The 124,183-nt window shown below is 42.5% G+C and overlaps 2 protein-coding genes across 4 annotated transcripts; one reads left to right on the top strand and one right to left on the bottom strand.

Moving 5' to 3' along the window:
* Positions 1 to 3,825: 3,825 nt before the first annotated feature.
* Positions 3,826 to 19,859, bottom strand: PPWD1 (peptidylprolyl isomerase domain and WD repeat containing 1). 3 transcript variants are annotated; one of them, XM_032773661.1, is made up of 11 exons: positions 19,664 to 19,859; positions 17,046 to 17,148; positions 16,142 to 16,242; positions 15,178 to 15,298; positions 12,798 to 13,245; positions 11,962 to 12,152; positions 11,134 to 11,323; positions 9,024 to 9,205; positions 7,699 to 7,780; positions 5,414 to 5,596; positions 3,826 to 4,180 (listed from the first exon to the last, which is right to left on the bottom strand). In XM_032773661.1, the coding sequence occupies exons 1-11, from the start codon at positions 19,842 to 19,844 to the stop codon at positions 4,037 to 4,039; spliced, it is 1,926 nt and encodes a 641-aa protein (XP_032629552.1). In that variant the 5' UTR covers positions 19,845 to 19,859; the 3' UTR covers positions 3,826 to 4,036. The 3 variants fall into 3 exon arrangements, with proteins under 3 accessions (XP_032629552.1, XP_032629557.1, XP_032629555.1); XM_032773666.1 differs by lacking the exon at positions 17,046 to 17,148 and having other exon boundaries at positions 19,664 to 19,742; XM_032773664.2 differs by lacking the exons at positions 3,826 to 4,180; positions 5,414 to 5,596; positions 7,699 to 7,780 and adding an exon at positions 7,787 to 8,583 and having other exon boundaries at positions 19,664 to 19,848.
* A 49-nt stretch (positions 19,860 to 19,908) lies between these two features.
* CENPK (centromere protein K) lies at positions 19,909 to 67,532 on the top strand. Its single transcript, XM_032773667.2, has 11 exons — positions 19,909 to 19,980; positions 23,238 to 23,264; positions 30,385 to 30,522; positions 39,646 to 39,702; positions 43,157 to 43,229; positions 50,399 to 50,445; positions 52,196 to 52,278; positions 52,387 to 52,485; positions 52,767 to 52,902; positions 57,800 to 57,853; positions 66,958 to 67,532. The coding sequence occupies exons 1-11, from the start codon at positions 19,978 to 19,980 to the stop codon at positions 67,114 to 67,116; spliced, it is 876 nt and encodes a 291-aa protein (XP_032629558.1). The 5' UTR covers positions 19,909 to 19,977; the 3' UTR covers positions 67,117 to 67,532.
* The last annotated feature ends 56,651 nt before the right edge of the window (positions 67,533 to 124,183 follow it).

Below are 124,183 nucleotides of genomic sequence, written 5' to 3'. Positions count from 1 at the left end.
GAAAAACCAGTCAATACTTTGAAGGGTTTATAGAGAAGAGTACGTTTGGGGGAAAAAATTCACTTACTCGTCTTTTACTTTCAGAACAAAAAGTTCTGCTGCAAATGTAGTATACTTGCATAAAAGTATTATTTTTTTAAATGGAAACTAATGTGACTGATTCAAGTAACTGTGAAAATAGGACTTGCATTTGTCTGTGAACTCTTCAGGTGTTATCAGGTAAACTTAGATTTATTTGTCTTATAAGTTAATACTATATATAAACTGCTTCAATTGTAAATTTTAAATGTCTTGAACTTTAATTCAGTTTTTAGTGTACTAACTTATGCAAGTATGATTGGGATGTGTTTCTCACATTGTTAAAATTAAAAAAATTACAAGTACTGCAGAGAATTCTGGGTAAAACTAAAGCCTGAATTGTTTAAAAAGTTAACTATAGCATTTAGCTATCAGGTCTAGATTTTTGCTTAATTGTGAAACTGAGTAAACATAACCTGTGCAGTGACTGCAGAAAAGTGTTTTAACTATTTTGAAACAAGATTAATTTAAACAATAGCTAAGCTATTTGAGCAGTAATGCCTGACTTCTTGGTATAGTCTAACTTCCATTGTATGTAACTGAAGTTTTTCTAATTCTGCTTGTGGACTGAATGATGACTGAGGTTCTGTCTGCAAGAAGATATTCACCAAACAGTTCTTGTTCTAGGCTACTGGAGCAGGGTTGGGTATGGTAGTACTTCACAAAGGAACAGCTCTTATCTGATGGAAGAATGATTTAGCTGATAGGAGTTTCTGAACTGCCTTGAAATTTTTTTTCCAATAAAGAGAATACATTAACCCTCTGGTTTAGGGTACTATCCTTTTTTTGAGCACTTTCATTTAAACCACTCTTGTTGCAGGTTAATCTAAGAATAGGAATGTGAGTATTTTGATAGTCAATCTAATGCTAGACTTTGTAAGTTGTTCACAATGAAAAGGTTATGGTCTGAAGATGACCATTTCATGATTCTGAAAATGATGGCACTGGTATCCAAAATTCAACGATTGGACTAAATTAGAACCTACCTTCAAAAAACTGTGCTACAAAAAAATAACTATTTAGAAAGTAGGCCTCAGGGATTTCACTTTTAATACTAGCGGAAAAACAGCTATCCGTATGTTTTAGCTAAGGTTATTGTGACTATCAGGCACAAATCTCAATACTTAGACCTTGACTGAGGTGAACGCACTTTGCAAGTTTAAAGTGCAGCTCTACTCAGAAGTGGTATTTTATCCAGATGTGTGCGTACACATTTGTGTTGTTTGGCTTCAGTCACAAATCATATCACTGATTTAACACAGCTGCCGTACTGGATTTGTATTCCTACCTGTGTGCCAGGAATTTCTATTTCTCATTGATACTATTGTAACTCCCTGAGTGAGAGAAGAGCATGTTGTGGGATGGGCAGTGCTTTAGCATACTGCTGCTGTGCCTGTTCTCTGATCTGAGCTTGAATCCAGGTGGGTGATTCTTGGGGGGGAAAAAAAACTTCCAGGTTCCTCTGACAACATCAAGACTGCAGTTTAATACAGAAAAAAAATGCTGACAAAAATAGGTTGTATACAGTGTTATATCCACATCAGTTCTAGGATATTAGAGAGAGAGTGAAGTAATAACGTTCACTGGACCAACTTCTGTTCAAAAGCTTGTCTCTCTCACCAACAGAAGTTGGGCCAATAAAAAAAAACAAAAACCCCCCCACCGTGTCTCATTGAAAAGAAGGGCAGAGTTAAAAAACAAACTACTCTCTATAAATACTTAGCATTGATTATTCTTCTAATACAATTAAACCTATTTTTGAATTAATGCTGGACTATTGAAGTGACAGGTAACAGCACACTGGATGTAAACTATCTGCTATACTAGTCCTGTTGCATTGAATTTAGTCTAAGGTAGGGCCTTCCTTTTGACAGTGTTTTAGACAGGGGAGGAGGAAGAGAAGGTAGCCAAAAATGTGTTGGTTGCCAGCATGACATTAAGGGAAAATTGTAAGCCAAAATGGGGGTTTACATTAATCTAACTCTGGGAATATTAATGTCACTATAAGCCTTGTAGTCCTGTAGAAGTTGGAAGAAATAAGACCTATTTAATGTTGTAGAGAATAGAGGGAAGATACTGTGGTATGACTACTTTACACCATGCTGGCAGATTCCGAGGAGGATGAAACTATATGTATAGAGCAGCATTGGGCTCTTACTCAATTGTATCCACCTGCTGGTAGCATAGCAAGGAAAAGCGTGTGTGGGATGACCTTACACCATGGAAGTCCTTAGCTTCTTGGGGTTAGTTGCCGCTGGCAGAAGTTGGAGGTGTTCAGGCTGCTCTAACCCAAGAAATGAGGCAGATGCCCAAGAATTGTGGAACTGTAAAAGGTGATTTTTAAACATTGTCCACACCCCCAATCCTGTTGACCTGTAATCCATGTAGATCAGCCCCAGCCCTCTACATTTTTGTACAGAGATGTACAGGGTACTGAAACTCCTAGAACCTTTCCATTCACCTCTACTTATCAAAATTAACTGTTCAACTATTGAATGCACCTGCTTTGCCCGCTATTACCCTAATTCAATATGCTACCTACAGCTATAATCTCTTGTACACTATCTAAATTTATAGACATCAGATCTTTGAAAAAAAAGCATATCAATGGTGTAAGTTTTTTTTTTAAAGGCTAAATCTAATAACCAGTAATTCCATATTCTGCCTGACTCTCCCCAAAAGTCTCTTAGCAATCCTTATTGCATTATTCTGAAGTACTGTAATGATAGAAGCAACCTAATACAAGTGCTGAGTTCAGCTACCCAAAATAAATGGGGAAAGTACAAACCTTCATAAGGAGTGGAAGTTCAAATTACATGCGGCACTCACTTGCAAAGATCCCCTGAAATCCTCTGAGGAAAAGTGTGCTAATCTAGGGTGAAGAGATATTTCAGTTGAACAGGGGAAAAAGCGCTTTGGCATACTGCAATGGTTTTTTTTGTGAACGGGCTACCCTAAATGTTAACCCAATTAAATCTTGTGCTATGGCCTAGGATTAAACGAACCCAACAAATAGTTTTTGACAGAGTTAAAATTACTTTATAAGGAGAGCATTTAGTGATACGATCACGTTTGACAAGTTCACTAGAAGTCTGTAAAGGTGATATCAGTTATCTGCTCTTCAGTTAAATAAATGACATTACTACAACACCTGAAATGGCGAAGAGATCTCAGTAAACCAGGTATTTTAGTGGAAAGAAATACTTGGTGTAGAATTTTAGACAGAACTAGAAGTTTTAGTCTACTGCTAGCAATTAGTGCCCTACTACAGCCCCAAATCAGGCAGCTCATATCAACCTAAACAGGATCTTATGCATTAGTATTTCAGTAACTGACCCTTAGTTTGCCACCCTAAGGATATGCAGTCTCTAAAGGACAGAGGCAAATCCCATGTACTGTCATAGCTTTTTTTTCTAATTTTGGGATGGATGTGCATGCATGTGACAGAAGTGGCTGTGCTGAAAGGCTGTATTAATTAGCAGAGTAGAAACTGCTCTGCAGACTATGAAATGCTCATATTTGCTCTTCCAAAAAATATCAGTTTTGATGGGAAAAACCTATTTTTGGCATGAAATATAAACTCAATAAGGAAAATGCAAACAGAGAAACTCAGTAAAGAAGACATTAGCAAGAGTCATAGGAAGTTAGATTAACATGCTCATGATTATGCAAAATCAGTACCCTTCAGACATTTTGAATGTACAAATACATATAATTTAACATAGAAAAGAGGCAAGAGACAAAAACTTAACATGGTCACCTTTTATTTTAAAATATAAAGTTATTAAAAATATAGTTTGGGGCATTTCAGCTACACGATTGGTGGAGGGGTTGGTGTTTGTTCAGTCCTGGGGGTTTCCAGAGCAAAGAACTATTAAAAAATGAAGTCCCACTGCTCAGTGTGTTTGCTTTTGGGTCCCACACCATTATTCTGAAGGTAGGTTTTTCAAATTTTATTTTACTTCACAGTGATATTAATGATGCTGACATCTTCATATGGTTTGTCAGTTTTGGGATTTACTTTCACATTTGAGATTCTCTGAACAACTTCCATTCCTTTAGTTACTCGTCCAAAGACACTGTGCTTGTTATCCAGCCAAGGCTGTTCAGGGGGTGGAACAAAGAGGAAACAGAATTTTTGATAAAATATTAAGCATTCTGTAGGTTAAATAGTAGGGCAAAGAGATTTAGTGCTAGAATAAGTGAACGCAAAAGCAATTGTAGATTAAGGTTATTAAGTTTTAAGCTTTACACTTTAAAGTGTATTCACTGTTAATTATTCTAACAAGTATACAGTGAAAGCATGTGTCTATTACACTATTCAACAACTCTGAAGCTAGTTCTCAATTTGTTTATACCTAAGCATTAATAAAATCTTGCAAGGCAAAAATGCTAGCTATGCAGTCATTTTAATTCATAGACCTTCAATGGTGAAAAAAAACTTTTCTAAATGGAATATGTTTGCATAAATTCTATTCCAGCCTATCTATATATGAAAACTAATGCTTTCACATGCTTGAAACTCAGTTGTGACAATATAATCCACTTTCACCACCACTAGAAAATGGGTAAAGTTCATATTTGTGAGGAATTAGATCATATGTTAATAACATTTCCCTGTATACCACTACAGCTACCTCAACATCAGCTATTAAATTGTTTATAAATGCCCCTAAAACAGCTCTAAAATGGCAAGTCTCTAAAATAGTAAAATGATGGTGCATATGCAAATTGCTTCTAAGGACATCCACAGACTACAGCATTTTGAAGGGTTTTGTTCTGTTTTGTTTTGTTAAAGACTCACATACCAAAGTTTCCTACTTCTAGTATATAGTGAACTAAGTCACACAACAATGAAAGTATTAATGGAGAGACTTTGGGGCCAAATCTTGACTCTCTGTGCAAAGTCAGAATACAGCAGGCTATAGATAGTAGTAGTATCTATACCTGCTAAATCTTCACAACCCATGCAGAAGTTTTGCCAGTCTTAGTGAGAGGGATATTTTTTAATAAATAAAAATTAAATTTTGATGTTAAGAGCGGAAGATGTAACTCCTGTTAATATAACATTCCATTGTCTACAGTAAGATTTAAAATTTAACATGTGCCTTTTACTCATATTCTCAAGTCTAAAGCCTTTCATAATCACAAGTTTAATCACTGCTTCTAAAGGACATTTTTCAGTTATACTTAAGCAATGTGCTTTTGTCACTTCATTAACTACATAATAGCATCCTTCTTTTTCACTAGAGAACTGGCAAAACTGCTTCTTTACATAATACCATCATGGTTGATCTTCAAATCAGATGTTAACTGGGTTTTAAATATTACTTACAGTTGGTACCACTGTTATGAAGAACTGGGAACCATTGGTATTTGACCCTGCATTAGCCATACTAAGTGTGTAGGGTCTGTCATGTCGTAAAGTTGAATGAAACTCATCTTCAAATTCTCCCCCCCAGATGCTTTCACCTCCCATTCCTGTACCAGTTGGATCACCAGTCTGAATCATAAAACCCTGCATAGGAATTAAACACACCATCGCATTTTGCTGTAGAACATACAAGATTTGTTTTTAAAACTGACAGATTTTTATATAAGATATGCAAGTGTTAGAATAGAACCCAGAGTGCCCCAAATAGTTGGGTGTTTTTTTTTGTTTTTAAATGATGTCTAGCTCATCATCAGAATAAGATTCTCTAACATATCCTGTTGGTGACATAACATGAGAGCCTGTAGGGGTTATGTACCTGTAATTCTGCACCTTCTGCAAAAAAAAGTGTTAAGTTTTATTTTTCTATCCCATACATAAGAAGTTTAAAGCTTTACAAGCTGTCCATTCCTGCAGAAAGCACAGACCTGCCTAACCCCTACATGCCTGCTTTGAGTTCTAAGTCATGTCATATCAGCCTGTTGACACCAGAGCTGGTAGAAAGGGATGAGCATCTAGCATGCCTCTTGGCTTTTCACTTGTGCAGTCTGGCCCCCTTGCATTTTTTTTCCTTTGTTTTTCTTTTATCCTTTGGAAGGAGGGTGTTTTTTGTTTTTGTTTTGTTCCCAACTAGAGATCGATCCCTCTCCCTAGTTCATGTTGTCTTCTGGCACTTTTTCTGCACGGAGGAATCTAGTACCTGTTTCTCATTGTCTAATTCAGCTGGAAAGTAAACACAAGGGAACATCCCAGAGGGAGCCTAGATCCTTTTCTGGGGAGGAAGTGTTAGCAAGGAGTCTGGCATTCTTGCTAGGGGACTATTACTTGACAGCTTTTCTCCAGAGACAAGGGCTGGGGAATTTTAGAATGTTTCCTCAAAGAACTCTCAATGGTTGAAGACAGACTTCCCTGCTGTATTTCAAATGGCAAGGAGCTCTAAACTGCCCTTGCCAAGGGTCTCAGCTGGTGGGGGGATGACACAGATGTCCAGACTCTCAGCTTGTGCTAACAAGCTGTCCAGACTCCGAACTTATTCTCCAGGTACAGCAAGGATTCGAGTGCTGGAAGCAATTGTGGCAGAGCTTCCATTTTGTGTCTCCTGAGAGTGCTTCCTCCTAGTCAAAGGTCCTCTTAGCCTTCAGTTTTTCTTTGGGGCCAACTCCACCATGCCAGAAATGAAGGGGAGAAAGTCTGGGGTGCTCACATTCTGGGAATAATCCCTAAAAATGTTTCATCCTTTACAAGATAAATGGATGAGCAACCTTGGCGCCTTCATGGACAAATCAGAGCTTCTGTATTTGCAGGAAAAGTGATTCAGCCCAAGTGATTTTGACTAGGGAAAGGATAAGGATCAAGGAAAAAAAGAAGTTTCTCTTGCAAAATCATCTTCGTACATCGTAGTTCACAGATCTCAGAATGTGTCATCACAAATATCAGTAGTCTCACTGCAACTTACTTCTACTGGTGTCACAGAGTAATGCATTCTGCGATATCTTCAGTGAACCAAGCACAACCAAGACTTTGCAGAGGGTTTGTTTGCTCGTTTGTTTTGGTTTTGTCCTGGGTAGCCAGGACATTCAGTATAGTAAGGTAGAACCTCAGAGTTACAAACACCTTGAAAATGGAGGTGGTTTGTAACTCTGAACAAAATGCTATGGTGGTTCTTTCAAAAGTTTAATAACTGAACATTGACTTAATACAGGTTTGAAACTTTACTTGCAGAAGAAAAATGCTGCTTTCCCTTTACTTTTTTAGCTGTTTATGTTTAAACACAGTACTGTACTGGTTTTGCTTCTTTTTTTTTTTTTGGTCAGCTGCTGCCTGATTGTGTGCTTAACTGGTCAATTCGTAACTCAGGTTCTACTGTAATCTGCGCTTAGCTCAACATCTCAGTTTTCAGGCTGGCTCTGCAGTTTACCAGCAAGACTACTACTTTTAAACTGAACCATAACCTTACTAAATCATAACATTCTTCAAAATCTAACAGTTCCCTGTAAAGGCTGAAGGTCTCTATGAAACAATTCCAAAAAAGACAATTTAACTGATTTAAATATAATAATTCACCATGCTTAAATATAACAAAAAAAGCAATATAAATGACGAATTCAGACAGAACTGGCACAAATGTTTTATGCTCTGTATTTTGTGTCATACAAACCCACAGGAAAAGCATTAGTCTTGTAAATTACCTTGATAATACGGTGAAATGTGTGCCCATTGTAGTAACCATTCCTGCTGTGTACACAGAAATTCTCCACTGTTTTGGGGCACCTGCAGTTGCATAACAAATTTAAGGCAAGACTAAATAACACTTATCTGTACTGCAGTAGTGCCCTAGGGGCTCCGCCCGAGATCGGGGACCCATTGTACTGGGCACTACACAAAAAACACATAAGACAGACCATGTCTCCAAAGAATGTATAAGCTTAACCGGTAACTGACAAAGAGCAGGAAGCATAGATGGGTGCAATGACTTGCCCGGGGTCACACAGCTGGTCAATATCAGGGCCATAAAAAAAGCCAGTTCTCCCAAGTCCAAGTCTAATGCCCTAACCACTAGACAGTATTTCCTCCCCATAGTTCCACTTACATACTATAGATAAAATTACAAAGTGTTAACAAGTATGAAGTGGAACCAACATTCACAACAGCAGTAGTATGAGGAGGCGCAGATGCTGGGGTACAGAAGTACAGATGAACAAAGAAGATTTTATTCATCAACAGTTGTACAAGAACCCTTCTCAGTTATGTGCCAGCAGTTGAACATAAATGGGATAATGTTCATGCATAGTTGCACATAAAACTTTCTCCATTATAGGATACAGTTTTGATGGAGAAGGTAGCTCTTGTGAGAGGTTTCAGGTTTGCAATGGCACCAAAAGTAATTGCTTTATGCATAAATTTCGAGTTGCAGGATGCATCATCCCTCTGGTTTAGAAAGCTGTTGCCAGATCTGCTGCTGCCAACCACATTTTCTATTCTCCTTTCCTCTAGACTGCATGAAATAGCACAGCTCTGTTATCTCTGCAGTAACACCTAACTTGCACAAAACAGTGCTGATATCACACGAGCATCTGGGGGAGAATCAGAAAAAGGTCAAAACAAGGTAAAAAGAGCAAATCCATAAATCAAAAATAAAACAACACAGAAGAAAGGAAAAGTAGTAGGTGAGATCTGACAAACTTAGACATGATACAAGCAGACATGGGAGGGGATTTACAATTTCTAAGGAGTACTCCAACAACAACAAAAAATATTGAGAACCACTGCCCCTGCTGCTGCTTTAAGCTATTTTTTGCCCCTAGTGTGGTTGCTAACATCCCAGCAGTTTGATTTATATAATTAATTAGGCAAATATGCAACCAATAATATTATGTAATAGGAATCCTTGGATGAGGAGCAGGGGAAATCAAATTATAAGCAGTCCTCCTGCCCCAGTAACTGACAACAAAACAGCCTCAAAGAAAGGAACAATAAAAGCAAAACTACTTTTAAAAAGGTACAAAATACATACTCAACAGGGAAAAGCTTGACATGAATATCTCCCATGCTTGTGTGAATAATGGCACTATCAGAAACCCTTTTGGGGCCTTCAGCTTGAGTGGCTGCCATGACCTCTTCCTTAGATGGTTTCTCATTAAATACATCTCTGTCAGAATCTGCACTCTTTGTATCTTCTGGTTCACGTTTAGTAAACTGAAGAACAAAAAGACAAAAGGTTGCTACCTTTATATTTTCTTATTTAGATACCATACAAAGCTTCCCAGCTAAAAGTCAGTGAGAAAGATCATATTATAAAAGTCTATCTTCCTGCATTTCAGTATGTGTGAAATAAAGACTGACAGTCCTTCCACCTGCAGATTAAAGGTAACAATTTCCAGTCCAGATATAAGCCAGTTAGTTTATAAGTCGACCCCCCTCGCAAGATGGATAAGTAAAAATGGAAATTTTTTATGACCCATGCATAAGCCGACCCTATAATTCAGGGGTTGGCAAACTTTGGCTCCCGGGCCAGCAGGATAAGCTGTCGGCAGGCTGAGATGGTTTGTTTACCTCGAGCATTCGAAGGCAGTGAGGTAAACCTAAGTAAACAAAATGTGTCCCAGCCCACTAGCTGCTCACTCTAAAGGGCCAGGACAGTAACTGATGGGGAAATTTGAGAGGGGGGAGGGACGCACAGGGTGGGGGGGGGAGAGAAGCTGAGAGTCAGGGGAGTAACCCCTGTGACTACTCCCCACATGACCCCACCCCTAGTCCAGGTCCTCCACATTCTCCCCATTCCATCCCTTCCCATTTTAGCGGGGGCAGGCCAGGGAAGGATGTGTCTGGCCTGGCTGAAGCTGCTTCAGCAGGCTGGGCGGCACGGCGGCAGAGTGCTCCGGTGGGCCGAATGGCACGGCTGCAGCCTGCCAGCCCCAAGCTGCAGCTGCTTCAGAGGCTGGGGGGAGAGCAGCATTCCCAGAAGTGGAGAGACTCTGGCCCCGACTCTTCCCTTCTTGCTCTGCTGCCTCTCCCCCTCTCTATACCTGTTCATAAGCCGACCTTCTCTGATGCTTCCCTTTTTTACTAAAAAAATGTGGCTCATGAATGAGTATATCGATAGTTTTTTGTGATCTCTCCCCCTTATACCTTTCGCCTGCCTTTAACATTGTTTTATTTAAAAGGGAAGAATATAAAAACGTGTACAGGTAAAGTACACTCATACTCAGGCAATGCTCCTTGTGCTAGGATCAGACAGAATTCGAAGTCTCCCTTGATCTCATTACACGGATATAGTAAGTACTCTTATTCTGTCTTCATACTAATCTAATACTATAGAAAGGCAATGATTAATTCAAAGAGCCATTTTCATCCACAGCAATATGATCCCTAGACTAGTGCTCAAAAGGCAGAAGACAAAACTAATTAGAGAAAACACATAATAAAAGGTCAAACAGTAGAGAAATGCCAACATACAGCACCAAGTGTGTACATTATAAAGTTTCAGATGGCAATTACAGTCACTGAAATACACTATATATTTGCTGTATGTTTGATAAATAAAAAAGTCCCAGATCCTGTCAACTTTTCTTCCTGGTCTGTACTTTTGCAAGTTGTGTGTTCAGTTCTATAATTAACTTCTGACAGTTTAGGGTACACACACTTGGTAACAATCAAGGTTAAGCACAAGTACTAGTTAAGCAAATGACAGTCAGGTTTCTGCACCAAATGTCTGTTACTTGTCTATACAGTGCTTAGCACAAATGAGCCCTGATCCTTCATTAGGCTTCCCAGGCACTACAGAGTAATTACATAGCTATATACAAATATAGCTTCAAAAGAAATCCTAACTACCAAACACAGGAACTAAAACTTTACTAAGATATAAAGGAGTCCAAGATTCACAATTTCTTGACTAACTCAGTAAAAACTGAAGGATCATAAAGCTAATCTCAGATAAATCCAAGCTAAAAATTCTGAAATACTGTTGTAATTTAAGGAGCCTTGTCTGGGAAAGTTGTCACTAGCAAAATTCTTCAAGTCAAAAAGCACTAAAAAAGTCTGTGAGAAGTTGTTTAAAAAACACACACACACAAAACTGAATAATTTCTATCTTGGATTAGTCTAACAGAAACCATACCTACCATGTAAAACCTGTTCTTTTTGAAAGATGTGCAGACTATTGTTGGATCTGCCTGGATATTCTGGAGTACAGGGTTTTCAGATGCTTTCATCTCTATAGTGGTTGCAGCACGATGTTTCTTTGCTACACCTTGGAACAAAGCCAGTTGCATCACCCTGATATTTTCCTGTTTGCCTAAGATACGAACACACCTATAGTACATGGTGTTCAAAAACAAAAACAAAACAAAAAAAAGTATGACTACTGTTAAACTTCCATGTCATACAGTCAGTCTCCTCCAGCCATAACTAGACTCTTAGCAGAATTCAAGAAACACTGCTCTTCATCTTATCAAATATATGTGTCGCTATATATAGAGGGAGGGAGGGGGCAGGAGGGAACGCTATTACAAGTTTATTTACAATGCTTTCCCTTTTCAAAACTCTTACAAAAAAACTGACTACTCAGCCTTTCCTACCCTAAAAATCCCCAAACCATCGATCCTCATTTATTCTACCATGCAGAATTATAAACAAAAAACGGTCATTAACTTTCCATTAGTGTATCTGATTGTATTTACTATGAGCCAGAAATTGACTGCCTGTGCAAAATAATTATTCCAAGGATTTTTATGCATATCTTCTCTCATTTTACCAAGTTTTAAGCCATAAAATTCAATATTTGGCATACAAACAGTTCATTTTCAACCTAATTCTGAAGAAACATAAAGATCTATTGACATGCAAAATTTTAAATGGAACAAGAATATTAAAAAATTGGCTGAAATTATAGACTCTTTGAGACTAACCATTATATGTAGGTGCATAAACACAGTTGGAATAAGACTTACCGGTTAGTTTCTACATTTATGACCTTAATACCCAGCATTGTTCCATAGAGCACAAAGTGTCCAGTTTCATCAAAAATTATGTTAATTAACCTGACTGCATCCACCTTCTCCAACTCACGCTCAACAGCCATACGTCGGCCAAACTCCATGTCTGGCAGCTGTTGTCTCATCTGTTGCAGCTCAGTAAACATCTACAGAAACAAGACAATCAATCACCAATGGTATGAATATACAATAAATGCTATGATCTAGCAAAGGATTGAAACACATACTTAACTTTCACTTCAGTAGAATTACTCAGCTATTCACAAGCTTAAATAAATGTTTGAGTGAATCATTCAAGTATTTTCTTTAGCTAACGCAGGAACTGAAATATACACAATTAGAATTATTTTTCTTTTGACTATCTAAACTCAAGCTGTAGTTAGCATCCAAGACCCTGGCAATGAAAAAAAAGTATGTTTGCTCTAACAAAGCAATCTTTAAAAAGATTTTTCCCCTTACATTTTTTTCCTGATTTTGATTAAAGCAGACATTTTTTTCAAATGCTTTCTAGCAAAATGGGCAGTCTAGCTGCACAAAAATTACATTTCCTAAATGAAAAACAGCAATTAAATTTCAAAGTATATTTAGCACAGATTAACATGTAGAAGTTAGATACCATAGAAGTATAAGATTAAAAGATGCTAATATAGAAAAAAACTCCTTTGTAATATAAGGTAAATAATAAAACCCATCTTTAAAAAAACTGGTGATAAAGTAGATAAAAGGTACTGGGGAGTAAATTAATATACAAAAAAAGAAAAATCAGAATATAGAAGGAAAATTGAACTCACACTCAGGGATTCATCAAAGACTCTCATAAGCTTCCCAGTCAAGAACCTGAAAATTCTAACTTTTCTATCGGAACCAATAGTGGCCATTTTCTTGCCATCAGGTGAGAAACATATACTGGATGGGTAAGCTTTACATTTAGCAAATTCATATAAATCGGTGTCTGTTTTATACTCCCAGTTCACATTTTTGGGGAATTTATATTCATGAGGAGTCCCAGTCCAGTATTCAATCATTCCAGACTTGTCAGAAGACACTACTACTTTGTAGGTGGGGTTCAGCCGTATCTGAGTAAGAGGGGATGTATGGAGTTTATCAAAAACATGAAGTGGCTGGTTATTTCCTCGACCATCATATATAAATATTTTTCCTGTGCTCTTCTCAGAAGATGCAACAGAAGATATGGCATCTCCAGGGCAGTATATCCATTCACACTGGCCAGGGCAGTAGCTGGAACAGAAAGTAGAGGAAAAAGCAAAAACAAAATAAGCACGCCTTGATTTACCTAGATAGATATGCTAAATAGACAAGGTGGGTGATGTAATATTTTTTATAGGACTAATAAAAAATATTACCTCACCCACCTTGTATGTTTAATATTCTAGGATCAAAATGGCTATAACAATACTGCAAACACTTGGCTACACATTCGTCCACAGGCTAGATTTCTGTTCAGTATTATTTTCTATATTACAGATAAAGAGAGATCAATAATTTGATAGTCCAGAACATATGTAGCAAGCTATCTCCTCAACTTTTTGAAGTCAAGTGAACTATCAATTTGAAATCAAATGGCAGAGGCAATTTTTGGGTAGAATTATTATTTACTAGCTTTGGATAATATGTCGTCTATGAAAATTCAGTGGTGTATTACTGAAGGAATGTGCCAGTTACCTAATCTCTGCTCTTCCACAATGCTTCACAAAGTAGTTGTGACAGGAAGTTAGGGTACAGACGGTAGGTGGGGAAAATAGGGATGTGATCCATTACAATATCTGGTGTGGAAATCTATTAGTACTAAACCTTCATGACAATAGCATTTCTTCTCTGTCCTGAAATTGATAATTTAAAGTCAGATTTTGGCACAACTGAAAACAAAGGCAGCTGTGCCATCAAATTCAACAGGAGCAGGATCGGGTCCCGCAATAAGTCACCAGGACTGTATTACAAATTGATTAATAAAAAGATCAATAGATTATAAATTGCAACAAACCACGAGGACCATATTATATCAATCAAGAATTCTGAAGGAATTTAAAATGAAATGGTTTAGCTGCTAACAAAGATATTTACTCTAATTAAAATGAACCAGAGGATTGAAGAATAGCCAATGTTATGCTTATCTTTTAAAAGGATGCTAACAGATACTCTGGGAATCATCTGATACTGAAATAAGTCTCATTGGTCTATCAGCTAGTTGAAACAATACTAAAGCTAGAATTATGAAAAACAAAAACTAACATTATATAATACAAAGAACCAGGACAGCCTCCGGAAACAACTATGCTATCTAGAATTCTTTGACAACTCAACTAGCAAATCCCTAACAATTGGTAGATTATTTTGCAAGTCCAAAATAATTTTGGTAAAGATCCTCAAAAAAGAAGCTATTAAGGAAATTAAGTAGTTGTGGCATGAAAGCCAAAGTTCTGTCATGGATTAAAAACTGGTTAAGAGGCAGAAAACAAGAGAACAGCTGTCAGTCACAATGGCAGTACAGAGACCAGACTGTGATCAGCTCTCCAGTTAAAAACAGTAGCTCCTACCCTAACTGCATTGATTTAAAAACTGGTTGTACGTGGACTGTTAAATATTAAAAGTAAGTAGAAAAGGTAAGGTAAACTGAGAATAGGATTAAAAAAATAAAACAAAACAATCAGCCCTAATAGAAAAACACTGTTTATTTCACTATGTGAATATCGCAGTAATAGGTGTGGTACAAAATGCCTATGTTGATATGATACTTTCAGAATGAGAAATACTAAAGACCTGACAAGAACTTTCTGTGGGCTATAGAACACTTGTTTTTTCATTGTTTTTGCTCTCTTATGAGATATGATTACCATCATGTATCTTGTCATATGTTATATGACACATATCCTCAAATGTCAGGTGCATGTCATACTGAAAAATATGAAAACTTTGTTGCACACTTTTTACAGCAGGAGATTAAAGCCACATATAGTACAATTCTACATATATCAGGAAATCTCTAAACTGCTGGGCACACACTCCCTTAACTTAGTTAAATAAAGGCTGATTGGAATTTTTTCTTTTTTAAACTTAAAATGATCAATAATAATTTGGTTTAATTCACTCTTATTCAAAGTCCTCAAACACTTACGATCACCAAAAATGTTTTTACAGAATGAAATGACTTACCCAAGTTTCAGCATGTTGATCATATCAAAGTTCACTACATCAAACACCTTCATTGCTTTGTCATCCCCAACAGAACAGAATAATGCCCCTTCGGAACTAACTGCAATACTCTCAATGACCCCTGTTACAATAAACCCAATATAATATTAAAACATGGAAGAGACAGATACAACGTTCAAAACAAAGCATGAAGAGTATCTGCCACTTTGAAGGATTATTCAATTAAAGCTGTAGTACAGAATGATAAAATACACAATACTATATACAACAACTGCAGGCTCTAAATATTGTTCTCAGATCTGAACAACATTTTAGAGCCTGCAATTGTTGTATATAGTATCTGTACTTTAAAGCTGTAGTACAGAATAATAATAGAGTTCTACATTGCACTGTTCATGTCTGCATTGTCTTGGGGCAGTTAGCCACTCTATAGAGAATTAGTGACCCAACATAAAATTGCTTATTTTTTTAATTGCTCCACTAATCCCACTTAAGAAAATAATGTATTTTTTTTGGCTCAGAAAAGATCAAATTTTATATCTGTAAACATACTTGTTGAAGTCAATGGTAGCAATTAAACTTTTGGAAGGACTCTAAATAATATATTTTTAAAGCTGATTGTTACATCTAATTAAAGATAGCTATTTACAAGTTTTACTGTTACCATGAACAATCAGTATCATCAAGTTCAAAAAATGAAGCACAGAAAAATTATAAAATAAATTGTTAAGAATCCTATAAACCATACATCTAACAAACATTAAAGTTTATTTCTACACTAACTCCTAATCCCTCAGAATCCTACTGCATAATGGAGAAGGATCAGATACTCCAACTTTGGAGAACACCTGATGAAACAAATATTTAACTACTGCTTGATATTGCAAATATAGAACATAGATAGTAGAGTTGAAGAAAAATTGTATTCTAATAAAAACACATCAAATACAATATAATCTCTTACCTAAATGGCTACGAAAATGTTTAACAAATTCAATCCCTTCTTCTACTTTCTTCCAGAATTTGACATGTCCATCATGGCTGGCAGTTATGATAAAATCTGTCCTGCAATGGTAAGAGTATTAATTGAAACATAACGTTAAAAACTAGAGGGTGGAAGGGAAGAATCAATAATGGTGTACAAGATCAATTTTTACTAGTACAGCATAGCTATTGAAATGGATACGCATTTTTTTCCCCTTTTTCCTCATTCAGAAAAGTACAACATGAATATGTAATATATTTGCAAATAGTGGGTAACAGCTAATATCAAGACCTTACATAGTAGTACAATATTCTTTATATCTTAATGTAAACAATCTTGAGTCTGTCAAAGTGTGCAGTAGCAGTTCCATCTCAGTATTAATAATTAAAAAGCAAGATATTACCTTCCCACACTGTGACTTGATTTGTAAAAAGACTACACCAACTGAAACAACACACTTGAGTCTTATTTTTTTCATGCTAATATTGTTAGAAGTAACATGCAATTATAAGAGGTTAGAGATTTTTTCTGTCTCTGCAGTTGTTTACTTTCTGATGCATTTGATGTATAGCTTCTCCTGCTTGTGTAGTTATTTCACATTGAAACAGGGATGAGAAAACGTAATTTAAGAACAGGAAAATGGGATTTTAAATCCACAAAACTAAGCAAGGGGTTACACAGTACTACTTTTAAATTGACTAGATTTCAAATGTGTGTCTCTTTAACCAAACCAAATCTATTTGAATTAGCTCTGAAAAATTTAAAATCTCACCTCCAAAATCATCAAGTTCCATTAGGAAAGTGTCTGTTAAAAAAAAACTTCCTATCATAATCACATAAAAGTTTTGGGACTGCAAGACACTGTGAAAAACAAAAGACTCACTTAGTACACACTACATGTGTAATGACATCTCTGTGCATGTAACTGCGTTCATACATTGAAGCACTCGGAAGATTTTCAAGGTAGACATGTTCAAATTCAAGGACTGAACAAAATAAGAGAAAAGCAGAAATTATTTCCTTTTAATAAATATTATATTTCATCTTCTGCTCTTTATTATTATTTACACTTGGATTAGTTTACCTGCATTAGTTTTAGTAAAAAAGGTGAGATATCAGAGCATCATACTAACATTATGAATGAGATTTCTACCACTATTTTTTGAACCTGGATCTCCCAACTGCTGGCATGCTAGAAACAGCTAATCTCTCATTTCATTACTATTTAAATAAGCACACCGTTTTAAACAAACAATTACACCTGTTTTCTGAAATGATAAAACAATATTAGTGCCAAAGGCCAAAGTCTGTCCCTATATGCATTTTCTCCCTCCCTCTCCCCCACTCCTAATTAAGTTAACTTGAGCGTCCAAGGTCAGAATTTGGCCTTATGCAAATATTTCTTTAAAGTGCATTATTTCTCATATAAAGGAAACCTTTCACAAAGAAGACTTGACAACAGACTATTACTATAATTTTCAGAAATTTGGGGACATGTATTTAGAATCAATACATCTCAGGTTGAAGTGTCATAATTTATTCCAAGAAGAGAGATAACTAGTCATGACCCGAGGTTTAAGGATTTATGTCCCTTCTAAACACAGTTTTTCCTTTTTATTCTTACTAGTCATTGTGTTATTCTCTGGAACACATACAGCTTTGCAAGATTCAAAATAGATTGCACATTATATGGATAATAAGAACATTCAGTCACAAACTGGTAAGGATTAAAAGAAAAAACAATGTTTAGAAGGGGCATAAATCCTTAAGCCTCAGGTCATTCGGTTTGCTACAGTCATGGACATCATTATCCTCTGTTTGATATGTTAACTGAAAACAAAGTCCACTTATATAGGTATCTGAAGTTACTGCTTCTTATTTTAATTGAACATATTCTTGTTTTTTTCCTCTCAAGAAAGTATCATCTAGGGACAGCACACCAAAAATAACTAATATTAGAAAAGGTGGTCTATAACTACAGTCATGAAAGAACTCAAAAACAAACAAATCGTCAATCTTCTGTTACAAGGTGACAATATCTGAACAATAAGAAATGTGTTTACTGACAGAACAGATGTAATCACTGTTACTTTTGAGCACTCAAAAACATGTCAGGTACCTCACAAAGGTTGTAATAACATTGTACCTGCCCTGTAGAGTTTGCAGTGTAAGTTTGACATGACAAAAATGTGTGATTCATAAACAGACTAAAGGGAAAGGAGAGAAAAATGTGACAATATCACATCACACAATTATTGAACAGGGAAAGTACATATCTTGGAAGTTCCTTTGGCTTTTTTTTTTTTTTATCTTTCTCCTTCCTTTTTTGGTGGTTTTCATTAAGCAACTAAATCAGCTTCATCATTTGTATGTCACTATTTAAGATCTAACAATTGCATCTCTACCCATTTCATTAACAGACTGCAAAAAGAATCAGATTCTTTATGGTCCAACTCCTTAAATGACAACTGTAGCTATTTATCTAGCGGGAGGCTACTGCACTCATTGCTATTTAATTTAGTAGGCCTGTGTGCGGATGAAGAGTCAATCCCATGTTTGTATTATGGCAGAATCCAGGATGCAGATGTCAATCAGGCAACTCTGTTAAAACTGTAGCAAGAAAATAACAAGCAGCTGATTGCTAGTAGTTGTCTATTTTTGAGATTTTAAGCTTTGTAAAGAATCTGTTCATGCAGGTGTTCTCCAAGAAGTATGTCTGTTGCTTTACCCTAGCTTTACAAATAAAATGTGATCTTCCTTGTAGTGAAGTTAAGCTTTTTCTTTTGGATGGAGGAGTAATTAATCTTCATAAGTGAAAGCATTTCAAACTGTAGGCCTCAGTGCACATGCTTAACTTCCATACTGTGAATAGCAGGGTGGCTCGTGGTAGTAAAGTTAAGATTGTGCCTGTTTGCACAGTCAAAGCCATAGTAAGTGACATCTCGAAGTATCTGTTCCTATAAGCCTCTTTCTTAAGGCCAAGAGACACATGAGAGATTTACACCAAGGAAAAGTTTCAAGTTCTTGTGCTGAGCAACCTTCAAAACAAGTCAGAGAATGCAGCATCTTAAATATTTTCCTTTGTTGCATGAATAGAGAAACCACTCTTTGACAAAACGCATATCCACGTACTGCTCTTAGCCAATTCTACACCGAAGACAACAAACTTTACAGCACTGGCATGAAAATTCACCAGCTAGGGCACAACGTTTTCCCGATCACCTTTTATAACAACAAAACAAAGGTACTTTTGTTATTTTTTAAGAGAAGGAGAAGGAGCTACTCATTATGGACACGAGGCTGGATCACAGCCAGGTTGGGGGCAGTTTTGACTCTGTTCTCTCAGAAATGCCAGCGGTGCAAGTGTTTCGGAGGCGTTTACCATCGCTCCGGCACCCTTCCCGACCGGAGCCCGTATCCCAGCGCCCGCCCGTCCGGACTCCCATCCCGGACCACCCCGCTCCCCTGTGTCCCAGACCAGGGCGCGGCTCTCCGCGTTACCTCTCCTCTTTTTGGCCTGCGCAGCCTCCCCCGGGAGGGGCCCGACCCAGCGCTCCTCTTCCTCCGGTTCCTCGTCTCCATCCCCAGCTACAGCGCCCGCCGCAACCTCCTCAAGCTTCCGCCTCTTACTCTCCGAGTCGGCGGAGGCCATGTTAGTGTGCGTCACACTCCTGCGACACATCCCGCCTGGGCGCCCGAAAGTGAGAGCGGCAGCGCTTCTCGCCGTCAGCCGGACACAACCAATGAGAGCGGAGCGCGCGCAGATTCAGGCGCGTCGGGACCCGCTCAGGTCGTCGTGAGGACTCGAGCTCGCCATGGTAACGGGCTGTTTCTCCCCATCTGTAGGGTCCCCTCCCGAGTGTCTGCGCCTCAGTTGCCCCAGGCCGCGCAGGCTGCGGGGAGTCCCCGTTAACTCCCCTAAAGGCCGCAGACGGGGGTTATGCCTAAGGGGCCGCTCTCTGGGAGACCCAGTAACCACCCACCAGTCCTGCTGTGGGGGCGGGACCTGCTGCTCCCAGGCTGTCTGTTTCCATCGCCATGGGTGACCCCTCCCGACTGCCCTGAATCGCCTGGGCTAATGCCTTGCCAGGGCTGCTGCCCCCGGTGCCCCTGTCTCCCCTTTCGTCACCTCTCACCCCGGCACCTCATGCGGTGTGTAAACGCTCCACCGAAGTGCAGCAGTACGGGGGAAGGGGCAAAGGACTCAGGCTTGCTCTTATGTCCATGCAAAGCAAAGGAGGCCTTGGTTTTTACAGGTTCAGTCCAGCCTTCCCACAGTAAGTTGCATAAGTGTTAAGGTGTTCTATCTTGGACGGACAAAGGGTTTTTTTCATTTTCTCTTCATATGAGAGTTTTTTCCAGGCTTTTAATCATTCCCCATGCTCTTCTCTGACCTTCCCCTAGTTACACAAATGAAGAGTCCTGTGGCACCTTATAGACTAATATGAAAGCTTATGCTCCAATACATCTGTTAGTCTATAAGGTGCCACAGGACTCTTTGTTGCTTTTTACAGATCCAGACTAACAAGCTCTTGAGGTCCCTTCCAATCCTAATAATCTATGATTCTATGATTCTAAGCTTACCCCTCTGATAGTTACACAATGTTCTTTCTGAGATGCGGTGATCAATACTGCGTGCAGTATTCCATGGCGGTCACAGCATTGATTTATCTATTATAACATTTTAGGTAGTCTTCTCCATGCAGCTCCTTATGCATTATAACATTTTGTTCTCTCTTTTTTTTTTCTTTGAACTGAACTGAACATAGATTTTCATTGAACTTTTTCTAGTAACCACCTGGTTAGATTGATGTAGTTTATTGATATACCAGTAAGGTGAAAGAGTAGTTAAATTTTTTCCATCCAATGTGCATAACTTTTTATTGTTACCAACTTGTCTCTGTTCCTGCCACCCCCAGCCCTTCAGTGACAACCCGCCCTTGGGAACAGGGTTGGGAACTTACCGGCCGCCTGTGGAATCCAGCTGGGCAGGAGCAGGGGAGCTCCAGTGGAGCATCCTGGTGACCAAACGCTACAGCCACCTCCACTGACGAGAGCCACCTCTGGCACCATGCACACAGTGGGCTATCCAGAGTCCCTGAAGAGACTGCGTGGTGCAGGGTGCCGATCCTAGCTGCCAGCGCAAACACCAAGGCAGCAGATCTCACTGGCCTTGGTAACAGCTATTCAGGAGCAACAACCAGGCGCTGCAGGGAGGGGCTGATGCTTTGCCACTCTCCCTCAATCTCTGCCCATGCGTTGGAGGCTGTCGGCTGCATTTGAGAAATGCTGCTTTAGTTTGTTGACTTCACTAGAGGCAGATTTCTAAATTTTGCAGGATTTCTGCTTGGCTCAAGTAGTCTATTGAACATTTCCACCTAACCTTGCCTTCCTGGTTTCCTTTTCATTTAGCGATGATAACTTCTGAGATTCTATCCAAGCCACTTCTAGGGATTTTACTTGCTTTACTTTTAGCTTTAGAGCCATTTTGACTATCATTTTACTGAAATCTCCTTTTCCAGAGTTTAGTGTCACCGTTTTTTTGTTATTCTACCTGAGTTTTCGATGTTGAAGAATGTAGGAGTGTTGGATTTTTTGCCAAATTTCCGTACTGCCAAATGTATTTAGAGAAGAGGACTAAGAATTTCCCATTTCTCTGTAAGCTTAGAGCAGATCTTAGCCACAGCAAACTATTTAACTATTTGCATTTCTCATTTAGTCTGTCTTAAGGTTGGTGTGGCTTTTTTTTTGTTTTATTATCATCATCATCTGTAGTTTTGGTCACAAGCTTTTCTGTGTTCAAACCTGCTACTTAAAAGCCATATTAATACACAGGAGATTTGCATATATGTATGCTAATAATTCTGAAGCTGTTTTACTTTACAGCACTGTAATAATCTGTATCTGGAATTTAACAAGACTGTTGGGAGGTAACACCGGTTATTTTCTGTTTGTAGGAGAGGGTAGAAGCAGCTCCTTGTCTCTATTTCTAATTGTTTGAAATCTGGAGTGTTCTTCAACTACACCTCTACCCCGATATAACACGGTCCTCAGGAGCCAAAAAATCTCACTGTCTTATAGGTGAGACCACGTTATATCGGATTTGGTCCGGTACGGCGTACTGGCCTGGTCCGACTTCCCCGGCAGTGATTTAAAGGGCCCAGTGCTCCAGCCGCTGCGGGGAGCCTCCGGCCTTTTGAGTCACCACTGGAGCTCCGGTGCCAGAGCCCCAGAGGGGATTTAAAAGGCCCAGTGCTCCAGCTGCTGTGGGGAGCACTGATCCCTTTAAATCACTGCCGGAGCTCTGGCAGCAGGGCACTGGCAGAGATTTAAAGGGCCTGGGGTTCCCCGCAGCAGCCAGAACCCCGTGCCCTTTAAATCACCGCCCAAGCCCAGCTGCCAGAGCCCCGGCAGGAATTTAAAGGTTCTGGTGCTCCAGATGCTGTGGGGAGCCCCGAGCCCTTTAAATCCCCACTGGAGCTCTGACAGTGGGGCTCGGGCGGGGATTTAAAGGGCCCGGGGCTCCCCGCTGCTTTACCACGTTATATCTGAATTCGCGTTATCGGATCGGGTTCTATTGGGGTAGAGGTGTAGTTTGGGAACGGTCTTGTATATTTAAAAAAAATATTCCTGGTATTTCCTTTTAATTATTGTTACTGCTTTCTGACTGACATACTTCTCATACGTAGTCTTCCCTTATGTTGGCATTCAGAGTAAGAATATAGAATTCTGAATCTGATTCAGGATATATACTTCTATGAAGACAGTGAAACCCACCCCCTCAGTCCTGCAAGTTATTCAGTGTAGGTGGCCCATATGTCGCTAAGGAGCCTAGTTGAAGCTAATGTGATTCTGCAAGGATACAGGGGTCTGCCTACATGAAATACACAGAGGATCTAGGCCTAAATAATTATTAAAGTAGTGTGGATATAGACTTGAACTGAGCCAAAAGTGATGTCATATGAAGCAGCACAGAAAGATTGTTAGCTTTGTTACAAGCCATATATTGTAAAAGAAATAGATATTACAAAACTTTAGTGGTCAGTATCACTTATTTTTTGTGGTTTTGTTATAGGATAAACAAGATGAACTTTTAAAGGAGGTATGTACACTTCTGATTCATTTATTTGGTTATTTTTTAAATTTAAGTAAATTGTTTGTGGCTGTTCTACATAAAGCTAAGTTTAAAGAAAATGTTCCTTGAAGATATTAGAGGCAATTTGTCAGGTAGTTCAGGTTGAAAACTTGGGATAGATTTATTATAGGAAATAATAATAATAATAATAGAAGTGTTCTTATAAATCGCAAGCTTAAAATTTATTACTTTAAACTCATGTATTTTTATGTTGCCATTGAATGTGTTTGTCGTTCCAAGGGGACTATAGATCTCACTATCTATGTTCTCTAGTTTTTACTTCTGAAATGATCTTTGTAGGGAAAACTAAATCCATATATATTTTTTAAACCTGGTGTCCACTGAAGTATTTTAAAAAAGAACAGCAATTGTTTTTGCTCTGTTTCTTATTGAGTAATCTCACTCCTGGATTTTAGACATTTTATAGCAGCATAATTATTTTGTTTTACCTACCTTTTTTATAAAGGGCAAAGTACACGTTTTCATTCATTCAAAAATGTAACAATTAGTCATATTTTCTGTCCTCAGCATTCTTGTGAAGAAAGGAAGTATTAGTAATGCTTCCCATTTTACAAATGGGAAATTGAAGCACGGAGATTAAGGCTTTGATCCTTCAAACACTTACGTAGATGAGTAACTTTATCTTTGGGTGTAGACCTGAGCTCATTGAGAATTTCCATGTGCACAAAGTTAGTTATGCATAGGAGTTAACAGGACTAGGCATATGTGAAGTGCCCAAGGTCACACAGGATGTCAAACCGAGATCCAAGACTCAGGATATGTCTGCACTACAAAATTAGGTTGATTTTATATGTCAGCATTGAGCCTTCAATTTAAGCAAGTTGATTTTGCATGTCCTCACTATGCTCTTTGTGTCAGCAGAGCACATTCTCACTAGCAGGGCTTGCATTGACTCATGGAGCACTGCACTGTGGGTAGCTATCCCACAGTGCCTGGAGCCGAATGGAATGTTGGGTTGGGCTTGGAATGCCTCATGGGACCAAAACATTTGCGTGAGTGGCTATGGAAACATGGCATTAGCCTCCCATGATGCACTTACCTGACTCTTTCCCTTCCTCCCTGAAATCAATGGCAAACAAGCCAAGCCTTTTTTGCGCCTTTTTTCCTAAGCCTGGGTTACCTGCACAGATGCCAAAGCACAGCAAACATGGACTCTGCTTAACTGTACACTGTTGTTCTGAGCATTGCAAACACCTCACGCCTTATCCTGCAGTATTTGGTCAGCTGAGGCAGGAGCTGCCACGTGGAACAATGTGATGCCACCCAAGCCCTGCTGGAAGCCATGGAACGGAGCAATTCGCAAATGCTGGTCATGCATTTAGGGATTAATAATAAGAATTTTAGTTATAAATTGGGCACACATCAGTTGGAAGTAACAGAGGAGGAGAAGGACCTTGGAGTATTGGTTGATCACAGGATGACTATGAGCCGCCAATGTGATATGGCTGTTAAAAAAGCTAATGCAGTTTTAGGATGCATCAGGCGAGGTATTTCCAGCAAAGAATAAGGAGGTTAGACCAGATATAAGGCACGGTGAGACCCAATCTGGAATACTGTGTTGCAGTTCTGGCCCCATTCAAACTGGAACAGGTTCAGAGATGGCTCCTAGGATTGATCGAGGAATGGAAACTCGTCCTTACTTGGGTCCTTGTTTAGCCCATGGGATCTGCATTACATGAGAGGAATATTATTTACCAGAAGGTAAAGACATTTAGACTTGGAAATTAAAACGAAGTGATAACCATTAAGGAGATCTACGCCTCGAGGCGGCAGACTACGTATAAAGTTTATGGAAAGGATGTATGATAATAGATTGGCAATTATCTTTCAGTATGTCACCAGTGGTCATGTGATGGGAAGTAGATGGAAAATGGGATCTGAAGGGGAGACTTCTTCCCTGAAAGTGCCGGCTGGTGAGTCTTGCCTCCACCATGCTCAAGGTTTAGCTGATCCGTCAGATTTGGTGGTCGGGAAGGAATTTTCGGCTCCGGGCAGATTGCAGGAGCCACTGGAGCGTTTTTCTCCTTCCGCTGCCATTGTGGGGCACGGCACGTGCCGGAGGATTCCTGCAGCCTTGAGTCTCAAACCACAATTTGAAGACTTCAATAACTCAGACATAGGTTAGGGGTTTGTTATAGAAGTGGATGGGTAGGATTCTGTGGCCTGCTTTGTGCAGGGGGTCAGACTAGATGATCATAATGGTCCCTTCTGACCTTAAAGTCTATGAGTCAGTCACTCATCACCTTAACATGGTGGAGCGCTGCTTCTGGGCCTGGTAAACAAACACTGACTGGTGGGACTGCATAGTTATGAATGTGTAAGGCCACTTTCATGGAACTGTGCGAAGAGCTTTCCCCAGCCCTCAAGGGCAGCAATACTAAAATGAGAACTGCTCTGACAGTTGAGAAGCGAGTGGCAATAACTGTGGAAGCTTCCAACACCAGACTGCTGCCGGTCAGTGAGGAATCAATTTGGGGTGAGTAAATCTACTGTGGGGTCTGTTGTGATCCAAGTTTCCAGGGCAATCAATACACTTCTGCTAAGAAGAGTAGTGACTCTGAGCAACATGGAAGACATAATGGATGGTTTTGCCACGATGGGATTCCATGACTGCATTGGGGCAATAGACAGAACGCATATCCCTATCTTGGCACCAGACCATCTTGCCAAAGAGGTACTTCTCAATGGTGTTGAAAGCGCTGGTGGATCACGGGTCGTTTCACCAACATCAATGTGGGATGGTCGGGAAAGGTGTGGAAAGGGAAACTCCAGTGTGTTCAGAAAGCTGCAAGCAGCAACTTTCTTTCCAGACTGAAAAATAATTATTGGTGATGTTGAAATGTAAGTTGTGATCCTGGGAGACCCAGCCTACTCCTTGCTCCCATGGCTCATTAAGCCGTACACAGGCAGCCTGGACAGCAGTAAGAAGCGGTTCAACCAGAGGCTGAGCAAATGCAGAATGGTAGTGGAATGTGCCTTTGGACGTTTAAAAGCCCGGTGGTGTAGTTTGCTTATTAGGTTAGATCTCAGTGAAAGCAACATCCCATTGTTGTTGCTGTGTGCTCCATAATATCTGTGAAACAAAGAGAGAAGAGTTTCCAGCGGTGTAGAGAATTGAGGTAGATCGCCTGGCAGCCAATTTTGAGCAGCCAGACACCAGGGCAATAAGAAGAGCATATTGAGGGGCACTGCATCTCCGTGAGACTTTGAAAACTAGTTTCATTTATTCAATGACTCTCAGTAATGTGACACTTATTTGTGTTGTTCCTTACCAAGATGTCCCTTTCATTTCATGTACTCCCCAGTAAACTTTACCCCTGCGAACCACAGTGTGCTGAACAATTAAAGAGCCTTTTTTCCTCAATCCATTAATTTTTATTATGCTCACAAATACTGAGCAAAGAAAAGTAAGATAACCTGGGGCGAAAGGGCTGATAACACGTGGGTGGGGGAGAAGGGAGACAAGGACAGCTTGCTTACAATTGCATTGCAATAACAAACAAAGGTGTGGGAATGGGGGCCTTCTGGTCCTTGTACCCTCCCCTGGAGTTAAGTGAAAGGGATACTGGACTCTCCCCACACCCCCACCCTTCATCCTAGGATGCCTGGGAGAGGAAGATATGGAACTTGATGACGATGGCAGCAAGTTCAGCATAGGCTTCAATGGTTCTCTAGTGTCCAGCTGCCTTGAACCTCACCCAGACGCCTCAACATGTCTGCTCCCTCATAATCTGCACCATTTTGTCCTGCGTGTCACGCTTGTGTTCCCTGCATGCTCTCCTGTCCTTGCAGTCATTGTGCAGGCTGTCGGACAGTGCAATCCTCCATGCGCTGAGCTCCGTCTTGTCACTATCAGAGGCATGCATTAACTCATTGAACAAGTCCTCCAGAGTCTTCTTTTTCCGCCTTCTAATCTGGGAAAGTCTCTGTTCTGGTTTGGAGGACGTGTCTATGGACAAGGTTTCAGCTGCAAAGAATACAAAGCACAAAGGTAGCATTGACAGTGAATATATTGTTTATGGTGCAAGGTTAAACCTTTTTATAAAAGAAACACCCCTCAATGCACATCCCTGCAAGACGCAACGTAATCAGAACTGCTGGCTACTGCAAGAGTCAATTTGCTGCTACAGCCATGATGAGTGAGGCCATGAGGCATGGACCAAGTACTGCAGTTTTTGTTAAGACATTCTTGGAATCAGTGGTTCCAACCTCAGAACAGCCCCCTTTCCCATGGCAACCTGGATGGTGCTTGAGGACAGGCACCAGTGTAAAGTCCCGTAAATAATTTGATTGTTACAAAAGCAGCATCGGGTTGGGATGGAAGGGAGACAAACAGGAAGCATCGTGATCCCTCCCCCCCCCCTTTTTAAAATGCTGGCTGCAATACGCAGTGATTCCTTCCAACCACAACCAGGGCACGCTCCGGAAAGCATGGTTGTGTGACCCAGAATTCACCAAATGGGTGGATTATTTATTGAATCGCTTGCTGTTTAAGGGCTAGCATTTAAAACTTCCCCTCGTTTCCCCTAGGTGATCACATGTGATATCACTCTCCTGAGGGAAACAGGCAGAAAGGGAGCAGATGCTGCAAGCGTCTGAGTCCTTATGCTGCACTGTTGTGTGCCGCAGTGATGCCAGAAGAGTTAATACTGGCGTGGCACACGGAAGCGTCCTACCATGGTGAATGAGATAAGGCAGCCCTTCCCAGAAATCTTCTACAAAGGATTGCAGAATAATTCCATGAAAGCTTCCTAGAGATCTCTGTGGAGGATTCCAGGGCAATCCCCGTGCACATAAACAGTCTTTTTGGGAGGGCACCCTCTGCATAGCTGGAGTGGCCTCTGATAACCACTATCCCAATTTTTTTTATTCACATCCAGCATTAAAAATAATATCATGTAACCCCTACAGTTTGATTGAAAATGTGTACTCACCAGAGGTGCCTTCCACAGCATCATGCTCCACCAACAATTGGTCCTGTGAGGGGATGAGCTCCACAGTTTAAAAAAAGTTCTTGGCTGTTAGGGAGACTGGATCCTCCACTTGCCTGCCATGCATTTTCCTCCTCTTCAGCAATGTCCTCCTTGTTGTTGCCCGGGGCTCCTGGGAGGTATCCGTGAAGCGTTTTGGAATAGTGATGGAGTCGCTACTAAGAATTGCATGCAGCTCCTCACAGAAGTGGCATGTCTGAGACTCAGAACCAGAGCGACTGTTTACCTCCCTTGTCTTCTGGTATGCTTGCCGAAGCTCCTTTATTTTCATGCAGCACTGCTGTGTGTTCGTGGTGTAACCCTTCTTCCCTATGCCCCGCACAATTTTGGCATAGATGTCAGCATTTCTTCTGCTGGATCGGAACTCTGCCTTCACAGACTCTTTTCCCCACACAGCAATAATATCCACCACCTCCTGGGTGCTCCACGCTGGAGCGCGTTTGCAGACTTGAACATTCATGATCAGCTGTGCTGACAAGCTCTCTACACTGATTAAACAGGAAACGAAAATTCAAAAGTTCCTGGGGCTTTAACAGGGGGATGGCTGTTTCCTGTGTACCTGGCTGAGATGCAGTGGAGTTGAAAGTACTCTCCAGAGCAGTCGCAGTGGAGCACTGTGGTACACCTCCTGGAGGCCAATTCATTCGAATTACACGGCGCAGTGTCTACAATATCCCCATGTCGCTGTTTGGGTGTCGACTTAAGCACTATGCCTCTCACAGAGGTAGCGTACAGAAGTTGATTTTACAAGCGCTTTAGCTTGGTGGAAGGGACTCAGTGGTGCAGACACATACATTATTAACTCCACCTAACGTGGCTTATGTCCATCTAACTTTGTAGTGTAGACTAGGCCTCAGTCTAGTTCCATCCTTCCCCTCAATTCTGTTAGGCTGAAACAGTTCTGGCTTCATGTATTGCTGAACCAGACTAGGATAGTTCTTATCCTCTTGATTATTAGGGCATATATAACTATTACATTACTATCTAGTATGGTGATTGTGTACTTTTGTAGTAATGATTGACCCTGAAGATTATGTGGTGGCTATACTAAATGTTACCAAAAGGTGAAATATGTAGATGTTTATGGGAATCCAGAGTTCAAGTCACTCCGTGTTTTGTAATACTATGGCACTTGAAGGTTTGTGGTTATTTCAGTTACGAGGAAGAAAAAAAATACCTTTTTGTAGGTGTTCACCTGTTGTTACCATCTCATTGTTTCATTAATAAAGTCTCCCAACAGAGGACAAAGGAAAACATGAGAACAGATGACATCAAGCACTTTGAAAAATGGGAATTTTGTGTTAGAATACAATATATAGCTATATTATGTAGCTCAGGCCTGGCCTGATGTGAGTAATTAACTCATGGAGGGAGGCCTTATTACTTGGAGGATAGAATTATGGAGATAAGCAGATCATTAAACTGAAAACAGAATGTTTGTGCTAAATAAGATAAGTTAAAAGGTCATGCTAAAAAGAGAATATCTGAGCCAGCTAAGAGGGAGAACACACATTGTTAGGAAATGATTCTCTGGACAAGATAAGTTTGGAATGTAGAGATGAGGTCAAGTGTGGACAATGCATGGTTAAAGCATGGTGCACACATGTGATGCACTGTATAGTAAATGCAATGTAATGTCTAAATGGGTATAAAGGAAGAGATTTTCTGCGTAACTTGGGAAGTGTGGTATGCTCTTGAGTCTAATCAGCTCAGTGTAGCTTTGCAATATGCTGGATAAAGATACCTGTAGTTGAACTGAGTTTTTTGGATCCCAGAGAACTGGATGAAGTCTTCTCCCAGAGCTGACAAAGTGTTCTGAATAAGCCAAGTGGAAAAGGTCTCTGAGGGAACCTCAACATATTGGTGCTTTGTTTGTTTTAAAATTCTAGTTCACTATTAGAGTTAACTGCTGTTAATTAAAGTTTGTACACTGCCCAGGATTTCTATTAAGTGCTAATAACTGAAGGATTAAGAAAAGTCGTACTGCTTTCCCTGTTTTGCTGTGGATATGATTCTCTATCGTTTCTAATTATTTCAGTTCCATACAATGACAATTATTTTCTGCTTGTTCATAGGCTGAGAAATTGGCAAAACATGTGTCATCATATCAACATGATCTGGCTCCAACAATCACCAGTAATATAGTGTGTTCTATAGATGCCAAAGAAGAACTCTTGGATGAATGTGAGGAGATATGGAGGCAGATGGAAGAGGTATGCATATCATTAGTAATAGACTAAGTTTATTGTAGGTCATCTTCAAAAACATGTATTCTCACAGAGAAGGCTGGGAGAAAATAATGCAAAATACAGGCCAAAAGTGAAAGTGTAAATGGCACTGAGGGATCCATTATAATGTGATTTTTTTTGTTTGCAGTATTGATGTTATGTCTATTTTAGATTATCAAAATGGAATGGAATGTAAGTTTAAAAACAAATAAAAATATTAACTATTATTATTTGTATTGAATTAGCGCTTAGTGGGCCCAGCTGAGACTGGGACTCCATTGTGCTAGACTCTGTGCTAGACATTGTACAAATACTAAGTAGATGAGAGAAAAACAGAGTGTGGCAGAGGTTTATAGAGCAGTGATGTTAATTGCCAAAGGTCAATGGTCAGTGGGAATACTAGGGCCTTGTCTACACTACCTGATTAAATCGAATTACTTTAAATCGATTTTATAAAACCGATTTTATAAAATCGATTTAGTGCGTCCACACTAGGATTCTAAAATCGATTTTGTGCGTCCATGGCCCACGTCTAGCGTCGATTTCAGGAGCGGTGCACTGTGGGTAGCTGTTCCACAGCTATCCCATAGTTCCTACTTCGCTGGTTGAGAGACCAGGCCTGCTGGGACCAAAACATTGTCCCGGGTGGTGCTGGGTACAGCCTCACCCCTCCTTTGTAAAAGAGCAGCCAACCATTTCGCGCCTTTTCCTGGGTGAAGAGAGCAAACGCCATAGCACAGCAAGCAGGGACCCTGCTGAGACCATGACCCTGCTGAGACCAGTAACGCAATCGTGCAAGTTGTAAAACCACGCGCACTCTCGTGCTGTCTTGCTGAGCCTGATGACTGCAAATTCAGGAGGAGAGGGGAGGAGGAGAGGAGGAGGAGGAGGCGGGCAGCTATGGCACCGCACCGACAAGACGATGATGATGATGACGATATGGAGACTGATTTCTCCCTACCGTGGGCCCAGCATTTTGGAGCTACTGCTGGTATGGGGCAGCGTTCTACACATGAACACCATTTGGGCACGGGAAACAAGCACAGCGGTGGGACCGCATGTTTTGCAGGTGTGGGACGCATTCCAGTGCTGCAAAACTTTTGCATGTAAGAGCACTTTCTTTGAACTTTGTGACTTGCTTCCCCTGCCCTGAAACGCCATAATACTAACATGAGAGCACGCCCTCACCAGTGCAGAAGCGAGTGGCCATAGCCTCTGGAAACTTGCAACTCCAGACAGCTCCGATCAGTCGGGATCCATTGGAGTGGGAAATCACCGGTGGGGCTGCTGTGATGCAAGTAGCCAAAGCAATCGTTAACGCTGCTGCTACGAAAGTTGTGACTCTGGAAACGTGCAGGTGATAGTGGATGGCTTTGCTGCAATGGGTCCCTACTGTGGGGGGCCATAGATGGAACCCATATCCCTATCTGGCCCAGAGCACCAGGGCACCCAGTACGTGAACCGCAAGGGGTACTTTTCCATGGTGCTGCAAGCACTGGTGGATCACAAGGGACGTTTCACCAGCATCCACGTGGGATGGCCAGGAAGGGTTCATGACGCTCACCTTCTCGAACACACTCTCTTTAAACGGCTGCAGCAAGGAATTACTTCCAGACCAGAAAAATAACAGTTGGCGATGTTGAGATGCCTGTCCATTTCCTGGGTGACCCAGCCTACCCTTATGCCATGGCTCATGAAGCCATACACAGGCAGCCTGGACAGTGGTCAGGAGCTGTTCAACTACAGGCTGAGGAATGCAGGATGGTTGTAGACGTGTGCATTTGGGCGTTTAAGGGGCGGCTTTCGATCATTATTACTCGCTCAGACCTCAGCCAAAAGAATGTCCCCATTGCTATTGCTGCTTGCTGTGTGCTCCACAATCTCTGTGAGTAGGGGGAGACCTTCTGGCGGGGTGGGAGGCTGAGGCAAATCACCTGGCCGCTCACTACGAGCAGCCCAGACACCAGGGCGTTAGAAGAGACACCAGGGGCGTGCGCATCAGAGAAGCCTTGAAAAGTAGTTCAGCGCGGCCAGGTAGGTGTGACTGCAGTGTTGTTTCCTTGATGAACACTCCCGCCTTCTTGATCCCTGTAAGCACCCACCCTCCCCTTACTTACAGCTTGCTGAAGGACTTTTAAAAGCAACTCCCCCCCCCCCCCTTTGATTACATCTAGCTGAAGGAATAAAGTCAGTATATTTGAAAAAATCGTTTATTTCAGTATTAAAAGTCATTTGTTATTGCTTAAAATCATGAGTTCTTTTTAAAAATCATTCCTGTAAGAAACCACCCTCCCCCGTTTGATGTTTCTTGATTAGAAAGTAATTAATAAAGAGCACTGATATTCTAGGTATCCCTGCATGGTGTGCTTTGGAGAGGATCGGAGTAAGGAAAAGCCTGAAGCACATTTCAGCTTAATGTCAGCCTTTGGTTGGGCTGTCCATGGGGGTGGAGTGTTCTGGTGCAGCAAAGCCTTCCCCCACGCATTCTAACACGTCTGGGTGAGGAGATATGGACTTGGGGAGCTTCGGGGTGGTTAAACATGGGCTGCAGTGGCACCTTACCCGCTGCTGTTCCTGACATCCACCATGCGTCTGAGGATCTCAGTGTGTTCACGCAGCAGCTCCAGCGTTCATCACGCAACGCAGTCTTCCTGCCTAACCTCTGATCTTCCTGCGGCTTCCTTGCGCCACCTCTCTTCTACCTGCCGTGTCTCTCTCCCGCCACCTCTGTTTTCCTCCCGCCACCTCCACTCGAGCGTTCTCTCCTGTCCTCCCGGTCACTGGCATCTTTCTTTGTATTTTGCTTCCATTCCTTCCAATCATTATGATGAGCTCTTTACTGTGGCTACTTCCATGATTTCTGAAAACATTTCATCTCGAGTTCTCTTTCTCCTCCGCCTTTTGGCTAGCCTTCCAGATGGGGCAGGGAGTACAGAACAGTGCGCAGCTGTATGGGGGAGGTAGCAGAGTACAGAGACGTATGTAAAAAGATACATTTTACAGAAACAAATGATTTACAGTGAACCAAACTATGCCCCTTACATAGCACATGTGATTCACTACAAGGTCGAATTTTGCATTTTAATACTGGAGCTCTGTCCCTGGGGTCAGAGCACATGCAGACGCAGGTTCCGGTCCTGTAATCATAATTCAGCTTCCATGCAGCCATGGTAAGTCTTTATGTTTGACTTCTCCAGGGTTCTCCCAGCTCCTCCCTTCTAAAGCTCCCCTCCACCCTCACAGCGCGTGGCTGTTAGCTGGGAAGAGTTCCTGCTCGCCAAACAGACAGAGAGCCCAGCACAAGCCTTCCTATGCTCTGTGAAGCAATGATTTCCAAATTACGTCATGCATGCTGGAGGGGGAAAGTTTCATTCAATGAGGGACTGGATTAGGGCCTTGCCCCGAAATCTACTGAAAAGGCTCTTTGATTTCCTCCAATATCAATTCATGGAGATTCTTGGGAGGATTTTCACTCTCCACCCCAGACATGTTAACGAATTTTCCTGTAACTGTACTGCTAGAAGAAATGACAACGCATGTTCCAAATTTATAATTAAAAAACGCTTGTTTGTAACCATGATTGATAGAAACATTCACTCACCAGAGGTCCCTTCTCATGGCTTCACTGTCTGGGATAGTGGCTTGGTTGGGCTGGAGGGTAATTCAGGCTCAAAAACAGCTCCTGGCTGTGTTGGTAATTGAGAGCTGTGTGCTATCTGCAATCTCTTCCTCCTGCTCATCTTCGTCATTGCCCCCTCTGCAGAATCCTCAGCACGGTTGATATTGCAACACGTGACCTCTGATCCACGGCACGGGTGGGGGACTTGTTGCCAAGCCCCCAAAAATTGCATGCAGCTCTGCCTAGAACCTTCATGTTTTCGGACCTGCTCCAGACTTCCGTTTGCCTCTCTGGTTTTCTGGTATGCCTGCCTCAGTTCTTTGACTTTATCCTACATTGCAACGAGTCCCTCCTGTGTCCTTTTTCAATCATAGATTTGAAATTCTTTCAATGTTTCTCATTTCGTTTGCGAACGGAGTTCTGTAAGCACTGAATCACACCCCAGATAGCATGAGATCCACTAGCTCTTCTGTGGTCATTTGGAGCTCTTTTTCTATTCTCAGGAGACTGCATTTTTAATGTGCTGCTGAGCTGTACGTGGTCACCTGTGCTGCTCAGAGCCCACGCTGGCCAAACAGGAACTGATTCAAAACTCCGCGGGGCTTTTCCTGTTTACCTGGCCAGTGCATCGGAGTTTTGAACTGCTGTCCAGAGTGGTCAGTGGTGTCCTGGGATACCTCTTGGAGGCCGTAACTTCGATTTCCGTCCACCTACACTAATTCCGAATTAGTAACATCGATTTTAGGGTTACTCCTGTGGTTTTGAAGGAGTACTAAAATCGATTTAAATAGCCCTTTAATTTGAATTACAGGGCGGTGTAGTGTGGACGGGTGCACCATTAATTCGAATTAACGCTGTTAAATTCGAATTTAAGGCGCAGTGTAGACGGGGTCTAGGAATAGAATTCAGGTTTTTTCTGACTTCCAAGCCAATGCCTTAACCATTAAACTGTTCTGCCTATCCACATTTTTATTGTTACTTTAAAAAAAAAACAAAAAAAAAACGCAGAATCCCTGTCTGATTTTTTTAATGGTTTTGAGGACTCACTATACATTCTGAAAGATGCTAATACACCCATTCTAATTCAATTGGATGTGAAAGGAGCAGTTATGTTCTAAATTATGGTACTTTGATTCTGAATGGCTTAACAGGATTTTATGTAGTATTCATACGCAGTAGTATATTATTTTGAGTACTGTGTACTGGTAATAAGATAAATAAAACTATAACCCAACTAATGCACATGAATAATCTGTTCTGTCAATTTTAGTTCAATAACTACAGTGAAACCCTGCTATAACACAACCTTTGGGGTCCAAAAAATCCTATCGTGCTAAATGCGGGGTTGCGGTATAGCAGGGTTTCAAATCAGTCCGGTGGTCTCCAAAGCGGTGCATTGAGGTGCACCGCCTGTTGCCCCTGGTGCCTAGTGCAGCAGGGTAGATGAGCTGTGGCCCCCCGCCTGCCGGGGACAGAGAACTCCGGGGCTGCGGGCGCTGGTGCTCTCTGTCCCCAGCAGGTGCAGGGCTGCGGCTTCCCTCCCGCTTCAAGAGGAGCCATGGCTCCCTGCCTGCCGGGGGTAGAGAACTCCGGGGCTGCGGGCATCAGTGCTCTCTGTTCCCGGCAAGTGCGGGGCCACGGCTTCCCTCCCGCTTCAAGAGGAGCTGCGATTCTCTGCCTGCTGGGAACAGAGAGCACCGGCGCCAGCGGCCTCGGAATTCTCTGTCCCCAGCAGGTGCAGGGTTGCAGCTTCTCTCCCCTGCCATGGTGTTGTGAACCATTGGTACAATATCATACTGTGTTATACCGTACCTTAAAGGGGAGCCAACCTGAGATCGCATTATATGCGATTTTGCATTTTGGCGGGGGGCATTATTTCGGGATTTGACTGTACTTGCAGTATCTTCTTCAGTCATTTTTGCTCAGTTATTGACATTTTAGAAACAGGAATCACCTTTAAAAAGTCAAAATAAAAAATAGTTTAAATACTTGTGACTTACAATAAATTATATTAAATTTATGTAAATATTGGGGGCTGTACATAAAGAAATAATGTCTAATCATAAGTATATTCTAGGACTTCCTTTTTTCTGTAGGATTCTTTACTGTATGTACATAAGTTGGTATAGTGCATCACTTGGGATTAAACAAGCTGCAGGGAATAATGTCTCTTGCTTTATCAAGTATTCTTCCTAACTATCAACAGAAATATCATTCCAATTTTTTATGCGGGATGATGTGATCTCTCTTGCCACCAATTTTTCAGAACTGGAGGAGAATCCAAAAATTTTATCAGTTTAGATTACACCTCACCAAAGATGTTCAGTGTAATGATTTCCCAATCTCTTTAGAACAATAAAGGAAATACTTGCACACAATTTTTGATGGCAGTTGGTAGCTGCAGCTACCACTTTCTTTCTCCTTTTTGTAGACATGACATCACTAATGCACATAGTATGCTGTATCAGGTAATAGAGAGCTAATGATTAGCATATTACATGCTCAGATTGTGTGGTTTATCATCTAACATTCCATTTATTTTATAATCATTTTCTCCCTTTATTACATAGCAAAATATAATATGTTTTATTATTTTTTTCCAAAACATTAAGGATGAAGTTTCAAAACCACTGCTTGAGTCATGTAGTGTTTGGGAGAAAATATGCAGTTCTCAGGGGAAACTGACATACAACTTAATAGTGAAAGATACTGTAGGCCCATTACTAACTTCTGGGAATATTATGCACCTGTTTATCCCATAGTGGGGTCCACCTATGAAGACAATAGGAAAATGTTCACATAATGTGAAACACTTTGTCTAAGGGCATGAGCCAAGGTCGGTCATTGCCCTAAGCCGTAGAAACCAAAATGACTAAATGAGAGTATGAGACCTGAAAAAGAGCTCTGCGTGGCTTGAAAGCTTGTCTCTTTCACCAATAGAAGTTGGTCCAATAAAAGATATTCTCTCACCCACCTTGTCTCTCTAAATGAGGGTATTGTCAATCACCAAGGCAAAAATCTCTCATAATTTGCATGTGTATAAACCTCTTTCTCCCTCCCAACCTAGCTTAAAAAAATCCCCAAGTTACCAGGCAAGAGTCATACACTGCTGTCCTATGCAGTATTTCAATTCCAAAGTAACTGTAAACATTGTGTTTCTTGTAAATCACATATACCATGAACAGCTTTTTCACCCCAAATTAGAATCTGCACATTTGTTTGCATTGTGAGTTACATCTATGTCCTCCAAATTTAGGAGATAAAGAATTTTGTTGGTTTTCATTGTAAATAATTGTTGCATTTTAGCAGTAATAGAAATTGTATGCCACAAGTAAGAAGAAATGTTAAAAAATATAAACCAGGGTATAACTGTGGTATATTTAAAAAAAAAATGCTTACAAGAGGGGAATCCCAATTGATAATAGGGGCAAATAGTGCAATACAACCAGTGAAATGAATGTAATTTTAAAAGCCTCCCATAAGAAATAGATTAAAGAAATGTGTTTGGACACCAACACCATCTACTGGATACCAAGGGAAGCAGCAGAGAAATTAATCTGAAATCTGAGCACTCATTTGGCACATGTCCAATAGGAATCAGAAGATGGACCCCCTCCGACCAGCCCTGAAATTAGGATATATAAAACTGAAGTTACCATGTGCTCAAGAGACTTGACTGAACCCAACACAAGCAGCTGCAGAATCCTAAATGCATCTGACACCTGAACCAGCTGGGTGGAAAGGACTCTCTCTCCATCCCAGGGCTAAGAGGATAAAAAGAAGTGCTGAGATTTAATTTCAAAGATTGTATTTCCCCTTATGGTCTTTAATATAAATGCCTGTAGGTTATCTTGCTGAGCCTTCACTCTCTAGCGAGAGCTCAAGTAACCATATTTTAGATTTTAATTCCTATATAAGTCCATGCAAATTGATCTAAAACAGGGGCTCTCAGACTGAGGGCTGTGAGCTACATGGGGGGTTGTGAGCTGTCAGCCTCCATCCCACACCCTGCTTCACCTCCAGCATTTATAATAGTGTTAAATATTTAAAAAGTGTTTTTAATTTATAAGGGGGGTTGCACTCAGAGCTTTACTGTGTGAAAGGGGGTCACCAGTACAAAAGTTTGAGAATCACTGGCCTAAAAGTAAAGACAAGTGCATTCTTGGAAGTATGATAAATGTGTGAGGAACTGAGAATTTATGACCGTAAGTAAATGGAATAAGAATCTTGGTAATTTGCATGGCCTATATTTTACTGCTGATGGTATGTTATGTTATGTACAGGGTCAATTAATAAATTATTGGTTGGTTAAAAATAAGTAAATGTGCTGATTTGAGAAATAGTGTTCAAGTTAAAAGTTAACCTGAAAAAACCCAGTGTTAAAACTAGTAAGCTGGCTCTCTCTGTACTCAATAAAAGGAGTTATCCAACTGGATTATCTTATATATTGGCAAACTGAATTTGTTAGATTTCAGCTTTAAAATGTAACTGGCACCCTGGCAAATTCATAAATTGACCCCCTTTCATGCTTATGTCTGCACCTTGGAAAATTGGGCCATTTGTGTTCAAATCATTTTTTCTCAATGTATGAGGCATGCTGCCCTGGTGGGGGTGCAGAAGTCTACAGGGGATGCGGACAGATGTTTTCAGTTGCTTTCCAGTCTTAGCTTTCATGAAAAATAAAAAGTCTTTCTCTGTTATGCTAGTCAATAAAACTTTGAAATGTGACTCCAGTGTAATTGAGGCAGCAATGTCTGTCCAAGTTTCCAAAGAACCAGAAACAATAGCTTTACAAGAATTGTCCCATTCATTTCAGTGGGTGCTAACTCAGATGCCAGTGAGGATATTTTGTATGCCAACATCATTAACAATTTCATGACTTATCAAAGCAGGTGAGAAAGGATAGGATGTATCATAGCATAAAGATTTAAGATATGGATAGAGCTTGAACAACTCACTGTATGATTGAAGCAGGACATGATTTGAATGCTGAACTCCAGGATAACAAAGACAAAGTCTGGGAAGTGCTGGTTTAAAGTGTGAGCCATGGCTGATTCACTAACTTCCCTCTCAATTCTTCTCCCAATCAGTCTTGTCCCCACTTTTCTTTCTTAGTTTCCCCTTCAGTCCTGTCTGAGCCTCCCTTTCCCACCTGATCCCCATGTATTCAGAACATTGTCTTCCTCCTACTCAGACATTTCCCAGCTATTGTCTCTCTTTCCAGGTGGCCAATCGTCTTTTTGTAGTGCCTCCACTTCCACTTCTTCAGTTAGTGAAGGCCCAGCCCTATCCCTTTTGTTGTGATCTGTTGTTGAAACATTCTGTCATCGTCCTCTCAGGCATGGCCCCCAGCAACATGGTGGGAGCCATGCTAATACTTCTAACTATAAAACAACAACATTATTTTGGACGAATTTTAAATCACTATTTGGTTGGCCTAAGAAGGGAAGGAATAATAAGTAATCACTGTTTTTTCTCTTTCTACTAAGTGTCAGAGCAAGCTAACACTGCTAGGAATAGAAACACTTCCAGAATCAGATGCTCAGGTAAGTCCATCTTTTCTGTACTCAGCGCATAGGTGCTGACTCTGTGGGTGCTCCGGGGCTGGAGCACCCACAGGGAAAAATTGCTGGATGCTCTGCTCCTACCGGCAGCTCCCTGCCCCAGCTTACCTCTGCCTCCTCCTCTGAGCGCGCCACTTCTCCCCCTAGCTCCAGCGCTTGCCACTGCGAAACAGCAAGAGCTGGGAGGGAAGGGAGAAGAGGGGGAACGCTGCGCACTCAGGAAAAAGGAGGGCCAGGGCGCAGATTTGGGGAAGGAGTCCAGTAGGGGCAGGGAGGGGGCAGGGCAGGATGCAAGCACCTACCGGTGCTGGGAAAAGTTGGCGCCTATGACTCAATGGACAATTTTTAGTTTTCTATCAGACAAATACTAATTATCTTGCTTTTTTAGGAAATAGGTGAACATTCTTCACTTACCCTATACAAAGTTGTCTACTTTATCCTTATTGACTCTATTAATAATGTGTGAACGTTTTAATAATGGGTTCTCTCAAGCAGTAAAAAGCTGACCTTAATTTGTCAATTCCTGATATTTTTATTATGTGAACTTGGCTGATGATTCATGGTGCATCTTAATCTTGAATTTTTTAGCTGAGCAAAAGCCAAATTTGAGTCTGCCCTACCTTTTATGGAATGCATGATCATCACATAGCTTTTGTACTTAAATCTACACTTCATTTCTTACTAAATTACATTTTATAAAAAAAATTCAAACGCCTGTACCTATTTTAGTGTATTTAAATGTTCCAGAAATAGAGGAAATTATTACTGTTTCATCTCTCCTGCAACTGGGAATGGCAAACATTTTGATAAATGGAAGTGAAGATTCTTTAGCTTCATTTTTCATATGATCTCCTGACATGGTATTTTGTGTTTTCCAGCTGCAGTTTCTCAGTGTATCTCAAGAGCAGCAGTACACTAGGGGGCTGAACACTACTATAATAAAACTCTGTTAAATCAGAGAAGTAGTCCTTTTTTACACAGATATGAATATGTAGGCCCTTACGCATAAAGTGAAGACTTTAAAGTTTGGATTTTGAATTGCTATAAGATAAGAGGTAGTATACTTAAATGTTATAAAAGTTGTCATGGATGCTACTAACCTGTGTTCTGTGACCTGCATTGGCTGCCTATTAGTTTCCAGATTGATTTTTAAGTTGTTGGTTTTGATTTAGAAAAGACTGGGATCTACCTGTCAAAGAAACCACCTCTCTCTCTCTCTCCATGACATTACTGCCACAGTTGTGGTCAGCAGAGGCATGTGAGCTGAAGACTTTTCATCAGTGATCTGGAAGTAAATCTGAAATCACTGCTGATAATATTTGCAGATGACATGATTGTTGGAGTGATAAATAATAATGATGAGGACAAGGGAGTCATACAGAACAATCTGGATCCCTTGGTAAGCTAGGCCCATTCAGACAAAATGCACTTTAATACAGCCAAATGCAATGCTTGACAGATAGGAACAAAGCCATACCTACAGAATGGGGTAGGAGACTGTATCCTGGAAAATGGTGACACTGAAAAGGATTTAAGGGTCAGAATGGACAAAGCAGTTCAACATGAGCTCCTAGTGTGGTAGTGATGCAAAAAGAGCTAATCCGAGCCTGGGGTGTATAAGCAGTGTTGTAGAAGTGGGGAGGTGGTTTTACCTCTGTATATGGCCTTGGTGAAACTGGTGATAGAGTACTGTATACAGTTCTGTTGACCAGATTTTAAATGAAATGTTGACACATTGGAGAGGATGCAGAGAACGGCCACAAAAATTATTCAAGGCTATGGAAAATGTTTTACAGTGAGAGGTTTAAAGAGCTCAATCTGTTTAGTTTACCAGCCAGAAGATCGAGACGTGACTTAATTATAGTGTACAAGTACCATCACAGGAAGAAAAATCAGGTGCTAGAAGTACTTTAATTTAGTGGAGAACGTCTGGCTTCAGCTTCCAGTCAAATTCAAATTTTAACAGTGAGAATGACAAACCATAGGAACCAACTACCAAAGGAAGTGGTGGATTCTCCATCTTCTGTTGTAATCAAACCAAGACAGTATGTCTTTCTGGAAGATATGCTTTAGCCAGCTACAAGTTATGCTTTAGTCAAATACAAGTTATTAGATTCAGTACAGGGGTAACTGGGTAAAATCAATAGTTTGTGGTACACAGGTCAGATTAGATCAGCATTTCTCAAATGCAGCCACCAGGGTCTTTTCTTGTGGCCACAGCATCCTGGGCTGTGATTTTTTGGGATGGGGAAGGAGAGGTAAAGCACCAGCTCTTCCCCTGGGCTGCCTGCAGGTATTGGTCCCTACTGCTTTCCAGAGCCACAAACACTGTAGGAGCAAGCAACCAGTGTGAGTTCCCCACCTTCCCAGGGGCAGTGTGTCTCGGGCTTCAGGCTTCCACCCTGGGGTAGTGGGCAGCAGACTCTGTCCCCCAGCCACAGGGCTTTGGGCTCCATGCCTGGACTCATGCCCCACCATCACCTTGACCCTCGGTGCTTCCTCCAGACCCCGATTGCCCCTGGCCCCCCTGCCTCCTTATCCACCTCCTCATCCAGGGCGTAATTTGTCTCCCAGTATACCAGGGTTCAGTAAGTCTGCTGTGAAAAGTGATATTAACAAATATACAAATATCACTTTTCACAATAGCAGACTTACTAACTAGCAATCTAAAAATAATAATATTAATATGCAAAGCACCTTATTTTTGTTTCTATTCTGTTTAAGTCCAGCAAAGAATGGAGACAACTCTACAGTATTTTTATTATCAAGTCTGCCAAAAAAAAAAACAACCTCTGTAAATAAATTACAATGATCTGGACATGTATATCTGCATAGTTATTCGTTTTTCCTAAAGTTCCTTAAGTATTTTAGGAAATTTTTTCAGAGCTGCAACCAGCAAGAGTTGGTGGCCACACTCTAAGGCCACCAAAAAATCATTGTGAGAACCGCTGGATTAGGGATAATCTAATGGTCCCTTCTGACAACCCAAATTTGTCACTTTTCAGAGCATGCTGGAAATGGAAGATAGCTACAGGTGGGTGTGGGACTCTGGGGATTGTGTAGGGGTTGATTGATTTCAGTTATATTTATGTTGTCACTCTTATTTGAGTTGATCTGTGGAATTGATAGGTCTCTTAGTGTATTTTTAAATATTGTCAAGGGCACTCAGAGCACTGGATTGGGTGATCTTTTGTTTTATTCTGTATAAATCTAAATAATTAACTTCTAAGTAGTTGTACATTATCAAAACAAATAGACTAAGCAATAGTGATTCTAAAACTAGTAAAATGTGCTCCATTGTATCTTCCAGATTCTTCCTCATGGAATACTAAATCATTTTTTACCATATTCTGTCTCATTTTATTCAAATACTATTCAGCACATTTCAAGAGTTAGTTTTTAAATACTCTTTTTTTTTTTCCTTCTTGTTTTACAGCTTTCATTGTTAATGATGCGAGTGAAGGCTTTAACAGCAGAGTATAATCAGTGGCAGAAACGAAGTCCTGAAAGTAAAGATTTTTATTAATATTTTTATAGACTTTGTTTAAAACCAAAGATTATATGATTATCTTGGATTTCCAACACATTGTTCATCCAAGCATTTGTGTGCATATGTAGAATATTTATATTGCATGCATCATCACACCTAGGTACCTTGCAGAAATCAAAATGAACTACAGTACTGCCTACAATAGTGTCCTTCCACTTTTGTCTCTGTGCTTTCTTCCTTGTAGCACCGACATCTGAGTTAGCACCTGTTGCAATGATTGAGGCAGTTCACAACTTAGAACTACTGCTTCTCTCTCTTAAGGCTATGTCTACACTACCTTTTATGTCAGCAAAATTTCTCTGAGGGGTGTGAAAAAACACACCTCTGAGCGACATAAGTTTCACTGGCATAAGTGGTCATTGCACAGCACAATGTCAGTGGGAGAGCTTTCTCCCGTCAGCACAAAGCAGCTACATGAGAAATCTTACAGTGGCACAGCTGAATCAGTACAGCTGTGTCGTTGTAAGCTCTCAAGTGTAAATATAGCCTAACACTGCCTTTCATAGGATGGGATTTGTTGGTGTTCAGCACTCCTAAAAATCAGGCCACCAAAGAGATGAATAATATTCCAGGAGGTTATCAATAAGCCTCTATAGCAATTTCTGAAGGGCCTCCATCAAGAATTCTGGTCCTTAGTTATAGAAATTACAGGAGCATTCTGGCAGAAAACTGTTGCTGTTGAGGGTTTTATAGATAACCAATACCTTGCAATGCATACAATGTTGGATTCAGAAGCAGTGCAAAACATTTATTATGTGCGTGTGGTGCGTTCATGTTGGCCCGCTCCAGTCAAGAGGTGGACTGTCATAGTGTCTGCTAGCTGAAATTTTCAAGATAACTTTGAGGGTAACTCAGTTACAGTGCATTACAATATCCTTTTTGGTTTTAGAGTTCACAGACACCAGGCCAAACAAAGATAAGAGACACTTTGTGACATTACAGCATTCTGGGAATTCAAAAGCAGTTACTGATCCAGTAATTCCATAACATTTGCAGATCCCCTGAGATAAAGGGTATGCATCCTTCCTGTGTTCTTAGCAGTCATTATCAGACAAAACATTCATAGCCCTGTCAATTCTTCAAGGTGCCCTCTTCTACCCACTAGCTTCAGTGCCATTTGTTCTGAACTGAATTGTAGTTAACTTGAGTTTACCAAAGACCCTAATTTGGCCAGGCATTGGAAAAACAAGATCCAGCAGAGTCTATTCAACAAGAAGACACAAAACTGAATATCCTCTAATGGTACTATAGTCCAAAATGTCGTCTTATTCTCCACAATGGAAGATTGGCTCTGGATAGAACAGATGAATTCTTAATCTGCAAAGATCGTTTTTCTATACAAACTTATTTTAGAACTTGTCTACATGAAGAGATTTGGCAGCATAATTATACGGGTATAGCTCTCCTTGTGCACACACGGAATAAGAGTGCTTTTTCTATCATAGAATATCAGAGTTGGAAGGGACCTCAAGAGGTCATCTAGTCCAACCCCCTGCTCAAAGCAGGGCTAATCCCCAGACAGATTTTTGCCCCAGATCCCCAAATGGCCCCCTCAAGGATTGAACTCTCAACCCTGGGTTTAGCAGCCAATGCTCGAACCATTGAGCTATTCTAGTTTAGCTTATGTTGCTTCCAAAGTGATTGGATCACAATGCAAACTGCATATTGTGGTTTTCAACAATTTATAACTCAGCAACATCTGAACAGATTGTAATAGGAATAGCAATAGGCACCTCTCCTCCTCTGTTAAATTTCAAGTACCTATGGTGTACCTTGGAAGTAATGAAAACAATTACAATGTGAAGTACTAGACAAACTTAATTTAGGTGTTGTTACTGCTCCTTATGTAATATCAACTGAATAAATATTAAATAGAATGTTTTTTTTAAACCTTCCACAAGACACCATAGCTTTGATTTTATACTATTGTGCTGGATACGAGTCTTAGTCATGGACCAAGATCTCATTGTGTTAGGCACTGTACAAACACAGAACAAAAGTATAGTCTCTACCCCAAAGAGCTTACAGCTAAATAAATATAAGACAAAGCAATAGATGGATACAGACAGATGCAGAAGTACAAGAAATCAATGAGACTACATTGGTCCTACTGGGATCGAGGAAGTGGGTGCCCACTGCTAAAGGACCTCCCCACAGCCTAAGGGGAGGATCCACTGGGCCTGGAAGCCAAATGATTCTAGGGGACAACTAATGAAATAACAAGGGGACAGGAGTGTGGGCAAAGGGTCAAACAAAGGGAACCAGACGGGGATACAGAGCAGAGAATCCCGGACAGCACCCACTGCTTCTTGAAGGTGTCAAGGGAGCCAGTGGACGCCGCCCAGAGGAACTCTGCTCTGATGTGTGAACGGACAGAGGATTGCAAGTAGGCTCCACAGTCAAAGGAGACCCCATTGGCCAGCCTCCTCTCCCTGGTTTTATAGATGTCCATTTCAGCCAGGGCCAGGAGGAGGTTGTCTAGGAGGTCCCTTGACTTCGTGGGGCCACAAATAGGAAGTGCATAAATAAGGAGGTGAGGGGAAAAGTGCAACCAAAAACATAACAGGATGTCTAAGAGGAGCCGGAATAGGGGCTGCAACCTGGTGCACTCCAGGTAAACGTGCTCCAGGTTCTCCCTCACGCCGCAGAAGGGGCAAGTGTCCGGGATGGGGGTAAACTGCACCAGATACATGCCTGTGCTCATTGCCCCATGAAGGAGCCACCAACTGATATCCCCGGCGGGCCTCAGGACCAGGGTAGAGTATAGGCTGGCCCACCAGGGTGCTTCACCCTTGACAGGTGGCAGGAGCTCCTGTCACTTCGTGTCGGGGTGGGACACGAGGATGAGGAAGTGAAGGGTGTGGAACACGAGCGTGTATGAATGTTTTCTTGGTGCAGTCTGGAAACGAACGACTGCAAGTCCTGCAGCTGGCTCATGGTGAAGGGGCAGGGGGCCGGTTGGGTCCACGGGGCAGGGGCCTGATGAAAAGGTCCGGAGGGCCTGGGGTGGAGGGTGGGTTGGGCGTCCCCTTTCGCAGGACCCGGTCGAGGTAGGCCTGAGCAGTGGGCAACAAAGCGGCCTCACCTCTTGAAGTACGCGCTGAGGAGTACGAGGCCTGGAGAGCCCCATGCGCTGAGCGAGCGTCAGGGGGTCCAGCCAGTCTCCCCGGTCGTAGTCCAGGAGGTCTCCGACTCTCCTAACTTCTGCCAGGACCAACCTTTGGTGCACCGAGGGGGACTCCACTACCCACACATGGAGCTGGGGGTTGTGTAGCAGGAGCTCCATGAGGAGATATGCCCCCTCGGTGGCTGCCACGGACCTGGTCGCTGAGAACAGCTTCCAGGTCTGGAGGAGGTCCTGGTAGAAGACCAGCAGCCCAGAGAGGTCTTGCAGAAGACCTCTCGGATGGAGATAAAGGAGCTGCCGGTCGTATTGGAGCCCTCGGAAGCGGCACAGGAAGGCGTATGCCAGTACTCTCCATGCTGGACTACCTGCACTGTAAAGGTGGTAGGCAGTGGTCACAGTATACCAGCAACTTTTTTTCTCTTTATATATAGGGTGATAAGAATTTCCATAATAGGAAAGCATCAGTAGTTTGTTTGGTCTGGGGACCTGTCTCTAGCAGTGGTCAGTTCCAAATGCTTCAGACAAAGGAGTAGACCAAAATTAGACCAATTGTACCAAATTATGCAATGCTGTCCTATGGGGGAATATTTCTTCTTGGCCACTGCTGATGATCATCCTTGTAACATAAGGATTGCAAGCACTTTTATTTTTGCTAAGATAAATGCTCATGTTTTTTGTACTATAAATATTTAATCATTTTTAAAACCTTAAGCTATTTGTGTTACAAAAATAGACTCTTGTGGCATTAAATATTTTTACCATTATATTTGAGTATTAGTTGACTCATAATATTCTAATTTATTTGCACCTGGTTAGATTTCTTATTACATATGTTAATTTTATATAGTACAGAAATTATGTGTATATAATGAATCAATAACCTCAAGAGACAAAATGGGTGAGGTAATATTATTTCACCTACCTTGTCTCTTCAGTATCCTGGGACCAACACAGCTACAACTGTATTCCATGCAACATATACATAACTTATCCTTTTACAGTCTTGGCTTTCCCTTGTTACTTGTAATTCTCTTTTGAGCCACTTTGTTGGAGGTGGGGGTTAACTTTAAGAGATGTCATAAAATTATGGCCATTATATGAAAATAAAGAACTGCCATGCTTTCACTGTTCTGTGTCCATCTGGAATTTTCTCAGTGTATGTGTTCCTCACTGTGAGAGAGAAGATGCTTTGTTAATAGAAAACGCTGTCTGAATGATGCTAAATATGGGATAGGAATATTAGTCAAGTTGCCACAACTCAATATTAGAGCCTGAATGTCAGACTGTCTTGTACCCTGCTGTATATTTTTAGCAATAACCAGTACAATTACTATAATTGAGAGTCTGTCAGCATTTCCATTATAAACCTTGCTTTTGGGGGTTATAACTTGGCAGTTACAGATTTCATTGGGCAAAATCTTGGCACACAGGCTTGAATCCACAATGCAAATTTTAATTTTTGCAAGACTCTTTAGTCTCTTGTTCTTTCTGGGTTTCTGATACTCTATATATAGCTCTAGAGATGCTTAATCAGCTGAATTATAACTTTTTAACAAGCAGTTGGCACTTAAAATGGATTTGAATTTTTCTCTTTTCAAAATAAGAATTAACCACATTTTAAAGTTTATAAAACATATGTGGTCTATGTATAGTACCTTTTTTGTATGCATAAGATCAATATTGTGCCAGATTCCTATCACTTGAATTGGCGTTTCCATGCAAAGGCTTGCACAGTAATGATTCCTTGCATTGCTAACATCTGGTAGTATTTTGCATTGCAATCATGCTACACATTGGCTTGCTATTCCATTTGTGACCTCCAGGCTTGATTTTTTTTTGTTTTTTTTTCATATTTTGTATGTAGGAATAAAACCACACACCAGGAAAAGGCTCCAACTGGTAGAAGATGCATCAGCATATATGCCTAGTGACTAAAATTGCCTTTAGCACATCACCCCAGTGCTCCATGGTATGCACTGGCTCACCACTCAATACAGAACAATTCAAAGTCTCTGTCCTGATATTCAGAGTCCTTCATGGGATTGGCCCTAGCTTCTAAAGAGATTCCCTCTCCTTCTACCACCATGACCTCCACAAGTAATAGCGCAGGAGACCGAATTTACTGCATGTGGACTATTGAATTCTCTTCTGCAGGAGATTGCTTCTATTTTTAAATACTTGATGGGCACTCGGATATTACAATTAAAGGAGGCATGTGAGTACTTAGGTAGAAATGCTTTAAGTTGAAGGAAGAGGTAGGAAACAATGATTTTGAATGGACTGAAGTGGATAATTCAAGATAGAAAGTATCAGAGGGGTAGCCGTGTTAGTCTGGATCTGTAAAAGCAGCAGAGAATCCTGTGGCACCTTACAGACTAACAGACTTTCACCCACGAAAGCTCATGCTCCAAAACATCTGTTAGTCTATAAGGTGCCACAGGATTCTCTGCTGCTTTTTCAAGATAGAAAGAATTTCTGATCATCACAAAGTGTAGAAAATTGGTTTCTTTGAATTCTTCATATCAAATGTCATTGACTGGATCTTGGCCTATTGAAAGGGAAGAGCAGAACTCTAACTAAATAAATTCTGCATTTAAGACATTTTTAAGTCATTGTCATCATGAAATAAAGCCATGATGATGATTAACATCAGCTTAGTTCAGGGAGGTTCTACTCATCTCTTGTGATTTTGCTTCTGTCTCACATGCTTGTAATTCTTTATCTGACACTTTTTTAAATCACACTTCAATTGAACACACTTTGGGTGCAGAAATCTTTGTTGTTTCAGTATCAGCTCATACTCTGATCACTGCTGAAATCACTGCTTCACAGTTTGTTCAGTATTCATGGAGGTTTAACCAAACTTTTATTTAAAAATCTTTTAAAATAGATTTATTTTTGCAAATGTATCAAGTGCACCCTGTATTTTGGAAGACATTTAATGCTTCTATATGGGGAGCTATAATTTCTTTCCCTTTTAGTAAAAAGAAAGCTTTATCACGGGAATTGCTTATGTTAGGATGAGATATTATGGATCTTGATGTCCATATTTTGACATACAAATATGCTTCTGGTGCTATAACAATTTGAAGCTGCTATGGTAGCTTTAATTTCTCTCATTACATAAAAAGTTGCAAATGCATGCTTTAGTTTCTCAAAATCCATGTTTTTATTCACATATAAGCAAAGCAGGGAGGATGATGGCACACCTAATCAACTCTTCAAATCTCCTGAAGGGGATTGCAAGATCTATCAAACAACGTGGAAGCTCTGAATTAATGAAATCTGAGATGATCTCTTGTATTTGCACCTTTTTAAAAAGAATCTCTCTTTCTGTGACAATAATCAGCTCTCTCCATAATTTAATCCATTTTTTTAAATGATGTCCAATTGCCTCTTCTTTCTCTTGAACAACTGGAGTTTTTGAGTGAAGGGTGACTTTTGTTAGTGTAAACATAACCTAAAGCACTAAGTTCAGATGGTTTTGAGAGGAGTATTATAAATGACTGCAGAATATGTTGATGGGTCCCTGGTGAAAGATTTTATTTATTTTTTTTAAACAAAGGGAAAGGTCTTCTCATGTTCTTCTAATTACCTCAGTTTCTCTTATTCTGAAAAAAGACTTAAGACCCTGAGAAAGGTGCCTTGTACCAAACAATCTTCTTACATAACTTGGATATAAAATGTTTTGCAAAAACTTCGGCTTGTAGGCTGGAGGAAGTTCTGTCATACCTATTGATCAGACAAGTTTTATTAAAATTGGAGTTCAGTTTCGGATATATAGAGAGTAATGTGTGCAGTTTGGACCATGGGGGAAATTGATATTGAATATTTTCCTCAGTGCTGATTATATATTTGATAGGGCCATTTTTTTTTATATTTGACTTCATCCCTATAATAATGCAAATGGTATGTTTTCCTCAAAAATCAGACATGCTTATTTTGCTAAATTAATATTTATTTTAAAAAAATCAGGTAAAACAATCTGTTTTATTTTTCAGTAATCTCCACCAATCTAGATGTTCTGGTAGCATTAGGAAAGGAAGAGGTAAGTGTCTTAGTTCATTACTTGGAAGTAACTTCTTACAAGTAGGTTTTTTACAAGTTTCTTTTCATGTGATTGGCTAGCCATGAGAAATTGTGTGCGCCCATTTGAGCACTATTAATTTTTGAATTTGCTTTTTCCTGAACTTTGTTGTAAGTACTGAATATTTTTAGTTATAGTGAAAATGATGTTTTTACCAGAACTTATTATATGGTGTCTTTTATGTTTAAGATATGATTGAAAAAAAATAATGTGCTATGAAGAAGAGGCAGTACTCTGAGTTCTAGAGTTCTGTAGGAATAATATATGCAAATATCTATTTGAGTTCTTCCAGACTGAGGGAGAAAGGACAAATAAAGTATGTGTTAGTGGTAGCATTTCAATATATTGGTTGGACATTGGTATGTAACATTAGCTGGGAATATTCTTGTGGCTATAACATTGAAATGAATAGTTATACTTTGGCTAACACATAAAGACACATTTAGATTATATGGGTTTTGTTTAAAAATAACTTTTGCTTCACCTACCTTTTTGGTTTGGCAACCTCCCAGCAACTTTCCTCTGTCTTGTATCAGTCAGGCCAGGGAACCAAACTGCCAGTACAAATGCTCTTTTAACAAAAAGATTGGCCATGTATTTTCCTTTGAGTGAATATCCTCTCCACTACATGTTTGGTTTGACATTCCATTTTGTGGTTAGTTTAGCTGAGGGATACTGCATTTCTCATAAGTCCTGTATATATAAAACCCTTCTGCTCCTGGGGAATATTTTCTATATTTCATTTTTATTTGTTGGGAGCCAAATTTAAATTTTATTTTATAATTACATAATAAAGAGACTGTGATGGGGTGTATAGACCCCACACTGATGAGGAAGGTGCTAGACAGCATGGGGGCGGAGCTAGATGGGAGGCCTTTAAAAGGAAGGCAGCTGCAGTCAGCTGAGGTGAAGGAGCAGGACTGCTGAACAGGAGACTGCTGGGATTACTCCTGGAGCCAAAGGAGGAACTCCCATCTAGGAGATCTTCACATTGTCCCTATGGGAGGGAAGTCCCGCAAAGGGTAAGGGCCTATGTAAGAAGTAAGGAACTAGGGCCTGTGCCAGAACCTCCAGGTTCAAGTAACTGGGTGTGATCAGGTTCTCCCATCATCTGGGAGACAAACCTCAGGGAACTCCTATACAGGGACACAAAAGCATCTAAAGATAGTATGTAGTGGAGAGCCCCAAACTTATTAAGGGAGCCATATCAATCTCAAAAGGACAGAGAGCATCTCAGTGTTAGTCTTCAGTAAGCCATGCATCAGCTAAGGACCTAGTCCAGTAAGGTGTTGGGTACTGGCCACTCCTATGTGGAGTGCATGGCATAGAGCCTCTGACAGAGTCAAGCTCTAAATTTCTTTACTGAGAAATAGTCTGAAGTGAACCAGACGGCAGTGTCTTATACTTACCATTTCCCTATCCAAGATATGAATACCTCATTTATCGTCAGTTTGATTAGTAAGAGTAATCACCCTTTCTTTGAGATATTCTCACTTTGGAGTGCCGTAATTGTTGTTCTACCAACTATTCGTTTTGCAGTTTACTATTATGTGAGATGCGGGTTGTTACTGATTTGTCTGTCAAGATAATTTTGGTTCCCATCACTGTGGTATCTGAGTGATACCACAACAGCACTATCAGGTTTTGTTTTACGTAGCACTAATAGAGTTGCATTTCTCCATAATATACACTTCAATTTCCAATTTTGTAGTTGCAGAAAGTAGACCATGATCTTGAAATGGTGCTGTCTACAGTTCAGTCAAAGAATAAAAAACTGAAGGAAGACATGAAAAGGTATAAAGTGAATTGAAATGAAGTGAGAATCATTGTTTTGGTAGGTCTGAAAACTTCTAATTATACATTGTTCCCTCTCTCATTTTTTTTTCACTTTCATGTTTAAAGAGAACAGCAGTGGCTGGATGAGCAGCAGCAATTAGTAGATGCTCTTGATGTAACACATGAAGAAATGAAAAATCAAGTGGTACAATTTTCTGAAAAAAGGTATTTATAGTGCTTTTTTCCAGCAAAAAAAATTGAAGGATTGAATATTTAGTATGACAAAATAGATTTTAAAAATCTAATATTAATGTTTGATATCTTTTTGGTAAAGATCAAATAATCAAGTAATAAAATGCATTTGAAATCTAGGTTGCAAATATGCTACAGGCTGCACTTGCACTTTGTGATATTGAGGTTATTGATGCCATTACTGTAGCAACAGTACCTTTTTATTGAATTACATGTCACATCAGTTAAACTTTATTTTTACATTGGGTTTTTAGAGCATTACAAGAACTGAAAAGTAAAATGCTGAAAATAAGGGCATATAAGGAAGAGCTCTTGAGTGCTCTGGGGGAGTTCCTAGAAGAACATTTTCCTCTCCTAGAAGAAGATGAAAGTGCTAAAAAGAAGAAAAAAGTAAGATTTTCTTTAATAAAAACCTTTCAAATTTGATAATTTTAATTTTTCTTTAACTTGGTTTTATATAATTTTGAAGTCACAATGCTGGAAAAGTGGAAATCGTATTTAAGTCATACATGTAATGTTGATACCATTATACGAGGCACTGGTGGGACCTCATCTGGAATACTGTGTTCAATTCTGGTCTCCCACTTTTAAGAAAGATTAATTCAAACTGGAACATGTGCAGAGAAGGGCTACTAGGATGATCAGGGGAATGGAGAATCTACCTTATGAGAGGAGACTCAAAGAGCTTGGCTTGTTTAGCCTAACCAAATGAAGGCTGAGTGGGAGATATGATTGCTCTCTATAAATACATCAGAGTGATAAATACCAGAGAGGGAGAGGAGGTATTTAAGTGCCAATGTTGACACAAGAGCAGATGGATATAAACTGACCATCAACAAATTTAGGCTTGAAATTAGATGAAGATTTCTAACCATCTGAGGAGTGAAGTTCTGGAACAACCTTTCAAGGGGAGCAATGGGGGCAAAAAACCTAAGTGGCTTCAAGAATGAGCTTGATAAGTTCATGAAGTGGATGGTATGATGAGACTGCCTGGAGTGGTATATAGCTGATCTATGACCACTAGTAGCAAATATCCTCAATGGCTGTTGATGGGATACTGGATGAGGAGAGCTCTGAGTTACTATAGAGAATTCTTTCCCAGTTATCTCGCTGTTGGATCATGCTGAAATGCTCAGGGTCCAACTGACTGCCATATTTGGGGTTGTGAAGGAATTTTCTCCTAGGTCAGATTGGCAGAGACCCTGGGGAATTTTTCCTTCCTCTACAGCACAGGTCACTGCTAACTTGCAGGTTTAAACTAGTGTAAATGATGGATTCTCTATAACTTGAAGTCTTTAAATCATGATTTAGAGGACTCAGCCAGAGGTTATGGGTCTATTACAGAAGTGGGTGGATGAAGTTCTGTGGCCTACAATGTGCAGGAACTCAGACTAGATGATCATGATGGTCCCTTCTGACCTTAATATCCGAGTCACTTCCTACAACTGTTCTTGTTGTCTAAGTGATACCTTTCAAAGTTTGGTTATATCATTGAGGGCTGGTATGGGAGCTTAATGAAACAAGTTCTGAATTAGTCTACCCTGTTCCTATCTGGATAGGTTCATATTTTTCTTCAAAGACGAATTTTAATTCTTCAGCTATATTGTTGGCACAAAAGTGTTACAGAGAATAGTTTAGACTATTAACCTCAACTTTCTACTCAGGGAAACTGAGCTAAAAGTCATCTTTAAACTTGAGGGAAAATAGGCAGTCAGGGAGCATTTTAAATAGTAAAATCAAAGTCCATAGTAAAATCAAATACTTTATCATTACTGTTTAAAAGAATAGTTACAAAAACTAAAAAACTAAGGTTCTAGGTTGGGCTCTTGAGGACACTTGGGCCTTGTCTGTTCAGAATCAGGTTCCCTGAACCAGGATAGGGAATGGTTGAACTGCTAGTGAAAAAGAGAGACAGCTGCTTTCAGCCATATTATAGCTGTAACCTTAATTTAATATCAGAGGGGTAGCCGTGTTAGTCTGGATCTGTAAAAGCAGCAGAGAATCCTGTGGCACCTTATAGACTAACAGACGTTTTGGAGCGTGAGCTTTCGTGGGTGACGTCTGACGAAGTGGGTATTCACCCACGAAAGCTCACGCTCCAAAACGTCTGTTAGTCTATAAGGTGCCACAGGATTCTCTGCTGCTTAATTTAATAGTAATTCACATACTTTGTCCTTGTCTGCATTAGAAGTTAAACCATTTTCCACACTGGTTCAGAGGGACCCATTATTAACAACCATTGTCAGCAACTGGTTTGTTTCATAGGCCCCAATCTGGCAAACTCTTAAGCATATGCTTAACTTTAAGCATCCTATTGATCTCAGAGGCCTCTTCCATGCCTAATGCAGAGCTGCCAACTCTCCCTAATTTTTAATAATTCTCCCGATTTTTAAGTGTGACTGCAAAATTATCAAATCAGATGTAAATCTACAAATTTTGCAAATATATAGAAAAATTAGGAAGTTTATGTATGTGTTGCATGTCATTCACCACTTGGGTCTGATGAACACAGTGCTGCATCTGCAGGGGTGTTCTTCTGCACTGCCAGCGCCCCTTTGCAGGGTATCTGCAGCCTGGCCGTACACATGTTAAGTGCCACCATTTTGTCAGTCGGGCTGGGAGCGGCTTGCAGGGTAGCTCCTCAGTTGCATGGGTGAGCTCTCCTGGCAGGAGGAAACCTTCCCAGACCAGTGTGTCTGCCAGGAGCCCAAAAAGTGGCTGCTGTGTAACCAACCGCCACAGGGAGCATGGAGCTCAGCTGAGAGCACAAGCAGCATGTGACAGGGATGACATGCTGGCATCCCTGCAACTTCTCCCTCTGCATAACTGCCAGTACCTGGGGCTGAATGGGCACCTCTGGGTATGTGACGTTGCAAGCCCATAGAGTAATATAGTCTCCAAGTATAAAAGTATAAAAACTTATTTAAAAGTAATGTTTGAGCTAACATCCTTAGGACTTAAAAGTTGCCTGCAGCACCAGTAAGTAACCACCACCCATCAAGCACTGCCTACACCTGGTATTGGTGCCTTGTCTCCATGAGCCAGCTGACACTGGGCAGCAACTCCCTTTTTGCCCCAACCCCACCAACAGTCTCTTTCATCTCTATCGCTTATCCCCCAACTTCACCCTAACAAGTCCCTTTCCCAGTTTTCTGAAACCCACCTAATCCTTCTTTCAGCCCAGCCAGCAACTCCACTTCAGCATCCAGTGTCCCACCATCCTCTGGGGGCAGGATGACTCCTGCACAGCATACCATAAGAGAAATTTCTGAGGGCATTCCTGCCCCTGTGGCACATGCGCAGACTGCAGAGTGAGGGTCATTCTACTAGGAGGCAAGCTGTGGCCATTTTGAATGGGTTGGCACACTGCAACCAAGCAAGCCACAGGCTGCGTGTTGCGTTCTAACTGCTCTTTGTGCCCCTGCTGGTGCACTCCAGGTACCTAGAGCACAGTAATATAGTCCATCAGGGTCTATGGAGGCAGTTGGAGTGCAACACACATCCTGTGATTTGTGCAGTGAATCCAGCACCCCAACTCCACTGATAAAATAAGCTAAATATGGCAAAATAAAACATGGAATTGTTTCAGAAATGCTTGCAAAGGACCAAGGATATAGCCAGTAGATAAGACCTAATTATGGCTGTTGATGTTACTAAATGTTACTTCAGCTTGTACCGCTGTTATTACTCTAACATTCACAGAAATGGACCTAAAATTCACTACAGGCTTACATGGTCCTACCTGAGACACCCTATCTGTATTTGGCTTTGCAAATTTGGCACTTGAGACTGCTTCAAGCAACCTCCTTAATTTTTTTCACTCTCTAGACTCAAAAGAAAGATGCACCCTTTTTGTCACACAGAGCAGTCTGAAAGTTCACGTTACAAGAAATATTTTATACGTAAATTGTACTTGTGGGAAGGAAAAAGTATACTTTTTCCCATGTGGTGATGCCTATCTTCCTTAAAAGTAATGTAATGTATGGTGCTGGTTAAATTTATCACACTGCAGAATTGGAACCTAATTTAAGAAACTGTAAACATTTAACACCATTGGTCTACCAAAAATAAAGTCAAATCTTTTAAATTTTGCAAGTATAAAAACTTCTTTAAAAGTAATGTTTGAGCCAACATCCTTAGGATTTAAAAGTAGCAAACTAATAATTTCTCTTTGTACAATTGTTTAAAATGTCTCCCATGCTGATACTCCATATGCCAATTCTAGCCTTACTGGCAAATCTTGAATCCAGTGCCCAGCCGAAGAAGTGAGAAGAAAAAAATCACTCAAGGTTGGCAGAGTATCTTTAGAACCACTCCATGGAGGCTGCTGCAGCCCATAGAGTAAAATAGGCCCCCTGTCCCCTGCTCCCATAGTGCAAGGAGAACCCATAAAGGATGGCTCTGTAGCACAACGGGATGTGTGTTCACCCCTTTGTGGCCCTTACCAAACATAGTCTCTGGTGCAGCTGAGCCTCGGAAGTGCTGCTGTCAGGGGACCCTCCACAGTCATGGAGGAAGGAGGTAGGATTTGGCCTTATGTCAATTTTTATAAATCACCTAGTTCTTCCTTCACTCCAAAGTTGGGGTTTATAATAAATCCTGACCATCCTTTAACTTGTAAGACTCATGAAGTGGCTCTATGTTACAAATGAAGACAGTTTCAAATGATAACATTAAAAAAGGAAAACGTTTAAAGAAAATCCTATGGCAAAACTGAATTTTGTTTCTTGAACATAGTAAATGTATTTGGGTAACCTCTAGAGGCTTAAACCAAAAAATATCAAATTGCAATATAAATTAAGAGTAAACATTAAGGCACTATGGACTGAACTCTTAAAACAAGATTACAATGTTTTGCAATAATCGCATGTTTACATCTCTTTGCCCAGAACTTTAGAAAATTTACTTAAAGGCATTGATCTCGTGATTTTTCTTACCAATCTTAGACACAGAATGAGTACTGTATACTCTCATGCATGTTTAATAATAAGATGTTTGAATTAATAAAATGTGAATCCCATTCTTGATAGATGTAACATTTCATATGTTATTTTCAACTTAGTTTAAGAGAAACATTCATTTATGTTTAGAGTTTACATTGAATTTGTTGCTGAATATAGGATTAAAATACGTAACTTTTGTAATATGATGACTCAACATTTTTAAAATTAAAAAACCATTACTCTGAATTCATTACTCTGAATTATTTGCACTGAAATTTTTCTTTGTCAATTAACGTTCTTTTCTGACTGTTAGAATTTGAACATCTTTTTTGCTGCTTTTGTAGAGTCCAGCTGAAGAACCAACTGTACAACTAGTAACGTTACATGAAATTTTAGAGGTAAAATGGTTTTGTGTGTGATGTCATTTTTTTCCTTACAAACCGGCAATAGCATATAAGCAAAATGAATGATGGTGTGTGCTAATATAATTAAAATAACTAAGATAATAGAAACAATGTTCAAAAAAATCTTACTTGTTTCCTCTTTTATTCCCCGAGGCACCCAAAGTAACTTTCTGGTACTAAACTCTTTAAAATTGTAAACATAATTTAGCAAACTGATCCTACAATTTGTATTGAATAATTATAGGTTTTTAAACTTCTAATTTTAAGATATAAAGTCAAACGTAAGTCATTTTTATATTCACTAATTTTTAAGTCAGATTTTATAACGCTTAACTTAATGGTTCGTATTAGAAAATAATATTAATATGGTTTAGTTAAAAAACCTGAACTAAAATGTTTAACTTCTATATTTTGTACTATTTGCATGTACACAGTTCTGAAATATAATACAGCAACAAGTCAATTAATTTCTAATATATTCATATTGTTGGGTTATTTGATTTGATCGATAGGTTTTTAGGTTTTTTTGGTTTTTTTTTAATTGCCAAGGATGCTCAATTATTGAATGGACACTCCTATTATAATTTGTAAAAACTCAAATAAATTATGAATTTGTAAGGCGTAAATCTGATAGAGCTAAAAAGGTCGTTTGGATGACAGCAACTTCTCTATCTTAAACTTAGTATTTGGGAATACAGGGTTGTTTTTTTATAGGGGTCTGTGTGAGCAAGACCTCCATGAAGAACAGCAGTTGTTCTGAGGGAAGGCCTGCAGAATTAAAACATTCTGGTGTTTAGATACTAAAATCTGGTCACTATGACATTGTTATGCTTTACTTGAAAGTGCTGACTGTGAGTTTTTGTACTTACGTCATTAACTTCAACTTCACGTTACATGTCTCAAGTATCTCAGCATGCCTTTTAGTGCCAAATTAGTTATAGCTTGAAAGCAAATCAGAAATTTGAAGTAGCCAAACGAGTTAAGTCCTGTGGAAATATAATTTCAAAAAACTTATACCTTAAAATTACTCTTCATATTCCCTTAACTAATTTTAAACACCTGGATAGTACTAAAAGACCCAGATGTCTGATTTCTGTTTGAAAGAATAAACTAGTTCCAGAAATTCAGACTTGTTTTTAATTTTAATTATCTTAGCCTAAACTTTGAGTGTCACTGATCTTTGTTTTATGTTTTTGTTAAGCCATTTAGTACTAGTTTCAGTGCCTGTTAAATTTCAAAACTGTTGTCTTAGAGACAAATGCAAAGCAAGGCACATTTTACTTTTGTGATCACAAATTTAGGGTTTATTGTTTGTGTAAATCTAAGCTATTCCTATTCATTCCCATCCATGTTTCCACAATTTATCCATGTTTACTTTATCTTTTAAAATTATCAATGTATTGCTTTCAATTTATGTGGCTGCTATAAAGTGTCTTCTTTGAGTAGATGCAGCCATGTATTTCACTTAGGTGTGTGTGCGCCCAGTGCACCAGAGAAGGAGAAACTTGCCTACCAGTACCCATAGAGAGGTGGCGCTCACACCTTGTGGTCATAGCACCTCCCCTGGCTTCACAAGGTGGCGCCACCCCAATCCTCCCTTAGTCCCTTCTTATCCGCCCTGGCTGGAGTCAGAGGTCTGTGTGGTCTTAACCTCACAACCTCTCAATTAGTTTAGTTTTCCCCTTGTAGTATATAATTAACAGTACCATAGTGTTAGTTATGTTAGTGTTAGAAATGGACTCTGTCTCGGGACTTTCTCCTGAAACAGCACCTGCTGGAACAGGCCATGTGGCCTGCTTCAGTACTGAAGCCCTCATCAAGTCGGAGATTGCCCTTGGGTTCCAAGAGTGCTTTCGTTTCACGTTTCAGAGCAGGTGCCTCTGCAAAGAAACAAAGGAGCTGTTGTTCCCTGTCTACTCTGCTAAGGAGAAGGTTGCATAAGACCAATCAAAACCACTCCAGGTCTCAGGTGATTATTCCACTTCCCCCAGGAAAAGCAGGAACTAGCACAAAGTTGATGCCAGCGTGTAGGATGGCGCAGATACTTCTAACCCTTCCCCGGTACTGAGTAGAAGGTTAGAAACACTGTACTGTTGTCTCTTGTTCTGGCCACTGAGCATCTGTTGAGTCCAGTACCGATGAGGGAGATACTGGCATTGACTGCTTCCACATCAGCAGTGTACCAGGCAGCAACAGATCTCCTCTACCTTTTGGTCCTAACCTCTCTTTTGGCCGAGGAGTTTGCCATGTCTGTGTCATCTATAGCCCCATCGATTGAAGAAGCTGTTGAACCCTTGGGTCTGTCAGCACTGCAGCCCGTTGTTCCCTTTCCACAGGTTATGGAAGCAGGTCCAATGCCAGTATTGGTACAGGGGACCTTGGTACCAGGAATCTCCTCAGCACCACTGCAGTTGGCACCATGGCAGCTTTCACTGCTCAATGTTGGTACTGTCAAACACCTCTGGTATCACTGCTGACTTCAGGATCAACACCAATTCTGCCATGTGGCATCAGCATGGTCGGTACCAACGGTACCGCTTCCATTGGCATCTGTTCTGGGGATGGACAAGTCAGATCAGTTACTCACTCCGTCTAGTTTTTCTCTGTCCTTATCCCTGGGATCCTGAGGCTCCTCAGCATCTGAGTCGAGGTTGTTATCCTCTCACTCTCCATCACTTGACCAGCCTCAGAGGGAATTGAGGGATTGGTACACGTCTCATGGTTAGGATGGAGGCTGACTACTAATGCCTTATCCATGCTAGTGGCCACCATGGCATCTCTGGGATACTCCTTTGTTCTTGAGGTCCTACACTTCATCTTGCTTGATGGCAAGATCTCCATACAGGGCTTTGGCAGTGACTGTTGATCTGCCACAGGCCCAGGTATCTGTGGTTCTTCCTGTGGAGCCTCCAGAGTCATCCTGCCATGGTCTATCAGCCCTGAAACAGAATCTGGTTTTGGCTCAGTTAAGGGCCTCCTCTTCACCTCTGGATGATTCTGTGTAGCCTGTCTCATTTTCCTCTTTCGTACCAGAAAATTTTAAGGCATAGCAAGACCTTTTGTGGTTTGTAGTTGCTTCCATCAGTTTTCAAGTGGAGTTCTTGCAAGAGAACACACACAAATAGTGGATATCCTGTTGCCATCTGCCCCTGGAAGAGTCGCCATACTTCTCAGTTATGGGCTTCTTGAACTAGCTAAGGCACTTCGGAGCATGCCAGCTTTGGTATTGCCTGGGGCTAAGTACACAGAAAAGCTCCATTTCATTCCCATATGAGAATTTGAGGTGTTTTATTCTCACCCGGTCCCAAATTCCCTAGTTGCAACTGTGGTGAACCACAGCACCTGACGGGGCAGGTTTATGTCCATCCCCAAGGAGATGCAAATTGCTAACCAGCAAACCTTGCTGTCCAAGGACGATTTTGTTCACTGAACAGCTATGTCAAAGTACACAGATGAGCTGCACGACATCTTGCGAGAAGAATTTCTGGCATTTATGACTGAGGGCTGCTTGGTGATGCAGACTCCAAGGACATCTTAACTAGACCTCACAGACACCTCAGCCAGGGTGATGGCCTCTGCGGTCACCAAGAGGAGAGCTTCCTGGCTGCAGAGTTTGGGCATTGCCCCTGATGTCCAGCAAGCAACTGAATATTTGCCGTTCTACTGCCAAATTCTGTTGTCAGACAAAATGATGCTGCAGTCCTTCAGTCCTTGGGGGTGTACATGCCGGCAGTGTAAAGGCACCAATATGGCATTCAACAGCAGCAGCAGCATTGTCTACAGCATACATTTGGCCAGCCTGTTCCTTCTCCTTGGCAATGGGACTACCCCAGAAAGAGGGATAGATCCTGCAGCAGAAAGCAGTTAGACTCTGGGTTCATCCAATCCACATGCCCTCCCAGTACCCATTTTGATTCTTTGTTCCAGAGCACTGTTTCAGCCATTGCTTCCCCTCTCCTCATCCTCCCCAGTTTGGAGACAGGCCGATCTTCTTTCCTAGGCACCATCAGATCAGGTTATGCCATCCAGTTCCTCTCCACACCTCCACTTCAAGGACCCCTCTCATGAGATACTGTTCCTCAAACAGGTCTGCTCTCTGCTGGTTTTGGGAACAGTGGAGGAGGTTCTGCAGGAACATCAGGTCATGGCTTCTACTCCCAATACTTCCTGATATCCAAAACCAAGGGAGGGGTAAGACCCACCCTTGACCTTCACAACCTCAACAAATATTATCAGGTACATGAGTTCCTAATAGCCACTCTGTTGACCATTCTCCTACATTGTCTCAGAATGACTGGTTTGCTTCTTTGGACCTTCAGGATGCCTACTTTCTGGATGCCTAAAATGTGTGGATTTTGCCAAGCCACAGAAAGTTCTTTCTATTTGTCATGGTGGAACGCCACTTTCAGTATGCAATGCTTCCATTCTGCTTCTCTTCTCCTTCCCCCTCAGGACTTTACCAAATGCATGGCCATTGTTACGATGTATCTCAAGAGGAAGGATGACTGGTTATGAGGGGTGGATCCAGAGAGGACGTTCGTGCTCATGTGAGCACCACACTGCATTTGCTCGACCATCTGGGTCTTATCTTCAACACAGGGAAGTTAATCATGGCTCTCACCAAAAAATTAGGTTCACTGGGGCTCTGCTAGATTTCATGACATTGGATGTGTTTCTGCTAACCTACTTTTTTCAGACAGTTCGCCATCTTTGTGTCACTCTGCAGTCTCAGGCTTCCACGAAAGTTTGGACATGTCTGAGGGTCTTGGGTCACATGTCCACTTCCATGCAGGTGATTCAGTTTGCAAGATTGTGCTTTTGCCCCCTTCAAATGTGTCTCCAGGAAGTCTACCCATCCAACTCTTCATCGTCTAGACAGACTGGCTCACCTTCCTCCACTTCCTCAACTTCATCCTTGCAATGGTGAATGCATCCAGAAACTGTTTGCCAAGGCATTCGCTTTGTCCAGCCCTCACCAACCAGGATGCCTCACAGATGTGCTGGAGGGGGAGGGGTGCACCTGGGCTTCCTAAAAGTACAGGGACAGTGGTTGGAACAGGAGGCATCACCCCATATCAACGTGTTGGAGCTTCGAGCTATTTACAAGGCAGGTCACACTTTGAGACTGTGTCAGAGACTCAGTGGTTCACATACTTACTGACAATACCGCCTTGATATATTATGTGAATGAACAAAAAGGGGAGCATACTACAGCTTACTTTTCCTAGTGGCAATCAGGCTGTGGTAGTTCTACATTAAGGAGAACATTACTTCAATAGCCGTTCACTTATCTGATGTTAAGAATCCTCTTTGGACCACCTCACAAGCATTTTTCTCTGAGTCATGAGTGGTCTGAAGAGAAGTGTCCTCTGGGTTATCTTCAAAGCCTGGAGCATCCCAATGATCAACCTGTTTGCTACAGGGGACAACAAGAAATGTCGTCCCTTTTGCTCTTGAGGAGGCCTTGGTCCTGGTTCCCTGTCCAAAGCTTTCCTCCTCAGCTGGCAGTCGTCTCTCCTCTTCTTTTCCACTGATGCTGATCACATCAGTTCATTCTCAAGCTTGTGGTGAATTGGCCCAAGCTTATTCTCGTTTCCCCAGCGTGTCCAAGACAGTGCTGGTTTTACCACCTTTTCTCAGTATCTGTTCAGCCTTCCATACTGCTTCCTCGCCATCCCAACTTGCTCACTCAGAACCAAGGCTTCACCTTGCATCCTGAGTTCAGCTTCCTTCATCTCATGACATGGCTGCTACATGGCTGAATGAGGAGGAAGTGTGATGTGATGTTCAGTGGGTGTCCAACAACTCCTCCTTAACAGTAGAAAATCCTTCACCAGAATGGCCTATGTGATGAAATGGAAGCAATTTTCAGTGTGGTCATTAGCTTGTGGAATCCAGCCAATGCTGGCCTCTATCCAGGACATTTTGGAGTACCTGCTGCATCTTTTAGTCATTGGGACTTGCATTTAGTTAATTGAAAGTGCATCTGGCATTTCATCATATTGGCATTGCATCCCCCCCCTTTCAGGGAAGATCGGTCTTCTCCAACACCATGATAGCCAGATTCTTAAAAGGGCTTATTTTTCTACACTCTCCCGGACCAAGAGCTGGTTCCTCTACAGGATCTTAACATGGTCCTAGCAGCCTTAATTGAACCTCTGTTCAAGCCCTTGACATGTTGTCCCTTCCTACTTTTATGTCAGAAAACTGCATTCCTGATAGCAATAACATCTTCAAGGAGTGTGTGAGAGTTGCAGGCTCTGAGGAAAGAATCTCCTTATATATACAATTCTCCAAAGACTAAGTGGGTTTAGTACTGCGTTCAAATTTTTTGTCTGAAGTGGTTTTTCAGTTTCATTTGAACCAAGCAGTATATTTACCGGCATTCTTTCCTAAGCAGCATTCATCTCTGGAGGAGCAGTGTCTCACTACATTAGATGTCAGGTGATGTCTAACCTCTTATCCGGGCAGGCCTAAACCGGTTTGTGCTTAACCTCCTTCGTTTGTGTAATATGCAGAATGCATGAAGGGTCAAGCGGTCTCTTCACAGATGATCTCCAAATAGATAACATCATGCATCAAGATTGCATATGAAACAGTTTCAGCTAATCCCCATCAGTGGGTGTGAGCTCATTCTACAAGAGTGCAAGCAACGTTCATAGCATTCCTGAGTGACGTTTCCATGTTGGACATTTGCATGGCTGCTACATGGTCATTGATGCATACATTTGCGAACCGTTGCACCATAACTGCATCTTCCAGGGTTGAGGCAAGCTTTGGTAGAATGGTCCTGCAGTCCTTGTTTAGGTAGACTTGGAGCATTGCCTCCTGGGGAGGACTATTTTTGTGAGTCACCTAAGAGGAATACACAGCTGCGTTTATTCAAAGAAAAAAAAATGGTTACTGGCTGTAAATGTGGTTCTTCTAGACGTGATGCAAATGTGTATTCCACAAACCACTCTCTGTCCCCTTTGAATCAGAGTCTTGATTCTGGGCATTCAGTGTGAAGGAACTGAGGGAGAGTTGGAGTGGTGTTCCCCTAATGTAGCCAGGGGAGGGGTTACAGCCACAAGACATGAGTGCCACCTATCTCCAAGTACTGCTTTGCATGTTTCTGCAGCTCTCGTGTGCTGGTGTGCACACAGCTGAGTGGAATACGGTCTGACAACTGTTTAATTGGAATCACATATATTACCATGGCAAAGAATAGGTATAAATTAAAAAAAATAAAAAGTAGTTAAACCCACAGTCCACTGTGGCAGCCATTCTTAGACACTCCTATAAGTGTTACATTGTATTTTATCTTTGGATTTAACTTCATTTTGTATAGCAACTTTGCATAAACTCCTGCTTATGTGTTCCATTACTCCCCCGTAGGAACATGTTATCTGCCAATTCCTATTCCCTTAAATTCCCTTTGTAAATTTTTATCAGAAGTGCCTCAGTAAGTTTTCTTGTGCTGCTTCATACTCTAGGGATATTGCATGTTTCTATGCACAGTGTAACATTCCTCCTTCAAATCTCTTCAGTGATGATTCCCATTCAAGTTAAACTAAGAATTGTTTTGAAAAATAACCTAAGAAGAAGAGCTAACATGATGCTTATGGTACAAAAACAAGTATAAATAATTTAAATAAAAGCAGTAGAGAAAGAGAGTGATGGTTATTTCAGAATATGGGTGTTGCTGAAAAGTCTCGCCAGCAACAGTTTATGAAAGATCATGAATTAATATTGTGAGAGATGAATAGAAGATACGGGGCAGGGAAGAACAGAGCAAACATTTTGGTAGATAGGCTGGAGCAAATCAGTGGAGTGTTTTGAAGGAAGGAGGGCAATTCTGATGTGAATATAAAATGAATGAGTCATCAATGAGGGTATTTGGAGGTGAAGATTTTGATGTATCTTTGTATTGAGAAGAAGGCGGGCAGAAACATTTTGTGTATATGCTAAAGTCTAGAGAGCTAGAACTCGTAGAAACCATAAAGAAGGGAGTTGCAGTGGCTAAGGTGAGTAGAGATGAAAGCCTGGGTAGGATTTAGGCTGATATGGCTGTCAAGGCAGTGGTGTTCACAGACAATATTGTGAAGATGGCAGTAGGCAGATTTACAAATATATGGGGCTCTAAGAACAGGAACAGAGACACCAGGCTGATGTTCAGATTGCAGACAGTAGAGTCAAATGCGAAGTCTAGGTCAAGGAGGAAAAAAAAGATGGAATTGTTTGCAGGTACTTATCTTGCCTTGGGAGGGGTGGAGGGATTTGTTTGAGATACATAACTGAGGGAAGTTGATTAATACATTGATTCACTTGCTCAAGACAAACAAGTGGAATAGATAGCAAGGAGATGACAAAGCATTAAAGATATGAAAAGATATGTTTCTTCAAGTATCATAACTATAAAATTAGTAGCTACGGTTAAAAGTAAATAGAAGATGACTGGAAAAGGGGAGCCGAAAGTCAAAAATAGAACCTTTTGGGACTCAGAAAGCAGTTTCTTGGCTCATGGTCAGAGAATGGAAATTCCATTGTTTTAAGTCTGAAGAAAGGCAAGGGAGAAGAAGCCTTTGTTGGCAAAAGAGATCATTTGGGGAGTTGCACTGCAGTGAAATGAGAGAGAGGCGGTATCTGTTGGTGGGTATGGGAAAGAGAAAATATCTAAAATGAAGATTTGCCTAACTTTCTCTCAACTTTGGAAGTCTGTTAAACAGATACGAAATCTTAAATTGCTACATTGTCTTTGTGGGCTTTTATTTTAAAAAACAAATCAATTGCAGTTACATTCCATTATCTTTTGATTGAATGGCTTGCATGACTATATACATACCTAAAATCCAATATATGCTTTTGTTTTATTGTGGGGAAATTAGAATATTGTTGAATAAGGGAAGATAATCAACTTTAATTTTATATTCAACAATTTCATACTTTAAAAGATCAATTAAACATTCTTTAATGAATAATTTCTATTTGGAACAGGCTTTGTATCTTTTAGGTAAGCAATTCTTATGACATCAATGTGTTCACCTTTCCTTGATTAAAATAGATAAAAATCAACCTATTTTATGCATATTTTGAATCTCATTCTCTTGATCTTTCAGCGTCTTATAAACAAATTAATGAGTACACCACATGAACCATATTTGACAATCAATGACTCGTTCTGGCCACCTTATGTTGAACTGCTGCTGCGGTATGGAATTGCACTGAGACATCCAGAGGATCCAAACAGAATACGCTTAGAAGCCTTTCATCAGTAAAGACACCTTTGTGACTATTTAAAAAACAGAAATGTGTTGAACCAATATTCATACTTAAATATTTTTTTTTGTGTGTGTATATATATATATACTCTTTGTGATATTTTATCGTAAGTCTTTGGGTGTTAATCTTTTCTGCTTGGACAATATTTTTTGACAAACCATACCTGTTTTAAGTGCAGTTACTTCCGAAGCTTGTGAAATGACAAAACTTTCTTTTAACTTCAAATTATGATAGCCGTTCATCCCATTAGTTGTTGTCTTTATGATAGGTGTTCCAGTACTGTGAAATTAGGTAGTGCTTGTATTCTGGAAAATTTTCAGACGGCTTAGATAAGACTCAAATTCAGTTGCAGACAAAATGGTTAAAGTTGCTTGGGTTTTATTGATTAATTAAAGAAAAATAATGCTTTGCATATGGTATATTTGTTTTCTTATGTAACACTCCCTCAGGATTTGTCTACGTTAGCACTTTTGTTGGTAAAACTTTTCTTGGTTGGGGGCAGGGGCGGCTCTATGTATTTTGCTGCCCCAAGCACGGCAGTCAGGCGGCTTTCGGTGGCATGCCTGCGGGAGGTCCACTGGTAACAAGGATTCGGCAGCATGCCTCATGGCAACCAGCAGGCCTACCCCCGTGGCTTGCCGCCCCAGGTACGTGCTTGGTGCGCTGGTGCCTGGAGCCACCCCTGGTTGGGGATGTGGAAAAAAATACCCCAGCTGACAAAAGTGCTGGTGTGAACTACCATCACTTGTTAGCTGTGGTTTAATTATGGGAGAGCTCTGTTCTGTTAGTGTGAGCAGCTACATGGGAGACCTTACAGCAGTGCAGCGGCACAGCTGTGCCACTGTAAGGTCTGTAGCATAGACAAAGCCGCTGTGTGGCTCCAATCCTCTTACTTCCTTTTAACATTTATGCTACACTTCTGTGCTAGGCTTGAACTATCCCAGTTCAGTTTGTAGGTCTGAAGATTAGCAGTGTGAATTTTTAAAAATGGAGAAATAACTTCTTTCACATTTGTTGCATTCAGGATGCCTTGTAACCAATGGCAGAAATTAGTGTTGGGTTTGAGATAAACATTCAGGAGAATCCATAGGTCTTTTTGTGCTGAAAGAGTTGGAAATTGCTCATCATGCAACTATGGGTGGGTGGGTTGTGTGTGCGGGTGCTGGGTGGTGTTGGTGGGCTGAGATATACAGGAGGTCAAACTTGATCAGAGGTCCCCAAATTGTGGGGCGTGAAGAAATGTTCAGGGGTGTGTGGTGGCCCTGGGCCAGCCCACACTGGGGGCCCCATTCTCAGCTCTGCTATGGCCCTAGTCCCATATTTGACCCAGTCCCCAGCCTTGACCCAAGGCTAGGAACGGAGCCCCAGCTAGAGGCCGCAGTGGAGGCTGGCATCTGGGTCCGCGGCTGCATGCAGAGCCACTATTACCCTAAATTTTAGACGCCAATTAAATTAGCCTACAATAGCACTTCTAATTTAACAACAGGATAACAAGGTTGTGGTCCGCCTTAAAGGAATTGCCAGGTTGTTATCAGGGAACTTATCTCCGATCTGCAGAGGGCTCCCCAGAGCAAGCTAGCCTTACTAACACCTGAAAGGACACAGATACAGCCTTCCGCTCAAGAATTGACACACACACAAGCAGACATTCTTTGAAAACATATGGATTATTTATTTAAAAGAAATTTTAAAAATTAGTGATTTTAATAAAGGAAGAAAAGATGCATAGGATTTAATAAAACACAATAAAATTACATTTAAGAATTGTACAATAAAGCGATCCAGCAAAATAAGAGAGAGACTGCATAAAATATCTAACACATACCAAGAATACAGTAGTTCCAATGTAATAAGCATATAAACATCCTACATACTCAAAGGCTTTAGTCTTAATGTCACAATCTAATACCATACTTAATACAATGTAGTATACGCAGCCTCTATATGCATATACGATATGTCACGGATTGTGTTAAGTAAATTTTTTTTCAAACCTTAACATTTAACACTAAACATTTAGCATTTAATATTTAACATTTAATATTTATTTAACATCCTGTGAGCACTGGCCAAGTGGTTTCAGGATGGGTAGGGGAGATCTCATTCAGGAGCAGGCATTCAACTTTATTAACAGACACGCCCAGGCACTCTTTTTAAAACAAACAAACAAAAAAAAACCACCATAAAATTAGACTTACACTCTCACACCAAAATACTTCTGACTCATCTTAGGTCCTTCTGCTCTGTCTCAGTGGTGCCAGTGCTGGAGATGATGGTTGTTGTTATTTCTGAAGGTCACCATGGCTGTGTGTCTCGGAATTGCTGGTGGTTGCCTTTACAGGTAGCTGTCTACCGGTGGCATAGCAGCCTTAAAGCTGCTGCCTTCTAGAAGGTTCGGTTGCTGCTGCTCCTCTAGGTAGCTTCTTGATTGAGCAACTATGAAAGCCGTTGCCGTGGTAACCTTTAGAGTCCTGCTGCTTCTTCCGGGACTATTTGTTGTTCTCCTCAGTTAGCTTTTGTTCTTCCACAAAGCCTCAAACCCACTGTCAGCCTTATATAGTGGTTGCTCTTTCAAGGTCAACTCATCTCAGCTAATCAGTTTCTAGCTCTTCTAACTCCTCCTCTGATGTAATCCTATTTTTAGATACAGAACTCCTCCCCTATGATGCTATCTTTGGAAAGCTAAGCTCCTCTCTCTGATGCCATCTTGGATAGATCTCCTCCCTCTGACCATCTTTAGCAAAACAAAGCTCCTCCCTTTGAAAATAGAATTTTCCACTCTAAATTTAAACTACGTTATCCCCATCTCCACCATTTTGGTCTGCCATGTCAGCTTTTTCTAATTTTAAACTAATTTCTAATTAATTTCTACATATTTAAAGCTTTAATCTTAGAACTAATTACGGTTTTATGCAAATCAAAGTGTGCTGATACTGTCACTACCTTAATTATGTTAATTAGGAGATGTAAGTTTTATGGTGTTTTTAAACCACCTCTGAGGTTTTTCTGCAAGCCTCTATAAAAATGTTGCAAGGTATCTCAGAACATTCAAAGCAAAATCTCTTTACACCACTGCTGGCCCTCACCATGGCCCAGCTACAGCTCCATTCCTGCCCCAGCTTTAGCCCCCTCACCTCTGTCTGCAGTCCCCCCAACCCTTGGAGCTGCATCCCCCCTCCTGGCTAGCGCAGTGGGAGGGGCATGGATGGGGCTAGAAAGGGTGTGATCCTGAAAAGTTTGGGGACCATTGGACTAGATGATCTAAGGGCCCTTTTGGCCTTAAACTCTGACTGACTTTTCTCCTAAAATGAGCCCCTTAATGTAGTGTATCACTTCTGTTAATAACACTGCACTTTACATTGTCTCCACTTTTCAGAATTAATTTAGCAAGGCTTGTAATACTTAATATCTGTGGTCTGTGTTTTTCAGCAGTTTGTAATTTATATTTGGCACAGGGAATCCATTTATCCATCGAGAAGTCTTCTGGATAACCATGCCCATCTTATCTTAATTTTCTTAAGTGTACCCCTGATCACAGTAGTGCTTGAATAGATATTAATTGACTTGCACAAGATTACACAGGAAGCCTGAGACTGATTCTGGAATTGAAGCCTGAAGTTCCATGCCTGTAGGCCTGCAACATGTGTAATGTTTGGAGATATAACCTGCCTTTTGGTTAACCAGATTTCAGTTTATCAGGGTTTAGCAATATATGATACAACCCCCATGCTTTTTAAGTAATACAAAAAGTATTGTGCTGGCTTATAGAAACAAACCACATTTTACAAAAATTATGAGAGGAAGCTAGAGAGGCTATTTTGCATGGTTTGCTCCTGTAGCTTCTTAAAATTAATATGGAATGTAAGAGAATTGTATATGAAAATACCTGCAATCTGTCTCCCTTGAATTTACAGCTTTTTTTTTTTTTAATGACTTGGACAGAACTGAATATAGTTTTTCACATGTGTTGCCATCAATTTATACAATGGCATTAAAACGTCAGTAGAGCTTTCTGTCCCATCCTTTATATATCCTAACAAACTATGGGAGAGGGGAGCCAGTTAGCACTACTGTGTATTTAGCTAAGGCTTTTGTTGAGTTATTCTCAGGACTTTTTGTGAGTGATTGCAGTTAATTTAGAATCCACAAGGATCAGTTCTTCTCTGGTCCTTTTCAGCATATAGATGCAAGTACTAGGGGAACTGTTCAGATCACATGGAGTCAAGTGCCAGCATTATGCAGTTGACACACAGCTCTACCTATCCTTCAAAATATACAGCCACACCACTACCACCAAGATGGCCCAATGGGTGGATGAGATCAGCTCCTGGATGAACAACAGGTGGCTGAAGCTGAACCCAAGCAAGACAGAAGGTGATGCTGATGGGCAGAAAACGGCATTTTAATTAGTCCTCAACCATGGTACAGTCTGCTTTGGTCGAAGGTACACATACACAGGTGGTCAATTCACTCAGTAGTTCAAGAGTACTTTGGATTTCTCACTGATGCTAAGCTCTCATATAGCAGCATCAGTGAGTAATGCTTTTTACCATCTCTAGTTGGTAGGAGACTGTGTCCCATCCTGACAGATATGACATGGCCATAGTTATTCATACCATCATCACTTCTCAGCTGGATTTCAGCAATGCAATATATCTGAGCATGAAGGCTTCAACACTTAGGAAACGACAATATAGAATGTTGCAGTGCATATTCTCAGCAACACTGGCTACCACAAACATCAAAACTGTCCTCCATTCTCCACATGGGCTTCTCATAGATGTACCAATCAAGTTCAAGGTCTCAGTACTTCAAGGTGCTTCATAGCCTGGGTCCAGGATATTGCAATGACCTCTAAAACTCTAGAATAAAGACTTATTGACAGTGATGTTCCTCTGGCGTAATGGAACTCTCTACAATAAGGGTAAAAGCATGTCTGAATGGGAGACAGAAATTTCCTAGGGAGTGGTTTAAAACTAGGATGAACCCTAGAGAAACTAAGGACCACCACAAAGCTCCCCATCTTCCAATTCAAGTGCAAGGCGCCTTTCTTTGACCTTACCTTCTCCACTGTATCTACAAGATATGAAACCTAAAACCCTGCCAAAACAAGACACATTACTTTTCTGGGAAGAAGATGAGAAACAAATAATACATGACACACGTTTAGTCACCTTGCTTAATACGCTACTGGAAGGTTCTCAGAAACTATGTTGATGAGCACAGTATAAGAACCTACATAGAATAGAGCAGAATGTGTTATCCTCATAATGTGTTACCTTGTATAGATATTTTTTGTCTGAATTTTGACTGACATCATACTGTCCTTTCACCAGTGCTTCTCTGAAGTTCCTCAAAGTCTAGCTCAAGTCTAACTAACCTAAATAAATTGATCACCTTCAAATGTTGCCACTTTACTGTTCACCCCTTTTTTCAAGGATGCTTAGCTGTTTCCCAGTTTGGCCTTTGGGTCTTCATTTTCCAAAATTTGCTTTTTAATATCCTGGCAATGTTGTATTCCCATTGCTAACTATTCTTCTCTTTATTCTCCAGCACCCTCAGGAGCATAGGCTGTCAATCAGTTTCCAACCTTCATTTCAGTCTTGTGGTGGTCTGTTCAGGCTTCTGAGTGTCATGTTGATGGATTTAGCTTCTTTCTCTGTTGTTTTGCATAATGTTTCTCTAGGTCACCCTCTTTTTCTCTACCTCAGTGCTGTTCATGTTATCACTTGACATGAAAATCGGGTTGGTGGCACCCTTAAAGCATATCGTAAATACATCCATCATGTCTTCTTACTATGTTTGATGCTTTAGGTTGGTTTGGTCCTATAACTTCTGATGTTGCAGAAATTCTTTCCAATTAACTCTGAAGATCTTTCACATGCATTTACTTTGGAATGAATTGATCTTACAAATTCTTTTGTAGATTTCTGTGACTTATCTCCATGAACGAGGACAGAAATGATGCTGGTGTTAAGAATTTGTATTTTTGTATCAGTGCCAATGCATGCTACTTTTCCAAGTCTTTTCAAGATTATGGAAGTCGTTTGCTGCTTTTGGTATTTGTTGTTTGACATCTAACATCTGATGTCTAACATGTGACTCCATAGACAGGTAGAATGGCTTGCTTACTTCTAATATTTCTCCTCTGCTCTGATGGTTGCTTTTGGGACATTGATAACCATATATTTTGTCTTCCCCTTGTTGAACAAACCAACTTGTTTTGCTGTGCCTGACAAAAGTTGGGTCTCATCTTCCATCAAACAATGTGTTGGACTAAGCAGGATGATGTCATCAGCACAGAAAGGGTAATCTAATTGTGCTATATCATTTTTCCGTAAAATTTATTGGTTGCTTTCTACAATTATTTTCCTCATGCCATAATCAATGACCAGTGCAAACAACAGTGAGGACACAATACACTTTTGCTTTACACCAGTTGTCACTAATGGTATTAATACTTCTCTTTCTCTTGGAAATGCCTCACTGGAAGCATCCTAGAAACAAGATAATTACTGATTACTCCTAGGATTGTATTTGCCTTTTTCACAGCCGTCTCACATTGGAGGCTCATAGTCATTTGTGATCGACCCACACACAGAGGTCTCTCTCCTTTTCTGTCTATTGCAACTTGAGGCCCAGCTTGTAGCAGAAATTCTTATTATTAGACCTTTAGTATATGACCTTGCACTTTGTACTATTGAATTTCATCCCATTCACTCCAGCCTTCAGGTCATCTAGATCTTCCTATATGATATTCTGATCCTCCCCTGTATTGACAGTGCTTCCCCACTTTTGCATCATCAGCAAATATCATTCTCTGACTTCTCCTTTTTTGTGCTAACCTCATTAATAAAAATATTGAATAAGATTGATCCCAAAACCAATCCTTCAGGAACTCCACTAGTAGCCTCCCTCTAGTCTGATAGTTCACCTCTCAGCACATCCCATTGCCCTCTCCCCTTTAGCCAGTTCCTTATGCATCTCACAGTACTTGTATTAATCCCTGTCTTCCCTAATTTACCTAATAATTTCCTGTGTGGTATCTTGTCAAATGCTTTATTGAAGTCCAAGCATATTAAACCTACTTTGCTTCCCTTATCTAAAAAAAGTCATTTTTCTCAAAGAAGGAAATCAGATTAGACTGGCATGATCTACCTTTAGTAAATCCATGTTGCATTATCATATTTACCATTTTCCTTCCTGAATTAATTATTTTTTCTTTCACAATTTATTCTAAAGCCCATGTGCTACTGAGATCAGACTAACAGGACTGTAATTGCCTGGAACATTTTTGTCCCCTTTCTTTAATGTGGGTACCACATTAGCTATTCTTTAGTCATATAGTGCCACCACCTCATCAACTGATTTATTAAAAATCCTTTCTATCAGACTAGCAATCTTATGTGCCAGTTCTTTCAATATATTGGGATAGAAATTTATCCGACCCCCCTGATTTGTGCACATTACACTCTTTATTTTTCTTCTACTTTATATGTGCTAATTTTCATTTCTAGACAATCATTTCCGTCAGCTGTACTGCCTTAATGCCTATGTTCCCTATTATCCTTACTGAAGACTGAGGCAAAGTATTAATTTAGTTTTTGTACCATACATAGATTATCTGTACTCTTATCTATGCTGCATAGTGGCTCCAACCTCATCCTTCCGTATTCTCTTTTTATTTATATAAATACGAAACCTCTTCTTATTTTAATTTCCTTGGCAAGAACTAATTCAGCAATTCTCACTTTATTCCTACATTTTCTAGTAGGTTTCTTTGCTAATCCAACACGCTTTACCATTCCCTATAGGTTCTCTGCTTACTCCTCATAACATGTTTGAGTTAGTTATTCATCCAGCTGGGTCTGGGGTCTTTCACTATCAGTTTTTTCCCCCTTGCTTGAGATTCACATTTCATATAGGATTTTTCTTATAGTTGAATTGAAGATTGTAATAGCTCATAAATCGATATCCAGGTCTGATGGTAGATCTTCATCATGTATTTCTTGTAGTTAATTTGGGCTTGGTCTGTTTTAAAACAGACTGAAAATGTTCTGCCCACCTTTTCGTTTGTTCTTCTGTACCAAGTGTCTTTCAATTTGCATCTTTAATAGGACCTCCAGTACTGCTAAAAGTTTTCCTATTAGCTGATTGATTGTCTGATACAAAGTTGTACAGTCGCCTCTTTCGCTTGCATCTTTATTTAGTCTTGTGACATTTTCTATCAACATATAGATAGATATAGATATAGCATTTTTATATTACTTACTTATCTCTTTGCATATCTTAGCATTCATGAGTTTTTGCTTTATACTTTCTTTTTCCATTGGTTAGAATCTAGATAATATAGTCCTGCCATGAGTGCAGGGGACTGGACTAGACAACCTCTTGAGGTCCCTTCCAGTCCTATGATTCTATTATTGCTGCCCAAGTAACATTGCTAATCCATTCTTCACATTTTTAGATTTTGATTGCTAAATATGTTGAATTCAAATAGTTGATGGAAACCTGGAACCAGTGACTCTCTTATGCACACATTTTCATTTGGCTCCTTGAGATCCCAGATAGGTGCTCTTCTAATTAGGAGGAAAAGTTGGAGATCCTCACTGCAGTATAGTGGAGGCTTTATTATGAGTCTTCAAGTTGATTGATTTCCAGTTACTACTTTTCACTAGTTACTTTGTGCAGTTGAAGGCCTGGATGAACAACAAAATTTTGTGTCCCAGAACACGCATGGAGATTAGCATTTACAAAAGTATTATCTGACAGTCAGTTAACTGCAGTTACAATATAAGCAAAAACTGTAGATAAACTTTTACAGTGTTGTCCCGGTCCATGTCCTTCACTTGTATTACATCTCTCCTATGGTCCTTCTACATCCTCCCTTTAGATCTTTTCTTGGGTCCTTCCCAGCTTTATTGATGAGACAGCCCTATTCCAGATCTGGTCTCTACTTTATGAGTAAGGCTGCAGCTTTTTTGTGGTATCTTTATAAAAAATCACATAAAGTCATATAAGTTCAGTAAAAGTCATAAGTTTAGTGACAACCCTTGTGATTCTTTTATTAAAAAATGTCTTGACAAATGAGGCAGCACCAACCACCTGTGGCAGCACCATCTGCCCTGCACTGCAACCCTAGTCCCAACCTGGTGTGGAGGGGAGGCCTGGCGGTGGGATTGGGCTGGGCTGGAGCATGAGCCCACCCTTCTGGGCCCACCTACTCACCCCAGGCACCAGTGGCTACTGGACTGTGTCTCAGGGGAGCATGCACTCACTTCAGACCTGAGCAAGTGGCATCTCCTATGTACTGGGGCTGTGCCTGGCTCCACACTTTGAGTGGTGACTTGGGTGCCAGGTCTCGGCACCACTTAGGTTTGGTTTGCCTCCTTGTCCCCTATCATGATGGAGGGTCAGCTGACAAAACCAGAGCGGCGTAGACTCTGTGCCTGGTCACAAAGCCCAGAATGAAGAACCGGGCCCAGCCCTGCAGGACACAGGAGCTGCTGCCGTGGGGTGAGTCACACAGACACAAAGAACAATCACAGACGAACATGAAACTCATGCTAGCTGTGACTTTTTTATCTCCACTGTGACAAACCTGCAGCTCAAATCATGATGGAATGCTGCTACTTATTATTACCAGGCACATCTTCCCAGTATACCTTGCAGCAACCTGCAGTTCCCAGGATTTTTCTGGGAACTACATCTCTCAGAATTAACTTGTTCAACCCCGAGTCAGCATGCCCTGTTACAGCGAAACTGTTGGATGAGGAGTCGTCCATATAAGCAATCAGCATGAGTTAATCTAGACCATTCTGAGGAAGCAGCTCTTCAAGGGAAAAGGGGCTACAGAACTTCTTCCCTCAATGGCAAAGAACCAGAAAGATATGTGTGGAAAAAAATTCAGAGGCGTCATGCTATAGAGTTCAAGAAAATGCTTAGGTCTTTCAAGCCTTCAGAGACCCCAGAGAAGCAGGCTGTATTCCAAGAAGCAGTCTCACATTTTTTCCACACATCCTCCAATTTCCCATATATCTGAAGTAATAAGATTCAAATTGAAAAAGCCTCTGCTGTTCTGGTAGTCTCTATTGGGAAAGGGAAGCTTTAATTTTTGGGATTCATTCAAATGACAGAAAGAAAACCACTATAGCTACCCACCCGCAGATTTGCCAACTCAAGACCAACTTGACTGGCTAACTGTAGCACAACTAAAATAGAGAGTTTGGAAATTGAAAGGAAGAAGTTAAAATCAAATGGCTATTGCAAAAATTTAACTGTCTATTGGGATCCAGTAGAAAAAGAACAATGAATAGTATATAATCAGTTCTGGGACAAGTTCAGTAAGATTCAAAGAAAAGAACATCCATACTTCAACAGATCAGTTCAAAACCATTCTGGAGATCTTACAAAGTGGCCTCTGTAAGACTAGGGTAAAAGTGAGTAGTGCCCTAAGAGAGCATGTCAGCAATAACCAACATAGTAGCAAGGTCTAGCCCAGCATTTATCTACTTGTATTCCAGTGTAACCAGGTTCCTCATCTGTCATCCAAGTTCTCTGAGTCTATTCATGTAATCTGTTGAGTACTCCAAACACTGAGCCATTTTATACTTGAGCTCTTGAATACATTCTTTATGGTTCTTCTTCCTCAAAGTTTCAGCTGTCACATCATCCAGAAAAATTCCTGAATTTGGAAACCTTCCAATCAAATCATATTATACCTTTCACAAGGGCAAAACTTGGTCCTTAGAACAGAGCCAGAATTTATCCTGAAGGTTAATCCCTTTTTTCACAGATCTCAAAATATTTCTCTACCCTTCTTCTGCCTAATCCCCAGGTACTCTTAATATGCCAATGACAGTGAATATTTGTTAGGGAACTCCATATGATAATATAATCCAATACCACCTACATTTTCTACCACCATGGTCAACAAGCTTTCTCTGTGTTCACTGCTGACAATAGCCATTAGCAGGGCAGCACTTTTAGAATATATCTACACTGCAATTAGACACCCTCTGTTGGCCCATGCCAGCTGACTTGGGCTCATGAGGTTCAGGCTCACGGGGCTGTTCAATTATGGTGTAAACATTTAGGCTTAGGCTGCAGCCCAGTTCTGGGACCCTTCCACCCTGCAGGGTCCTAGAGCTCTAGCTCCAGCCTAAGTTGATATGTCTACATACCACAATTAAACCACCCTGTGAACCTAAATGAGTTGGCATGGGCCAGCTGTAGGTTTTTAATGGCAGTGTAAATATAACCATTTTATAGGTACCAAAGGCCAAAATAGGTACCATTTTTTCTCTTGGACTGCCTCTCTCAAAAGGTCAGAAGGTTGTCTTCTTCAAGAATGTAACACAGTGACTTTACCTGAAATCAATCAAATGTTCAAATGATCTAACTAAAAATCGGACGTATTAGGAATAGAGAGAGAATTATATTAATGGAAACTGTCAGAACATATGGGTACCAAATGGCTTTTTTTTGGTAGTGGCTCCTTCAGTCTCCAAATATAGCCCTATATTTTGGTCTGCTAGATATAAATAATTGATCTGAATTCCCCATATTTCATATACACACATCCTATCTATGGCCCCACAAAGTTGTGGGACCTTCTCAACCTCCTCCTGGTGCTGGCCAAGATGATCATCCTCCAATCCAGAAGAAGGAAACTCAATAAAGAAGTTCTGTGACTGTGGGGCCTACTTCCATTCCCTTATCGTCTCACATCACCAGGTAGAGTTCCTCTGGGTGGTGTCCACTGATTCGACTCCTTTACAGAACAGGGGGCACTATCGGGGATTCTCTTCTCAGTGTTCCCATCCGAGTCTCTTGTTCTAAATCTATGACCCTCACCCCTGTTCCTGTTTTCTCATTTTTGTACCCCTGGTTGTCTTCTGGATTCTGTCTCCTCTCCTCCTTCCTCCCCGCCCCCCCCCCCCAAATATGAGAGGGCAGGCCTTTATTCTGGGTGGATTTACGTCCACCATCCCAGGATTCAACTATGCTGCCCCACCCTAGTTAAATATAGTTCTCTGTAGTAAAATAAACTTAGTTAAAATACAAAGTTCTGTTCAAAATGAGGTTAAAATATTCTCATATTTACTAATAGTATTGGTCTTAGACTTCTACTGACGAGTTTATATAATGCACAGTTGAGATAAAGCTGCTGTTAACAAGTTATTGCTGCTTTTGGTAACTTGCAATGTCTTGATTTTAACAAGATATATCTTGTTTACAGATTACCTCACACACTCTTATAATGCTACCTATATTTCCTCAGGCCATCCCTTCAGCTGTATTATTTCCATGTCTTCTGCATGGTACCAAGTTTTCTCTTAGTTTGTTATGAAATCGTACCAGTAAATGGTTTTGGCTAATTGTTTGACATTTGTTGGTTTTTTAGCATTTTCATTTTGGCTGCAAATCAGGGAAGCGTGTGGCTCTCAGGGGGCTGATTGTCATCATTTGTGTGTGTAAAGTTTCTAGCAGATACCTAAATGAGCTATTTGCTTGCTTTCTTGAGAGAAGACAAGTGGTGGTAATGAAGCAGTATGATGGTTGTTGAGCCTCAGTATTGTGAGGCAGTCATAAGCCTAGAAAAAAGTCAATTTGCCTTATGTTCCAGTACACATTGCAGCAGTTCAATAGGGTAGTGGTAACCTCTTCAAAAATTTGTTTATCTCACCTTTAAAAACAGGTTATCTAGAGTCCATTAAATCATAGATAAAATATAGTATTGAAGGCATGCTCTAAATTTGCTCCTGTTCACATTGAGTCTCTACTGCACCCTCTACTGGCCCTCTTTAGACTGAAGACACCCAATTAATGTGCTTTTGAAAGAGAGCAGTGATTACTGAATTCTTTTTTGCCTTTTTGCTGTTTAACCATAATTTTTTTTTAAACTGACAGATCATCTTTTTCTGGTTCCCAAACGTGAAATTCCAGTGATTAAGCCACCAAGCATCTTTTTGACTTGAGTATTCTTGGGCAACGCTAACACTATGTCTTAGTTCAAATTGTTTCCAGGCTAAACAATGAACATTCCAAGGCACCTCGGCAGTGCCGAACTACCCATAATTATAATCAGCCATAGTTACAAAAACGTCTTTGTTCTGCAGAAGTTTAAAATTCTGTACTTTACAAAGTTTATTATGTCAAATGAAACTTAATCTTGCCTTCTCTTTTTGGCAAAAAATTCTGTTTGCAGGTGCTTCCAAATGAGCTTTTGGTTTATAGTGAGCAGTGAGCCAAGACAAATGTAATTTTGATGGTATTTCTATTGTAACTGTAATTTAGGACTCATTTACATGAATAGCTGGAGGCTGTTTCAGGCAGACATACTTAAAATATAAATTACCCTCGATTAATGTTGTATACTTGGTAAATACAAGTGGTAATTGCAGCCCTTTACTATTTATAATAAATCATTTCCTCATCAATCAGTTGCTCAAGTTTCTCCAATGTTATGAAGTGCTTTTGTTTGCTAAAGGAAACACTGGAGATTTCTGATTGGCAAAGAGTTAAGTTGTTATTCTTCGTGAAATGATCTTCCATACTCAGAAAAATAATCCCATTATTCAAAATACATTGGTACATATCAGAGTACGTCTTTCCTATATCTTTTTTCTTTAATAGGACCAGAACTGCTCAGTTTTCCTCTGTGGATTTTGCACCTCATGCAAAGCTCCTGAGAGTAAATTGTTATACCACTGAATGTGCCCAAACAGCAGGTATTATCTTTATAAAGTGTGGTGTGTGTGTTTGTGTGTGTGTGTAAGTAAAAGTAACCTAGTGCTCTGATGTCTGGCTTCAGTGACCCAACTCTAATTTAAAAGTGGACCATCATTTTCTTTTAGTATTTTCCCTTAATGGAGTTGTTGTCTCTTTTATTAATATGGAGGGTTTTGTTTCATGGCAAGCATTCACAGTTTCTTAAAATTATATATTTGATTAGGTCCCGAAACATGTTGGTTATAGTTCTACAACACTGAAATGAGCCTTAAGAATAATGACTTTGCTGTAGTTAAGAGAAGAATCCAAAGGCTAAAGTAACCATTAATAAAGGTGCTTAATAAAAAGGGAGCAGAACTGTATTTCCCCATAAAAAAGTAAACCTGTTCAAGTGAGCTGAAATTAGAGTTAAATAATATTTTAATAGTCCTCCCACCTATATGTTTAGTATTGTTAATGTTCGTGTATTCTGAATACATATATAGCAAAACTTTTTTTTCTTCAAATGCAATGTTTAGTTCTGTTTCTTTATCATATCTAAAAGCTCACATTTATGGTATTAGTTAAATGCTTTTTACCAATAATGCCATTCATTTTATTATCCACAATTTTTATAGTTAGGAACTTTTAAAAAGGAAACCATATTCTGCTGTTACTCATACCAAGTATACAGGAAGTAACTCATTTGAAATCAATGGCACTATGTCATATTTACACTGCTGTCATATTTACATTGAGAGCATAATTAGACCTGCTATCTCTTAAAATGCACTTACTGTAAATATATTAATGTGTTAGAAATACAGTACTCATATTTGGAGTGTAATTACAGTTGCTGTAAAAGTCACAGAACAGACAATGTGTCTTGCAATTAAAGCTTATGAGAAGTTAAACCAGTAAGTAGTTTCCCAGACACCTCCAGCTCCGCAGAGTAATTCCTGATTGTGAGCAGGAGCTTGGTTTTGATGTTCTTTGCCTATAAAGGCTGAGGCTGCGCAGTCAATACATTCTTTGACAGAGTGCAAGTTTGACAAAAATAGTGTAACCTGATCAAAGTCCCTTATATATGACAGGAATCTGGCAGCATTGCAAATAGCCTGTTATTTGTGAAGATATAATACTGAAAAGCTGGCAAAAATATAAAAAATAATAGTATAACTGCATGTGTCAGAGTCTAAGCAGAATTCTGTTAAGAAGAACATGAGTTCTTATGTAACTTTTCTTCTACAAATAGGTCTGTTGTGAGCAGTAACAACAGCTGAATTTTAAAAAAAAATGCTTGAGAGTCTCTTGACTGCTAACTTTGAGATGATTAACTCAGAAAGAAAGCTCTCACATATGGGTTACGGTTCAGTAACACTGAAACTAACCTTGAGAATAACAACTCTGTCTTGACTGAATTAGTCAAACAGTGACTGTTCTACATCAAGGAAAATATAGTTTCTGCAGTGTTCAAATTTTATAATGGAACACAGATACTTTATGGAATATTACATTTATGTATTGACTATGAATTAATCACAAGGAAAATAAGTTTTTAAGGATGCCAACTGTCATTTAAGTCAAATTAGACTGGGGGAGGGTGGACAAAATCACTATGTGAACTATAATAGAATTTGAAATGGGAAGTCTCATACAACGCCAAATACATTAAGAAATCATCTAACTCTTGCTAGATCTTGATTATACAGAGATTTCTATCTTAAATCTAGAGGGAACTAATTAGTGGATCAAATTTATTTCTGATATTCTTTCATTACACCAGGGACATGCACATCGATGGACTTAAACCAGATATGAAATTGGCTCATTGTACCAAATGCAGTAGGAATGTCTACAAGTAATAATACAAAAGAAGCATTGTCGTTAGTTTAACAAAATTATCTTTGCAATGGTTTATCAAAGCTGTTTTCAGGCTGCTATTGGTCATGAATCCAAATCTGCAAGGTAGTCAGAGTGTAGTTAGTTCTGTGAGTGAAAACAGACGCACACTGCCAACTTAAAAAAAGTTCCAAACAAGAAGAGAGATTTAGAGAGATAGTTGGACAAATCCAAGAAGTCCATGTGTTTATGGTTTTTAAACATTTAAATTGTAGCAGCAGTTCTAACACACTTAAATTAAGAGGCCAAATGATTAACATATTAATATGTAGTTGAAAAATAAATATGCAAGTTTATAACTCAGTGTCTTGTGTCAGCGAGGATTTTTGTTTATGTGAAACAACCTTATCAGACATGGTAGTGTGCAGTTTACCAAATTAGCACATTATTCACTGTGCATCAAAGCTATATACTATTTATACAAATAACTGTATTTCACTGCCTAGTTGCTTGTTAACTACAAACAAATCTCACAAACAGAATGTAGGGAATCTTTTGATATCCTAATTAGGATGTTACTCTCAATTATGGCAATGCTTATTTCAGAGAATTTCACCTCTGGTTTTTGATAGGTAGAAAAATCCTTTGTGTAAATCCACAGTGTTTAAAATTTCATGCTTCATTAGCATAGTTTGATTAAAACTTAAGCAGTTCAGTAATCATCTTAAGGCCTTACTAATACTTTGCTTTACTGCCAGATATTAAAATTGAGTACTTTTGTTTGCACTAATTGTTTCTTACCAAAATATATTATAATGAAAGAGTAACAGGCATGCTCCGTTTTACAAAGAAAATCTGTTTCCCCACTTATAGCATGGTAATTTATTGCTGATAGGTAACCAGGTTATACCCTAGAAAGTGACATGCTCCTCTTATTATATTTCACCCAGGGTTTGAAATATTTACCCATTTTGTACTAGATTGAGTGAAAAATAATTGCCTCACCATAGACCGTGCTATAAAGTCATACCCCTGATAATTTTAAATAGTGTATTTTTTGTGTACCATCTTTAGTTGTAAGAATCTTTTTTAATGTATCCCCTTTTTGAAGCTTTTACCATGTCTCTTGATTTTATTATGCCTTTTCCCCTTGTATATTTAGCTCTTTTCCCCTTGATTCTTATATATTTTATTGCAAGGTATTCAGTGCCTATTTCCTCTTTCTTTCTCCATTTCCCTACCCATCTTGTTATAGATTTCATTCCCTATCTTGTTTTCCACTGTCTTCCTTATATTTTATGTCTGTCTTCTATTTCTCCTTCCAAAATCTCTCAATACGGTGCTACTCTTTTTTCATTCCCTACTATGTCAAACAGTATTCACAGTGGGGTGTTCCTTATCTCCATAGTAACTACAGGCAGACTAGATCTTTGGCTCTGGGCCAGGTTTTAGGATGGTCTCTCAGGAAGGACGCTACACAATGTCCATTTTTGGAAGAGCAGGCTTTGAAGATTTTTCTCCTCAAAGCTACTACATTGAAAGAAATATTTTTGTTTGGTTTCTGAGGTAAGTTTGAAGCATAACACCCTCCCCTTATCTTCTCAGAAATGCTAGACAGAGATAGTCAGGGAAGAAAAAGGGCAAGAAATGTTTCCTTTTGCTCACTTTTTCCCATCAAGTAGGCTGCCAGGGGCAAAGGTTAAAGCTCCCAGCCACTGTGTGGACATGGTCCAGCCTGAGACAATTGAGCAGGCTACAGGGAAGATTCCTTCACTGAGAACAGGACAGGAACTAGTGGCATGGAGCAAGGGATACTTTCCCACCCCCCTAAGATTTTGAAAGCAAATTTCCTGCCCCCCGAAGGCATGGAACCTTATTCCCACAGCTTGCAAAGTAGGCACAAAGGATTCAGATGAGCCAGGAAGAAGAAATTCCCACTCTCAGCCAGTGCTCAGGCAAGGTCCATGTGGAGGTGGTTGAGAAGGCTGCAAAGGATCCTCTCCTGGGAGGTCTCAACCACTGGCAAAGGTTCCAGGTGCCCTTGCAGCCTATCAGATCCTGATGAGTCATCCTGTCTTATGTGGCTTCAGCTCCCTCCTCTTTTTGTTCTTACAGCCCCCATTTGACCAGGACTCAGCAGCAGGGATCAGTGGGGTAAAGTGATTCAGATCCCTTGCTCAGTAGTATGGTCCTACCCCCTTTCCTCAGAGGTCCCATAGGAGAGGTCCCATAGGAGGTCCCATAGGAGGTGGAAAGTGGCAACTCTTTTCCTTAGGAGACATGCACAGTACATGGCATCAGATTCTGTCCTTTTGGTTCCCCTGATAGCTCTCCCAGGGCACAACATTCCCCCATTCTACTTTCTCAAGGGTTTGACCCAAATCATCCTGCTGACCTGCCTCTTTTTCTGTCTGATCAGCATATCAAGTACTCGTGCAGGTCAAAGTTTTGAAGGGACTAGCAGTTGCAGTTAGATGCTTTCAAGAACATGACTTTTAAGTAAACAAGTAGAATGGATGATTAGAGCCTTCATGAAACAAGCGCCCACAGGTTTTTCTGGTCACTAACAGTTTCTTTTCTCTGAAGAAAGACAGAACAAGAGTGTATCTGATTTGTCAAACATTGACTTATCCCTCCTATATTAAATCCACTGACTAAACCCTGGGGCTTGCAGGTCTAATGCATGAATAACTTCTAATAGACCTGCTTTCATATGAGGACTTTTGCACATTTACTGCTTTTCTTCCAGCCTATAAATACAGAAAATCACTCTCTAAAGCTGTTGGTCCAGATACAGTATTAACATTTCTTGAGGAGTTCATCTTAAAGACTTTTCATGCTATCTGATGTTGGGGCCAGAGAGGCAGGTTTTCAATACTGCTAGACTCCGTGTAAGTGGAGCAGAATTAGACTTTTATGTGATTTAGGCATGATGACATGCAGCTATAAACCATTAGGCTGGCCCACCACATCCAGCAGATGATTCTTCAGAAGTATGGCATATGGAAACTGATAAGACAGATGATTTCAGTGTTACAAAGGCAGTCAGCCTTGATCATGTCATAAGCACAAACTCATTTTATCTCTTATTATTGAAGTAGAAGAAAAGACAGGGTGAGCTGATGCTTTAGCCCACAAATGAGCTTGTGCATGTTTGGAGATCCATTAACAGTTCTGCTTGCAGGATCAGAACCTAAATTATATTCCGTATCCCATGTTGCAAATTTCAGGTCAGACTTTTGAAGGATTAGAGGGTGGGAGAAAATAGAAATAACTTTGCAATGGTTCGAGTTTGGGAAAAGTCTCCATGATGATAGCAGTAGAATTGTTAGAAACTCAAGTAACACAAAAGGTGCCTCGTTTCACTGATTTTTGTCCCTAAACTGTTTAGTGATAAGCTGTGCCTTTAGGATTGCAGGATAAAAACTCAGCCTCTAGACAAAAGATGGTTGGGAATTTTTCAATCAAACAGTTTTGCTGGAAAATGTTGATTCATCAAAATTGAAACTTTCTGCAGGAACATATTAGTTTTGACGAAACTTTCATTGGAAAGGCTTCTCAGGGTGAAATTTCTGGTCAAAATGAAAGCAAGAACCAACTCAGAAAAGTCAGTTCGTTAGAACTGTGACAGAATGTACCAACCCCAGACTGGACCAACGAGGACAGACCAATCACTGTGGGCCCAGGAGGCCACACCCTCTCATCCCTGCTGCACATGCTGCAAGTGGAAGGGACAGATAAAAAGAAGCAGCCCAGCTCAGTCTGGGCTAGCTGAGGAGGAGGAAGGACACGTGTTGCAAGCTCCTGCAGAGAAGCCAGTGTCTCCCCAGGCAGTGGAAACCATAGACCATGCCTCACTTTGCTGTGAGCGACCAGACCGCAGAGATTGATGGGGATGCCAAGCTGCTGCCAGCCAGGGAGATGAATGAGAAGCACCTTGTGGTAGGACATGACCCAGGGAACATAGTAGAAGTCAACACTTAATCTCTTAATGGGGAATCTCCCAGCTTCATGGGGCTCTGGGTCAGATCCCAGTGAAGCAGGGTGGACCTGGGTTCCCCTCTCCACATGCCACTAGGTGTGGCAACTGCTTGTTTGCTCTGCCCCACCTGGAGGCTAGAAACTGACTGCTCTTCCCTGTCCAGAGGGTCAGAACCCCAGTTATTGTTGTTTGCTTGCTCCAGCCAGGAAGGTCAGGGACCCTAGACAGCTTGTTTATCAGCCCTATCTAAGGGCTATAGACTGACTGTTCTGCCTCATCCAGAAGGCCAGGAACCCTAATAGTTACAGTCAACCCCAGCCAGGAGGGTTAGAGGCTACAGACTGTTTGTCCTACCCCACCTGAGGAACGCAGGCGCATATTTGTTTGACTCCCGACAGGGATCCTGAGACCACAAGGAGTACAGAGACTGGGCTAATAGAGGCAGCCCTACGCGACAAACAGGGCCCCCCATCACAAGGATATTCATTTGGGGTATGACAGACCCAGATGCAACTTCATGCTCTGCCTGAGTTAGAGCATGGCCTTGAATCTGGCTCTCGTCCTAGGTGAGTATCCTAACCATTGGGCGATTAGCTATTCTGAAGTGGGTTTTTCCTCAGTATCTTTTGCTGGAGCTGTTCCACTTTGTATAAATAACTATTAATGGGATGAGGGACTTGAAGCCTCATCCCATTAATAGCCCAGCTGAGTGCCCTAACCACCAGATTACAGCATCTGTCTCAATTTTTTGTTAAAAAATTTCAAAATGTCTTGTTTTTTGTCTCAACGTGTAACAGGAAAATACTTGAAATCTCAAAAAATTTTGTGGAATGAAAAAATTGTTACTTGCCCAGCTCTACTGCAGACACTCTCTAAGGCAATATTTCCCAAATGGTGGAGCCTGATACACCTCTTGGTCATGGGAAGAGTTTAGGTGCATCAGACATGCCCCAGGGACATACCTCTCACAATACTCTTACTTCCCCTGGGCAGCAGGCAGTGGGATCCTGACAGCAGCAGTGTGGAGGAAGCAGCTGGAGCTAGCGAGTGAATAATCATCAGCCTGTCCCCTGTCCGGATCCCACTCTCTACAGTGCTACCCAGGGGAAGTGAGAGCACAGAGGAAGCTCATTCAGGGCAGGGACAGGCTGCTGACTTGTACATTCTCTGGCTCTGCCCACTTCCACTGCTCTGCTGCAGCTGCTACCTCCTGGATCTTGCTTTCACTTCTCCTAGACAGCAGCAGTAGTGTGGAGGAAGTGTCTGGAGCCAGCAAGCAGACGTCAACAGCCTGGTAGCAATTACAGCCCAGCCATCGGGGGAGAGAGGCTGGCTGGGGCTGCAGGAGGGAGCAGGACTGGTAGAGTGAGAACAAGGGGGCTGAGGGGAGCCAAGCAGGGGGCTTTTGAAGGGGAAGGGGAAGCAGGGGTAATGGTGAGTCACCTTAGTAAAAAGTTTGGGAACCGCTGGGCTAAGGTCTCAAGCTTAGCAGGAGTTGACAGTTGTGGCCTATTAGGTAGTTGGAAGATGGAACTGATGGCTGTTCCTTGTGAAAAGGGGCTTTAGGCCTCCTACGAAGGGAATATTCCTAGAAAGGCTTCTACCAAACTGAGAAGAGTAACCTAGGGTGCTCTTTTCTCTTTATTTTCCTTAATTCTTATCCTTCCCTCTGTCAAAAATGTGTGACCCTCTGCTAAAAGGAAATCAATATTGTTTGAGTGATTATTTTAATTAGGACACCAAAAAAGGGGTGAGGGGACAATAGGACTAATCACAGGAGGAAAGCCTCCTGAAGAGATGCGTTGTGGTTTTTGCTTTTCTACCCAGACTTAAAGGATCAAGTAACCCCAAACCAAATGAGGGAGAAGTGGCTCTTCTAGATGTCGATATTTTGCTAATAAATCAGATAAGGGTCGCTTTCTGCTAAACGTTCATGCTATTGAACATATATAATTAATAAAGCCTCAGCCATATGTAGGCTTAGTAAATTCATGTATTATGTATATCAGTGGTTCTCAACTGGGTACACATACCCCAGGGGTACGCAGCAGAAGTGCTTCCTCTGCCAGCCGCTCTGACCAAGATCCCGCAAGGACAGAGAGCTCTGCCATAAAATCTTTATGGAGGTGGCTTTCTGACTACAGCTCTCCAGCAGGCGAGTCTTCCCCTCAACTTTGACTTCAAAGCGTTGTGCGTCAAAGAAACGGTTTGGAGAGTTCTCTCCCAAGTCGAAAAGAAGAGCGGGAAGTCCCCTCAGTGAGCCTAGCGATAGCCGAAAGCGATCACCATCTCGCTTCTTATCCTAGGCATCGAGACTGTCCGGCAAGCATGCCTCACAGAGACCGTCAGTGTCGAGTACCATAGATAGGCCCATGGACCCTTTGGGCACAGGCATTGAATCTTCAGTACAGACAGATAAGGGAAACGCCCTAACATGCTCCTGGTACGCAAGCTGACCTCAGTACTGACAGCAGCATCAGCCCATCTGTCACTGGAGAGATTGGTGCAAAGTCCTCATCTCCACTGACATCAGGATGCAAGGTACCAGCAGAATCCCAGCAAGCCAGTGACTTGGCCACATTGGAAGTGCCTGACTCTCCGCCCCTTGTTACCAAGATCCTGGCACCAAGCCATGGCCGACCCAGGAGTATTTCCCCACAATCATTCCATGCCCCTCCAATGTCAAGTGAGGGATCAGACAGCAAGCCGGAAAGTCTTTTTCAGTACTCCTCCCAGGCTCCATATGGGACCCAATATCAACAGGGTTTGGGAATGTACCACCAGATGGCACTGCCACTATCTTGGTACAGTCACCTGTGGGCACCTCCACCAGGCCCTATGTCACCACAGTGACCATATTGGGACCCCTGGGCAGTGCACCAACAGCCTATCTCAAGGGCACCAGGTATCACCCAAAAGTCTCCCAGCCATGCTCCCTCAGCCGCAGTGTTGTGGACTTCAGAACCTAGGAAAGAGACGAGCAGGAGGTGGATGCAGAGGAGGAGGTCACATCCAAGGCAGTATCATAGAATTATAGAATATCAAGGTTGGAAGGGACCTCAGGAGATCATCTAGTTCAATCCCCTGCTCAAAGCAGGACCAATCCCCAGCTAAATCATCCCAGCCAGGGCTTTGTCAAGCCTGACCTTAAAAACCTCTAAGGAAGGAACGTCCACCACATCCCTAGGTAACCCATTCCAGTGCTTCACCACACGCCTACTGAAAAAGTTTTTCCTAATATCCAACCTAAACCTCCCCCTCTGCATCTTGAGACCATTACTCCTTGTTCTGACATCAGGTACCACTGAGAACAGTTTAGATCCATCCTCTTCAGAACCCCCTTTCAGGTAGTTGAAAGCAGCTATCAAATCCCCCTTCATTCTTCTCTTCTGCAGACTAAATAATCCCAGTTTCCTCAGCCTTCCCCATCGATAAGTTCATGTGCTCCAGCCCCTAATTATTTTTGTGCCCTCTGCAGGACTCTTTCAGTTTTCCACAGCCATTTCTTGTAGGTGTGGGGCCCAAAACTAGTCCCTAGTCTGTGCAGTGCATGGGATTCTTCTGATCCTAAGTGCAGGAGACTCTGCACTCGTCCTTGTTGAACCTCATCAGATTTCTTTTGCCTAAATCTTTAATTTGTCATATGTCCCTCTGTATTCACTATCCCTTACCCTCCAGCGTATCCTTATTCTTACCACTTCCTCCCAGTTTAGTGTCATCTGCAACTTGCTTGAGGGTGCAGGTCCATGCATCCTCCAGATCATTAATGAAGATATTGAACAAAACAGTCGTCAGGGACTGACCCCTTGGGGTACGTCCGCTTTGATGCTGGCTGACCAACTAGACATGGAGCCATTGGATCACTTCTAGTCAGAATGAGGCTATTGCTTGAGTCCCAGATCCTCCTCCTTCCCTTTTTTAAAGATGGGCACTACATTAGCCTTTTCCCAGTCATCCGGGACCTCCCCCGATCGCCATGAGTTTTCAAAGATAATGGCCAATGACTCTGCAATCACATCTGCCAATTCCTTTAGCACCTTCAGATGCAGTGCATCCGGCCCCATGGACTTGTGCTCGTCCAGCTTTTCTAAATAGTCCTGAACCACTTCTTTCTCCACAGAGGGCTGGTCACCTCCTCCCCAGCTGTGCTGCTCAGTGCAGTAGTCTGGGAACTGACCTTGTTCGTGAAGAGAGAGCCAAAAAAAGCATTGAATATCCTTTTCCTCACCAGGCAAAGCAGTTATGCCATCACCACCTTCCATAGCAGACTACTTTCGCTTGGTCCAAGAGCTGGCAAAGAGAGCGGTGGACACCTTCCAGATACCATGGATATGCACCACCAGCTCATCGATATTCTCCATGCGTCATCTACCTCCAAAATTGTCCTCCCAATTAACAAGGCCATCCTAGACCCAGCTAAGAGGATGTGGCAAACTTTGGCTTCAGTGGCCCCAACATGCAAGTGAGTGGACAAAAAATATTATGTTCCCTCAAAGGAATCAGAGTTCCTATTTACCCATCCACTGCCCAATTCCATCATGGTGGATGCTCTGAACTCTCTTGACTGACAACACCACTCTAGGACAATGACCTACGACAGAGATTGGAAGAGTCTTGATCTCTTTCATACAAAGATGTACTCCTCGGCCACTTGATAGTTTTGAATTTCCAATTACCAGGTGCTTACGGCAAAGTATGACTACATGAATTACAGAAACTACAAGACTTTATTGATAAACTGCCAGAGAGCTCCTGAAATTCCTGAAAGGTCATCATCCAGGAAGGGTAACTGGTGACAAAAACAGCTTTTCAGTTGGCCCTCAACACCGCTGACACAGCTGCCAGGACCATCTTCACAGCTATGGTGGTGAAACGGCATTGTGGCTTCACCTTTCAGGATTCCTGAAGGAGGTGCGAACCACAGTGGAGGACTTTGAGGGGGTGAAGCTCTTTGCCAGGAAGACCGACTCCTCTGTGCACTCTTTGATGGATTCCAGGGCCACTGTGGGGTCACTGGGAATTTACACATCAGGGCAAAAGAGACACTTTAACCCTCAGTACTACCAGAGGCCTTATTCACAATTCCCATCACAACAGCACTATGAGCCCCAAAGGAAAAAAAGAAAGTTCTCGAAACGAGAGCATTCAGGTTCCCAGTCCTTGACCCAACCACCTGCCCTTAAGCATCACTTTTGACGGGCATGTCAATGCGCTGTGAGAGCTCTCTCCACTACTACCTGTGACCACACACCCATTTGGCCACCATTTGGCAGCATTCTGGAGTGCATAATGTCAGACTGATGTATCCTAGAGATTGTCAGATCCAGATATTCCATCCACTTCATCTCCATACTCACTCTACGACACCCTTCCTCATCCCTCTTTGGGGACCTTTCTCAGAGTCTACTACAACAGGTGATAGATTTGACTCCTGGACTTAGGAGCCATAGAACCAATACCTCAACATCTATGAGGCAAGGGGTTCTAGTTACTTCCTAATTCTCAAAAGTAAGGGAGATTGGAGACCCAATCCTGGACCTCAGAGCTCTCAACAAGTTTGTGAAAGCTCAAAAGTTCAAGATGGTCACCCTATCAATGATCATTCTGTCAGTGGAACAGGGAAACTAGTTTTCAACCTTGACTTACAAGGTGCCTACTTTCACATCTCAGTACTACCAGTTCACAAATGTTTCCTCGGGTTCACTCTGGGGCACAAGTGTTACCAATACAGAGTCCTCCTCTTTGGCTTTTCATCTGCCCCAAGAGTATTTTTCAGAGTTCTCTCAGTGAACAAGATACACTTATTCACGGAGCTGGGCCTGCAGATCAGTTCCCAGAAGTTGATTCTCACACCAGTGCAACACCTAGAATTCATAGGATCCAACCTAAGCCAAAGTCTTCCTACATCAGGACAGATTTCCATCTCTGGTATTGCTTATACACACAGCTCAATGCAGCTCTCATATGCCAGCCAGAATCTGCCTCAAGGTCCTGGGACATATGGCAGTTGGCAGAGTGGTGATTCCACAAACCAGACTTCATATGCAATGCCTAGAGCTGTGGTTCAGCTCAGTTCACAGAACAAACAGGGACAGTCTGAACAAACTCCTCTTACTGCCCACTAGGATCAAGAACTCCGTGGACTAGTGGAAGAACCCAGGCAATGTATGCAAAGGGATCCCCTTTTTACAAGCGCCACCTTCATCACTTCTTACTACAGAAGCATCCCACATAGGATGGGGCGTGTATTTAAATGGCCTCACAGCACAAGGCACATGCCTGCGGAGATCTCACTGCACATCAATTTCCTCAAGTTGAGAGCGGTCAAGAACACACCTGCACCAAATTCCTCCCACTGATAACAGGGTCACATGTAAAGGTTCTGACAGACAACATAGCCTGCATGTTTTATATCAACTGCCAGGAAGGAACCAGATCGCTCTCTTTATGCACAGAGGCAATGAAACTATGGAACTGATGCGTCTCTCACAATGTCATCTTATCCATAGCTTACCTCCTGTTTATGCAGAATGTGGTAGCGAACAAGCTCTGTCACACATTCCTGCACAACTATGAGTGGGAGATGCATCTATCAATACTTCATGCCACAGTGGGCAACAACATCCACAGATCTGTTCACCACTTACCAGAACAAGAAGTGTCCGAGGTACTGTTTCAGGGTGGGGATTGAACAGCACACTCTGGGTGATGCTCTCCTCCTCCTCTTCTGCTGAAGGTCCTGGTAAAGATAAAGAGGGATGGTGCTTTCATAATTTTGATTGCTCCCATGTAGCCGAGGCAGACCTGGTACCCTTACCTGACGCAGCTTGCGATGTGCCCACTGATTTTCCTTTCAGCCCTCTGCATCTTCAGTCCACATATTTGCAGAACATTATGCGATTACCAATGTTCAGATAAAGAGTATACCGTACATCCCAACTTGGGATCATCCTCCTCAAAGCATGGCTCCTACATGGTTCCAACAGCTAGCAATCTCATGCTAAAAGGAAGTGCAAAAGATTCTACTACACAATAGAAAGTCCTCCACACTATGCACTTACCTGCAGAAATGATTCAGGGTTCCTGCTTTTGGTGCACGTCCCAATAAATCTTTCCAGTGTCAGCAACTCTTCCACATATTCTAGAATATACCCTGGCCATTAAAAAAAAAAAAATTGGGGATATCCCTGAGCTCTCTGAGTCCACCTAGCAGCTATTACAGCATTTTACCAACCCATAGAGAGGTACTCAGTACTTCCGCACCTAACAACTAAAAGGTTCCTTAAGGGACTAACAAACCTCTTCCCTCAACCTCAACTTTCTACTCCCTCATGGGACCTAAACCTAGTGTTGAAAGGGCTGACTAGACCCCGCTTTAAACATATGCCACCTGTTTGCTAGCATACCTACTGATGAAAACGGTCTTTCTGGTTGCAAGTACCTTGGCTAGAAGAATAAGGGAAATAGTAGCTCTGCTGGCATATCCCCTGTACACAGTATTCTTCCCTGACAAGGTTACACATTGGCCATATCAAAGGCCTAGTCTACACTGAGGAAGTGGAATCGATCTAAGATACGCAACTTCAGCTACGAGAATAGCATAGCTGAAGTCGACGTATCTTAGATCGACTTAGATTGACTTACTTTGCATCCTCATGGCGTGGGATCAACGGCCGCTGCTCCCCTGTCGACTCTGCTTCTGCTTCTGCCAGGACATCCCTCGCCCCGCACCACCACCTACCGCCTCCATTGGCCTGGAGCGATGAACCGTGGCCAGTGGGAGCCGCAATCGGTCGAACCTGTGGATGTGGCAGGTAAACAAACCAGACCGGCCTGCCAGGGTGCTTATCCTGGTGGCCATGTGCCAAAGGTTGCCAATCCCTGATCTGGAGGAGTATACCATCTAGTGATATTCACCCCCTGTGATGTTGCCCATTTTTGGCAAGCAAGCAGAGCTACAAATTTCTTGAGCAATGCTCCTTTTCCTGTTAGTTCTTTATTTTTTAAATAAAAAACCCCCAAAGCTCTAGGAAATGCCATATATGTGGCGTGGTTAAGAACTCAGTCAAGAAAGGCCCAAATTAAGCTTCTGTGCACACCATTAACTCTCCCCTTTGAAAGGTCCTAATTTGGTTTGCAGAAACTTTTTTATTGCTGCTGATATTCAAAATGGGAAGAACACGGTTTAATTCTAAGCGCTAGAATCTCTTCTGTAACCAAGCTCTGCTTGGTGTGAGGAAGAGGTGAGGAGCTCAGGGAGCTGAAACTGGCTCCTTGATTTTGATGAATGGTCTGTATCATCCATGGCTTCGAGGAGGTTTAGAGCAACTGAAGGACTGCTCTAAATTATATCAATTGTCTGTGAAAAACCTTATGCCTGTTCTTCACTGGCATAGCGGAGCTCTGCTTCACTATGATTCCTCTTTATCCTGACATGCTTCCTATATCAGGAGCTGGTAAGGCAGCTGGAGTCTGCTTTGGCACCTTTATGCCAGCAGGGAGTTCCACTACGCCAGGGGGACCTCCTCAGTGGCACCTCTAGAGTGAGGCAAAGTGGCTGGATTTCAGTCTAGGCTTTTGTACCATATCTTCCCTGAAGAATCTAAGCCCTGGCTGAGTTTTCTAGCCTGGCAGTTAGAAAAAAGTGATTTAATTCTAAAATGAGCATATTTAATATGCAGTTTTTTAGACTGCCACTTTTCCTAATAGAACTACTGATTCTCATAACATGGGCCTAGATTGGCTCCTCCTATGTTAAAAGCTCTGGACCGTAATCTTTCCTGGGACTCCCAGGGTAGGCTAGGTGTAGGGATTTCTTTTCTGCAGGGGTTAGGGTGACCAGACAGCAAGTGTGAAAAATCAGGACAGGGAGTGGGGGGTAATAGGAGCCTATATAGGAAAAAGACTCAAAAATCGGGACTGTCCTCATAAAATCGGGACATCTGGTCACCCTAGCTGGGGTTGTGTGATAGGCCGGGCCTTTTCGAGGTCCCAGTTGGACATTTTCAGAGTCTATTTCCCTTCTAAAATCTCTTTCTCCTTTGGGAGCCATACTCCAGTTTTTCCAGATTCACAGGTAGGGAGATCTTCCAATTAAGCGGATGTTCAGTCTCTGAGTCTTCCTTTAAGAAAATCTATATGGGTCTGGCTTGTTTATGTGGTATGGTACAGCTAAACCCCAGGTCAGGGGTTAGCTTCAACCCCTCCCTGCAACAGTCAGCTTGTACCTGGTCTGGAGAGTCCTTGCGGGTAGTGAGGGTTTACAATGGGAGGAAGAGTCAGCTAACTCTGAGACACAGCTGTTTTTCCTCCTTGTTGCCACATCTCCGTATGAAAAGTTCTCCCTGTTTAAGCTTGCAGCAGCATTCCCTCTAATTTTTCCTACGCATGTGCAGAATGAATTTTGTTATGTGCACCAATATGGAGGTGATGTGTGTCGCATCACCTGCATATTGGTGCACATAATAAAATTCATGGGGGGGGGATGTGGGAGAGGGGTTCGGTGTGTGGGACCAGGGATGAGGGACACAGGGCTAGGGCAGAGGATTGGGGTGCGGGGGGAAAGGGTGGGGCAAGGGCTCCAGCTGGGGGTGTGAGCTCTGGGGTGGGGCTGGGGATGAGGGGGTTTGAGGTGCAGACTGCTCTGGGGCTACGGTGGGGGGAGAGGACTCCCCCCAGCTCTCTCTCTTCTCAGCAGCTCCTGAGCTGAGGAGGGAGAGGCACCTATTCTCCAGCCACGATAGGTTCATGCTGGGGCAATGGGGAGAGGCAGCTACATGGTCGCACAACTTAGAGGAAACTTAGCTCTGCAGGTGTGCGTATTTAGTACCAGCTGAGCCCAGAGGAATTGTTAACCGTCTCCTGGTTGGAAACGTAGCATGCCCCATCACAGGATGGACCCTTTTTCACTCAACCAAGGTTGAAGGGGAATCTCCATGATGAACTCCTTGCAGAAATTCCCTTCTGTTTGCAAATTTAATTCTGCAGGCAACCTAAATTTGGCATTTCCTAACTTTCCTAACTTTTAATTGCTTGATTTTGCAATCTGAATAATTTTCTTGTAATGTAGGTTTTTGTATGTAATCTATTAATTTGACTTTCTGCTGTTTATTTTCTCAGCTCTAATCTTTCCTGTGATTCCCAATACACCTCTGGCCTGATATAACATGACCCAATATAACATGAATTCGAATATAACATGGTAAAGCTATGCTGGGGGTGAGGGGGGCTGCACAGTCTTGCAGATCAAAGCAAGTTCAATATAACACAGTTTCACCTATAACACAGTAAGATTTTTTGGCTCCCGAGGACAGCGTTCTATCAGGGTAGAGGTGTATTTGATATATATACTGTATCAAAATGACTGTAACTGATTTATTGTACAAGTTCTTTCTACTTTTTAGACTAGTTCTCCTTAGTGTAAATTCTGCACACTTATATTACACTTTTATTTTGTTCTCTTATGTTGTATATTTTAGAATAATCATCCAGGTCATTCTCCTTTCTCTGCTGTAACACAGAATCGTAGGACTGAAAGGGTCCTTGAGAAGTCATCTAATTCAGTCCCCTGTACTCATGGCAGGACTAAGTCTTATCTAGACCATCCCTGACAGGTGTTTGTCTAACTTGTTCTTAAAAATCTCCAATGATGGAGATTCCATAACCTCCCTAAGCAATTTGTGCTCATTCACAGTTCCCATTAGATATTTATCCTACCTTACCCAGGAAGAGTTGGTAGGTAGATCAACCTTTTTTCACTAATGGATATTGAACAATAGCAAGCTATTTTATCTTTGTCCCTTCCCTTCCTATTGCCTCACACACCACCTTGGTTTTCAGATGACTGGTACCAGAAGAGGTTTGAGGGAAGAAAATCTGAGATTTGATGGTAAAAAGTGAGAGTTGAAGATGACTGACTGACAAGCAAAAGCAATTAATAGAAACCTACACAAATGAAGGGCTGGAAGTGAAGAGGTCAATTTTCTCCTTCATTGTAACAAACAAGTCCTTCTGAATCACTTTATTTATTTAATAATTTTATTATAATTTATAATAATATTTATTATCTGTATTTAATACCAAAAGCCGCACTATTTGCTGTAGAGATCTATCCATCTCTTTGAAAACCTGGACTTAAACACTGAGCACATAGTTGACAACATGACAGCACATTCAATTCAGCTTGTTCTCACAGCTGGAATTCCTAGAATCTTTGAAGTAAACTTGAGTTCATCTTCGAGTGCTTGCTCATATCCATTCCAGTTAGGTGTGTGTGCGCCGCGTGCACGTTCGTCGGAGACTTTTTACCCTAGCAACACTCGGTGGGCCGCCAGGTCGCCCCCTGGAGTGGCGCCGCTATGGCGCCTGATATATGCACCTGCCGGCCCATCCACTCCTCAGTTCCTTCTTACCGCCTGTGTCAGTCGTTGGAGCAGTGGAGCGCGGCTTAGCTGATCTCCACCTCCCTAGCGATTCGCTTGTTTGTATAGTTATCGTGTACATAGTTCATGTCTATAGTTCTAGTTAGCATTTAAATTAGTAGTTCTTACAGTTGTGTATATAGTTAAAGAGGATCAGGGGCTTGCCCCGTCTCCTCCCCTGGTACCGGGGCCCATGCCCGGTTCACCAGGCTTCAAACCCTGCATGGTCTGTCATCGGCCGATGCCCACAGGAGACCCACACAACTCCTGTTTAAAGTGCCTAGGCGAATCCCACCTTGCGGGCAAGTGCCGAATCTGCAAGGCGTTCAAGCCCCGGACAAAGAAAGAGCGGGACATTCGCCTGAAGCAACTTTTGGTGGAGGCAGCGCTAACTCCCCCATCCTCGGCACCAACTCTGGCACCGGGAACAAGCGCCTCCTCCACACTGGACCGCCCGGCACCAGTAAAGGCTCCTCGGCACCACCCTTCACCGGCCCAACCCTCTGGTCGGCACCACTCTCTTTCCCTGAGAAGCAAGAGACACAAGGCTCCTGCGGCACCTACAGCTACACTGCAGTCACAGTGTATCTCTAAGACGGACCGCCCGGCACCGTCAACTGCTGCGGCACCGCTTGTCTCCGCACCGTTGATTCCGGTCTCACAGGAGCCGTTGAGTCCAGTGCCTACCAGCTCCCCAGCACATGCTGCAGTCGAGCTCGTCGTGCCCTCCACGCCGGAGACCTTCTCCACGGTGCGGGACCTAATTGCCCTAACAGAGCCTGAGCTGCCCCAACCCCCGGCACCGCCGATGCGGGTTATTCAGTCATTGGGCAAGCCCACCATGGTGCGGCCATCTTCCCCGGGCACCACTGGATACTGTTGGTCCCGATCTAGATCCCGCGATCACTCTCGGTCCTGACATCGCTCCCGATCCTGGTGCCGCTCGCAGTCCCGGTACCGTTCTCCATCCCGGTACTGGTCGTACTCACGGCACCGCTCGAGATCCCGGTCTCCGTCGTGGTACTCTCGGCACCGGTCCAGATCCCGGCACCGCTGTACCTCTCGCAGCCGATCTCAGCATGACGATGTAAGGCGCCGGTCGACCTCCTGGCACCACGCTGGTCGCAGGTCCCGCTCCCGGTACCACCATGGTTCCCGGTACCGTTCACCGGTACCGTGCAGAGATGAGTTCTATGGACGCAGAGACCTGGCCCAATCAACTTCAGCTCCTCCATGGCCGTTGCATCATCCGTCCGCTTCCTCACACACGGACAGTGCCTCCTACGGGGGTTCTGATACGCAGGCCCATCCGGACCACGGACCGCCTCAGTGGTCCTTTTGGACACCTTGGGCCTATCACCAAGCCCAAGATGAACCAACGGGCCCATCACACTCCGGCCACTCAGAGCACCGTGCACCAGAGGCCACAGTCAGCAGACCTCCCCCCGCTGGTACGGAGGAAACCACTGCACACGCACCGGAACAGCATGATCTTCCGGAGACGGAGGTCCCCCAGGATGAGGCGTCAGTCCAGGACCCATTCATCCCAGGGCTGTCATCCTCCTCTTCCCCGGCTGAGGCGGTAGCGGGCACATCATCATCGGGGCCTCCTCCGGTTGACCTCCGATCACACCAGGATCTTCTGCAGCGTGTTGCCCAGAATATCAACCTTCCAGTAGAGGAGGTTGCTGAGGTGGAGGACCCGGTGATTAGCATATTATCTGCGGAAACACCAACCAGAGTGGCCCTCCCCTTCATCCGTTCGATCCAGGCCAGAGCAGACGCTATCTGGCAGTCCCCGGCTTCCATTCCACCCACAACCAGGGGAGTAGAACGGAAATACATGGTGCCTTCTAAGGGGTATGAGTACCTCTACGTGCATCCCGCCCCCTGCTCGTTGGTGGTACAATCAGTCAACGAATTGGAGCGCCACGGCCAACAAGCCCCCATGCCAAAATCTAGGGAGGCCAAGTGCGTGGATTTGTTGGGCTGGAAGATCTACTCCGCCGGAGGCCTTCAGCTCTGCATGGCAAACCAACAAGCCCTCTTAAGCTGATACAGCTACAATACCTGGGAGGCGGTCGGCAAGTTTACCAAGTTGGTTCCGCAGGACTCCCGTCAGGAGTTTACAGCTCTTCTAGAGGAGGGGAAGAGGGTCACGAGAACCTCCTTGCAAGCCTCACTAGATGCCGCCGATTCGGCAGCTAGAACGGTCGCCTCTGGCATAGCCATGTGACGCATATCATGGTTGCAAGTGTCCGGCCTACCACCTGAGCTGCAATACACCATACAAGACTTGCCATTTGATGGACAAAGTTTGTTCTCGCAAAAGACAGACCCCAGACTACAGAGTCTGAAGGACAACCGGGTTATTATGTGTTCGTTCGGAATGCATACACCCCAGACTCAGAGACAGTCATTCCGCTCCCAACCTCAGCGCCCTTACCCCCGACCTCGGCCAAGACAAGATTTTGCCCGAAGACGAGGTTGTACTACCCGCAGACGTCAGTCTGGACCTCAAGGGGGCAACAATTCCGGTCCTGCCAAACCAGCATCGGGACCCAAAGCAAACTTTTGAGGATGCGCCCGAGAGCAATGTACCAGTTATCTCCCCAGATCCCTTCCAGTTTTACAACCGCCTTTCCCCGTTCCTCCTGGCGTGGTCCCAGTTGACTTCAGATCATTGGGTCCTACGCACGGTGGAGCTTGGATACCATCTTCAGTTCGTTTCATCTCCTCCCGCCCACCCCGCCTCTTCGTCCCTCTTCAGGGACCCCTCTCACGAGCAACTCCTCATTCAGGAGGTTCGCAGGCTTCTCTCAATCGGAGCTATAGAGGAGGTACCGGAGGAGTTAAAGGGCAAGGGGTTTTATTCCCGATATTTCCTAATTCCCAAGAGGCAAAAGGGGGCCTCGCCGGCCCATCCTGCGGACCTGCGAGGACTGAACAAATTCATCAAAAAGTTCAAGTTCCGCATGGGTATCCCTGGGAACCATCATTCCTTCCCTGGATGCCCGGAGATTGGTACGCCGCTCTCGACTGAAGGGACGCATATTTTCCACATTTTGCAACTTATCTCCCGCCAGGAGGTATCCCCGCTTTGTGGTAAATCAGGGTCACTACAGTTTTACTGTCCTCCCCTTTGGCTTTCCTCGGCCCCTCGTGTCTTCACGAAGTGTATGGCGGTCGTTGCTGCTTCCTGCACGCGTCGTCGATCGAATACACGTCTTCCCTTACCTCAACGCCTGGCTTATCCGAGGGGCCTTATCGAGGCACAAGTCATCAGCCATGTGACCATCATCATCCTCATGCGTCTGAGGCCTGATCATCAATTTGGACAAGTCCACTCTGGTGCCTACGCAGAGGATAGAATTTATGGGGCAATGCTGGACTCGCAACCTTGCAAACGGCCAGTTTACCCCACACGGTTTCAGGCCATAGTCTCCCTTGTCAAAAGTCTTCAGAGTTTTCCAACTAACCTCTGCTCGTACTTGCCTTGCTCTCCTTGAGGTCACATGGCTGCATGCACTTTTGTCACAAAGCATGCCAGACTGCGAATTCCGCCCTCTACAAATCTGGCTCGCTTCGAGTCTATTGGCCACGCAGAGACGCCATAGACATATATTCTGAGAGTTCCGCCGAGTCATTTCTAGGCTCCCTCGACTGGTGGAAGGACGTCATCCCGAGTGGAGTGTGCAGGCCTGCCGTTTCATCCTCCCCCTCAGCCCTCCACGCCCTAACAACGGATGCGTCCTCACTGGGCTGGGGTGCTCACCTAGGGCACCTGCGCACCCAAGGCCTTTGGTCACCCCAAGGAATTGAACGCTTCACATCAATGTCCGAGAGCTGAGAGCGGTCCGGCTGGCATGCCAAGGCATTTCCAGCGCCATCTACAAGGCCGTTGTGTTGCAAGTGTTCATGGCACAACATTGTAATGGCCATGTATTCATCAACAAAGGCAGGGAGGGACTCGGTCCTCCCCCTTGTGTCAGGAAGCGATCCGACTGTGGGACTTCTGCATAGCCCACTCCATAAATCTAGTGGCCTCCTTCCTCCCAGGGTCGGAACACACTCGCAGATCATCTGAGCAGGTCCTTCCTGGTCACACGAATGGTCCATCCATCCGGACGTTCTCCATCTTCGATTTTCCGGAGGTGGGGCTTTCCCCACATAGACCTGTTTGCATCCAGAATGAACAGGAAATACCAGGTGTTCTGCTCCCTACAGGGTCGCTCCCCGGGCTCCCTGTCAGACGCGTTCCTGATTCCGTGGATGGGCTACCTCTGTTATGCCTTCCCACCGTTTCCTCTCATCCACCGAGTCCTACTCAAGCTCCACAGGGACAAAGCCCACCTTATCCTGATTGCCCTGGCTTGGCCGAGGCAGCACTGGTATACCATGCTGCTCGACCTGTCCCTGTTAGACCCAATTCCCCTACCACTCTGGCCGGACCTGATCACGCAAGACTTCGGCAGGCTGCACCATCCGGACCTACAGTCCCTTCATCTGACATCATGGATCCTGTCTGGTAAAGCCAGTTGGAGTTGCATTGTTCCGCCGCAGTGCAACAGGTGCTGCTGGGAAGCAGGAAGCCCTCCACGCGCTCGACATACCTCGCTAAATGGAAGCACTTCTGCCACTGGTGTGCCCAGCACGGCCATTCTCCGCATTCTGTATTAGTCCCCACTATCCTGGACTATGTATGGTCTCTCAAAGAGCAGGATCTGGCGATCTCTCTACGAGTGCATCTTGTGGCTATATCCACCTTCCATCCTGGGGAAGCTGGCAGTTCCGTTTTTTCCCACCCTATAGTTTCCAGATTCTTCAAAGGCTTGGAACGACTCTACCCCCAGGTCAAACGCCCTACGCCTATCTGGGACCTGAACCTCGTCTTAACCAGGCTCATGGGGCCCCCCTTTGAGCCTTTGGCCACATGCTCGCTGCTGTACCTGTCCTGGAAAACAGCATTTCTAGTCGCTGTCACTTTGGCTAGACGAGTCTCAGAATTTCGAGCATTGACTGTGGATCCTCCATATACGGTGTTCCATAAGGACAAGGTACAGATGCGACCGCACCCGGTGTTCCTCCCTAAGGTCGTCTCCGCCTTTCACGTTAACTAGGATATCTTTCTGCCAGTCTTCTTTCCAAAGCTGCATTCATCACGACGAGAACAGCAGCTCCATACTTTGGATGTCCATAGGGCTCTCGCCTTCTACACTGAGAGGACCAGACCCTTCCGGCGCTCAGCTCAGCTATTTGTAGCGGTGGCAGAACATATGAAGGGCATGGTAATCTCCTCCCAACGTATTGCATCTTGAGTTACATCCTGTATTTGGGCTTGCTATGACTTGACTCATGTTTAAACTGGCCATCTGACCGTCCACTCTACTCGGGCTCAAGCCTCATCTGCTGCGTTCTTGGCCCATGTTCCTGTACAGGAAATCTGCTGCGCGGCCACCTGGTCTTCCATCCACAACTTTGCATCGCACTATGCATTGGTCCAACTGTCTAGAGACGATGCCGTCTTCGGCTCAGCAGTCTTACATTCTGCAACGTCTCGCTCCGACCCCACCGCCTAGGTGAGGCTTGGGAATCACCTAACTGGAATGGATATGAGCAAGCACTCGAAGAAGAAAAGACGATTACTCATCTTTGTAACTGTTGTTCTTCGAGATGTGTTGCTCATATCCATTCCACACCCGCCCTCCTTCCTCACTGTCGGAGTAGCCGGCAAGAAGGAACTGAGGAGCGGATGGGCTGGCAGGGGTATATATCAGGCACCATAGCGGGGCCACTCCAGGGGGCGACCTGCCAGCCCACCGAGTGTTGCTAGGGTAAAAATCTTCCGAGAACGTGCACGCGGCGCGCGCACACCTACTGGAATGGATATGAGCAATCACTTGAAGAAGAAAAAACGGTTACTCACCTTTGTAACTGTTGTTCTTCGAGATGTGTTGCTCATATCCATTCCACACCCGCCCTCCTTCCTCACTGTCGGAGTAGCCGGCAAGAAGGAACTGAGGAGCGGATGGGCTGGCAGGGGTATATATCAGGCACCATAGCGGGGCCACTCCAGGGGGCGACCTGCCAGCCCACCGAGTGTTGCTAGGGTAAAAAGTCTCCGACGAACGTGCACACGGCGCGCCCACACCTAACTGGAATGGATATGAGCAACACATCTCGAAGAACAACAGTTACAAAGGTGAGTAACCGTCTTTTACTACCTGTGATTCTGATCCATGTTCAGCTAGTCAGGTGAAAAAGAATCATGAGCATCTAAAAACTTCTACTAATCTATTTATGATTCTTATATGCTCATTGTTATATTGTGAGATGTTCAGATACTGTGTATTTATACTCTCAACATGCCTGTGAGGTAGGGATATACTATTATACCAATTTTACAGATGAAGAACTGAGTCACAGAGAGGCTAAGGCCCAGATTTGTGAAAGTATTTAGGCATTGTTCTGTTCAGTGTTGCCAGGCTTAAGTCCTAGTGTCAAAAGTAACTTAGGCACTTAGGAGCGTATGTCTCACTGAATGTCAATGGGACTTAGGCTAGTAAGTGCCTAAGTCACTTTTGCAAATGAGACTTAACCATCCAATCACATAGGCCTTGCAAAGCTGAGTAGAGCAATGCTTCAATACCTTTAAAAGTCTGGGCCTAAGTGACTTCCCCGAAGTCTGTGGAAGAGCAGGGACTTTGAACCCAGGTCTCTCAAACCCTATGCAAATAGTGCTGCCCTAGCCACTAGGCAAATCTTCCTGTCAACTTAGTACCAACTAGTGGAGATGGTCAAGAATTCATTTCAAGAGGGAAATTTGCCACTATCCCTATAGCATGCAGTAGTCTCATCAGTATTTTTTATAAACTGCTACTAGACTCAACCTGCATCCAGCATTCAGCCTCTCATTTGTAAGGAAGGTATTTGATAAGCAAGCAGAAAAACACTGCTGATCACACCTATTTACTCCCAATATTCTTTATACTTCCCCATGAGGCTTCAAACCAGGATCCAGAACTGAAATACTGTGGTGCCAGTGCTAGTTGATAGCATGTTATCCATGGACAAGGCAAACATCCATACTTACTACTGAGAGATCTAAAAGTGTATTCAATACCGTCAATCATAGGCTGCTGCTGTCCCACCTGAGATACATTGCAAGATTCAATCAGAACATGTTAAGATGGCTTGAATCATTCCTAAATGAGAGAACCCAGAAGATGGTTATGGGCAACCACTCCTCTGTTACTAGAGCTCTGACTTGTTGAGTCCTATAGGGTTCAATCCTCTGCCCCACACTATTAAATATCTACATGCAATCACTGGGAGAAGTGATGAGACATTTTAAACACAAATGTCAGCAATGGACAAGCTTTATCTCTCTCTTGTGTCTGTGACAATCTCAGAGATTGACCAGGTGTCAAAAGGCCTAACTGAGATCAGAGCTTGGATGAAGAGGAATTGACTGAAGTGAAATCTAGTCAGTTCAGTCAATACTAAAGTTATATTGGTGGGAAAAGGAATCCCTCTGAAGGATTTGTCTCAAAATTGTCATATTGGTCAGCAGTCTTGGGATCCTTCTGGACACCTTAATACTGGACTCTCAAATAACAACAGCTGCTAAAAATGTATTCTGTTTGCATCTGGACAGGATGACAAACTAGCCTTAGCCATCCGTGCATTTGTAACCTAATAAACTGCCTTACTTTTCAGGACTTCAATCTCCCATGAGAGTTCCATTCTATAGAAGCTATGGAATTGTCCAGGGCTGGCCTTAACATAAGGTGAACTGAGGCGGCTGCCTCAGGTGCCAGACTGTGGGGCAGGGGGGCACCACTAGGACCCAGAGTGTAGAAAATTGTGTCTGCTGCTGGTGCATATGTATTCTCTCTGCTCTAGATGCACAGAGATTGTGGAGTGCTGTGCTAGAGGAAGGAGGGCACAAGAGACATAACAGAAAGCAGCAGGAGGTACAGAGAGAGAGAGGAAGAAGAGCCTTTTATGTACCTCCCTAGCACTCCCAGGAGCCTGGACTGATTAGCACCAGCTTCTCAGGAAGCTTCCTGCTTCCTGCTGCTTCCCTGAACCCACTTGAGAAGAACAGGCAATCAACTGAAGTAGTAGGAGCCAGTTAGGCCCTTAAGACGCTGATATCTTCCCTCACTCAGGCCCTGCTACCAGCCTGCTTATTTGTCCCCTTCAATTGAGTGTTGAGAGCCATTATAGCTGGCACAGAACAGCAGTCATAGAATCATAGACTTTAAGGTCAGAAGGGACCATTATGATAGTCTAGTCTGACCTTCTGCACAGCGCAGGCCACAGAATCTCACTCACCTACTCCTGTATCAACCCCCAACCTATATCTGAGCTATTGAAGTCCTCAAATTGTGGTTTAAAGACTTCAAGTGAAAACAACCCTCCAGCAAGTTACATGTGCAGAGGAAGATGAAAAAACCCCATGCCTCTGGCCACGGCCCTGGAGGAAGAATCCATTCCCAACCCCAAATATTGCGATCAGCTAAATCCTGAACCTGTGGCAAGGACTCACCCACCAAGAGCATCAGGAAAGAATTCTCTGAAGTAACTCAGATCCCCCCGCCCCCATCCTAACACCATCACAGGCCATGGGTGTTGAAGCATATTACCGCTTAATAGACAAAGATCAATTAATTGCCAAATAAGGCTATCCTGTCATACATCCCCTCCATAAACTTATCAAGCTTAGTCTTGAAGCCAGATATGTCCCTTTGTGTCCCTTTGCTCCCCTTGGGAAGATGGTTCAAGACAAACTTGCCTGGATGGGTCAGCTTTAATCCATTTTCTTGGGCCACATTGGGTACTAAGTAAATAATTCCCTCTCCCTCCCTGTATTTATTCCATATCTATTTACGAAACAATCTTATGCCCCGCTCAGCCTTCTTTTGGTTTAGGCTAAACAGGCCACAGCTCTTGGTGGTCCCCTTCATAAGACAGGTTTCATCCTCGGAGCTCCAGTTAGCACTTCTTGCTTACCTGTCCAGTTTGAATTCATGCCTTCTTAAACATGGAAGACAGAACTGCACAACAGTATCCGATAGGTTTCACCAGGCCTTGTATAATGTACTAACAACTCCTTAGTCGTCTACGTGGAAAACCCGGCCTGATGGCATCCAAGACTGCCATTATTCACAGCCATATCACATTGGCAGCTATAATCATCCTGTGTGATCAACCAATATTCGCAAGGTTTCATCCATCCTCCTGGTAACTTCAAATGAGCGTTCGCCCAGCTTTTACAAAAATCTTGTTATTTACCCCTAAAATGCTATGACTTTGCACTTTTTTCACGCATTAAATTTCAATTTTATTCACTATACTCCAGTTTGACAAGGGTCATCCAGATCTTCCGGTATTGATTATCCCGACCATCTCTTGTATTGCATACCTCCCGCTTCGTGTCATCTGCAAATTCCTTATTAGCACATTCCTACTTTTTGGCCAAAGGTCAGTAATAAAAAGTATTAAATAAATTGGTTCAAAACCAGTCCCTGAGGAACTCCACTAGTAACCTTCCTTCAGCCTGACAGTCACCTTTTTTATACGACCATTGTCGTCTCCTTCTCACCAGTTTCCTTATCCACCTCTTCAATTCATAATTGATTCCCATCTGTTCAATTTAGCTAATAATTCCCCATGTGGAACCGTTATCAAGTCCCATACTGAAATGGAGGTAAATTAACTCAGTTGTTTCCTTTGTCTAAAAAAATCTGTTACGCTTGCTCCAAAGAAGGAGTCAGTTGCGTTTGGCACGATCTACGTTTTGTAAAAACCATGTTGTACATGTTCAAGTTACCATTGACCTCAATGTTCCTGTAACACTTCTCCTTTCAAATTTTTTCCAACCTTGCATACCACAAGAGGTCAATACTAACAGGCCTGTAGTTACCCAGATCATGTTTTTTCCTTTCTTAAAAATAGGGAATTGGTTAGCAATTTCCAGTCATCAGTACAACCCGAGTTACAGATTTCATAAAATTCTTGGCTAATGGACTTCAATTTCATGTGCGCAAGTTCCTTTAAATTCTTGGGATGAAGATGATGCTGGCCCGTGATATTCCCAGTTAAGCTGTTTAGTGGCTGTTTGACCGCGGATGTCGGTGATATTCTACCTCCATATCCTCATTCCCATTTGTCAGCTTACATTCTCCCTAAGCTCCTCATTGCCTAGGTAAGACTGAGGCCAAAGTATTTGTTTCCGAGATGGCCATGGCGCCTAGATTAATCCTTAACTCCACTCCATCGGCGGGTCGAGGTGGGTTTAGTGATCGCCACTCGTCTGTGTTTGTGTCCTCTTATTTATAGGCTATAGAACCTTTTTACTATGTTTTATTCCCTTGCAGGTCCAGCGGTGCGCAGCAGTGCTTGCCTTTCCTGTTCCATTGCATAAGTTACTTTCTTGTTGCGCGCGTGCTCCATCTTCCAACTCCTAGTAGCTTTCAACTTTTTCTTATCACTTCTCCTGAGATGTTGGTCATGTCGGCGAGCGGTCTACGAATTCCTCATGATTTTCCCCTTCTTGGATGCAAGCTTCTGATACTTTCTTTGCAACTCTCTCAACTTGTAGAGGCAAATTCCAGAGCCTTTCTCCACCTTTAATCCCACAAGTTCTTCATCCAATCCACTTCCCTAACTAATGTCGCTTAATTTGTTAAAGTATCTTTTGAAATAAAAAAACCTTCCCAGATCTATTTTTGTTTCTCCGTCATTAGTTTCATGATTGTTCTCTATTGCTAAACAAGCTTGTCCCCTACAACCATTCTTACTATGGAGGTCCTCCACTACTCACACAACCAATTCTAAGATGGCCCCTTCACCCCCTCTTGTTGGTTCAGCAACTATTTGGTGAAGGAATCCATCAGCTATCGCATCCAGGAAAATCTGAGCCCTATTATTATTACTAGCACTTGTCTTCCAGTCTATATCTGGGAATTTAAAGTCTCCCATGATCACACAAGTATTTACTTCATTAAAAACATTAAAGAGGTCTCTATCCATAGCCAAACCAGATCCTGGTGGTCTATAGCACAACCCAAGCACTATCTCAGGGGAGGCTCTAGTAGCTTTCTTCCCCAAGTGATTTTTGCCCAGACAGACTCTGTCTCATCCATTCCATCCCTTTTTATTTCTTTACAGTCTACCTCAACAATGCTACTCCACCACCTGGGCCTTTATTTCTGTCTTTCCTGTCTTTTATGTCTTTCCTGAACAGCACATAGCCTTCAATACCTGTACTCCACTCAAGACTACTATTCCACCATGTTTCTGTTATCCCTATAATATCTGGTTTCACTTCCTCCACCAGTAACTCTAGTTCCTCCATTTTGTTATCTAGGCTCCTCGCATTGGTGTACAAACATCTTAATTTTTGTTGTTTGGCTTCGCTCACATTCTTTACCCAATTCTACTGCCAGTATCACCTATTAGACTAGTATCTATACTACCCTTCCTTCTTATGTCGATTCTCCTTCCTCCGGCTGTATCCTTTCTTACTTTGTTTTCTTCCTTCTCAATGTTAGAATCCGGCATAGAGATTACATCTCCCATAAGTGAAAGAAGAAAACGTCCCTCTGGAAAGCTAAGAAAGCTTTTCTATGTAAGCAGGAAGGAGTTCTCCTGAGATATATAGACACATATGTTCACAGTGAGCCTTCAGGCCCCTGTGAGGATATGAGTGGTGAGGAGATTCCTGATCTTCCAGTTAGTCAGAGTGCAGGTGACCTGGCAACTACTGCAGTATCCTTATCTCCATCTCAAATGGATGTAATCATGCACATTCCTGAAGAATAGTGTAGATCAGAGAACAGTGTGGCGGAGGTGCAAGAAACAGCTGCTGCTGAATTTAGTTCCTTAAGTCTAGATGATCCAGGACTGTGGATCCACTTGAGCAGTAGCCTGAGGGACTTCCTTGTACTGCATGGGCCACAGCAAGTGAAAAACTTCTTGTTCCCCAAAGACAATGAAAATAGAAGTTTCCATCCAATGGTGACAAAGTGGAGAGGCCATAGCTTATATACTCAAAAACCCAGAATGCTGCATACTGTTTTTGTTGCACACTCTTCCAGTTTAATGTTCCAGTCACATTGGGTTCTACAGGAACAAAGGACTGGAAAAATCTGGCTAGAAATCTGGCATGCCATGAGAAGGCAGCAAACCACTAGAGAGCATTCATAGGTGAAAAGAGCTTGAGATGAGACTAAGGTTAAAGGCCACCATAGATGATTAGCATCAAGAGAAGATTGCATCAGAGTCTCTTTACTGGCAAAATGTTCTGAAAAGTCTCATTGCCATTGTGAGAATGCTTCCTACCCAAAAGCTAGCACTGCATGGCACTTCAGATCAGCTGTATGTGCCAAACAATGGAAACTTCCTTAAAATTGTGGAGCTAATGACTGAGTTTGATGCTGTACTCCAGGAGCATCTAAGAAGAGTCACCACCCAAGAAATGCACACACACCACTACCTTGGAAAAACCATTCAAAATGAGATCATACAGTTACTGACAACAAAAGTCAAACAGAAGATTGTGGCAGATCTGAAGTCAGCAAGATATTACGTTGTTATTCTGAACTGCACACCTGACATGAGGCATACGGAACAAATTACTTTAATGGTGCATTTTGTGACAACAATAGAACCTAGTGAAAATTTCCCTGCAATGGTGACTGTCAGAGAGCATTTTCTGGCATTTTTGACATTGATGATACTACAGGAGCTGGTATGACAAATGTGCTTCTTAAAAAGCTGGAAGATACGGGAATTGCGATAGCTGACATGAGAGGTCAGGGCTATGATAATGATGCCAACATGAGAGGAAAGAACAGAGGAGTGCAGACACGGATCTGAGAGTTTAAAGCCTCGAGCTTTTTTTGTCCCATGCAGTTCTCATTCATTGAACTTGGTGGTCAGTGATGCAGCATCAGCTTCTAGTGAGGCTGCTGAATTTTTTAAGGTAATTCAAAGCATCTAAGTATTTTTCTCTGCATCAATTCATCGAGGGCAAATTTTGAAACAACATCTGGGAACATCCTCTCAGACACTGAAACCACTGAGTGTCACACAATGGAAAAGTTGAATGGAGATGATAAAGCCTATCAAACACCAAATTGGGAAGATAGTTGATGCCATAGTTGCCATTATGGAGGATAATGCTATGACAGGAACTGTTCATGGGAGAACACTGGCAGAGAGAAATGGAATAACCAGAAATATATATAACTTCACATTTCTGTGTGGCTTAGTGTTGTGGCATGACATACTGTTTGAAATAAATGTTGTAAGCAAGAGACTCCAAGGTGTTGACCTTGATATATCTGGAGCAATGGAACAACTGGACAAAGCAAAATCATACCTACAGTCTTACCAGTCAGATGAGGGATTTCTTAACATTCTGAAGAGTGCACAGCAGTTGGCAGAGGAACTTCACACTGTAGCTATTTTCCCACCCATTCAAGAATACAAGAGTCACCAAAGACGACGACATTTTGATTACGAGGGACGGGATAATCCCATAAGAGACCTCAAACAACAATTCAAAGTTGTATTCTTTGACCAGGTGCTAGGTTGTGCAATACAGTCAGTTGAAGAATGTTTCATGCAGCTCAAGGAACACAGCAGTATATTTGGGATGTTGTATGATGTGCCAAAACTCCTCACTATACCTGAAGAAGATCTACACTAGCAATGCAGGGCACTAAAGACAGTGTTGACACATGATGACATGCACGATATTAATGTGAGTGATTTAGATGATGAGCTGAAAGCCCTTTCAAGATACATACATCAACTCTAAAGGGTGTTCTAGAATATATGTGCACAAATAAGATGACCACCCTCTTTCCAAATGGTTTTGTTGCTCTGGACATACTTCTAACACTTCCTGTAACAGTTGGCAGTGGAGAACACAGCTTCTCCAAGCTGAAGTTAATAAAAACACATCTACACTCCACAGTGACACAAGAGAGGCTTGTCAGCCTTGCAGCCATCGCAATAGAGCATGAGGTGGCCCAGACTGGGGACCTTCAGCAGGAAGCAGTTCAAACCTTTGCAACCAAAAGGCATGGAAAGCACCACTTTGATTATTCAAACAGATAAAAATGCCAGTGTTTACTATGCAGACAATAAAAGTTACATTTGCTGTTCAGGCGTTTGAAAGGTAAGTGTTACTTAAAAATTTTGAACAAAGCATTTTAAGTTGTTAGTTCTCCTTTATTGGAGTAGGTAGCAGAGCAGTACCATGAGAGGAGTAGAACAGGAAGAAGGTAAAATTGAGACCTTTCAAAGTTTTGGCCCAAGCGAGGGGGCATGGGGGCATCATTTGAGCTCCCTGCCTCAGATGCCAAAATGTTGTGGACTGGCCCTGGAATTGTCAATCTTGAGTAAGGCTTAAGTGTGTAGGAGCCAGAGTTTTCTTGGCAGCTGGCTAATTATATTTATTTAAAAATGACAAATGGGAACAGTGTGAGGGTGCAATTAAAATAGCAGAGAAACCTAAAGCTTATCTAGGGCATCTGGAAGTTACTCTTCAAGAAATTGTATTGTTTTAAACTGCAGAAACGGACAAATTGGGTATACTTGCCATTTGCTATTAGCATGTGACTTTTGAACATTTTCAAAACAAGATAGTGCTCAGTCCTGCTAAAGATGGATTTGTTTGGATCTATTCATATACTGGTTGACACTGCTAGGAATATCTCTGTTTAAGCATGTTGGTTAATAGCAGGTTGCTAGCATGATTTTCCTAAGCAGATGGATAGTGATCTTTATTTCCCATTTACCACCATGTTAAAAAAATGCTATGGATGCTACTCAATAAGCAGGAAATTTCAGGTTTAGTGAGGTTTCTTGAGCTAAAGTTAATCACATTAAATCCAAATAATCGGCATTGACTATACTCTTAGTCAACCAGAGATGGTAGAAAGTGCAGATGCTGTGTGAGAGCTTAGCATCCATGAGGAACCCAGGAGCACTTCTGATTATGGACTGAACTGAGCAGTTGTGGGTGTTTGCCTTCAAACCAAAGAGACTGCTTTCTTGGCTGCAAACTCTTCAGATTGTTTCCTCTTGCCACAAGCATCACCTCTGTCTTGCTCAGGTTCAGTTTCAACCAGGTGTTCTTCATCCGTGAGCCGATCTCATCCAAGCACTGGGCCATCTGGGTGGTAATGGTGTGGTCATATGTTCTGAAGGATAGGTAGAGCTGTGTGTCATACGTATATCACTGGTACTTGAGTCCATGTCCTTTGGCCAGTTCACCTAGCAGTTGCATGTAGATGTTGAGAAGAAAAGAGAATTGATCCTTGTTGAACTCTACTTGAGGGACCTAGTGGTGGAGTTCCAGTTTCCCATCACTATTAATTGGGTACATCCTTCCACGTAGGACTCAGACTAATTTAGCACATTACCCTGGACCTCTGCCACCTTTCTCAAGCAAGATAGCAGTATCTTTTGGTTGATAGTGTCAGTTGCTGCAGAGAGATCCAGAAGGATGGAGTGGATGTCTTCCCTCTGTCTATTGACAGGAAGAAATCATCCATTAGTGCTGCTAAAATGTTTCCGTTCATGTCATGGCCTGTGTCCAGATTGTGCTGAGTCTAGAATATTCACTCTGATTAGAGGAGTTTGAAGTTGACTAGCTTCCCTGAGCTTGCTCTAGGGTGACCAGACAGCAAATTTGAAAAATTGGGACAGGGAGTAGGGGGTAGTAGGAGCCTATATAAGAAAAAGACCCCAAAATTGGGACTGTCCCTATGAATTCAGGACATCTGGTCACCCTAGCTTGCTCAGTAATAAGAGGTTTGACATTGGGTGGTACTTCACTAGAAGTGATGTATCCAGAATAGGTTTCTTCAATGTCGGTCAGACTATTGTATGTTTGAAGGAGGAAATTGATGCATATACTGTTTTGGTTAGGAGTGGCAAAAGGTGTTCATCATTCTTTCACGAGCTAGGAAGGGTATGGTCAGAATCACAAGTCTTGGGTAAAGTCTCCTTTATGGTAACCAGAACTTCTTGAATGTACTTGAACTCTGGGAATGCATTTGGACTAGTGGTTGGTGAATGCAGGTGGGACAGATCCAGATTGTTTGGAAAACCTTCTGGAATGTTTGTGACTTCTTTGGGAAATTAGGATGATAGTTCTTATCAGGGCTTGGTAATCAGTTCTGATGCAGATTGCAGACACTCAGTAATCATTGATGAAGTCGCTTACCACCTAGAAAACTCCTTGGGGTGGGATTTGGCAGCTTATATGGAAGTTGATAGGTTTTCTTGGCCTATAACCATTAAAAGAAGAGCACGTTCTAATGCTTACTTTAAAAATAAATGGCCTCCAATATTAAATTGTAGATAGAAATGTACATACATGATATTTACACCTGCATTTATTCTAATTAGATGTCATATGCCCTCACAAATTAAGGTAATTAAGTTTATAAATAAAGGGATAATAATAGTTATAGGCACTTATTTTTAGCTGGGCCTCATGCCAGCCTCCAATATTAATAGGGCAATTTTGTGTCTGTAATGAAATCCAGGCACAAAACTGCAGGTGCAGTCATTTACACCAATAACTGCATCTATTTAATAGTCTAAATACCTAATTTGTAGGTGAAATCTGGTAGTTACGCTTCAAAATGGCTGTGGTTGTGGGTGCAAACAGCTAAAAATAAATGCTTACAACTATGATTCCTTTCCTGAAAAATGTGTAACTAAAAAAGCATGCACAGCACAGCATGAACAATATAGTTGAGCCTCATTGGTCTCCAGTGTAGCAGATGCACCACAGTATATGATGTGCTTCTGTTTGCTTTTCCATCCCAGTTAATTCTCTGTATCTATAAATATATCCCTCTTTCTGTGCCCTCTCTTCTCTGCCTGATATTGTCAATTAAACATTAAAAAAAAGTATGAAATAAATAATGTAGTCATGATTTTTGCTATCAGTTTCAGCATGTGTTAACAGAGACCATAGAGTAAGATATTTATCACATGGAATGTTGACTCCAATAAATCAATGTTTTTCATGAGGAGAGGATTGTTGCAATAAACAACTTTAAATCCCTTCTAACAATTTCCAAAGATGATCACAAGGAGGTTGAGGCCTCTTTTGATCCTGAATAGCCATACAGTACAGAGACCAGAAAGAAAACCCCCATCATCTGACACATTGAAAAATAATTGCTCTGGCTGTCCTATGGCTATTTTATGTTAGACTGCAAAACTGTTAGCAGATACTGTGCAAGTCTGCTGAGCCATAATATTAAACTTTCTGAAAGTTTTTGAGAACAATTGAATCTGATCCTTTTCAGTAACTTGTCTATTGATGCAAATAATCACCTAATGGCTATAGCAGGAACAGTAGCATGGTGAACCCAGTTTATATTTCAGTTCACTGATTGTGCCTGGAATATAGACCTATAACTAAAAAATTTCATTTTTAACTCTTTAGAAATGAAAAGTTGTTTTGGGATTTGATGCATAGCTGATTCTGGTTCCCAGCGATTTCAGAAAACCAGGGCCGGCTCCAGGCCCCAGCACGCCAAGCGCGTGCTTGAGGCGGCATGCTTCGGGGGGCACTCTGCCGGTTGCCGGGAGGGCAGCAGGCGGCTCCGGTGGACCTCCCACAGGCGTGCCTGCGGAGAGTCCACTAGTCCTGCGGCTCTGGTGGAGCATCCACAGGCATGCCTGCGGAAGGTCCACCGGAACCGCGGGACCAGTGAGCGGCGGAGTGCTCCCCGCGGTGTGCCGCCGTGCTTGGCTAGAGCCGGCCCTGCAGAAAACCCTTGCATGTAACTCACTGGTCTTCTAACTTTATTTGAAACTGTCTTTGATTTAGTTTTATCTTTAAAATATAGCAAACTGAGTTTACCAAATAATAATCCAAAATGTATACATGAGTTAAAGCATTTCAAGAATATTCAGTAGAATATCATAATGTTAACAGGTCCAAAACCTAACCAAAGGAAATATAATCATTGTTTTAACTTGTGTTGGTTTACCAATTAAGGGCCAAATTGGGTATGTTCAATTCTTTTCTATTTTTAAAAATCCATGCTCATTCTCAAATCGGACACTTAATACAGGCAGTCCTTGGACTTAAGGATTCCTGAAAATCATGTCTTAAGTCAAAACATCGTAATTTGATTTTCCCATAGGAACAATGTCGGATCGAGTGTCGGAAAGTTCAAACTGATGTTGGAAAGTCGAAACTGGATGTCAATTTAGAAACATCGTAAGTGCTGTTCATCATAATTCGAATGTCATAAAATCTAGGACTGCCTGTGTACACATTTATATTCATATTTATTATAAATCATACAAACAGGTGAGGGATCACTACTTGCTTCAGCAAATCTTAGTTGGAAGTATAAGATGCCTATCCATGTGAATACTATAATCCTCATTCAATCCAAATATTTCAGACAGATTTTTTCATAAATCATGTGAGTTCTATCCATCTAATTCCAATAAAATCACCTATATTTCTAATAGTTGTAGCCTGACACTTCAGAGTTTTCATCCTACAATCAGAACTTACAAGTGACTTGTTAACTTTTGCATGTCCATGGAGAATGTCTACATAGTTTTCACATATCTATATACCCTAACCCCGAGCAGTGCTGCCAACTAGATTTTTCCAGAGGGAAGCTTTGTAGAGTTTGTCTCAAATATGCTTTTTATGGCTTTTACGGAAGACTGCTAAACAACTTATTCTGGAAATGGGACTACAACAAAACAGGAATACATATAGTGTGAGCCAAAAATTGGTCTCCTTCATCACATGAATAGGCTCATTGGGCCAAACACATTCTTGATGTAAATCCATTGATTTGGAAAACTGAAAACAGACAAAGTAATAAAACAGGTTCCCCACCTTCTGCACAAAACAATTTCCTAGCCTACGTCCCTCTTTCTTGCTCTACTAATATCATGAAGAGATGGAGTAACTCTTTAACTGCTCTGCATCAGTCCTGGTAAGGAAAGGACCAGCTCCCTCAATTTACCTGGCAATCTAAGAGGAAGGTAAAATCTTGGGCATATATGAGAGTCCAGGAGGAGGGATCCCCCCATAAGACTAAAAATGTGTATGTTGGATCCCCTAATCAGGTCTGCTACTGGGACATTTAACCTGTGCTCCTTCAGTGGCTGCTGGTTACATCTGGCAGCGGGCAGTGCTCCACCTCTACTCCCAACCCACCCATCACAGTGATGAAGAACCTTTATACTACCCTGGCAGCAAGGTGGAGGAGGAGAAGCCATCTATACCCATGGCTGGAAAGATCGCAGCCACCACTCCTAGGAGGACACATATGGTAGTGGTGGTTGGTGACTCTCTAAGGGGGACTGAGGCACTCTTTGTCAGCCTGACCTGGCATCCTAAGGAGGTATGCTGCCTACCAGAGGCCCATATCCGAGACATTATGGAAGAATTGTCAAGGATCATCCAGCCCTCTGACTACTACCCATGCTAATCATCCATGTGGGCTCTAGTGATACTGCAAGGTGTGATCTTGAGCAGATCAGAAGTAACTACAGAACTCTGGGATTAAGGATGAAGGAGTTGGGGGTGCAGCTGGTGTTCTCTTAGATCCTTCTGGTGAAGGGTAGGGTCCAGGTAGAGACAGATGCATCCTGGAGGTGAATGCCTGGCTGAGAGACTGGTGTCACCAGGAGAGCTTTGGCTTCCTTGATCATGGGATGCTGTTCTTGGAAGAAGGACTGCTAAGCAGAGATGAGGTCCACCTATCGAGGAAGGAAAAGAGCATATTTGGATGCAGACTGGTTAACCTAGGGAGGAGGGCTTTAAACTAGGTTTGATGGGGGCAAGTGACAAAAACCCACAGGTAAATCCAAAACATGGAGACCCAGAAGAAGGGTTGGAATCTGGGAGGAGCATAGGCCATTATAGCAGGGATTGGTGACAGATTAGAGAGAACATGGGAGAAATCAAATCAATATCTTAGATGTCTGTATGCTAATGTGAGAAGTATGGGGACTAAGCAGGAAGAACTTGAAATGCTCGTTAATAAAAACACATCACAAATTGGTTAAATACGCATGACTGAACTATTGATATTGAAAGGTATAGCTTGCTCAGGAGGAACAGGCAGGGAAAAATGGAAGGAGATGTTGCCTTATATATAACCAATGTATACACTTAGACTGAGGCTAAGATGGAAATAGAAGACAGATTTGTTGAAAGTCTCTGGGTAAGGATAAAAGGGGCAGAACCAATCCCCAGACAGATTTTTAGATCCCTAAATGGCCCCCTCAAGGATTGAACTCATAACCCTGGGTTTAGCAGGCTAATGCTCAAACCACTGAAGCGGTAGAAGTGATATATCCTGACTTCAGTAAGGCTTTTGATACTCTATCATATGACCTTCTCATAAACAAACTAGGGAAATAAAACCTAGATGGAGCTACAAGAAGGTGGGTGCACAACTGGTTAGAAAACTGTTCCCAGAGAGTAGTTATTGTCAAGCTGGAAGGGGCATATTGAGTTGGGTCCCACAGGGATCAGTTCTGGGTCCAGTTCTGTTCAATATCTTCATCAATGGTTTAAATAATGGCATAGAGAGTGCATTTATAAAGTTTTGCAAGTGATACCAAGCTGGGAGGGGTTACAAGTGCTTTGGAGGATAGGATTAAAATTCAAAATGATCTGGATGAACTGGAGAAATGGTCTGAAGAAAATAGGATGAAATTCTCTAAGGACAAATACAAAGTACTCCACTTAGGAAGGAACAATCAGTTGCATACATATTAAATGGAAAATGACTGCTTAGGAAGGAGAAAGAGACCGGGAGGTCATAGTGGATCACAAGTTAAATATGAATCAACAGTGAAACACTGTTGCAAAAAAAGCGAACATCATGCTGGGATATATTAGCAGGAGTTTTGTAAGCAAGACATGAGAAGTGATTCTCCTGCTCTACTCTGTGCTGATTAGGCCTCAAATGGAGTATTGCGTCCAGTTCTGGGCACCATATTTCAGGAAAAATATGGACAAATTGGAGAAAGTCCAGAGAAGAGCAATAAAAATGATTAAAGGTCTAGAAAACATGACCTGTGAGGATAGATTGAGAAAATTGGGTTTGTTTAGTGTGTGGAAGAGAAGACTGAGAGGGGACATAACAGTTTTCAAGTACATAAAAGATTGTTACAAGAAGAAGGAGAAAAATTAATCTCCTTGACCTCTGAGGATAGGACAAGAAGCAATTAAATTGCAGCAAGGGCAGCTTAGGTTGGACATTAGGAAAAACTTCCTAACTGTCAGGGTGGTTAAGCACTGGAATAAATTTCCCAGGGAGGTTGTGGAACCTTCATCATTGGAGATTTTTAAGATTGGGTTAGACAAACACCTGTCAGAGATGGTCTACATAATACTTAGTCCTGCCTTGAGTGCAGGGGACTGGACTAGATGACCTCTTGAGGTCCCTTCCACTACAATTCTGTGAAAAGTCCTTTCTTTCGATTTGTTGAGGAGCGCTTGTTTTCCAGCAATCAAACTATCACATACTCCATCTAATTTTCTTATTGCCTGGCTGAGTGTTACTCCACTAGGGAAGAATCTGTCCCACACTAAGATGATGGGGGGTGTACAGGGCACACACACAGTGACACTCACAGTTTCATTTCCAAGATTGACTACCATGGCTGTTGGGCTAGTCGTACTCTATTACACCACCTAATAGAAACAGAAGGCTTGGATGTCCATGTCATGCCAAAATCAGCATTACGCAAGTGTTTTGAAAAGGGAACTAGTCCTTAGAAAAGGTTGCAAATCTCCAAAGCCATGTTTAAAGAAAGGCATTTTTTTTTTTTTTTTAGACTCATAGACCATTAGGTCAGAAGACTCAAGTATGATCATCTAGTCTGACCTCGGTGCACAAGGCAGGCCACAGAACCAGACATAACCCAGACACATTTATAACAACCCCTAACATGGACTGCAGTTATTGAAAATCCGTCAAAAATGTGATGTTGAAGACCTCAAGGCAGCAGGAATCAACCAAGCAAGTGTCCCTGCGCCACGCTGCAGGAGGAGCAAAAAAACCTCCAGGGCCCCTGCAAAAAATCCGCCCTGGAGAAACTTCCTTCCTGACCCAAATATGGCGAGCAAGCTCAACCCCTGAGCAGGTGGGCAAGAACTCACCAGCCAGCACCAGGAAAGCATCTCTTGCAAGTACTCAGATTCCCAGCCAGCCAACATCCCCTCACATGAACCACTGAGCAGACTTATCTGTCTCGATCATCCAGATAAATTGCCCAAATTACACCATTCCCATCTATATGCATCCTTCTATACCTGTCAAAGCTTAGGCTAAGCGCAGGTAATCTTTGCCCCACTACTACCTGAAAGGCTGTCTCCAGAACTTCACTCCCCAATGGTAGAAACTTCGCTAATTTCAAGCCAAACTTCGCTAATATGCCAGTGTACCTCATTTGTCCTTATCCTCTACGATAGTCACTAAGCTTACAATAATTCGCGCTCTACCCTACCTTAATCCCCGCTGTATTATGATATTAGACAAGCACCCCCGCACCTTCTCGATGCGATTGCCCATCTCCATTCAGTTAGGTGCTCGCCGTTTGCGTGCCACGTTCGTCTGAAATTTTTACCTAGCAACCTCCGATGGCCGGCAGTCGCCCCTGGAGGTGCCGCTTATGGCGCGCGATATAACCCTGCCAACCCGCCGCCCCATCCGTTCGGTCTTTCACCGTGCGGTTGTTGGAACTGTGGCGCGCGGCATGCTGTCTTCCACTTCCTGCTTCTCTTGAGCATTGTGTCTACTGGTTTACCATAGTTATCATAAGCTAGAGACATTTAGTTTATAGTTGTCGACTGGCTGTATGTAGTTAGCCAGGCTTAGATCTAGCCTCCCCAGCGCGGCCCACTTGCCCGGTTCCGGGATTCAAACCGTGCTCGGCCTGTAAAAAGCCGATGCCCATGAGCGATCCCCACGATTCCTGCTTGAAGTGCCTCGGGGAATCGCACATTTCCAAGAAGTGCCGCATTTGCAAGGCCTTTAAGCCACGAACCAAGAAGGAGAGGGATCAGCTCTTAAAGACTCTCCTTATGGAGGCGGCCCTTAACCCTCCATCCTCGGCGCCGATGCCGGTCCGGCACCGGACCGCGCCGGTCCCATGAAAACGCCTCGGCACCGGCCTTCCCCGGCACCAGGTCCAGACAAAAGGCCTTCGGTGTCCTCTACTCCAGCGAAGCAGGCTCGTGCGGAGCGCCCGGCACCAGCTCCTGCCGCGGCACCGATGCCAGTGATTCCGTCGATTCCGGGCCCGAGAGGTCCGTCGAGTCCAGTCCTTCACGGCTCCCCCTTAAGAACTGGGGTTGAGCTGACTATCTCTGGCGTAGAGGGGACCTTCTCCTCAGCCAGGGACCTCATCGCAATGACCGAGTCTGTGCTGCCTCAGCCCCCGGTGCCACCGGTGTGGGTTCTGCAGTCCAAAGGCAAGCCTGCAGCCATGAGACCTCTGTCCCTGGCTTCGCCGAGCCGGCACCGATCTCCATCGCAGTCCCGGCACCGTTCCCGGTCTTGTGGGAGGTCTCGATCGAGGCACCGCTTGCAGTCCCGGCACCGCTCGCCGCGGCAGTACCGGTCGTACTCGCGGCACAGGTCCACCTCACGCCCATCCCGGTACTCTCGGCACCACTCGGGCTCGAGCCATCGCTACCGGCACCGAGACTCAAGAAGCCGCTCCCACCGTCGGCATTCCAGATCCCGGTCGACCTCCTGGCACCGAGCTGGTGGCAGGTCCCGGTCTCGATCGCGGTGCCGCTATGATTCCCGGTACCGGTCTCCAGCACCGAGGAGGTCTCCACCATCAGGAGCGAGGGACCCTTATCAGTCTCGTTCGGCTCCTCCCTGGCCGTCCCGCCAGCCATCTGTGTCCTCCCAAGCAGATAGCGTGTACGCCCCGGACACTGACGTGCCTGCTGCCTTGTTCCAGGAACCCCATCCTCAGGAACATGGACCGCAGCAGTGGGGATTCTGGACACCTTGGGTGTACCATCAAGCCCAAAGCCCTCAGCCGGTTCTCACACCTTCCAGGGTCTCTGAACACAGGGCTCCGGAGGCCACGATTTCATGTCCTCCTCCCCCTTCTACGGAGGAAAGGTTGTCTCAGCCTCGGGAACCTGAGCTCCCTACTGAGTCGGATGCAGTCCTCCAGGCAGAGCCTCCTGCAGATCCACTCCTACCGGGTCTCTCCTCATCATCCTCCCCGGATGAGGCGGTGGTTGGAACAACATCGACCAGCCGCCCTCCGCTTGACCTAAGAGCGCACCAGGACCTCCTCAGGCGTGTGGCGCAAAACATGAACCTACAGGCCGAGGAGGTCTCTGAAATTGAGGATCCGGTAGTGCACATTTTGTCAACGGATGCGCCCACTAGGGTCGACCTCCCATTTATCAGGACCATTCAGGCCAATGCCACTAGCATCTGGCAGTCTCCGGCCTCCGTTCCCCTCGCTGCACGCGGGGTGGACCATAAGTACATGGTGCCCTCGAAAGGGTATGAATACCTATATGTTCATCCTCCCCCATGTTTCCTTGTTGTCCAATCTGTGAACGAGAGGGAGCGCCATGGTCAGCAGGCCCCGGCCTCAAAATTGAAAGAAGCGTGGTGCATGGACCTGCTCAGCCAAAAGGTCTACTCTGCAGGCGCCCTCCAGCTTCGTGTGGCCAACCAGCAGGCCCTCCTTAGCCGCTACAGTTACAACACCTGGTCAGCAGCGGACAAATTTAGGGAGTTGCTTCCACAGAAGGCACGTCAAGAGTTCTCCGCGATCCTTGACGAAGGCAAGAAGGTTGCGAGAACTTCCCTGCAGGCCTCCCTGGACGCCACAGACTCAGCCGCCCGGACTCTGGCTTCTGGAGTCACCATGCGCCGCATCTCGTGGTTACAGGTCTCTGGCCTTTCCCTGGAGCTCCAATATACCATCCAGGATCTCCCATTTGAAGGCCAGGGCCTGTTCTCTGACAAGACTGACCCTAGGCTGCAAAGCCTAAAAGACAATAGGGTCATTATGCGCTCGTTGGGGATGCATACGCCCGTAACCCAGCGCAGGCCCTTCTGGCTTCAGCAACAGCACCGGCCTTACCCCCAACCTCGGCAGAGGCAGGACTTCACCAGATGGCAAAACAGGAATGGCTGCTGTAGGCAATCAGGCAACCAAGGAGGACAAAACCAGAACTCCTCCAAGCCTTCCTCCGGCCCGAAACCTTCATTTTGAAGGTGCGCCTGAGGGCGATGTACCAGTTTCCTTGGCAGATCCGTCCCCTCCCTTTTCCAACCGTCTTTCGTTTTTCCTCTCTGCGTGGTCCCAGCTAACATCGGACCGCTGGGTCTTGCACACGTTGGAGTTTGGTTACCATCTGCAGTTTGTTTCAAGCCCCCCCTCCCACCCCCCTCCCTCATCCCTCTTCAGGGACCCCTCTCACGAGCAACTCCTCCTGCAGGAGGTTCAAGCGTTCCTAATCAAAGGAGCCATAGAGGAGGTTCCTGAGAACGAGCGGGGCAAGGGTTTTTATTCCCGCTATTTCCTGATCCCCAAAGCCAAGGGAAGTCTCAGGCCTATCCTCGACCTGTGGGAATTCAACAGATACCTAGTAAAATTGAAGTTCCGTATAGTATCCTTGGGGACCATCATCCCATCCCTGGATCCTGGAGACTGGTACGCCGCCCTCGACATGCAAGATGCCTACTTCCATATAGCCATCTTCCTGCCCCACAGGAGGTTCCTTCGGTTCGTGATCACCTGCCGACACTTTCAATTCGCGGTCCTCCTGTTCGGCCTCTCTACAGCCCAAGTGTATGGCTGTAGTCGTCGCCCACCTTCGCCTGAGTCACATACACGTATTTCCATACCTCGACGACTGGCTTATCCGGGGATCCTCAGAGGCACAAGTCCTCCGACACGTTCGCATTGTCAAGAGCCTTTTCTTGAGCCTAGGCCTAATGCTCAATGTGGAAAAGTCAACACTAATCCCCACTCAGAGGATAGAGTTTATCGGTGCCATCCTGGACTCCACTCTGGCCA

Source organism: Chelonoidis abingdonii, chromosome 6, assembly GCF_003597395.2.
Source record: "Chelonoidis abingdonii isolate Lonesome George chromosome 6, CheloAbing_2.0, whole genome shotgun sequence".
Taxonomy (NCBI): domain Eukaryota; kingdom Metazoa; phylum Chordata; order Testudines; family Testudinidae; genus Chelonoidis; species Chelonoidis abingdonii.
The sequence above is the reverse complement of the archived record's forward strand: the minus strand, read 5'-3'. Positions and strand labels throughout refer to the sequence as shown.

Coding starts and splice junctions, on each gene's coding strand:
- CENPK (XM_032773667.2), top strand. Junction 50,446..52,195: donor TAGCATTAGGAAAGGAAGAG/GTAAGTGTCTTA, acceptor CCAATTTTGTAG/TTGCAGAAAGTAGACCATGA. Junction 57,854..66,957: donor CGTTACATGAAATTTTAGAG/GTAAAATGGTTT, acceptor TTGATCTTTCAG/CGTCTTATAAACAAATTAAT.
- PPWD1 (XM_032773661.1), bottom strand. CDS start 19,844: ATGTGTCGCAGGAGTGTGACGCACACTAACATGGCCTCCGCCGACTCG. Junction 13,246..15,177: donor ATCAACATGCTGAAACTTGG/GTAAGTCATTTC, acceptor TTTCTGTTCCAG/CTACTGCCCTGGCCAGTGTG. Junction 7,781..9,023: donor GTCAAGCTTTTCCCTGTTGA/GTATGTATTTTG, acceptor ATGCAACTGCAG/GTGCCCCAAAACAGTGGAGA.